Source organism: Rana temporaria, chromosome 1 (assembly GCF_905171775.1).
Source record: "Rana temporaria chromosome 1, aRanTem1.1, whole genome shotgun sequence".
Lineage (NCBI taxonomy): Eukaryota > Metazoa > Chordata > Amphibia > Anura > Ranidae > Rana > Rana temporaria.
The window spans coordinates 312,647,463-312,791,641 of NC_053489.1; the positions used below are offsets into that span (position 1 = coordinate 312,647,463).

Here is a 144,179-nt window from a genome sequence, read left to right on the forward strand (position 1 = left end):
GTCCCAAAGATCCCACTTATTCAGGTTCTGTGAAACTATAAAAATAAGTCAATATTCATTCAAAAAGATCAGATTTTGAAAACCAATAGTCATATAAGTAATAACATATACATTTAATATACTACTACCACCAATATTAGAATACAGAGCCTGGGGATCTCCAACCACATCAAGCCACGAGAAAGACTTACCACCTAAAATAAAATAAAATAAATGAGCTTCACTAATTTCCCACTAATTTCAACATGCTATGCATACTTTATAAGGAAGGAACCCTCAGGGCCATGCAGCACTTGCAATCCCATATATACCAACGTTTTATATGTTACACATCATGATTGCCGTATGGGGACCTGTAATGCAAATTATGTATATATTTTGGTAAATGGAAATATATTTTAACAATCTATTTAGTACTTTAGCATACGCAAAACTTGACGTAAAAATTCCTTTGGTGTTGCAGGTGCTGCCTGGCCCTGGGGTTCCCTCCCTTGTGGGGAGTGTGCATATTCTGTTGGAATTAGTGGAGAGACTTATTGTAATGGGCGCTGAGTTTTGTCTTCCCTCCTCTCCCTTTTCAGAGGAATCCTATTTACACACTGAGTGATATGTATTATTTTGTGGTTTTATTTTCATATGTGTTTTGGTGTAATTTTTGTTTTCATTAGTCGTAAAAAAAAGGGGAGGCTTGGTTAGGTTGGAGGTCCTCAGACTTGGGATTTCAATATTGGTAGTATAATTAAAGGTATATGTTATTATTCAGATGGTTATTGGTATTCAAAATCTGCTATTTTGAATATATGTTGATTAATCGTTGGTTGATTTTTATAGTTTCACAAAACCTGAAACAATTGGATATTATAATGAGAACCACGAAACACATGACAATTTCCCCCTGTCAAAGCCATTCTAGAAGTTTATACTAGCAAGAAGCCGTATTACCGTGTGGCATTGGAAGCATATCGATATACTGTGAAACATATTTACAGAAATCAATGTACTATATTGTATGCAGTGGTGTATTTAGGTTTTGTGCTGCCCTAGGCCTGACTAAACTCATGCAACCCCTAATTTAAATATGGTCCACCCCTTCCTGTTTAAGTCCTGCCCTGAAATTTTCCAGCGGGGACACTAGTTATGAGGGCCTTGAGGGGGGATTCCCTTAATCTGCAGAGATCTCCTCTCACTTCCTCTTTGGCTATTGGGCAGGACATGAAGGGAAATGAATGGATGGCAAAAAAAAGATTAACAGGGGCAGGAACCATCCCTTACTCTATCCAAAATGGAAAAAAAAGTGTTGCCTATAGTTCAACTTTAAGCACAAATTTCTGCTAAATTTATGTAGGACTTAGAAGATATAACCATGCCAGTGGTGCAGCAGAAAACATATAGCACAGTGATGAAGGTATGTAGTCCAGGCTAGTGTTGAGCGGAATACGCCATATTCGATTTCGCGATATATCACGAATATATAGACGAATATTCGTGAAATATTCGCTAAAATCGAATATTCGTGATATTTTATCAAAAAAAAAATTTTGCGAAATTTCGCTAATGCGAATGCCAAATTGATTGCGAAATTTCGCTAATGCAAATGCGAAATTGATTGCGAAATTTTGAAACATTCAATTTCACCTGCCCTTTGGAAAAAGTGTGGTTTTACGTAATGGACCCTGCAACTAACAACAAGGTATTAATAAAATAAATACATTATTATATAGATTTGAGGGTTTACTTTGACCAATTTGTATATTGATTAGTTTAATAAATATTGAATAACCATAGATTTGGAAAATACAGATCTCTCCTCTAGACTGACCTGTATTGAGTTAGGTAAAGATCAACCGCACACTGGGGCCCCTGATTCTGTTGAGTTAAAAAAAAGCCAAGTAAACCGTTTACGTTGACATCTCTTAAATGTCTTTATGTTAAACAGTTATTATTCTCATTAAAGAGGTGAAATGCAAATGATGACACGGGACAAAAGATGGAAAATTATTTGACGATGTGATACACTGGAAAAACGCACATAAACACTCCACTCTCTCCTATGAAAACTGTGGTAGGAGAACTCTGATTGCGAATATTCGGCAACATAAAAGGATCGCCTCAGCTTAGCTACTCGGCCCAGGGTCTCTAATCATACCAGCAATGCTTTTAGACGTCGATGGAGATCACTAGGATGTGATCTGTTTTAAAAATAAATTTGAAAAAATATGAATATTCGGAATAGCGAATTTTGGCCGCGAAATTCGAGTTATTTGCGAATATTCGAATATGCCATATTCGTAACGAATATTCGCAATGCGAATATTCGTGAGCAACACTAGTCCAGGCAGTGAGCAAAACAAGGATTGGGGCAGAAACAAATAAATCCATCTGTTTATTTTTCTCATCAGCAATCAACAGAAATGAAATGAAGGCCCCATGCACACGGGACACCGTGCAAACTCATCTGAACACACGTATTCAAAGGCAGAAACCGGCGTTTAAAAACGGCCGTTTTGCCACGGTTGCATGCCGCATTTAGCCGCGCTTAGCCTGACGTTGCTCTTGCTGAGGCTGCAACGCCATTTCAAATTGCGTGAGAGATCCAGAGTCAGAGTTAGTCGATATTGGACCCATCTGTTGATGGCACAGAGAATTTCCGTTGGCTATTTTACCAACATGTATGTCCAGCTGCGTACTTATCCCGACATATTTTTTAATTTTCCCTGGATGTCCATTGTGACTTTTGACATGCTGTTACAAAAATTAAGACCCAGTCTGACATGCATGGACACCAATATGAGAAAGAGTGTGTCACCAGAGGAACGTCTGTTGGTGATGATCAGGTATGTGCATATATTTATAAAATATATGTTTGTAGATGTACATTACAAAAAATGTTGTGTCCTTTATTAGATCAAAAAAATGTATCTACACTCTAAAAAGTAATTCGAGAGACCTGTTACCACCACTTAATTAAATGCATATTTCCAAGGTAAAAATTCTAATTTATTGTTTTAAATAAACTTTTTACGTTGAAAACCTATTTTAATAAGTTCTGTTGATATTATAATGTTGGAAATTATAGCAACCTAATTTTGTGTGTTGTGTACAGTCCCATTTCTGCATTCATTGATGTAAAAGGAAATTTAAGTTGTGGTAACTTAATAAAATGGACTTGGTAACTCAATTTTGTTCTATCTTGAGTTATTGCAAGTCTCCTCCCCCACCAACATAACGCAGAAAAAGCTGAGACATGTTGGAAGGAAGACCTGCTGCGGCACAGAGATATGAAAGACATTTTTAAAGGTGAAAATAATTTGCTTTACAAAGAAATTTGGAACTATTACTATTTGTAATCCCTTATAGCCTATAGCTCGAGAACTAGGTGTTAAAAGGCAACACCAACTAACAAACTTTGTCCTAATATAGTGCTGGTTGTTTTTAGCCTTGTGAACATCATTGCCTCATGTCAGTGGGTAGCATTGATAGTACGCCATTTGTAAAATCTGCTAAGCTTGAAAAAGTTTTTTTTTTGTGCCAGGGGAGTCAGTGTATTATAGATTTTAGCTTCTATGGCAAACTATATTCAAGACTTCATGGTTTGTTTAAAATATTTACTAAAGGCAAATCCACTTTGCACTGAAGGTGCACTTGGAAGTGCAGTCACTGTAGATCTGAGGGGGACATGCAAGGAAAATAAAAACAGCATTTTCACTTGCACATGATTGGATGATAAAATCAGCAGAGCTTCCCCTCATTTCAGATCTTTCAGATTTGCCTTTAGTAAATAAACCCCAATAGTCTGATTGTTTATTGTCTTCTTTCCTTGGAGACGGAGGGACTGTTTTCCTCTCTCCCCTCCAACCTATGGCCACTATTGTGGTATTCCTATTTGTCTGTTTTTCTTCTTTTTTTTTTTTATGCTCTTTCCCCCTTATCAGCTCCCTCTTCCCTCTTCCTACTTGCCCTAAGGCCGCTTTCACACTGAGGCGGCGTCAGTAGTAAAGCGCCGCTATTTTTAGCGGTGCTATTCGGCCGCTAGCGGGGTGTTTTTAACAACCACTAGTGGGCAAAAAAGGGTTAAAACCGCCGGCAAAGTGCCGCTGCCGGTGGTGCTGCCCAATAATTTCAATGGGCAGGGGTGCTGTAGGAGCGGTGTATCCATGAGAATTTCCCACACCATGTTTAAAATGCACTGCAGCTGTGTTCTGCAGTGAGTGTCAATTTTAAGCTAATGACACCCCAAATGCAGATCACAAACGCAGTGTGTTTGCTCGCACTGGATCACGTGGTACAGAAGTACCACGTGATCCGGTTGCAATGAGTTTCCAATTGTAGATACACTACTTTTAGTGCAGTGCAAATTCAGCCCATCCAAAATGAATGAGCTGAAATCGCACTACACAGAACTGCATGTGAATCGCATGTGAACATACAGCGCATTCCTGTGCAATTCCCGGTGTGAGACGGTCCTAAGTTTATATTTGGCACTGTGGTTTTAGATATATTAGGATATATTATACATGGTACAAATCTTTATGTTTGAAACGTATTTTCTATTTTTGTTAACTTTACTATTTATGTTAAAAAACTCAACTGTTTTGTGTAATAAATTTAAGGCCCCTTTCACACTGGGGCGGTGAGTGCGTCCGCAGTAAAGTGCCGCTATTTTTTGCGCCGGTATTCGGCCGCTAGCAGGGCGGTTTTACCCCGCCAGCGGCCGAGAAGTGGTTAAAAAACACTGCAAGGCGGCTCTGCGGAGGTGCTTTTTCAGCGGTATAGCCGTGCTGTCCCATTAAAAATTTATGGGGAGGTTGAGGGCACCAGTTGTCAGCCCCTTACCGTCCAGTACCCCGCTCTTACCTTCGGGGAGGCGACCCCCCCCCCTGAATCGCCGGGAAGTACCGTTGGATCTCTTGCTGCTCTGCGGGTCTGGATGTATGAGCTGTTATCTGTGGATGTGCTGCCAAAGCCGTGTTGCGTGATGTCCGACTCTCGCGTGGCCTGCCCGGGCGCATCCCTTGTATTCTCCGCCGCTACTGTCCAATCCCGTAGCAGGGATTCCCAAAATCCAAGTACCCCCCCTTCTCAGAACCACAGCAGTTATTGTCAAAGGCTGGCCAAGAGAGTCATAAAAATCTAGTACCGATAGTACTGAGTGTATTAAATGTTCCAGCTGACAGGTATATACTCAGTCCCCACACCTGCTCTCCTCTCTCCCCAACTCTCCACATAAACGCCGAGAGCTTCAGGAGCTGTCAGCACTATTTGTGCCTGACAGATAGTCTAAATTTCCAGGCAGGCGGGGACCCAGGACAAGCGGGTGTCAGCGGGTAAGCAGCAGCAAATAAACACACTGTACTCCAAACCTCTTCACCCGCTGCTATACCCCAACTCCGTCCCGCTCCCCTGACCTGTCAGCTGTTTCACTGCGGTTGCTGCGGTCACACTCCGCTCTCTCTCCCGGCAATCCACGTGTGTAGCGTGAGCGGGGGGACTACTCTGCTTCAGCGGCCGCTGCTGCCAGTGTGCTGCCCAGGTTACACGATCGGTGATTCACATCCCTCACGCCGTGCTCACGCTATGCTAAGCAATCATCCACCCGATCCGGTAGCTGGTATGCGATCCCCTTAGCGCCGGCAATTTTAGTCCTGGAGCTGCGGAGGACGGGAGCTCACCATCTTACTCCCTCACTCCTCCATGCGCAAGCCACACCCCTCCGCGTGTACCTGTACCTCAGTATCAAATGTCCATTAGATCAGATATGGAGGTTCTACAGGCTCCGCCACTGAGTCCTCGTTCTTCGGCGGTCTCACCGGGGGCCTCGGCACCCCTCCCCCCCCGGGAGGGTGGGGGGCTGAAGAGTGAGATTGATGTTTTGAAGACCTTGATTCAAGCACTCCCTACCAGGGCCGATATTACTGACTTGATTATTAAAGTGGAAGAGGCACATACTAGGGACTTTGAACAAGTCCGGGGTGAAATAAAAGAGCTAGAGGCCCGTACATCGGTGGGAGAGACCGGGCTGAAGGCCCTGGAGACACGGGTGGGGCTGCTAGAGAGTGAGAGAGATATGCACAGGGATGTGTCGATCTCTCTCCAACTGCAATTGGAAGAGCTCCAGGATAGGAATCGACGCAACAACATACGGGTTCGGGGTGTTCCAGAACCGGCAGACCAGGAGGACCTACAAGAAATTATTAAGGGGATTTTGCAGAACTTGATGAACGATTCTACCTTAGTAAATTATGAGATGGACAGAGTGCATAGGGCCCTCGGCCCTAAATCAAAGGACAGTAGACGCCCGCGGGACGTAATTTGTAGACTACATTATTTTTCACATAGGGAGGCAATCCTTCGGAGGGCATGGGAGGCCGGTCCAATTGACTTCCAGGGAACTACTGTGAAGATTTTACCTGACTTATCCAATGCTACCCTTCATAGACGAGCGCTGCTCCGTCCCGTCTTAGACAGGGTGAAGGCCTGGGGAGGGTCGTATAGATGGAGGTTCCCGATGTCAGTGCTTATTAAAAAAGGACAGGTATCTTTTTGGCTTCGCTCAAGGGTAGACCTCCCAGGTCTTTACACATTCCTGGAGATGGAACCATTTGCGGTCCCCGATTGGCTACAACTGAACCCCAGAACAGTAGATGTTAAGTGACTTTGAATCTTGAGAGGAGGAGGGAGCGGGAAATTGGGGTAGAACTGGACCAACTTTTTTTTTTTTTCTTTTTTCTTCTCTTTTTTTGGGTGTCCTCCCCCACCGCCCCCCGCTCTCCTGGGCCTTTTTTTTTTTTTTTTTTTCCTTGATTTTTCTTTTTTTTTTGAGCGAGAGAGCGGGGGAGGGAGGGTATGAAAATGAAATGCCCGGTTTATTATTGATTTAAGATAGAGGAAAGTATATAGATGATATAATTTGAGGAAAGTATATACTTGCCCTGTTTGGATAGTCATTTAGACAAACGATATATAGTCATGTCAAATGTGTTTTTTTTTTTTTTGGTGGTTATGCTCAAGTCCTGAACTAGGGTTTTTGGGAAGGTAAGGGTAACACATTGGTAATCTCTGGGGTTTGGGGTAAGTGGGGTAAGGTGGGAGGGGGGTATAAGGTATAGTAGTGGGTTTGTTCTGTTTGGGGGTTTTTCTCTTTTTTTTTCTTTTTTTTTTTTTTTTTGGGGGTCACAGGGAGGGAGGGTCTCAAGGAGGGAGGGTGGGTTGGGGAGACGGGGGGAGGGTGTACTACCGGGTGCACGGGGATGTATCATGATAAAAATGATATATAATAAGGCCTAAACATATGAAGTGAAGTCAGGAAAGCAGAAGTGAACTGTTCTCCTTTTATATGCATAATTCTCCTTTTTTTTTTTTTGTGTCAATCCTGGTAGAGTGGCAGACCCCCCTTTTTTCTCTCGATCTTGTTTTCCTGGCATCCTGGGGATCCCCGACCTATACTAAGAAATTAGTAACTTAAATAGTGATATAGGCTCGGAGTAAGTAGTAGGGGTGGGGTGGGGGGGTGGGTGGTCTATTTGCTTGTTTTATTTATTTACTTTTTCTTTTCGTTGTTTGCTATATCTATTATTTTTTTTTTTTTTTTTTTTTTTTTAGACACTGAGGTAGTAAGTTGGCAGAGAGGAGTGCATGCTGTCCATGTTTCTCATTATGGGGGGGGGGGGGGAATCACTTATTACAACACATAGGATGGGGGAGGGGGGGGTCTGAGCTTGTATGCTCTCCTCTGCCCTCACTCCCACTTTGGGGTAATACAAATAATATTCCTGTTTCTGTTTGGACACTGTTTAATTCAGTTTATCTGGGACCTAGGTTGTAAAGGAAAGCACATGAAGAGCACAGGGACACTAGGGGGGGGGGGCTTTTTAAGGGGTTAGGGATGGTAGTCTATTAGAGAAAGATGGGGAGGGAGGTGGGGGGTAAGATTGGAACTGTAGACTTAGTATGAACCCATCCTGAACTCTTCCTGAACCTATCCTGATGGATTGGTAAATGTAAATGATTCGGATCTATTAGGGGGGGATCTCACGGATGCCAGGATTAAACTATTGGGGGGTTATTAAGGGGTTGGATATTGTGTAATTACAATCAGTATCAACTATTAATACTCCCATTCTAATGTAGGGAGAATAAAGGTTATGTAAGGCCTAAGTATGGGCCAAGGTTAAAGGTTGAATATAAGTTGTGAAGCAGTAATTTGGAGAAACCTAGGGGAAGGGAGTACCCGGGGAGGGAGGGCACTGGGAGGCACAGTATGTGCCCTTCTTTCCTTTTTTTTTTTTTTTTTTTTTTTTTTCCTTGACAGGACATTACAGGGCAAAGTTAGTGACTGTTATTAGTACTAGATGTGGTAGTTCTACCTGGAGTTTCTATGGGTCTGGGGAGGCTTCCCCCCTTCACCCCCCTCCCTCCCTTTTTTTGGGGGGATTGAGGGAGAGGGGGAGGGGAGGTGATAGGGGGGAAGGGGAAAAATTCTCTTTTTTCCCCTCTTTTTATCTATTTTTTTTTTTTCTCTCTCTTTTTCTGTTGTTTTCTCTCAGATTGGAAGGGGTGGATGTATGGAGCGGGGTGGGGACGGGGAGCTCCCTCACTGAGGCGTGCGCAAACAATCTTCCCCTGTTAGGCCAACACTCACAGGGTTTAGGGGGTTAAGAGTGTCCAAAGCTTTGGCTTGGTGGTATCCCTGGGGGGGGTGGGTATAAGATCTCCTGCCCACGGCTAGGTGATACCAGCTTAGATTAGGGAGGTGGGCCGGGGGTTTTTTTTTTTTTTTTTTTTTTACTTTTGTATACTCTTTTTTTTATTTTATTTTTTTTGTTTGTTTGGGGGTTTCTTTTGGGGTTTTTTTTTTTTTTTCCCTCTGCCTGTGTGTCTCCCCCGTGACCCTCACGGCGTGACTCATCCTGGTGTCCTGGTTGCTGGAATACACAGAATCTTGAGGTACCCCTGGTGGGCACTGATCTGGCTTTAGACATGGATCCATTGGTAGTGATATCAATCAACGCCAAGGGTCTAAACATACCTGAAAAGAGGAGGATCTTAATACAGGATTTGAAGAAAAGGGGATGCAATATTGCTCTGGTACAAGAGACCCACTTTAGGACGGGCGGGCCCACCTTTCTTTCAGGTAGACCCTTCTCGTTGGTATACCATGCGACAAATCCAGAGGCTGGAAGAGGAGGAGTGTCTATTTTAATATCCAACAATACTCCATGGTCATTGACAGAATCCTTGGTAGACCCGGGGGGCCAATACTTGGCCCTGAAAGGGAATGTAGGTGGCAAGGTAATAACTCTGGCCACCTTTTATTCCCCTAATACATACCAAGACCGTTTCCTGAGGAAGTTTCTAGATAAACTGGCAGACTTCCAGGAAGGACAGTTGATAATGGGTGGAGATCTGAATATGCCACTCGATCCAAAGCTGGATACATCTTCGGGTGGATCTTCCGTTATGGGGGGGACCCGGAGGAGAGTCCAGCAGATGCTGCAACAGACTCGGTTGACAGATGTATGGAGACTGACGCACCCAGGGGAACGAGACTATTCTTTTTATTCTATTCCGCACAAGAGTTATTCGCGCATAGATTATTATTTTATCCCACATAATCAGTTACACTCTGTAAAAGAGGTTGTAATCGGCGAGATCACGTGGACAGATCATGCACCAATTGTCCTAAAATATACATTGGGAGACTCGTGGTCAGGAGGGACGGGGTCTTGGAGATTGAACGAAAGTCTATTGCAGGAGGAGGTTGTACTAGAGGACGTGCGGAAGGAATTGAGGTGGTATTTTGAGGCTAATATGACCCCAAATTGTAATATGGGGGTAGTGTGGGAGGCCCACAAGGCGGTAATAAGGGGGGTTCTAATGAAACACGGGGCAAGGATAAAAAGAGAGAGGGAGCTGAGGGTAACAACTCTTATGACAGAAATTGCAAATCTGGAGATAAAACATAAGCATAATCCTAACCCTGTGCTGGAACGCGAACTAAGGGCGGCACGTAGACAAATTACAGAATTACTTTTACAGAAGGCCAAATGGGCAATTCAAAACGGCAAAAGGCAGAACTACGAATTTGGTAACAAAAGTGGGAAACAATTGGCCAGTGCATTAAAAGAACAACAGACCAAAACCTACATCCCGATGATTCAGGGTATAGAGGGGGAGAAAATTGTGCTGCCCAGAGAGATAGCAGGGAGGTTTGGGGATTTCTACAGCTCCCTATATAACTTGCAAACAAACCCTCAGGACCAGGCGGAGATGGGTAACTACATAGCAACCTCAGGTATCCCAAGCTTAACACCAGAAACGAGCCAGGAAATGGAAAAACCAATTACAATAGAGGAATTGCAGCAGGTAGTGAAGAAGGGTAAGGGAGGGAAGGCTCCGGGACCAGACGGATATACCACTCAATATTATAGAACTTTTATGCCTGAATTGGGTTTATTTATGGTAGATTTGTTTAATGGCCTAGGGGATATAGGCGCCCTCCATAACGAGTCATTAAAGGCGGTGATAGCGGTGATTCCTAAAGAAGGAAAGGACCCCTCCCAATGTGGAAGTTATAGACCTATTTCGTTGTTGAACGAAGACCTGAAGCTCTTTGCCAAGATCTTGGCTAGGCGGATACAGCAGAACATACCAGGGCTTGTCCACAAAGACCAGGTGGGATTCGTGCAGTTAAGGGAAGCCCGAGACAATACAGTCAAGACTATGAACTTGATCCATCTGGTAGGCACCACCCGAACCCCATGTGTCTTTTTAGGTACGGATGCAGAGAAAGCATTTGACCGGATCAACTGGCAATTTATGTTTGCAGTATTAAGGCACATGGGGTTCGGGAGAAAGATGCTGCAGTGGATCATAAGCAACTACACGCAACCAACGGCACAGGTTAGAGTGAATGGTATACTGTCACCACCTTTTAAACTATCAAATGGGACAAGGCAGGGTTGCCCCCTGTCACCACTCTTATTTGCCCTGACGGTTGAACCACTACTGAGCAGGATCCGCCTGAACCCAGGTATCAAGGGGGTGTCTCTGAGAGGTACAGAATATAAAATTTCAGCCTATGCTGATGACATGATGTTTAGTTTGACCAGCCCGAGTGAATCCCTCCCCAATTTGGAACAAGAATTAGGTCTGTACGGCGAATGGTCAAATTTCAAGATTAATTATGATAAATCGGAAGCGATGGGAGTGGCGATCCCGGGGAGAGAATTAAGGATATTGAAATCAAAATTTAAATTTAAATGGTCTGACACTGCCCTTACATACTTGGGAACCCTCATACCGGCGGACCTAACACAAGTTTTTAAGCTTAATTTTCTGCCCTTGTTGTCCAAAACACGGGCCCTCCTGGATGGATGGCATAGGGGGTTTCACTCGTGGCTGGGGAGATCTAGCATCATTAAAATGAGCATATTACCCAAATTTCTGTACCTCTTTCAGACCCTCCCGATAGCAATACCCAGATCTTTCTTCAGGCAGGTACAGGCTCTTATTAATAAGTTTATTTGGGCAAATAAACGCCCAAGAATTAAGGCTCATACTATATCACTGGCCAAACGGGACGAAGGAATTGCTGCCCCGGATATTTTTAGATATTACCAAGCAACATTACTGTGTCGACTTATTGATTGGAGCCGACACACTGGAGAAAAGTTATGGCAGGGGCTAGAGCAGGACCAATGCGGTAGTATCCTACAGCGGGCAGCATGGTGTTACCGGGCTCTCCCAACAGAAATGAAAAGACATCCGCTGATAGGACCTACCTTGCGGGTGGCACACAAGCTATTTGTACGGGGGATACTATCGACGGAGGATTCACCCCTTTTCCCAATTTTGGGAAATCCGCAGTTTGTACCAGGGTCATTGAACGGCCCCTTTAGTAAGCTAATGGAACAGGGGTGGTTCCAAGCATCGCATTTCCTGAGGGAGGGCGCTTGGATTCCCAGGCAGGAAATGGAGAGGATAGACTCCCCTTACCAACTAGACTTTTGGAGATCCTTACAACTGTACCACTTTTTAGACACCTTAAAACCACCAGTTAGGTACTGCCGAACCCTGACAATGTTCGAGAGGTACTGTAGCGGGCAGGGGACTCTACGGCACTCCCTCTCAAGAATCAGTGCGTTACTTAATACTCCATCAGCGGATTCTCAGTTACCCTTCTTTAATAAGTGGGAACGGGAATTAGGAAGACCTTTTACAGAAGATCAAAAAACTAAGATAATAGGGAATATTTTCGAAACATCCATGTGTATAAAGACACAAGAGATGAATTATAAAATCTTGTCTCAGTGGTATCGGACCCCTGAGATTTTGAGTAAATGTTTTCCAGACATGATAGACAGATGTTGGAGGTGTGGGCGGGAAGGAGGAACCCTCATGCATATTTTTTGGGCTTGTCCTAAGATTCTAGGATACTGGAGTAGGGTCCGGGAAATTACACAAAGATTTTGTAAGGAACAACTACCAACTGAATGGTCTTTTTTCATACTTCAGGATGTGGAAATATCAGTGAGGCGCTACAGGAAAACAGTGGTGTGCCATCTCCTGAACGCAGCACGGGCTTGCATTCCAGGGCTGTGGAAACAGACAAGGGCCCCATCTATTAAGATGTGGCTTAATAGAGTGGAAAACTTGAACAGAATGGAGGACCTAGTATGGACCTCAAGGCAGAAGCGGAGGGTCTACTTGGAAACGTGGGCGGAATGGAACATATTCAGATATTCGGAGGAGGGGAAAGCCTTGATGGATGTAGACTGAAGGTGGGATGACTGCTGCGGGGTCCGGGGGGAGAGGCAGGCAGGGGCGTTGCTTTTTTTTTTTTTTTCTTTTTTTTTTTTTGGGGGTTTAATGGGTATTGGGGAGGGGTTAGGGACGGGGGGGGGGGTCAAGTAAAGTAAACAAGGAGATACAGGGGAAATGTCCCAATCATGGCAGGATTTTGGCTTCCCGCATGAAGGGGACAGAACCGAAACGGGATATTAAAGGTACTGTCAGGGTGAGAGCCCTGACTTTTGAGGAGTGAGGGAGGGGAAAGAAACAGGGATCAGAAAATTTAAAATGTAATTTGTTTTTCCTCCCCCTGGTTATAAATGAAGATTAATTAGATGGGGAAATGTTTTTTTTTTTTGAAATGTTTGTTTTCTTTGTATGGGTAATTAAATTGATATTACTGTTATATATGATCAAAGGGGGTTAAACTGGAAGAATACCCCTCGGGTTTGGTTTCTTTTTCCTTTTTCTTTTCTTTGGATTGTACTCGTGAATCTCTGTTTTCCTTGTTGTTTAAAATCAAATAAAAGATGATTAAAATAAATAAATATTCATTACCCATAAAAAAAAAAAAAAAAGAGGGAAAAATTTATGGGGAGGAGTGGTATAAACACCACAAGATGTGGCTAGCAGGACTTTTTTCCCATCCTGCTAGCGCACCGCTCCAGTTTAAAAGCCCTTGGGCTTTCACACTGGAGACAAAGCTTTAGGGTCACTGGAGACACAGCTTAGGGTCGGTTTGCAGGCGCTATTTTAAGCGCAATAGCGCCTGCAAACCACTCCAGTGTGAAAGGGGTCTAATTGTTTAACAATTGTGTTGTTGAATGAATTCATTTGTGAAAGCTAGTATAAAAACAAAGCTAAACACTAATAGAGAAAATAACTTTGGACCAACTTGAGTTTAGCTGTTTATTAACCTAAAGAAAGTGTGCTCATAATTGTAGAAATTAAGTACATGTGACTTATTGTAATTGTAATTATTGTAGAAACTGGAAAAACTAATTGGAGCAACTTAATATTGTTGACTACTCAACTTAAAAACATGTGTTTATAATGCCAGTAATTAAGTGGATGGTAAATAAAAATGCATTTATATCTAGCAGAAAAGCTAATTACCTCAACACAATGTAGGTTGTTGCTTCCACTTAATTTTACCTGACATTGTCATAACTTAAAAAGCTTGATGCAAACTGTTGCGTTATTTTTTTTTGTTGAGCCAAGACATTATTTTTTAGAGTGTATTGCAAATGGAAACGTTAATCCAATTTTAAAAAATATATAACATTGTTTTTTCGCAATGTTTTTATATATTTACTAATTTAATAAAATAATTAAAATAGTGATTTTGTTTTAAATTTCTACATATTATAATTTTTATTATTTAATTTATTTTTAATTTAAAACATTGTTAATTTTAAGCAAATATAAACATATTTTTTTATATATTTATATATATTTTTTATTATCTTTATATATTTTTTATTCATAAATATAGATTGATTAATATATTAATTGTTTGATTTTCAGTTGAGTATAACCCTAACCCTAACACCCTAACCCTAACCCCCTAACCTTTACCCTAACCCTAAACCCTAATCCTAACCCCAACCCCCTAACCCCCTAACCTTAACCCTAAACCAGAACCATAACCCTAAACCCCAAACCTTAACCCTAAACCAGAACCCTAACCCTAAACCCCAAACATTAACCCTAAACCAGAACACTAACCCACTAACCTTAACCCTAACCCACTAACCCTAACGCTAACACCATAACCCTAACGCTAAACCCTAACCATAATCCTAACCCCAACCCCCTAACCCCCTATCCTTAACCCTAAACCAGAACCGTAACCCTAACCCTAAACCCCAAACCTTAACCCTAAACCAGAACCAGAACCCTAACCCACTAACCCAAACCCTAACCCCCTAACCTTAACCCTAAACCAGAACCCTAACCCGAACCCACTAACCTTAACCCTAAATCAGAACCCAAACCCACTAACCCTAACCCTAACCCCCTAACCCTAATGCTAAACCCTAACCTTAACCCTAACCCCCTACCACTAACACTAAACCCTAACCCCTAACCCTATCCCTAACCCTAACCCCCTAACCCTAACGCTAAACCCTAACCCCCTAACCTTAACCCTAAACCAGAACCCTAACCCACTAACCCTAATGCTAACACCATAACCCTAAGGCTAAACCCTAACCCTAATCCTAACCCCAACCCCCTATCCTTAACCCTAAACCAGAACCCAAACCCACTAACCCTAACCCTAACCCCCTAACCCTAATGCTAAACCCTAACCTTAAACCTAACCCCCTACCACTAACACTAAACCCTAACCCCTAACCCTATCCCTAACCCTAACCCCCTAACCCTAATGCTAAACCCTAACCCCCTAACCTTAACCCTAAACCAGAACCCTAACCCAAACCCACTAACCTTAACCCTAAACCAGAACCCTAACCCTAACCTGAACCCACTAACCCTAACCCCCTAACCCTAATGCTAAACCCTAACCTTAACCTAACCTAACCTTAATCCTAACCCCCTACCACTAACACTAAACCCTAACCCCCTAACCCTAACCCCCTAACGCTAAACCCTAACCCCCTAACCTTAACCCTAAACCAGAACCCTAACCCTAACCCACTAACCCTAACGCTAACACCATAACCCTAACGCTAAACCCTAACCATAATCCTAACCCCAACCCCCCAACCCCCTATCCTTAACCCTAAACCAGAACCGTAACCCTAACCCTAAACCCCAAACCTTAACCCTAAACCAGAACCATGGGCCAGATCCTCAGCCAGCGGTGCAAATTTAGTTTGTCCTAACTTATGTCATTTAAGTTACGTTGCCCTAAGTTGGTGTCGTAAGTGCCGTATCCACAGCGCATTTGCGTCTAAATTTGCGCCAGCGTAAATTAAATTCAGAGGCGTAAGGCGGGGTTTTTGCAAGTGGGAAGGAAGTGGGCGTGCTTCATTGTAATGAGCCGTGACCCCATGCAAATGAGGCGCCAGCCGTACTGCGCATGCGCGCACGAATCGGGACCTCACTGGGCATGTGCAGAACTGGTCTCGGCGCAATCAGTGAGATAGGTAAAAGGCCAAGTGTACTTAGTTTGAGGATTGCCCTGTGTGTAAAAAGCACCACACACACACACTTCCCTTGCAAAAGTATATCCCATTGTTCCCCTTCCATGAGCAATTTGCTTCTGCTCTGTTTGTTTGTGTGTTGGTAAGTTGTGTTTGTGAGAAAAGTGTTTGAGGAGTTGGAGAGTCTAGTTGTTGTTTGTTTTTGCGAAGTGTCTTTATTTAATTTGTTTGTTAGTGTTTTTGCTGATTGTTTTTTGGTGTTTGTTTTTTGTTTGTTTGTTGGTGCGTGTTTGTTTTTGAATTACTATTAGCTGTGTCCTTGTGTGGTTAGATTTTGGTTAGTTTTTTGTGGTGTATATTTTTGTCTGGTTTTTGGGTGTGTATTGTAGATTGTTTGTCGGGTGTGTTTGTTTTTGCTGGGTGGTGTATGTGATGCCCCCCAAATGCAGGAAGCTTAATTTCACCCTGGGAGAGAAGCAAATTCTTGCTCGGGGCATTGTGAAATATGGGCGATTTCTGCATGGCCCTGAGAGCCAGAACACCACCCCGGCCAGGGGGAGGCAGCTTATTAGAAAAATCACGGACCAGATCAATGCGGCGGGGGGGGGGGAGACCAGGACCCCCGCTGGCATACAGAAAAAAATAAATGATCTGAGGAGCGTCGTCCGGAATAAGATGGCAAGGATCGATGCCCATACCAGGGGCACTGGAGGAGGGGGACCCTGCCCAGTCAGACTGACGGAGGAGGAATGGGCAGTGGCCCAGTGTTTCCACCCACAGCAGGTGGTGGGCCTGCCTGGCTATACGTCAGATGTTCCTAGGAGGACAGGTTTTTGTTTATTCTCTGTTGATTAGCATGTGTGGGTGGGGGAAGGGAAGATGTGCCAAGTGTGTGGTTCCTCAAACATGTGATTGTTTTGTGTCCTCCACAGATGGCCAGGAGGTTGCACGCCAGGAGGTTGCAGGCCAGGAGGTTGCAGGCCAGGAGGTTGCAGGCCAGGAGGTTGCAGGCCCATCGGGCCAGGCTGCAGCACCACCCCCAAGACAGGCTGATGATGAGTCCCAAGAAGGGCAGGATTCCCCAGGGGAGGGGATTGGCCAAACCTCCACTCATGAGGAGGTTGAGGGGGAGGAGGTTGAGGGGGAGGAGGATGAGTGGGAGGAGGATGATGAGGGGGAGGAGGACGAAAATATGCAGATTGGCCGGGAAGTCCTCCTGGCCACTGATATGATGACCTTTGAGTCTTCCCCTGAGGCTACCCCTGAGGCTGGCACCAGTCAGGCCACCATCAGGGGTAGCCCCTCCCACTTCTCCCCCAACAGGCCTCCAGTCACCAGGGTCACTCTCTCCCCTCCTCCAGGCCCGCAAGACTCAGCGGCAGCCAGGGGGCCAACCCAGGAGACCGTGGCTGTGGGCGAGCGTCTGTCGGCCAGTGTGGTGAAGGACAATGCCCGGCAGACCCGCACTCTTGGGAAAATACTTGAAAAAATTACGCAGATGGAGCACAGCCAGGGTGAAATGATGGAGGCACTCGGTGATGTGGCCACCAACTCAACGGCGGTCATTACATGTTTGAACGACATACAGACCGCCACAACACGCGTGGCCCATGAGCTGAGTGCCCTGACCCAGGCTGTGCAGGACAATACTAGGTCTGGCCAGGCCAATGCGGCTGCCCTCACTGCCTGTCTCACTCGCATTGCAGGGGCCATGGAGGGCAGGCCAGCAGGGGCGGCTCCTCCTTCCCCTGCTCACCCCCCCCAGGAGGCTCCTCCTTCCCCAGCTGACCCCCCCCAGGAGGCTCCTCCTTCCCCAGCTCACCCCCCCCAATGGACATCCTCCGCGACGACGTGGCCGTGGCCGTGCCCCTGCCCGTGCCCCTGCCCGTGCCCCTGCCCAGCCAAGGCGTAGCAATCGCCGCCGCTAATTAATTTGCTGGGATACTTTTGTTTTTTTGTTTATGCATTTTTTTTTTTATTATTTAATTTGGTCTTCTGTACTTATGATTTGATTTATGTGTGTGAATGATGTGTGAATGTGGGGGGGGTGGCATTCCTGAGAAATTAAGGGTGTCACCCTCAGTTTTGGTGGAGTAGGGATCCCCAGGACCAGGGAGAAGTGCAATCCCAGGTTCATGAATGGTGTATGAATGCACAGTGACATAATTGGAGCCGTGGCGTGGCGTTACTGCTCCCAAGTCCCAAAGGGGGGGGGGACTTGGATCTAATCCAATTCGATGTGCATGTGATGTGTCTGTGCTAGGAACCACAGTGGTGTGCATTCATGCATTATCATTGTGACTTTATTGATGTGCATTTACAGGGAAAAGATACATTCTTATTGTGACATTAATCATGTACGTTTACTGGGAAAAAATGCCTTCTGCAAGGCGTCTCCTGGCTGCTGTGCCCTCAGCAGACCGGGTAGAGTTGGTTGGGGGGGTATTGCCTGGGTCAGGGGTCAGGTCATCACATAAGTCAATATGCAGTCCCCTTCTGAGGGCAAAGTTGTGGAGTATACAACATGCCCCAATTATTTGGCACACAAAGTCTGGGGAATACAGCAGTATACCCCCAGTCTTGTCCAGGCATCTGAAGCGGGACTTCAGAAGCCCAAAGGTACGTTCAACCACGCCCCGGGTACGTATGTGCGCCTGGTTGTAGCGTTGCTCTCCTGGGGTTTGGGGGTTCCTGAATGGGGTCATCATGTGAGGTCCCAGGGCATATCCAGAGTCACCTGTAAGGGAAAAGACAGGAGGATATTAGTCATGCATGTGCCCCTTGTGATGTCAGCATCATGGGGGGGACATACCTGACAAACATGTCACTCACCAATCAGCCAGCTGTCTCCATACATGTTCTGGTCCAAATCTCTGGAGATCTGGGTCTGCCGGTAAATATAACTATCATGGCAGGATCCCGGAAATTTAGCACAGACGTGCCAGATGAGGCCATGGGCATCTACGATCACTTGCACATTTATGGAATGCCAGCCTTTACGATTCCGGAAGATGTGCTCAGTAGCATGGGGGGGTTGTAGTGCCACATGGGTACAATCAATGGCCCGCCGATGGTGCGTGGAAATCTGGGAAACTGATAGAAGTCTGTCATGGTCTTCAAACGCTGGTCCTCCTGGGTGGGTTTTTGAAATTGATTTCCCATGCGCCGCAGGATTGCAGGGACCACTTGGTGCACACACCTACTGATGGAGGATTGTGCCATCCCAGCCACGCCTCCACTTGTGCGTTGGAAAGAGCCAGTGGCAAGAAAATGAAGAGTTGCCAGTACTTTTATGAGTGGCTGCAGTGCATGGGAGCGTTGTGTTGGGCTGGTAAGATCATCCTGAAGTATTGTTGTTAATTCAAGGATGGCCTCACGGTTAAATCTGAAGATGCGGAATACTTCAGAATCAGGCATGCCAAAGAGATCTTGGCGTGGGCGGTATACCCTCTCCTGTGCCCTCCTCCTCCTCCTCTGTGCCCTCCTCCTTCTTTGCGCCTCTATAGACACTAATGCAGCTAGGATCATTGATGGTCCTGGCATTTTGGCAGACAGATGTAGTCCTGAAAGTGTGTGTGTGCTGAGCTCTTCAGCAATGGTGTTGCTTCAGCAGACATTCAGACGGCATGTGTAAAATTAGGGCTGCTTTTATAAAGTGTAAATTCCCACCGGGAAACTAACAGGTGCGCACAGGGCGTAATCTACGGCGCACACACTTAATTCTGTGGATCGCCCTATCTCCCTCATTTGCATCTTTGCCTATCAAATAAAGCGGCGTGCCTAGCGTAATTTGCGCCCGAGAATGCGCCGGTGTAATTATTTTAGGTAGGACGGAAAAGCCGGAATTTCAGGCGCTTCTCGTTTTGAGGATCGGGCGCAAAGATACACGCCGTGTAAATTTAGAAAAATCGAGTTAAGTCGGCGTATCTCTTTTGTGGATCTGGCCCCATAATACTAACCCACTAACCCTAACCCTCCAACCCTAACGCTAAACCCTAACCCCCTAACCTTAACCAGAACCCTAACCCGAACCCACTAACCTTAACCCTAAACCAGAACCCTAACCCGAACCCACTAACCCTAACCCCCTAACCCTAATGCTAAACCCTAACCTTAACCTAACCTAAACCCTAACCCCCTAACCTTAACCCTAAACCAGAACCCTAACCCAATAACCTTAACCATAACCCTAAACCCTAACCCTAATCCCTAACCATAACTCTAACACCCTAACCCTAATGCTAAACCCTAACTCTAACCCTTAACCAAATCCTAACCCACTAACCCTAACCCTAATCTAATATTATTATATTTAATTATTTTAATAAATTATTATTAAAACATATTTTGATTTTTTCATACATTTTAATGACATTATATATATACATTCTCTCTCTCTCTCTCTCTCTCTATATATATATATATATATAGAGAGAGAGAGAGAGAATTTCTATCTATCTATCTATCTATCTATCTATCTATCTATCTATATATCTATCTATATCTATATATATATGTATATACATTTTTTATATATATATATATATATATATATATATATATATAGATATATATATAGATATATAGATTATATATATATATATATATATATATATATATATATAGATATATATATATATATATATATATATATATAGATATATATATATATATATATATATATATATATATATAGATATATATAGATAGATAGATAGATAGATAGATAGATAGATAGATAGATAGATAGATAGATAGATAGATAGGTTTCTGGCAACGGGTCAGTCTTTTGCATCACTGCATCATTATTTTTTTTGGGTGTTTCAACTATTTCAAAAGTGACTCGAGAAACCTGCGCTATGCTGTGGGAGGAGCTACACACAGAAGTAATGCCAGTTCCCACAGAGTCCATGTGGTTTAAAATAATGGACGAATTTTGGGACAAAACTAACTTCCCCAACTGTATTGGAGCCTTGGACGGCAAACATGTATGCATCAAAAAAACACCTAAGTCTGGATCCGTGTATTTCAATTACAATAAATATTTTTCCATAGTGTTGCTTGCACTAGCAGATGCCAAATCGAAATTCATATGTGTTGACATTGGAGCATATGGCAGTCAAGGGGATTCTCGCATTTTTAGAGAATCCGCCATGGGCCGTCGCATATATGAGGGTCGATTTGGAATTCCGGGTTGGAGGCCTCTTCCAAAGACCACTGAGCCGATACTACCTGCTGTCATAGTGGCTAATAAGGCATTTGGCCTTTCAGAACACATAATGAGACCATACAGTGGTCAAGGACATAACCATCAAGAACAAATTTTCAATTACAGACTCAGTCGTGCAAGACGTGTGGTCGAATGTGCGTTTAGCATATCTGCAGCAAAATGGCGTGTACTACTAAGTACAATGCAGTTAGATGTTGAAAACGCTGTCATAGTAGTACTCGCCTGCTGTATTCTACATAATTTTGTAATTGAAAATGATAGAATATCTACAGATCCTGCACCTCCAAACCCAAATCAGAGCATTCAACATATGGACCTACGCCCCAGCAGCAGAGTATTGACAATTCAAAACAATTTTGCTGAATATTTTGTTTCATCCGTTGGTAGCGTGCCCTGGCAGGATTCCCATATTTAGTCTCATTACAATGCTTGATGTTAATAACATTTTTTAAAATATGTCATTATGATAATAGTTCAGTTTTAATAAAGGATTATTTCTTCACCTAATTTTTTTTTTAAAGTTTTTTTTTTTAAATATTAATTTCTTATACCGTTATGATTTGTGTTAGCAGATCTCTTTTCTGTTGCAGTAGTTAAGCGATCTAACAAACATTAAAATAATGGTGAATTGGCTCTGAAATAGGAATATTGGGCCAGATTCACAGCAGAGATACGACGGAGTATCTCAGATACTCCGTCGTATCTCTCAGAGTATCTATGCGACTGATTCATAGAATCAGTTACGCATAGATAGCCCTTAGATCCGACAGGTGTAATTGTTTTACACTGTCGGATCTTAGGATGCAATACCGCGGCCGCTGCTGGGTGGAGTTTGCGTCGTATTCCAGAGTCGTGTATGCAAATGAGGTTTTACGGCGATCCACAATGGTTTTTCGCGTTCGGTACGTCGCACATATACACACACACACACCTATATATATTTATACACATACACACACACACATTCATACATACATACATATTTTTTAGGAATACATATGTATACACAATATTAAAGTGGATGACCTGGTTAATGTATTGCTGTATCAGTCAATGAGGATTCAAAATGTGCATAGACAAATCGGAGGGAGAACATGTTGAAACATGTTCTCCTCAAAGTATCTTTGTTGCATAAACAGTTAATGTGCAGTTTTTATTCTATTAAACTATGCTGATCATTTTCAGAAATGTATATCTGTCAATTAGTGTGCCAAACTGGCCTGCTTTGACATGGTTACTGAAACACACAAAATTGATCTACCATATTTTATATTGTGATTAGCATTTTAAACTGAATTTCAACATTATCAAAAACATTATATTCATCGACAGGACACAAAATTTTAAATAACGATTTCTTTATTAAATTAACAACTATTTTCCAACATGAAAATATAAAAATCTTATTAAAATATGAATAACTTTTTCTGTAAACAAAACCTATCAAATATTCGAAGATTCAAGTACTTTCCAAAGTTTAGGTCCATGCAAAGTGCAAATGTTTTAATATAAACTTGCAAACGTCCAATATTTTTTTTTACAAATTATGATAGGTCTGAAAGGAGTCCTGTGACATGTCTTCAAAGGATGAGGGATTCGGCATCCTTTGCTGAAGGGGGGAAGCTGAGCCATCACCTGTTGGCGAAACGGGGAGGAGACTGGTGATGGTCTTGAAAATTGTCCTTGTGGTCTATGTGTTTGAAACATAGTTTGGGGAGGACCTTGAGAGAACGATGAACAAGCTTGTGCCGGTTGATCATAGACGGGTGTCTGCATATTTCCTCCATGTATGAAAGGCATGTCTGGTGCAGGTCGAGAATGCCTTTGAGCATTTGTGCAATAAGCTATATAACAATATATATTTTCCCAGCACTGCCGCTCACATTTTTTCATTTAATTTTTCTAGGAGGAAATAAAGACTCCGGCAGAAGCTTGTCCTCGGATTATTTAAGTCCAGGAAGACATCGCTTTTATGTCTTTCCTGGCGTAAATCTTCGACCAATTTCACCAGATTTTGTTCCACCCTTGATGGAACTTGCTCCGTTTCTCGTTGTCGCCGAACCCTCTGTCTGCTGCAAGGTGGTGATCCAGTGCGATCAGACTAAAAAATAAATAAAAAATACAATTAAAATTGACATATACATCATTAATTGATATGACAAAATTGATTATTCTTTCAGCGGACAGTTTTGCCGCTGAGGCGAGGCCATCTCTCCTCGATCTTCCTTGATCTTCCGTGCTTAGTATGGCGAGAGTTGGGCTTTATTTATACCTCCTTGGAAGTCTTGTTCACACTCTGGCTTTCTGCTCACTCATGGACATCCTGTGTCAGAGCACATTTCTGTGCAATGTCACCAGTAGGGATGAGCTTCGAGTTCGAGTCGAACTCATGTTCGACTCGAACATTGCCTGTTCGGGGAACAACAAACGATTTGGGGTGTTTGCAGCAAATTCGAAAAGCCACGGAACACCCTGTTAAAGTCTATGGGAGAAATCTAAAGTGCTAATTTTAAAGGCTAATATGCAAGTTATTGTCCTAAAGAGTATTTGGGGACATGGGTCCTGTCCCAGGGGACATGTATCATGGCAAAAAAAAAAGTTTTAAAAACGGACGTTTTTTCGGGAGCAGTGAATTTAATAATGCTAAAAGTGAAACAATAAAAGTGAAATATTCCTTTAAATTTCGTACCTGGGGGGGGGTGTAAAGTTAGCATGTGAAATAGCACATATTTCCTGTACTTAGAAATGTCCCTGCACAAAGTGTCATTTCTGAAAGAAAAAAAAGACATTTAAAATTGACTTGCGTCTATAATAAATTGTCGGCTCTGGCAATTCAGAGAGGATTCATTCATAGGAAAAAAAAAGCGTGGGGGTCCCCCCAAATTCAATTACCAGGCCCTTCAGGTCTGGAATGGATATTAAGGGGAACCCTGCCGTCAATTTAAAAAAAAATGACATGGGGTTCCCCCAAAAATCCATTCCAGAACCTTCAGGTCTGGTGTGGAATTTAAGGGGAACTCCACCCCAAATTTAAAAAAAAATGGCGTGGAGTTCCCCCAAAAATCCACACCAGACCCCTTATCCGAGCACGTTAACCTGGCCGGCCGCAGAAAAGAGGGGGGGACAGAGTGCGGCCCCCCCTCTCCTGAACTGTAACAGGTCACATGCCCTCAACATGGGGAGGATGTCCCCATGTTGATGGGGACAAGGGCCTCATCCCCACAACCCTTGCCCAGTGGTTGTGTGGGTCTGCGGGCGGGGGGCTTATCAGAATCTGGAAGACCCCTTTAACAAAGGGGACCCCCAGATCCTGCCCCCCTATGTGAATTGGTAATGGGGTACATTGTACCCCTACCATTTCACGAATGAAGTGTAAATAGTTGGAAAACACACACACCGTAGAAAAAAGTCCTTTATTAATAAAAAATAAATAAAAAAAATCCAGCGGTGGTAATCCACTCGGTCCCGGCTTCCTGCTCCAACGTTGTCTTTTTTTCTTTCAGAAATGACACTATGTGCAGGGACAGTTCTAAGTACGGGAAACATGCGATATTTCACATGCTAACTTTACACCCCACCTAGGTACGAAATTTAAAGGAATATTTCACTTTTATTGTTTCACTTTTAGCATTATTAAAATCACTGCTCCTGAAAAAACAGGACCCAGGTCCCCAAATACTTTTTAGAACAATAACTTGCATATTAGCCTTTAAAATTAGCACTTTAGATTTCAAACGTTCAAGTCCCATAGACTTTAATAGGGTTCTAAAGTTCACATAATTCCATAATTATGTATGGACAGAGCCCAGAGAATGTCAGGTGTTACTTATACTTATATGTGATACATGATTCCCTTCACTTTGTATTTACTATGCTTTTCACTTTTTCCTGCAATAATGGGTGTTGGTTTATAGTTCATAAATACTATATATATATATATATATATATATATATATATATATATATATTAGGTACTATCAGGGCCGCTGATAGGGGGGACCACCAGTCCTCCTGTAGGGGGCCCGGGCGCACAGGGGGGCCCAAACAGCAGGGGGAATTTGTGTGGTTTGGCGGAGGGGCAGCTACAGAAGGATGCCCTGTGCGGCCCTCTGCAGAAGCTGAAAGACAGTTTTCCCCCCTCCTCCTGGCTTTCAGCTGCTGCAGGGAGAACACAGACACATGGGCATCATTCCTGTAATTGCTTCTCTGACACTGATCACTGATTCCCTTCCCTGTTCTGCCTGGTTCGGATCCCCCCTCCCCGTGTGCCCCCCTATCACCGTGAATGTACTTTTTTTTTTTAAATGTAAAACACAAATAAAAAATGGCTAATTCCCACACGGGTTTTCTGTTATGTTTGTGTCCGCTAATAATGAATTTAGTGTATTTATTTGTGAAAATATGGTCTTGATATATTGGGGGGGGGGGGGGCCCTGTCAGGTAGGCTGTATGGGGCCCCGTGATTTCTAACAGCAGCCCTAGGTACTATTCACACATATTGGTACAAAATCGATATAGTAGAATTTTTTCACCTTTGCCTATTACGTTTGAAGGGTGATCCTGGGGTGTGTTGGTGCACTTGCTTCTTCCTTGGGTTTATTCCCTCAGCTCTCGGGACAGATTTGCCTCGCAGATCCTGACTTGCATCACTGATTATTTAGAACATTTTATATGTAAGTATTCCAGGGAGTTACACATCTTGTTTCCCCCTGCCCTTGCCTTCTTTCTTACTATCTGGGCAAAACATTAGATCCAATTTGATACCTTTTTTTCATTTTTTTTTGCTCCTGATGAGTGCCAAATGCCTACAAAACGCATCAAACCTATCAATGTCATCATGTTCCTAACACATAGCTTGACCTCAGCTGTGATTCATTTGTATCCTATAACCCATTTATGTCCATTACTCAATAAGCATTTGGCTTTTTACACCAATTCCAGATGCGTGCATGTGTATATATATATATATATATATATATATATATATATATATATATATATATATATATATATATATATATATATATATATATATATATATATATACTATATATGAATTCTTATTTTTTGTATCAATGTCATCATGTTCCTAACACATAGCTTGACATCAGCTGTGATTTATTTGTATCCTATAACCCATTTGTGTCCATTACTCAATAAGCATTGGGCTTTTTACACCAATTCCAGATGTGTGATTGTTTATATATATATATATATATATATATATATATATATATATATATATATATATATATCACGTTTTTGTGATGTAAAAAAATGAGACAAAGATAAATAGTTTCAGATTTTTTTACACCTTTAATGTGACCTATAAACTGTACAACTCTATTGAATAACAAACTGAAATCTTTTAAATGGAGGGAAGTAAAATCAAAAAACTAAAATAATATGGTTGTGTGAACACACTTACACTAATAAAAAACAAGATAATACGGCGCTAATATTTAAACCTGTGAAAAATATATATGTGAAATATATCTCAAAAAGTTGAATGCAACATTCATAAAAATAAATGTAAAATAAATGACCAAAAGAATGATCAAAAATTTGATAAAAGAATTGACAATATGGTATTCAATGTGACAAATCCAACCATATAAATAAATGAAGTGACAAAGAAATAGTCCATAAAAAATCAGTGCAAATTAAGTCCAATTAAGGTGAGCATCTGTGATTAATCAGGAAAGGGATCCTCCACCAAAAAGGTCACCCAATGTGTGGGAAATGAAATCTCCTTACCAGAGACAAAGACCGGGCTTTCAACGGTCTAATTCAGCATAAGGATGTTTAAAGTCTTCCTTGAAAAGACTATTCCAGACACTGCTATGAATCACCATTATTGATAACTCCAAAAGATAGAATCCCATTCAAATCCGCTCCAGTTAAACATTGGTGTTCATAAAAAATAAAGAATGGTAGGAAACCACATAGTGCATTACTGTGTAAACATTGAGCTTTAATAAAAACAGGTGTGCACTTACAGCAAAAACTTTGTAATCTCGCATGTGGGATATGGTATGGAAGGGATGGCGTTTCCTCAAGCCTCCGTTCGCTTCGTGTCTCCGTCCGTCGCGTGTCTCTCCCTCTAACGTGATGACGTCACTGTGGCTAAGCTCCTCCTACGCGTTTCGTCGCAATACGGACGTCTACGGGGATAGGCTGCCTGAGAGAACGTGATCACGAAGCTCATTATATATAGCCTCATCCGCCATGATGGAAGAGGGCAAAATCAATACGAGCTATGGGAAAGAAAAAACGGAGCGTGCACGTGTTAATGTGCGACGCATAAACGAAGCTAATTGTGGGAAGGAATGTTAATATTCAGATAGATGCCATCTTGTGGACAAAGGGGAGTAAGACACGTGGACGGAAAAAACGCAGCAAAGGATACTATAGGAAACACCATCGCAGCTATCAATGACTTAACATCTCTTAATGAAAGTATGACATACAAGGCCTGTACAACACATATCTCCTCTAAACATGCACAAATACATATATGTCATGAATCCTATATGTAATTACAAGATCATAAATTTCTTGATATATTTGAATTATATTTGTATATTGAAAACATTAGAAGATCAAGAAAAAAACCAAAAATATGATAAAAATATTAAAAATATGTTAAAAACATTATTAAAAAGATTTTATAAAAAAGATGGACATAAAAATATGAACATAAAAAATGTGGACGGGAACAAAAACTAACTAAGCATTATTTAAAAAACAATTAATGTCCCAATCCACATTTAACCCATGAGGCCTATATGATCGCATATTGAAAATCCAGCGGGTCTCAAGCTGGGAGATAGTGCGCACTTTATTTGTACCCCTCCAGTGTGGACGTAATTTTTCCATAGGTAGAAACAATGTACCATCAATACTTTGGGCGTGATGCTTCGCATAATGTTTAGATAAATTATGTTTAGAGAATCCTCTACCTATGTTACCTACATGTTCATTTAATCTAATATTAACAGCTCGTTTGGTTCGTCCTATGTATTGTTTTTTACAGGGACACTGTATTAAGTAAACCACATGGTCACTTGTACAGGTAATAAATGTCTCAATGTCATATATCTTAAGGGTCTGAGTAGATTGAAAAGTAGTAAGCTTGCGTCCCTGAAATGCATTAATTTTGCAAATATTGCATTTTCGACATGGATAAAAACCCTTCATTTCTTGAAAAAAATTTACTACTTTAGGAGGATCTATTATATTTGGGGCAACCTTTAAACGTAATGATGGTGCTCCTCTAAAAATTACTAAGGGTTTCTCTGGAATGATCGATCCCAATATCTGATCATTCTTTAAAACACCCCAATGTTTTCTTAAGATCTTTTTTACAGAGAAGTGTTGGTCAGAGAACCCAGTAATTAAAGCGAAGCTGAAAAAATCTTTATTATCAGTATCTGTCTTTTTTGTGGTTAAAAGCTGATCTCTATTTAAAGTACTGACAGTCAAAATAGTATTAGTAACTATTTTGACTGTCAGTACTTTAAATAGAGATCAGCTTTTAACCACAAAAAAGACAGATACTGATAATAAAGATTTTTTCAGCTTCGCTTTAATTACTGGGTTCTCTGACCAACACTTCTCTGTAAAAAAGATCTTAAGAAAACATTGGGGTGTTTTAAAGAATGATCAGATATTGGGATCGATCATTCCAGAGAAACCCATAGTAATTTTTAGAGGAGCACCATCATTACGTTTAAAGGTTGCCCCAAATATAATAGATCCTCCTAAAGTAGTAAATTTTTTTCAAGAAATGAAGGGTTTTTATCCATGTCGAAAATGCAATATTTGCAAAATTAATGCATTTCAGGGACGCAAGCTTACTACTTTTCAATCTACTCAGACCCTTAAGATATATGACATTGAGACATTTATTACCTGTACAAGTGACCATGTGGTTTACTTAATACAGTGTCCCTGTAAAAAACAATACATAGGACGAACCAAACGAGCTGTTAATATTAGATTAAATGAACATGTAGGTAACATAGGTAGAGGATTCTCTAAACATAATTTATCTAAACATTATGCGAAGCATCACGCCCAAAGTATTGATGGTACATTGTTTCTACCTATGGAAAAATTACGTCCACACTGGAGGGGTACAAATAAAGTGCGCACTATCTCCCAGCTTGAGACCCGCTGGATTTTCAATATGCGATCATATAGGCCTCATGGGTTAAATGTGGATTGGGACATTAATTGTTTTTTAAATAATGCTTAGTTAGTTTTTGTTCCCGTCCACATTTTTTATGTTCATATTTTTATGTCCATCTTTTTTATAAAATCTTTTTAATAATGTTTTTAACATATTTTTAATATTTTTATCATATTTTTGGTTTTTTTCTTGATCTTCTAATGTTTTCAATATACAAATATAATTCAAATATATCAAGAAATTTATGATCTTGTAATTACATATAGGATTCATGACATATATGTATTTGTGCATGTTTAGAGGAGATATGTGTTGTACAGGCCTTGTATGTCATACTTTCATTAAGAGATGTTAAGTCATTGATAGCTGCGATGGTGTTTCCTATAGTATCCTTTGCTGCGTTTTTTCCGTCCACGTGTCTTACTCCCCTTTGTCCACAAGATGGCATCTATCTGAATATTAACATTCCTTCCCACAATTAGCTTCGTTTATGCGTCGCACATTAACACGTGCACGCTCCGTTTTTTCTTTCCCATAGCTCGTATTGATTTTGCCCTCTTCCATCATGGCGGATGAGGCTATATATAATGAGCTTCGTGATCACGTTCTCTCAGGCAGCCTATCCCCGTAGACGTCCGTATTGCGACGAAACGCGTAGGAGGAGCTTAGCCACAGTGACGTCATCACGTTAGAGGGAGAGACACGCGACGGACGGAGACACGAAGCGAACGGAGGCTTGAGGAAACGCCATCCCTTCCATACCATATCCCACATGCGAGATTACAAAGTTTTTGCTGTAAGTGCACACCTGTTTTTATTAAAGCTCAATGTTTACACAGTAATGCACTATGTGGTTTCCTACCATTCTTTATTTTTTATGAACACCAATGTTTAACTGGAGCGGATTTGAATGGGATTCTATCTTTTGGAGTTATCAATACTGGTGATTCATAGCAGTGTCTGGAATAGTCTTTTCAAGGAAGACTTTAAACATCCTTATGCTGAATTAGACCGTTGAAAGCCCGGTCTTTGTCTCTGGTAAGGAGATTTCATTTCCCACACATTGGGTGACCTTTTTGGTGGAGGATCCCTTTCCTGATTAATCACAGATGCTCACCTTAATTGGACTTAATTTGCACTGATTTTTTATGGACAATTTCTTTGTCACTTCATTTATTTATATGGTTGGATTTGTCACATTGAATACCATATTGTCAATTCTTTTATCAAATTTTTGATCATTCTTTTGGTCATTTATTTTACATTTATTTTTATGAATGTTGCATTCAACTTTTTGAGATATATTTCACATATATATTTTTCACAGGTTTAAATATTAGCGCCGTATTATCTTGTTTTTTGTTTCTTTGTTTACTATGGTATTTTAGTATTAATACTGGCAGCTTTTCACAGAAATTAATTTTTTTCACTGTTAATTTATTTACACGATAGCGCTGTGTTTTTTTTCTGTCTGTACAGAGAAATCCCTTTCCACACTTACACTAATGCTTTGTTGAAGCACCTTTTGATTTTATTACAGCACTCAGGCTTTTTGAGTATGAGTCTAACACCATGGCACATCTTGCCCACTCTTCTTTGCAAAAACAAGCCAAATCTGTCAGATTGTGAAGGCATCTCCTGTACACAGCCCTCTTCAGATCACAACACACATTTTCATTTGGAATCAGGTCTGGGCTCTGGCTTGGCCAGTACAAAACTTTAATCTTCTTCTGGTGAAGCTATTCTTTTGTTGATTTGGATGTATGCTTTGGGTCATTGTCATGCTGAAAGATGACGTTTCTCTTCCTGTTCAGCTTTCTAGCAGAAGCCTGAAGGTTTTGTGCCAATATTGACTGGTATTTGGAACTGGTCATAATTTCCTCTACCTTGACTTAGGCCGCTGTCCCACCTGAAGAAAAACAGCCCCAAAGCAAGATGCTGCCACTACCATGCTTCACGGTGGGTATGGTGTTCTTTTGGTTGTGTGCAGTGTGTTTTTGCGCCAAACATATCTTTTGGAATTATAGCCAAAAAAGTTCAACCTTGGTTTCATCAGACCATAACATATTTTCCCACATGCTTTTGGGAGACTTCAGATGTGTTTTTGCAAAATTTATCCAGGCTTGGATGTTTTTCTTCATAAGAAAAGGCTTCCGTCTTGCCACTCTAACCCATAGCCCAGACATATGAAGAATACAGGAGATTGTTGTCACAGATACCACACATCCAGTACTTGGCATATATTCCTGCAGCTCTTTTAATGTTGATGTAGACCTCTTGGCAGCCTTCTTGTCTTTTCATCAAATTTGGAGGGACGTCCAGTTCTTTGTAATGTCATTGTTGTGCCATATTTTCTCCAATTGATGATGACGGTCTTCACTGTGTTCCATGGTATATCTAGTGCCTTGGAAAAACATTGTACCCTTCTCATAACTGATATCTTTTAACAATGAGATCCCTCTGTTGCTTTGGAAGATCTCTGCAGACCATGGTTTTTGTTGTAGGATGCAACTAAGAAAAAGTCAAGAAAGACCTACTAGAACAGCTGAACTTTATGTGGGGTTATACAGAGGCACTCTAAATTATGGCAGGTGTGTACTGACTCCTATTTGACGTCCGTTTGAATATGATTGCTTAATTCTGAACACTGCTACAACCCCAGTTATTAGAGGGTGTGTATACTTGGGCAACCACATCATTTTTGTTTTTTTATTTTTACTTCCCCTCCCTAAAAGATTTCAGTTTGTTTTTCAACTGAGTTGTACAGTTTATAGGTCACATTAAGGTGGAAAAAGGTCTGAAATGATTTATCTTTGTCTCATTTTTTTAATGTTCAATAATCATGTGCGTTTCGTTACAAATGTTTATTATTGGGAGATTTATATGTATCTGAATCTTCAAATCACAATAGTAACAAATTTCAACAAATCCAAAATAAATTATAACAAAACAATTAAATTTATGTGTATTAATTCATTTCTTTCAGACCATATGTTAATGTTTGAAACATCTGAAAAACATAACAACATAAGAAATTATCAAATTGGTTCAGGTTCATTTAGACTTTTTGTTGAAATACATTTTTTTGTAAGGCTTCTTTCACACTGCTCTATTGCATAAATTTGGCAAAAATGCATATGTATTTTGCTGCATTTTTCCTGTGGTGAATATTGTTTTTGATGCATTTTTGCCACGTTTGCGCTAGAATTTTTCTCTGGACATGTGACTGGACAAAGCACTTCACACCAGTGCATTGCATTTTTGATGCCTTTTTCCACAGTTTACATTTATTAATTTCTGTAGTTTTTTTACCGCACCAAGCATGCAACAAAAATGCAGCAAGCACTTTTTGCAACTTAAACACAAGGGACCAGTGTGAAGATGAAAATCAAAAACTGATCAGTGTGAAAGATCCCTTATTGTGTTTCGGTTGGATGGTGGTGGATCCATCAGAATCTCTAAATCATAACATCATGAATGAAGCTTAAATACATTTTGTTCAATTCATTATGTTATGATTCAGAGATTCTGATGAATTCACCTCCATTCAACCCAAACAGAGTGCCGAAGTAATCTCCTGAAATAATAAATTAACACGTTAAAATAAATATAGCCAATCTTTTGAAACTACAAATTGATATGGAAAAATTCATATACAAAATGAATCCCAATATACAAATAGCGTTTGATCATACAAAAAAACTGATCATTCCAAAATAATGAATATGACAAAACAAAATAATTAATTTAACGAAAGGAAACAAATATTTCCATTGTGCACATCAGAACAGAACCTGTCTTTTCTTTCTCTCTGCACTCTCTCTATACTGCAGCCGAACCAAGGTGCCACCTAATCTTCATCCACTATACAATATGTGTGGCTATTGGCTAGTAAATATGAAATAGCACTCTCCAATTTTTATTTCAGAATAACAAAAACGTTCTTGTCTCTCCCTTTTACAGTGTGGCCTAACCAAAGTGCGTACATCTTCATTTTTGTACATTACATTTTCAGCCACCATGCACAATGTGTGGCTATTATTGGTCAGATAATACACTCTAATTTGTATTTCAGGCTTCCCATCTGCTTATCTCTCTCCCTTATACTTTTTATTTTTTTAAGGATTCTAAGCCAATATGCTTCATCTCTCCATCTTATACTGGGGTCTGAAGCAGGGGCAAACACATTACACAGCCACTATACAATATTTTCTTGAAAATAAAACACTCTAATGCTACTATTGGGTACATCAGTCTTAAAGTTAGTATGCTTCATTTTTCAAAAGACATTTTAAAACATCAGACAATCGTGTTCAATAGAATGCATTTCAAATAAGATGATGTGAAAGAAAATGTTATTAAGGACAGTTTTTATATAATAAAAAAATATAATAATAACAAAGGATTCTGTTAACTTTTGTACTTCAATGAAGCTGCAATTATAACATATAACTACAATTCTTTATTGAAATATTACTTCAGTGAGATTGTTTCAATTTATGGCCTGTCTAACCTTGAATTTTGTACACCCTAGCATTAGATATTCTAGAAAAAAATGTAAAAAAATGCAAATTGAATAAAGTATAGACAATGTCTTTTGAGCGATGACAAGTTCAATACTGATGATTTATCTGCTTAGACAAATGAAATCAGTGTCAGTTGATCCATCAGAACTATTTTGATGTTTCGGCAAAAAATGTTACAAAAGAAGGTGTCATCAAATGAATTTTTGCTAGGGTGGATTATTTTAGCTTACATTTTATATTGTTAAGAGTTGAAGGTCATCCAATTTTGTTTGATAATGTAGTGTGCTGAATTCTGTACCAGTTGCAATTTATTTTGACATTAGTTCATTGAATTTTTGAAAGTCCAACAGTAACTTAAACTTGAAATTGTGTACATGATTTTATTTTAACCTACAAACATGTTGTTCTCCTAAAAGGTCAAATGTTCACAAGTGTTTCCAAAGTAATTAATCTTTATATTGATCTATATAACAAAAAACAGTGTCTAAGAAGCAGTTACTATAGCGTATATGTACCTGTAAAGACAATACGGTGTGGCACTTGTAATACTACAACAGAACAACTACCATATAGAATAATATAAATAAATTCCCTTTAGTGACACCATACACATGGAACTGTACCACAACTCATTTCCCTCATTTGCATACTTAACTAAGTGAAGTGCATGTTTATATATAGTGCATAAATATTGTAAACAATATAAATTCTGTGCAAAAGTCAGCAACACAAGTCTCTGTGTGATGTGTATATATCCAATAAACAGTGTTGAGAATCAAAAGTTCATAAAGTACTCATTAAAAAGTGTCTTGTGCCCAGAGGTTGAAAATCCAGTATCTTTACTTATTGTGATCGATATGTGATCCCCTTGTGAACACCACACTCACCAGATCTCCATGATCCCCTTTAGCGCTTTAAGAGTGTATTTTCTATCCAGCAACATTCTCCAGATACACTCCCCAGGATCACTTTTTCATGAACTTTCCTCCAGTTTTGTATATGCACAAGGAAAAAACAAGAGGCATTCTCCAATAGTGTCATTGCGCATTTATTAAGCAATTTAAAACAATTCAAATATACTTACTCTATAACAGTGCTTGTATAAGAACTTTTACAAGCTACAGGGCATGTACACAACTTCCTGGAGCCTGTTCTTGACAGATTGGAAGTATGAGAGCACATTTTGTCACAATGATGTCATCAGGAACAACGGGATCTTAGTACACTATGCTCTTTATATACCATTCATAGACTGTTTGCTAGTTAGCCTCTGTACTAAGTGGGTCTAATGAGAGTTGTGTCATAAATAACTGTAAGGTGTGGAGCTGAAGGACACTAATGAGGAAATCTGCTGGGCCTGCATCCCTTTAGACGTGCTCCTATTAAAAGCATCTCTCAAAAAATAAAATTTTTGTTGCAGGGGATGCATGAAATCTGACTTGTATCTTAGCCAGACTTCTGGGAAAATTGGTGAGCCAATCACACAAGCAGGAAATTATGTTTCTGGGTGGTGGTCAGTACACACTCTGTGTACAGAACAATTCCAAGTAGCCATTTTGCAATGCATTCTCAGAAAATGACAGTGGCTGCAGATTAAAAGGAAAGGTCATTTTTAATAACATTACATTACAATATGATCAGTGTCGCATTTATATTGCTGTATTATTTTTTCTTAACTTGCTATTTTTGTTTCCCACAAAAGCGGAGTTACCCTCTGCTGCAGAGGAAAACATCTGTTTTCCTCTGCAGCTATGGATATATTTGAATATATGCAAAGTAGAAATATTAGTGTGGGGGGGAGGTGTTTGATTAGAACAGTGGAGAAAGTAAAACTGAAATTGAAGGTTGGTTCAAACAGCTTAAACATGCAATGCAATGCAGAAGAAATTAAGGGTGTGGTGGAATATTGCTACACTGGCATATATATAGCAGCACAAATAACACCTAGGAGACTGATGGGTTAAATGATAAAAAATTGCTGGAGGAATGGTTTAGTTATTTAATGGATGTGAAATGGAATTGATGAAACCCCTCATGAAAAGGAGACAAAATTAATTGAATGGGTAACTCCTCTTTCGTGGGGGAAATAATAGAAAATACAGAAGAAATAATATATCACATACAATTGTGATACAAGTCATATTGTAATTGAATGTTATTAAAAAATACCTTTCCTTTTTTATGTTTGTAAAATAATTTATTAAAGTAAGTTGCATTCCAAAATTTGACAACAGGAAAGAAAGAAAGAAAATACATTTTACATTTTTGTCATGTAATCCTATGGAGTAAAATGCAAAACCCAGTATCCTAGGTAAAAGGTGCCTAGGTGAGAAGTGTACCAACGATACTGTTCCATAATACTATAGGTGTAGGTGTACGGGAGGATGTCCAATTCTTTAGTATGGATCTCCGAGCGACGAGGAGGCATATCAGGATCCAATTTGTGTGTTGTGAGTGGGAGCTAGCAGACCAGGTGAGGAGGTGTTTGTCCCAATATCCAAATATGAGGAGTAGAGGGTCTTTTGGCAATTTCAATAGGGTTATACTGTAAGGATGAGCTCCAGCGTGTTCGCATGGTACACATGCAGAGCCAGCCAGGAAGTCTGCACGGCGCTGCGCTAATCACAGCCAGGGAGACATTGTCCTGATGCTCGGCTGCAGAGATCAGGAAATGTCTCCCTGGCTGTGATTAGAGCATCGCCGTGCAGACTTCCTGGCGGATAGGGATGAGCTTCGTGTTCGAGTCGAACCCATGTTCGAGTCGAACATCGTATGTTCGATCGTTCGTCAAAATATGAACGTTACGGGCCATTCACGGCCCATAATTCACTGCGGCATTGCTGGCTGATGATTGGCCAAGCATGCACTATGACCCGCATGCTTGGCCAATCACAGCGCGCAAAAAAAACGGAGAGCCATAATTGGCCAAAGCCAGATCAGTTTTTCCTTATTTACTGGCAGGTAGTTGATTGTGCTAGCTGCAGTGTCCTCTGTAGTTTGCACCTAAAGCTACTTGGTGTGTACTGCACATGTGCTCTGTAGTTTGCACCTAAAGCTACTTGGTGTGTACTGCACGTGTACTCTGTAGTTTGCACCTAAAGCTACTTGGTGTGTACTGCACGTGTCCTCTGTAGTTTGCACCTAAAGCTACTTGGTGTGTACTGCATGTGTCCTCTGTAGTTTGCACCTAAAGCTACTTGGTGTGTACTGAACATGTCCTCTGTAGTTTGCACCTAAAGCTACTTGGTGTGTACTGCACGTGTCCTCTGTAGTTTGCACCTAAAGCTACTTGGTGTGTACTGCACGTGTGCTCTGTAGTTTGCACCTAAAGCTACTTGGTGTGTACAGCACGTGTACTCTATAGTTTGCACCTAAAGCTACTTGGTGTGTACTGCACGTGTGCTCTGTAGTTTGCACCTAAAGCTACTTGGTGTGTACTGCACGTGTCCTCTGTAGTTTGCACCTAAAGCTACTTGGTGTGTACTGCACATGTCTTCTGTAGTTTGCACCTAAAGCTACTTGGTGTGTACTGCACATGTCCTCTGTAGTTTGCACCTAAAGGGATATGGGTGCATTCAGTGCTTCTAGTTGGGAGGAGGTTATCGAGGGTAGGGCTATTTTGTCAAGAAAAGAATGTGCATTATTGATGTCTATGGGGTCGGAAGCATAAAGTGACATATAGGGGCTGATTTACTAATATCAATGTGCTGCGCCGGTTCATGGCTTAATTAGTACTCCGGGTGAAGCCTTAATTAGGCGCATGAACCGGCTTAGCAGCCGGTGCAATGCAAGTAATATGTGAAGCCACCGCCGAACTCCCTATAGAAGTTTATGGGAGAAATCAGGAAATGTCTCCCTGGCTGCGATTAGAGCATCGCCGTGCAGACTTCCTGGCGGATAGGGATGAGCTTCGTGTTCGAGTCGAACCCATGTTCGAGTCGAACATCGTATGTTCGATCGTTCGTCAAAATATGAACGTTACGGGCCATTCACGGCCCATAATTCACTGCGGCATTGCTGGCTGATGATTGGCCAAGCATGCACTATGACCCGCATGCTTGGCCAATCACAGCGCGCAAAAAAAACGGAGAGCCATAATTGGCCAAAGCCAGATCAGTTTTTCCTTATTTACTGGCAGGTAGTTGATTGTGCTAGCTGCAGTGTCCTCTGTAGTTTGCACCTAAAGCTACTTGGTGTGTACTGCACATGTGCTCTGTAGTTTGCACCTAAAGCTACTTGGTGTGTACTGCACGTGTACTCTGTAGTTTGCACCTAAAGCTACTTGGTGTGTACTGCACGTGTCCTCTGTAGTTTGCACCTAAAGCTACTTGGTGTGTACTGCATGTGTCCTCTGTAGTTTGCACCTAAAGCTACTTGGTGTGTACTGAACATGTCCTCTGTAGTTTGCACCTAAAGCTACTTGGTGTGTACTGCACGTGTCCTCTGTAGTTTGCACCTAAAGCTACTTGGTGTGTACTGCACGTGTGCTCTGTAGTTTGCACCTAAAGCTACTTGGTGTGTACAGCACGTGTACTCTATAGTTTGCACCTAAAGCTACTTGGTGTGTACTGCACGTGTGCTCTGTAGTTTGCACCTAAAGCTACTTGGTGTGTACTGCACGTGTCCTCTGTAGTTTGCACCTAAAGCTACTTGGTGTGTACTGCACATGTCTTCTGTAGTTTGCACCTAAAGCTACTTGGTGTGTACTGCACATGTCCTCTGTAGTTTGCACCTAAAGGGATATGGGTGCATTCAGTGCTTCTAGTTGGGAGGAGGTTATCGAGGGTAGGGCTATTTTGTCAAGAAAAGAATGTGCATTATTGATGTCTATGGGGTCGGAAGCATAAAGTGACATATAGGGGCTGATTTACTAATATCAATGTGCTGCGCCGGTTCATGGCTTAATTAGTACTCCGGGTGAAGCCTTAATTAGGCGCATGAACCGGCTTAGCAGCCGGTGCAATGCAAGTAATATGTGAAGCCACCGCCGAACTCCCTATAGAAGTTTATGGGAGAAATCAAAAGTGTTAATTTTAAAGGTTAATATGCAAGTTTTGTCCTAAAAAGTGTTTGTCCTGCCCCAGGGGACATGTATCAATGCTTTTTTTATTTTTTAAAACAGACGTTTTTTCGGGAGCAGTGATTTTAATAATACTAAAAGTGAAACAATAAAAGTGAAATATTCCTTTAAATTTCGTACCTGGGGGGTGTAAAGTCAGCATATGAAATAGCGCATGTTTCCCGCACTTAGAACTGTCCCTGCACAAAATGACATTCAGAAGGAAAAAAAGACATTTAAAATTCACTCGCGGCAATAATGAATTGTCGGCTCCCGGCAATTATGAGAGGATTCATTCATAAAAATAAAAAAAATAGCGTGGGGGTCCCCCCAAATTCAATTACCAGGCCCTTCAGGTCTGGTATGGATATTAAGGGGAACCCCACCGTAAAAAAAGAAAATGACGTGGGGTTCCCCCCAAATATCCATACCAGGCCCTTCAGGTCTGGTGTGGATTTTAAGGGGAACTCCACCCCAAAAAAAATAAAAATGGCGTGGAGTCCCCCCAAAAATCCAAAGCATGTTAACCTGGCCGGCTGCAGAAAAGAGGGGGGGACAGAGTGCGGCCCCCCTCTCCTGAACCGTACCAGGCCACATGCCCTCAACATGGGGAGGATGTCCTCATGTTGATGGGGACAAGGGCCTCATCCCCACAACCCTTGCCCGGTGATTATGGGGGTCTGCGGGTGGGGGCTTATCGAAATCTGGAATACCCCTTTAACAAAGGGGACCCCCAGATCCCGCCCCCCCCTGTGTGAAATGGTAATGGGGTACATTGTACCTCTATCATTTCACCAAAAAAAGTGTAAAAAATGTGAAAAATGACAATAGCCAGTTTTTGACAATTCCTTTATTAATATCTTCTTTCCGCTCTTCTTCTTCTTTTCTTCTTTCATTCGGGTTTCTTCCTGCATCTTCCTCTGCTTCTTTCTTGGGACTTCTCGTCCGCATCTTGCCCGGCGTCTTCTTCCATCTTCTTCTCCTTCCGTCGGCCTTCTCGTCCTGCATCTTCTTCTTCCTCTGCTTCTTTCTTGGGACTTCTCATCTGCATCTTGACCGGCGTCTTCTTCCACCTTCTTCTCCTTCCGTCGGCCTTCTCGTCCCACATCTTCTTCTTCCCCGGACGCTGCGCTTCAAATTGAATTCTCCGCCGTGTACTGCTCCTGGGACCTCACCCCCCTCTGACGCCACAGGTAAACTCATAAGAAAGTCATGTGCATCAGAGGGGGTCGGGGTCACATGAGCGGCACACGGCGGGGAATTCAATTTCAAGCCCAGCGTCTGGGAAAAAAGAAGCAGCGCAAGATGCGGACGAGCTTCTATTTGAAGTTCCCGCTGTGTGGCGCTCTGTGACCCCGCCCCCCTCTGACGCACATATACCACACGCAGACTTTCTTATGAGTTTACCTGTGGCGTCAGATGGGGCCGGGTCACATGAGCAGCACGCAGCGGGGAATTCAATTTCAAGCGCAGTGTCAAGGGAAGAAGAAGGTGCGGGACGAGAAGGCCGACAGAAGGAGAAGAAGATGGAAGAAGACGCCAGGCAAGATGCGGACGAGAAGTCCCAAGAAAGAAGCAGAGGAAGATGCAGGAAGAAACCTGAATGAAAGAAGAAAAGAAGAAGAAGAAGGAAGAAGAAGAAGAAGAAGAAGAAGAAGAAGAAGAAGTGCGGAAAGAAGATATTAATAAAGGAATTGTCAAAAACCGGCTATTGTCATTTTTAACATTTTTGACACTTTTTTTGATGATATGGTAGAGGTACAATGTACCCCATTACCATTTCACACAGAGGGGGGGGGGCGGGATCTAAGGGTCCCCTCTGTTAAAGGGGTCTTCCAGATTTCGATAAGCCCCCTGCCCGCAGACCCCCACAACTACCGGGCAAGGGTTGTGGGGATGAGGCAACCCTCCCATGTTGAGGGCATGTGGCCTGGTACGGTTCAGGAGAGGGGGGGGCACACTCTGTCCCCCCCTCTTTTCTGCGGCCGGCCAGGTTAACGTGCTCGGATAAGGGTCTGGTGTGGATTTTTGGGGGAACTCCACGCCATTTTTTTTTATTTGGGGTGGAGTTCCCCTTAAAATCCACACCAGACCTGAAGGGCCTGGTATGGATATTTGGGGGGAACCCCGCGTCATTTTTTTTATGGCGGGGTTCCCCTTAATATCCATACCAGACCTGAAGGGCCTGGTAATTGAATTTGGGGGGACCCCCACACATTTTTTTTAATGAGCAATGACTGTATTCTTTATGGCCATGATTACTTTTAAATTACTTTTTTTTTTCACTTCAGAAATGACATCTTGTACAGGGACAGTTCTAAGCACGGGAAACATGTGCTTCACAGGCATGTTCTACCCCCCCCCCCTGTATGAAATTTAAAGGAATATTTCACTTTTATTGTTTCACTTTAACCACTTCCATACCGCGCCTATTCTGGCACTTCTCTCCTTCATGTAAAAATTATATTTTGTTCCTGGGAAATTACTCAGGACCCCCAAACATTATACATATTTTTTTAGCAGACACCCTAGGGAATAAAGTGGCGGTCATTTTTTATTTTATTTCCAATGGTATTTGCACAATAATTTTTCAAACGTCTTTTTTTTGGCCAAAAAAAAACAGTTTCATGAATTAAAAAATAACAAAGCAGTAAAGTTAGCCCAATTTTTAGGGATAATGTGAAAGATGATGTTACACCGAGTAAATAGATACCTATCTTGTCACGCTTTAATATTGCGCACACTCATGGAATGGCGCCAAACTTCGGGACTCAAAAATCTCCATAGGCGACGCTTGAATTTTTACCAGTTTTACCAGGTTACCAGTTCAGAGTTACAGAGGAGGTCTAGTGCTAAAATTATTGCTCTCGCTCTAACGCACGCGTCAATACCTCACATGTGTGGTTTGAACGGTGTTAACATATGTGGGCGGGACTTATATGCGTGTTTGCTTCTGAGTGTGAGCTACTAGGGACAGGGGCGTTTTAATTTTTTTATTTTTTTTATGTAATATTTTTCTTTTTGCACTTTTTTGTCCCTTTTTTTTTTGGATCACTTTTATTCCTATTACAAGGAATGTAAACATCCCTTGGAATAGGACTAGTGTGTGGCAGGTCCTCTTTATGGAGAGAGGCGGGGTCAATAAGACCCCACATCTCTCCTCCATATTGGTGACTTATCTTGGTTGAATTTTGTTTATAGTACATAAGCCATGGGGGGCAGCTGCACTTGGTAATAGACCCATACCAAGTATTGAATTGATTGGTATACAGTATGTAGTTGTGCACTACCTTGGTTAAAACAGGTAATGTACATGCCTTACTCTGCTCTAGCACTATGCATAGGCTGAAAGAATGGCATACTACTTAAATGGGTGTAAACCTACGTGTTTTTTCACCTTTATGCATCCCATGCATGAAGGTGAAAAAACACCTTGCAGTGTCCGGCCCCCCAGCCCCTCGTTTTACTTACCAGAGCCCTGAATTTCCGTGGACGCGTCCCCACCATCCTTCTCTTCATGCAGTCCCGGCTTTGATTGGATAGATTGATAGAAGCACAGCCATTGCCTCCCGCTGCTGTAAATCAAATCGAATGACAGGGGCGCCGGGGAGCAGGGCAGAGTCATACTCTCTGGGGCAGATCCACAAAGCACTTACGCCGGCGTATCTCGAGATGCGCAGCGTAAGTGTATATATACGCCAGTGTAACTATGCGCCGTATCCACAAAACGAGATATGCCTGAAAAATAGGATTTTCCGACCGACTTAATTTTTCTGCGCCGGCGCATCGTGGGCGCAAATATACGCTGGACGCACCATTGTTTTGCTATGCAAATATGCAAATAAGGGAGATACGGCGATCCACGAACGTACGTGCGCCCGACGTGGGCTACGCGCGCCGCGCATAAGTCATACGTCCGGTCTAAAGTTACCCCTCAGAAAAGCAGCTGTAACTTTGCACCAGACGTGTGCAGGTCAGCTTCAGCAGCACCGTTAGGGACGAGCTGAGCATCCACACTTGCAGGACAACAATCTGTATGCCAACATGCCAGGGGCATCCATGGTCATAGCTATACTACTGGCTTTACATGCGCGTAGAAGGAGGAGGGCACAGAGGAGGGCACGGGAGAGAATATATCGGAGGTGTATCGCATCTTCAGATTCAGCCCTTCTGCCATCCTGGAATTAGCCACAACCCTGAAAGATGACATCACCAGCAAGACACACCGCTCACAAGCAGTGGAGCCACTGGTCAAGGTACTGGCAACACTCCATTTCCTTGCCAGTGGCTCGTTCCAGCGTACAAGTGGAGTAGTGGCTGGGCTGGCACAATCCTCCATTAGCAGATGTGTGCACCAGGTTGTCCCCGCAATCCTCAGATGCATGTCCCACCAAATCATCAGACCCACCCAGGAGCATCTGCGGGTGAAGGCAATGCAGGATTTCTACATGATTGCAGGATTCCCACACACCGTGGGGGCCATTGATTGCACACATGTGGCACTACGGCCCCCCCATGACACAGAGCACATATACCGCAATCGGAAGCACTGGCATTCCATCAACATACAGGTGATAGTCGATGCCCAATGCACAATGCCTCATATGGCACGTCCGTGCCAAACACCCAGGGTCCAGCCATAACAGCTACATATACCGTCAAAGCCCCATCCCAACAGAATTTGAACAGAACATGTATGGGGACAGCTGGCTGGTTGGTAAGTGACATGGGTGTCAGGCATGACTGTTCGCCCCCATGATGCAGACAACACGAGGGGCACATGCACGACTAACATCCTCCTGTCTTTTCCCTTCCAGGTGACTCTGCATATGCACTTGGACCCCATCTCATGACTCCATTCCAGAATCCTGAAACCCCAGGAGAGAGAAGATACAATGATGCACACACACGTACCCGTGCAGTGGTGGAACGCACCTTTGGCCTCCTGAAGTCCCATTTCCGATGCCTGGATAAGTCTGGGGGTACCCTGTTGTATTCCCCAAACTTTGTGTGCCAGATCATCGGTGCATGTTGCATGCTGCACAACTTCGCCATGAGAAAGGGCCTGGAGATTGACCTACGTGATGACCTGACCCCCGAACCAGACATTCCCCCCCTAACTGAGGTTACCCCGTCTTCTGAGGGAAGAGCAGTCAGGAGATGCCTCACAGTAGGCATCTTTGCACATTAAACACACACATTCATCATGGCACAAGGAGAATGCACGTATGCACACCACTGTGGTCCCTAGCACACACCCTACATCCTCATCAAATTGGATTAGCCCAAGTCCACCATTCAGGACTTGGGAGCAGCAACGCCACGGCAAGGCTCCAATTATGTTGCTGTCCATTCATACACCATTCACACGGACCTGGGGATCACTTCTCCCCGACGACCGAGGGTGACACCCCTTTTCTGGCAGGATAGTCACCCCCACATTCAAACACCAGTCACACTGTAGCCTGCACTACTAACCATGTGCTTGGGCTACAAAAAAATAAAAACTCATAACCTGAGTATATTCCAAAACAGAACAGAAAAAAATCCAAAAAATATTCACGGCGCTGCCGTGCCCCACGCATGCCGCGGCCACGGCCCCGACTCCTCATGGGAGACTCATGGGGGGGGGGAATCAGCAGGAGGAGCATCCCCTGGTCTCTGCACGCCTGGCGGCCTGCCCTCCAACGCCACGGCGATGCGGGTGAGGACCGCATTGGTGTCCTCCTGCAGCCTCACCCCCGCCTGGATGGCTGCAGTGTTGCCCCTGACAGCCTCTGTCAGGGTGTGGACCTCCTCACCCACGTCTGCTGTGGTGGCCTGCATTTCAACCATGCAGGTGACCACAGCTGACGAATTGCAGCCAACATCCTGTACAGCTTCCTTTAGGGAGGCCTTGCTTTGTGCCATGTGGTCCATACTCAAGACAACCTTACCCAGATGGCGGGTCCAGCGGGCTTGGTCCCTCCTGAGGTGTTCAGGCAGAACGTCTGCCACCCCCCTTGTCTTCCTGGTCACATTTCTGGGTCCTGCTGTGGCTTGGGGCCTTTTGGAAAGGGGAGACCCTTGGGGGGGAAGCCCTGTTGTCATTTTTTTCACAAAAATAGAGACTCCTTTTGATGGTTTTTGATCACTACTGGGGTTTTTATTTTTGCAATATAAACAAAAAAGTCTGGACATTTAAAAAAAAACAACAACAATAATTTCTACTTTCTGTTATAAAATCTATGCCAAAAATCTAAAGCCCTTATATATTTAAGCCAAAATGTATTATGTTTAGAGTTGAGCGGACACCTGGATGTTAAAAAAAAAGTTCGGGTTCGGGAACCCGAACCCGAACTCCGAACCCCATTGTAGTCAATGGGACACGGACTTTTAGAAAAAAAAATGCGCAGAGGTCCCCGCAAATTCAATAACCAGACCCTTTAGGTCTGGTATGGATATTAAGGGGAACCCCTGCCGTCAATTTAAAAAAAAATTACGTGCGGTTCCCCCTAAATATCCATAACCAGACCCGTTATCCCAGCACGTTGACCTGGCCGGCCGCAGAAAAGAGGGGGGACAGAGTGCACCCCCCCTCTCCTGAACTGCACCAGGCCACATGCCCTCAACATGGGGAGGATGTCCCCATGTTGATGGGGACAAGGGTCTCATCCCCACAACCCTTGCCCGGTGGTTGTGGGGGTATGCGGGCGGGAGGCTTATCAGAATCTGGAAGACCCCTTTAACAAAGGGGACCCCCAGATCCTGCCCCCCCTGTGTGGAATGGTAATGGGGTACACTGTACCCCTACCATTTCACAAAGGAAGTGTAAAGTCTTGTAAAAAAACACACACACAGTAGAATAAAGTCCTTTATTAATAAAAAAGAAAGAAAGAAAAAAACTCCAGTGGTGAGAAATCCACTCGTTCCCGGCTTCCTGCGTTGTCCTGATCCAGCAACGGGTGCGGGTGATCTCCAGCGATGAGAAGATCCAGCGACGGGTGATCTCCGCTCCAGCGATGAGAAGATCCATCCATCCAGAGCGCAGCATCCCCGACCTCCTCTCACCGCTGGACACAGCCCAGCGAATGACCCGACTGCAGCTGTGACATTACTTATATAGGGAAGGCAGGGCCACCCGTCACGTGACCCCGCCCCCTCTGACATACCTTCTGCTACATCACTGGGGAAGCCCAGGAAGAGGGAAGACTCTGGGCTTACCCAGTGACGTAGCAAAGAGTGCGTCAGAGGGGGCAGGGTCACGTGACGGGTGGCCCTGCCTCCCCTATATAAGTAATGTCACAGCTGCAGTAGCGTCATTTGCTGGGCTGTGTCCAGCGATGAGAGGGGGTCGGCGATGCTGCAGCGCTGGATGGATGGATCTTCTCATCGCTGGAGCGGAGATCACTCGTCACTGGATCTTCTCATCGCTGGAGATCACCCGCAGCCGTTGCTGGATCAGGACAACGCAGGAAGCCGGGAACGAGTGGATTTCTCACCGCTGGAGTTTTTTTCTTTTTTTTTTATTAATAGGACTTTATTCTACTGTGTGTGTGTGTTTTTTTTTACAAGACTTTACACTTCCTTCGTGAAATGGTAGGGGTACAGTGTACCCCATTACCATTTCACACAGGGGGGGGCAGGATCTGGGGGTCCCCTTTGTTAAAGGGGTCTTCCAGATTCTTATAAGCCTCCCGCCCGCATACCCCCACAACCACCGGGCAAGGGTTGTGGGGATGAGACCCTTGTCCCCATCAACATGGGGACATCCTCCCCATGTTGAGGGCATGTGGCCTGGTGCGGTTCAGGAGAGGGGGGGCCGCACTCTGTCCCCCCTCTTTTCTGAGGCCGGCCAGGTCAACGTGCTCGGATAACGGGTCTGGTTATGGATATTTATGGGGAACCGCACGTATTTTTTTTTTTTAATTGACGGCGGGGTTCCCCTGAATATCCATACCAGACCTGAAGGGTCTGGTTATGGATATTTAGGGGGAACCGCACGTCATTTTTTTTTTAAATTGACGGCCGGGTTCCCCTTAATACCTATACTAGACCTAAAGGGTCTGGTTATTCAATTTGCGGGGACCTCCGCACATTTTTTTTCCCGAACTCCGATCCCGGACCCAAACTTTTTTCAATTATTCGGGTTCGGGTCCGGGGTCGGGAAAAACCCAAAGTTCGTACCGAACCCGAACTTTACAGTTCGGGTTCGTTCAACTCTAATTATGTTACATGTCTTTTGGTATACTGTTTATACTGCCATTTACACAGCTGTGACACTATACAAGTAAGGGTGGTGATCAGAGACTTACTGTAGTGGGACTGTGATAGTGTGGAAAGCAATCTGGTGCTAGCTGACACTGGCTGGGAGGTTCACTAGGTGACTAACTAATACTGACATCAATAATGGCACACATACAGTAATCAGTGCTAATACTGTACACTTTCACTGCACTAATGTCTCTGGCTGGGAAGGGGTTAAAATCCAGGGGCAAAGGGTTAATTGTGTGCCTAACGATGTGTAATGTGTTTTTTACTTGCTTTGCAGGGGAAAGAAACAGCCAGATCACTGTTTACAGTACACAGAGTTCTGTGTTTTTGTAAAACACAGCACCATGTATGCAATCGACTACAGCTGGTTTCAGCCAAAATCATTGACTAAAATCAGCTGCCAAACTGATGGTGTGTCCTATCAAAGCAAGGGTTGGCAGAGGGCATGCTCATGCTCACCCCTAACCCAGAGGAAAGTCCACAACAGTAAGTCACCCAGCCTGCAGCCTGCAGCCGCTGCCTGTGTGCAGTACAACTACTGCGGGTGGACGACAAGCAATTAATGTAACTTCAAGGGCAACATAGAAAAAACACCAATCCTTTAAAATGCCTGCTTAGAAGATGCCTTCAAGATGTATATGGCAACTAATTTTATTGGCATTATATATTTTGAATGTGTAATAATTTGTTGAATTTTACATTTACCTTGGTTAAATTACAGCAGTAGCCCCCCAAACCAATTTGTTATAACTTGGAAAAGAAAGGCTTTTTAAGGTTGTTTTGGCTACTACAACTGATTTCCATCCAACAGTACGAGCCTGATTTTACCTGTGAAAGTAGCAGCCCCAATAGATATAAAATATATAGGAAAGCTTATTCTTATAAAAATAATAAAGATAAAGCCTTCAAATTTATACAAATTACTCAGTGTCCCAAAAGTTTAATAGAACATTTTGTAAGCTTCTTTTCACAATACCACACTGCATTGCCCTGAATGTGTAATAAAAAACTGAATTCTTGGCAAACGTAATGCAGTCTGAAGCACCGGATGGCGGAGGGAGAGGGGGACGTCCCCTCCCGCTGCCTATAAGAAAGAACAAGCGGCGGAACTGCCGCTATGATCATTCTTATCGAGCACAGAATCGCCAGCAGAAGACGCACAAAGTCTAGGACGTCATATGATGTCCTCAGTGGACAAGTGGTTAAAGTAGAGGTTCACCCGGAAATGTTAATTTGTAACATTAGATTCATGCTCATTTTGTCAAGGGGAATCGTGTAGTTTTTTAAAAATCAAAGCCGTACTTACCGTTTTAGAGATACATCTTCTCCGCCGCTTCTGGGTATGGGCTGCGGGACTGGGCGTTCCTATTTGATTGACAGTCTTCCGACAGGCTTCCGACGGTCGCATCTATCGCGTCACGATTTTCCGAAAGTAGCCGAACGTCGGTGCGCAGGCGCCATATAGAACCGCACCGACGTTCGGCTTCTTTCGGCTACTCGTGACGCGATAGATGCGACCGTCGGAAGCCTGTCGGAAGCCTGTCAATCAAGTAGGAATGCCCAGTCCCGAACACCATACCCGGAAGCGGCGGAGAAGATGCATCTCTAAAACGGTAAGTACTGCTCGGATTTTAAAAAAACTACCCGATTCCCCTTGACAAAATGAGCATCAATCTAAGGTTAAATTTTTTTTCGGGTGAACTCCCGCTTTAAGGGGGGATATGATTAACATATATAAATACATAAATGGTCCATATAGTGAACTTGGTGTTGCATTATTCACTTTAAGGTCATCACAGAGGACAAGGGGACACTCTTTACACCAAAGGAAGATATTTCATCTCCAAATATGGAAAGGTTTCTTCACAGTAAGAGCTGTGAAAATGTGGAATAGACTCCCCCCCAGAGGTGGTTCTGTCCAGCTCAGTAGATTGCTTTAAAGGGGTTGTAAAGGAATTTTTTTTTCATAATAAGCATCCTTTACCTGCAGACATTCCTCTTTTCACTTCCTCATTGTTCGTTTTTGCTCAGAAGTTGCTCTATTTCTTCTCTTCTTTTGTTCACTTCCTGCTTGTCTGATTTTACTAACCACCGTGAAGGGAGGCTTTACTGCGGTGGTCAGTAACATGCTCGACTCCTCCTGGGAACTATATCTGTGTGGCAGGACGCTCTCTACGTGTTAGAGACTTCAAGGAAGTGTGAATTACTGGGCGTGCCGCAATTCATACTGGGAAAAGTAGTTCTTACATGATCGAGCGATGCAAACCAGGAAGTGAATGAGAGAACAGAAACTAGAATGCCGGAGGTGATATAGCTGAAGGAATTTAATAGGTATTTACTCATTTTTTAACAGAATCATTACACTATTCTGTCTGTCTACCTTGCAGACATTAATTTTAGGCAAAATTTTTTTTCCTTTACAACTCCTTTAAGAAAGGTCTGGATTATTTCCTAAATGTACATAACATAAATGGGTATTATGAAAAAAGTGAAAAAATGCGCATACCAAAATGAACTCAAATAGAAAAGCAGCAAACTCAAAATGTTATACAACATAAAAACGAATAGTGAAAAATAGGAGTTGCGCTAAGTAACCCTTATATGTAATTTGACCATATAGTATAAAAAAGAAATTGTGCTAGAAACACCTCGTAACGATGACCAAAAGGTCAAATGTGTAAATAGTCCCAATAAAATATGAACACACAAAATTAGTGAAAAAATATGTGAAAAAATATGTAAAAAAATATATAGGATTGTCCAATCAGTAAGAAGAGAGTCCAATTCCGTGGCTAATGCTGGATCAATATCAGGGTAAAACACGTTCAAGCTGACCCTTACCAGAAGAATAGATCCTTATGGATCAAACTAGGCAATCCGTGGTGTATCCAATTGAAGATCCAACATAGATATATTTTGGTTGAGAAGCTCCCACATCAATGGACTCAGCCCAGTGGATAAAGAAGAAAAAACGAAAAACAACAATAGTGCAAAATCGTATGGCAAACACACACTCTGGCTTTCTCCCGGTGACTAATTATGACAGACACTGTGAAGTAAAGCTGAAGCACCACCACCATAGAAACACACTGACCCTTACCGGAACTTAGCGACCCTCAAGGGATCATTAATGCATAGTAGTGTATTACAGCTGTCAGCAAAGAAGCGTTCCGAGCTAGTCCTTTCAATCCAGAGATCAGGTAGCCAGGTCCCAATAAAAGATATACAAACTCACATAGTGAAGTACCGTCAGGATTTATTTAAAAGTAAAGCAAGTAGAACACTTATAATTAAGAAGTTAAAAAGCAGCAAAGACAGAAACAGCCGGCCGGCAAACAAACGAGGTACGTCCTCAATACGCGGTGACGTCAGCACGTCAGCCTCCCAACGTTTCGTCTTCAGGAAGACTTGGTCACGGGGATGAGGATGCGTACCGCGTCACCGCGTTAAGTACACAAGTGGAGGGCAAGGGGGCGTGTCGAATCTAGGTCCTAAACGAATGCAAGCCCGCCATCTTACACCAGGGAAGCCATAAGGGCAAAAGCGCTCGTTCATTAAAACGAATGCTGCTAAGGTACAGGCTAATATAGGACACGCTATAAGCGCGATCGACACAGAACTTTAATACATATAATCTTAAAAATGGAGATAATGAAAAAAAGGTTAAAAACTCTGGTAAAATTGCTCATAAGACATAAGTAACTTAGAGCACATTATGGGCCATAAACTTTACAGAGACACCGTGACAGAGCACCCATACAGAGGGCCAAAGCAAACCCAGATTGAAGGGTCCAAATAAAATATAAATTACAGCAGGCTTGCAGTCGCCAGATAGAAACGGCAACACTGTAAATTTTGAAAGGTATCCAATAATTTAATTTAGTGGGTAACAAAACTTAAGGCTTAATGAATGACATATGATTAACATGATTTTAGCTCCAAAGAAAGAGGTCATTCTCAGATGTCGACATGACAGTGAACAAAATACGATATATACTCATATAATCAAGCTGCCATGTATCAAATCTTAGCAGCAAACTATACTATGAATGTTAACCCACTGTACTCAATCTCAACCCACAATGTTGAAAAGGTATCAGTATATAAAAATATAAAAATAAATATAAAAAAGGTATATAAAAATAAATTAAGTAGCACCACTCTCACTAGAAACTAGAAGTGTCAGGTAAAGTTAGTCTAAAACCTAACGCAAAAGGAGAAGGCTTTAATGACAATCTGTAGGAACAAATAGAATGAATAAATTATATAATCAATCTAAAAGGATTTGAAGGTAAATAGTGATTCAAGAATTGTCAATAAAACAATTAACGTCAACTTCAATGTTGAGTCCATGTGGTTCATAGCTTTTCAGCATATGGATCCACATCATTTCTGACCTTGAGATGCTCCTAACCAGATCGTTACCTCTCCAGTGAGCCCGGAATTTATCAATCCCTACAAATGTGGTACCCGCAGGATTTTTACTGTGTGCCAACAGGTAATGTTTTGAGACCGAATGGTTCGGAAACCCACTCAAAATATTCGTCAGGTGCTCATTCAGACATATATGTAGGGCCCGCTTGGTCCTCCCTACATACTGTAGCCCACATGGGCATTGAAGAAGATATATAACCCCCATCGTTGAGCATGTGATGAAAGTATCAATAGGGTAACTGATGGACGTAAGGCTAGAGCGAAAGCTTGTGGTCCTCTTAGGCCGGGTACTCACGACCAAACATGTATGGTGAAAGCGGTCCGTCGGACCGTTTTCACCATACATGTCTGCCAGAGGGCTTCTGTACGATGGTTGTACACACCATCGTACAGAAGTCCGCGCGTAAACAATACGCGGGGCGTGTCCGCGGTGTCGCCGCGACAATGACGCGGCGACGTGGGCGGCCCGCCTTTAAAATGCTTCCACGCATGCGTCGAAGTCATTCGACGCATGCGAGGGACGGCGGGCGCCTGGACATGTACGGTAGGTCTGTACTGACGACCGTACATGTCCGAGCGGGCAGAATTCCAGCGGACTGTTTTAAAACAAGTCCAGGAATATTTGTCTGCTGGGAAAAGGCCCGGCGGGCAAATGTTTGCTGGAATTCGGCCCGCTCGCGCCCACACACGACCAAACATGTCTGCTGAAACTGGCCTGCAGACCAGTTTCAGCAGACATGTTTGGTCGTGAGTATGGGGCCTTAGGGGTATCTTTATTCACTGCACAAGTATTGCAGCGGCCACACTTGAAAAAGCCCACCAGCCCTGATAGAAACATGGACTGGATCTCGGGTGGATCAAGGACGTTCGGTGCCAATTTATTTCTAAGTGGTTGTGTCCCCCTAAAAACCACCTGTGGTTTGTCTGGTAGGATCTTATTTAAAAGTTTATCACTTTTCAGGACATGCCAGTGTTTAGCTACTATGTGCTTCACACTGGCATGCTGACAAGAGTAATCAGTCACAAACGGGGTCTTAAAGTCTCCCGAGGTGTTCTTTTTAGGTTTAACCTTAAGTAACTCCTCTCGGTCGGTGTTGATGACCATTTCCAAAGTTTCATGAAGAGATTCGGGGGAATACCCCTTTTCTATGAAACACTGAGTCAAGACTTCAGCTTGTTCAAGAAAAGTACCATGATTGGTGCAGTTTCGCTTCAACCGAAGGAACTGCCCCTTAGGTACTGCTCTTAACCAGGTGTTATGGTGACAACTGTCACTGGGAATGAATGAATTTCGATCAGAGCCTTTGAAATAAGTTGAAGTGACAAATTTGTCTTTATCTAATGAAATAACCAGATCCAAAAAATTAATATTTGCCTGGCTGGCTTCATGCTTAAGTACAATGCCCCTATCATTCCTATTCAGAAAAGACATGAAGCAGGACAACTCGGCCTCAGACCCTTTCCATAGGAGGAGGACGTCGTCAATGTATCTGGCCCACAGCATTATCTGGGGCCTAGAAACCACATCAACGACGTCGTCCTCCTCCCACTTGGCCATAAACAAATTGGCCAGGCTGGGGGCATATTTAGCCCCCATCGCCACTCCTCGGTCCTGCCTATAATATTGGCCATCGTGCCAGAAAAAATTATGAGAAGCTGCATATTGCAGCAATTCCATAATAAAAGAAATCTGGATCATAGGCAGGCCCGAGTCCCTTTCAAGGAAATATGAGACTGCCTCCAGTCCAAGATTATGTGGGATCACCGTATAAAGTGACATAACGTCAGCGGTGACCAGCCACATATCTGGAGATAACATTTATAGGTAAAGTTCATCCAGGGAATATCCGATTGCCTCTCGGGGGATCAGGAAGGATTTTTTTCCCCCTGCTGTTGCAAATTGGATCATGCTTTGCTGGGGTTTTTCACCTTCCTCTGGATCAACTGTGGGTATAGGATTGTGTATATGGGATGGTATTATTTATTTCTTTTTTTATCGGTTGAACTAGATGGACTAGATGGATTGACTAACTAAGTAACTATGGGCCAAATCCTCAGCCAGGCGGCGTAACTTAACTTTCAGCAGTTAAGTTACACTGACTTAAAGTTTTTACCTAAGTGCCTGATCCTCAAAGCACTTACGTAAAAATTTCAAGCCGTGTAAGTTAAGTGCCGCCGTCGTAAGGCGTTCCTCCTCTCCGGGGGGCGTTTACAATTTAAATGAGGCGCGCTCCCGCGCCGGCCGTACTGCGCATGCGTGTGACGTCATTTTCCCGACGTGCATCGCGCGAACGTAATTGACGCCGGGCGGCTTTGTGGATTGCGACGGGACACTAAAGTTGCGACGGGTGAAAAAAAGACGCGCCGGGAAAACAAATAATTATAAAAAAAAATGACAGCGTCGCTCGGCATGCATTCCTGAGGGAGAACTCCATGCCAATTTTCAATGAAAAAAACGGCATGGGTTCCCCCCCCAGGAGCATACCAGGCCCTTAGGTCTGTTATGGGTTGTAAGGAGACCCCCCCTCCGCCGAAAAATTGACGTAGGGGGTCCCCCTACAATCCATACCAGACCCGTATCCAAAGCACGCTACCCGGCCAGCCAGGAAGGGAGTGCGGACGAGCGAGCGCCCCCCCCCTCCTGAGCCATGCCAGGCCGCATGCCCTCAACATGGGGGGGTTGGGTGCTCTGGGGCAGGGGGGCGCACTGTGGGCCCCCCCACCCCAGAGCACCCTGTCCCCATGTTGATGAGGACAGGACCTCTCCCCGACAACCCTTGCCATTGGTTGTCGGGGTCTGCGGGCGGAGGCTTATCGGAATCTGGGAGTCCCCTTTAATAAGGGGGCCCCCAGATACCGGCCCCCCACCCTAAGTGAATGGATATGGGGTACATCGTACCCCTATCCATTCACCTGTAGGCAAAAAGTAAAAGTTAATAAACACACAACACAAGGCTTTTTAAAATATTTTATTATTCTGCTCCGGAGGCCCCCCCTGTCTTCGTTATTAGCTCAATTACCAGGGGGGGCTTCTTCTTCCACTCTCCGGGGGTCTTCTCCGCTCTCCGGGGGTCTTCTCCGGACTCCGGGGGGCTTCTTCCATCTTCTCCCCTCTTCCGCTCTTGACTCGGCGAACCCCGGTTCTTCTGCAGCTCTCCGGTGCCTTCTTCTTCAGCGCTGGCTGCCTGCTATGTTTGTGTGTTAGCTCGATTTCTAACAGGCAGCCGGCGCGGTCTTCTGTGACGTCATCTTCTCTTCTGTTCTTCTCCCCTCTTCCGATGTTGCCTCGTCGCCTGTTGTCGCTGTAATGATGGAAGCGCGCCTTGCATCACATTTATATAGGCATCACCGTCCCATCATGCTCCGGTAGGTACCCACGTGGTGGGTGCCTACCCACGTGCACCCACCACGTGGGTACCTGCCGGAGCATGATGGGACGGTGATGCCTATATAAATGTGATGCAAGGCGCGCTTCCATCATTACAGCGACAACAGGCGACGAGGCAACATCGGAAGAGGGGAGAAGAACAGAAGAGAAGATGACGTCACAGAAGACCGCGCCGGCTGCCTGTTAGAAATCGAGCTAACACACAAACATAGCAGGCAGCCAGCGCTGAAGAAGAAGGCACCGGAGAGCTGCAGAAGAACCGGGGTTCGCCGAGTCAAGAGCGGAAGAGGGGAGAAGATGGAAGAAGCCCCCCGGAGTCCGGAGAAGACCCCCGGAGAGCGGAGAAGACCCCCGGAGAGCGGAGAAGACCCCCGGAGAGTGGAAGAAGAAGCCCCCCCTGGTAATTGAGCTAATAACGAAGACAGGGGGGGCCTCCGGAGCAGAATAATAAAATATTTTAAAAAGCCTTGTGTTGTGTGTTTATTAACTTTTACTTTTTGCCTACAGGTGAATGGATAGGGGTACGATGTACCCCATATCCATTCACTTAGGGTGGGGGGCCGGTATCTGGGGGCCCCCTTATTAAAGGGGACTCCCAGATTCCGATAAGCCTCTGCCCGCAGACCCCGACAACCAATGGCAAGGGTTGTCGGGAAGAGGTCCTGTCCTCATCAACATGGGGACAGGGTGCTCTGGGGTGGGGGGGCCCGCAGTGCGCCCCCCTGCCCCAGAGCACCCAACCCCCCCATGTTGAGGGCATGCGGCCTGGCACGGCTCAGGAGGGGGGGGGCGCTCGCTCGTCCCCACTCCCTTCCTGGCTGGCCGGGTAGCGTGCTTTGGATACGGGTCTGGTATGGATTGTAGGGGGACCCCCTACGTCAATTTTTCGGCGGAGGGGGGGTCTCCTTACAACCCATAACAGACCTAAGGGCCTGGTATGCTCCTGGGGGGGAACCCATGCCGGTTTGGAATTTACAAATTGCCGTGGAGTTCTCCCTCGGGAATGCATACCAAATGCCGTCGCTTGAATGGGCCTTTACAAGGTGTGACTAACTTTACACTTTGTAAAAGCAGCCCTAGTTTTACACCAGGCAAACTAACACTTACGGCGAAAAAACTAGGCACAAAAGCTTTGAGGATCGCCCTAAGTGCTAATTTGCATACTAACAGAGGCATTTCGACTCGAAATGCCCCCAGTGGCGGATGCGGTACTGCATCCTAAGATCCGGCAGTGTAAGTCCCTTACAGATGTCGGATCTTCTGCCTAACTTAGGAAAACTGCTTCTGAGGATCAGTTCCAAAGTTAGAACCAGAGATACGACGGCTTACGCCGGAGTATCTCTTTTGTGGATTTGGCCCTATGTAACTATGTAAGGAATGAGAGAGCGTTCTCATGCCCTAGGAGAAGATTTAGTGAGTGGACCATGTGCTTAGAAGCACTACTGCCAAGTACTGGTCAATTTTTATTAAACCATGCTCAAAGGCTATATCTCTGATCTTTTTGGAAAATTGGGGATATGGGAGGGAGTTGAGATGAACAAACAAAGAAAAATTTAAAATAAAGAGATCTCTGCACGCCCTAAAGAGTTATACAACAGTAAATATTTTATTGCTTAAAAAACCGACGTACAAAAGTGTTAAAGCACAAAATCCCTGATCCCTTGTATATAGGCCAAGAAGGAAGTCCCCAGAGAGGGAATTCCTTAGTGGTCTAACCTTCCCCAAAGCTATAAAACAGATAAACTGTGTAGAACAAAACCACCCCTCACAGAGGAGAGGAAAGGCAAACCACGCAGTCCACAGACCCTATCAAACATTTAAAAAGAAAATGGAATATAATCTCCTTGAAGGCATATCTAGAGGCAAAAATGATACCACAAGGATTAAGGGAACGTATTGTACCTGCAGATCACTTACATCAGGGGTGTCAAACTCATTTTCAATGGGGGCTGCATTAGCATTATGGTTGCCCTCAAAGGGCCGGTTGTATCTGCAATCTGTAGGACTATGTATCCACTCTAGGGTCGCGATATGTACAGAGTGCAGGTTTCTGGAGCTTGCTACGTACAGAGTGCATGGTACAGGAGCGCATTACGTACAGAATGCAGGGTGCAGGAGCGCGTTACGTACAGAGTGCAGGGTACACACTGGAGCAGTACGCTAGCAGCACGGTAAAAAAAGTCTTGCTAGCCGCATCTTTAAGGTGCTGTAGGAGCAGTAAACTCACCGCTCCTAAAGTGCCCCTGCCCATTGGCAGTTTTAACCCTTTTTCGGCCACTAGTGTGGTTAAGCGTAGGTAAAGTGCCGCTAAAAATTGATAAAACATTTTTTTAAGATTGTGGTGCCCTCACTGATAGTAAATGTAATAAATTCCTTACTTGTATTCAAGAATTGTCACAGATGGATATTTGGGGCCAGCACTGTATTTTGAGTTCAATTTGTTGTGCTTTCCCTTTGTACAATCAATAAAAATGTATGATTAAAAAAAAATAAAAAATCGTCAGCACAATACTGCCCCTCTTCATCAGCCTGCTGGATGGGGAAAAAAACATATCTGGCCCAACTTAGCTGTCAGTGGTGGAGTTTCCTGCAGGGCTCAGCTCACAAAAAATCTGGTGTTCTGTCAGATAGTGCCAGCCGCACAGCGTATGTGCCATACGTAACTGCACAACAGCTGATTTCACGCTGAAGGGACAGAAGAGGAGAGAGCCAAAGTTGTTTATTCTTGTCTTTTTGGAGACCGACGGGCACGCATGCGCTGTCACATGCTGGCGCCGCTCGCGGGACTGAGGGGGAGGATGTTTACTCTTGGGAGACTTGGCAGTGAGAAACGAACAGGTGTCAGCCAGAGGCCACTGTGCGGGCCACTTAGCAAGGCCTGGCGGGCCGGATTCGGATAGATTCCTGAATGTATGGACTAAGGTGTCCATTAAACATGGACTATATATGATTGGGTTGATTGTTAAAGAGGAAAAGATTCAGCTACAGGACTTAGAAATACAATTAAAATATAGTATAAAATCTTTAGATGAATATCAGGATGTACATGAGTTTGGTAAGTTTAATGAAAGACTGAAAAAGAAGTAGAGGAATTCCAAAAAGAGCGGAAAATAGGAAAACAGAAAAACACTAAAGAGATACGACGGATTTTGAAATAGGTAACATTTTAGACCTAGAAAGGAAAAGTGGGAGAAGTAGATCTTGCAATAGATATAATACACCGTGCAGCCTAACGGTGTATTATATATATTGTATTATCGCACTTTGGGGAAGTGTGGGGAGTGCGGGCAGCTGATAATAGATTACGTTTATTTAGGTGTTTTAGGTGTAGTAGGGCAGCTCACAAGGTTTTTCTTATTTTCTTTAGATCTCGCAATAGACTCCGTAAACAAAATGGCAGGAACAATAGACAGGTGGGAGGCAAAACAGTCACTTTTTTAGAGAATACATCCAAAAGGGTGTAAATACCCTCAGGGGGACAATCGTAGAAAAAAGAAACAAAGGAGAAAGAGAAACAGAAAAATAAATAACACATTTAACACAGGATCAGAATCCATCCAGGATGGGAAACTACTTCACAGGAGAGCAGAGTAATAACGAGACTGCAGAAGAGTCAGATATGAATGTTATTAGTCTCACAGAACATATACTTAATTTGGATCTTCTGTCTGTATTGAGTAAAGAATTGGGGTTCTCCCCATGCAATAAAGGTAATTCTTTTGAGATCTATAAAGATATATGCCTCTTTTTGAGACAGGTTAATTTTAAGCTTATGTTCTTCTGAAAAAATAAAGATGCAAAAAATGATATTTGGTCTAATACACTGATGGAGATTGATGATTCACAACTTGCGATTTTAGATCCATCTCTGACGTCGGGCTTAGCCAATAAATCTCAATGTTTCCCCAGTTTCCCTAACAACAAAAACCTTCAGATGTTCCTGGAAGCAACTACGAAGGACATACAGGCCATAAAGTGGGAAAAAATAGAACCTACTTTGGATAACCTTTCATTTAATGAAAGGAAAGCTCTCCAGGAACTAAAAATGCTATCTACCCTATTTATCGGCATATAACATGCACTTTTTCCCTCTGAAAACAGAGGGTAAACTGTGCCTGCGTGTTATACGCTGATATTATGTTTTACCAATAGGGGGCGGGGATTGGGCAGTCCGCCCCAGGAGCCACCCATTGGGGGGGTGTCAGGCTGGCTGTCCCGCCTCCCCTCACCCTGAAACAATGCTCCCTGCATAGTCTGAAGTTGAGAAAAAAAAGTCACTTGCCTGCCCCTACACGCTTCTCCTGTGTCAGTGTTATTGTAAAACTAAGCTTGTAAATATCTCTATGGCTCCATTTATTCTGGCTGCTCTCCTCCTCCTCCTCTGAAAGTAGCTTTGATTGTAGGAGGAGAGCAGTCACATGACCTACTGTGTAACATCAGAGGAGAGCAGTCATGTGACCAGGTCAGTGAAAAAAAACGGAGCTATTGAGGTAGATGGAAGCTTTAGTTTGCAATAGGAGTGACACAGGAGGAGCAGTGTGGAAGGGGCTGACTGTTATGTCCCCTTGACACTCTGTGTCTCTCAGGTGTTGCTGGCAATGCTGCCAGTATCTGCTCAGCAAGTTACACACACAGGCCGATGTACTTCTTAACCAGAGCGAGGTTTATTACTCAGAAACATTATGGCATTCTTACAGCTTCTGTTCTTATCAGATGTAATCCCTTCTCAGCCTCATGTGCCTGCTTCCAGTTCCCCACACACACTGTCTGACTTCCTGGTACAGCTCCTCCCCCCCCATCATGCATCAGGAGAAAAAGGGCAAAGGTTACAGGGATCTATCACAAACATCACACCTCCTTTCCTTCCCAAAAAAAACAAAAACAAAAACATAACAAGAGAACAAAATGTTGAACACATAACATAACAAGGCAAGTAAGATCAGGTCAGCAAGTAGTATCTCCAACTCAGTTCTGTGATTTCCGCAGCATTTCATGAGCCCTTTATCTCTGTTCCCTGACCTCCAACGTGTCCCGTAAGATTTCAGCGCTTTGCCAACGAGGCGTTTGATGTCTTTAACGGGTATACTTACGAAGTGGCACAGCACCGGGAGGGATAGAGTCGGTCAAAGATTCTAGAGATGTCAGTGGGCGTCCCACAGACAAATCAGTCTCTGTAACTCCAGGCACAGGACTGGGCTCCTCAGGAATATGGTCACCAACCGTTTCGGGGTTTGGTTGTAAACTTGTGGGATCATGCCAGACACCATGCCATATGTCACCCGCAGAGTTCAGAGTAGGCTCTGGTGGGTGGTTAGAAAGAGGAGTCGGGTTTGTCACTAGCGGCCGGCAAATCCACTTCCTCAATTGCGAAAGGTGTCGTCGAACATAAATGCCTTCCTCCAGGCGAACAAGGTACATTCTGCTACCAAGAGTTCCATCAATAACGCCAGGAAGCCAAGGAGGCAAAACTCTGTAATTCCGAGACCATACAAGATCACCGGCTCGGAATCCCAGACGGCCCGGCAGAGGAGGTGTTGGTGACTGTTCCTGCGGACAAACTAAATCAAGTTTGGTGCGGAGATGCCTGCCAAACATAAGAAAAGCTGGTGACAGCCCAGTAGTAGCGTGTTTCGTGTTACGGTACATGATCAAGAATTCCAGCAGCTTCTCCTCTGACATTCCAACCTGGTCCAGAGTGGACAGTAAGTGCTTCTTAAATGTCTGCACAAATCGTTCTGCCAGCCCATTCGAGGCTGGATGATAAGGAGCTGTTTTGTAGTGTTGGATGCCCACACCACTAAGGAAGGATTGAAACTCATGCGATGTAAATTGAGTTCCATTGTCGGAGACTATGGCTGTTGGCAAGCCATATTGAGCAAAGAGCTTCCTTAAGACTCGAATGGTAGCAGCTGAGGTAATAGAAGGCATTTGAAAAACCTCTGACCATTTTGAATGCGCATCTACCATGATCAAATACATTTTACCCTGGATGGGGCCAGCAAAATCAAGATGGAGTCGTGACCACGGGTCTGTTGGCCACGGCCAAGGTTGCAGGGTTCCTCTCTTTTGGGGTCGCTGGGCTTGACAGCACCCAGGACATTGAGCAACATAATCTTCAATTGCTGTATCCATTTGTGGCCACCAAACATAGCTCCGGGCTCGCTGCTTCATGCGCACCACACCAGGATGACCTTCATGCAGTATCCTTAGCATGGTGGATTGCAAGTACTGGGGTACAATCACTCTATTGCCCCATTATAGGCAACCAGCATTAGTCACAAGCTCACATTTTCTGGCAAAGTACAGACGAAATTCACCTGGAACTCTCACTGGCCATCCAGTCTGAAAATAAGAGAATATCTGAGACAAGAAAGGATCTGTGGCTGTATGTCTGGCAATTAGGGAGGTGGACATGCAAGATCATGGTCTGTGTACTTCCACTACACGTATCTCTCTTGGTGGGTGGCCTCCAAGTGGCAATCTGGAAAATGCATCTGCATTACCATGGGTATCATGGGAGCAGTATCTGATAGAGTAAGCATAAGCTCCTAAAAATAAAGCGTACCTTTGTAAGCAAGATGTGGTTGTTGTAGAAATTCCTTTCTGAGGGTTCAGTATTGACAACAGAGGTTTGTGGTCAGTGATAAGTGTGAACTCCCGACCATAGATGTACGTGTGAATTTTTCTGTGGCCCATACAATGGCCAAAGCTTCATTGTCTATCTGGGAGTAGTTTTGTTCTGCTGAGGTTAAAGACCTGGAGGCAAAATAAATGGGGCGCTCCGTGCCATCTGGCATGACATGGGAAAGCACAGCACCCAGTCCATAAGGCGAGGCGTCACAAGCCAGGATGACGGGTTTCTTTAAATCATAGTGGACCAGAACTCGAGAAGACAGAATGAGTTCTTTAGCAAGCCGAAAAGCTTCTTCACATTTATCTGTCCATATCCATTTAGCTCTTGCATCCAGTAAGCGATGTAACGGGTAGAGCTGGTGTGCGAGGTTCGGCAAGAAACAGTGGTAGTAATTTAGGAGGCCAAGGTAGGACCTGAGCTGGGTGACATTCTGGGGAGTAGGGGCATGGTTAAGGGCTTTAACCTTTTCCTCAGTAGTGTGTAACCCATGTCGGTCCACCGTGTGGGCACAAAATTCCAGTTGAGACTTGAGAAATTCGCATTTTGAAAGATTAACACGTAAACCATACTTTTAGAGTCTCTCTAGCACAGCTTCAACATTCTTTCTGTGTTCTTCATCAGTGGGACCAGTGATGATCATGTCATCCAGTAGACATTGGGTGAAAGGTATTCCTGCCAGGACCTCATCCATGATCTGCTGCCAGATGACTGGAGCTGGGGCTATGCCAAAAACCATGCGGTTATACTGGAATAATCCTTTATGAGTGTTAATGGTCAACAGATGGCGTGAATCTGGGTGTACTTGCAGTTGCAGGTAAGCCTGCTTTAAGTCTATTTTTGTAAACTTTGCCCCCCAGCCAGTGAGCCAAATAAATCTTCAAGTCGAGGCAATGGGTATTGATCCACAAGAAGTTGATTGTTCAGGGCTACACTGAAATCACAACAAATCCAAATCCTAATCCATTCTTTTTCTTGACAGGCACAATTGGCGATGCCCATTCACTTCTATCAACTTTCGTTATGATCTTTTCAGCCAATAGGTGGTCCAGTTCTGCTTCCACTTTCTTCCGCAAGGCAAAAGGTACTGATCTTGCCTTACAAAAACGAGGTGTAGCACCAGGCTTCAAAAGGAGGTGGGCCATCTTTCCTTTTACGGTGCCCAAAGAGTCCTCAAAAACCTCTTTAAAACGTGACGTTAGGGATTCCACCCAATGGTCTACTTCAGAAAACAATGTACATTGGGCAATGGCAAAAGGAGGCATGCCCAGGGCTTTGATCCAGTCCCTTCCATATAGCGGAGGACCTCCTTTCCTTACAACATAAAGGCTTAGATTTTGACTGCGGTTGTCTAATGTAACAAGGGGTTGTACATAACCCAAGGGCTGTAGTAGTTCCTTGCTGTAGGTTTGTAATGTGAGCTTTGTAGGCTTGAGCGGCAGGGACAGACCCGATGCATTTAAATCAGTCCATGAAATGACAGACACAGCTGTATCAACATCCATGGAGAGAGGACAGCCATTGAGTGTGACATCCACTTTAACCGCAGGAGTGCTCCCAGCTTCTCGAAACAGTCCAACATGCTGGACACAGGTCTCCTCATCAGAGCTGAAACCGTTATTGTCCATATCTACACGGAATGTCTGTTTACGTCTATCTTTTGTGGTAGGTAAGAAAGCTGCCGCTCCAGGTGAGCTCACTAGGGTAATTGATGTCCACTCAGAAGCAGATGGGTGCTGGCAATCCACTGGATGTGCAAAAAACGACAAGGATATGGACAGCCGCACTCCAGTAACTTGAAAAAGACGTGCCCTTTATTGGGTACAGGAAAAAATACACTACAGGTATCAGCACACAGTGGGATAAACATCTGACGCGTTTCGCATTGAGTGTCAATGCTTAATCATAGCTATATCTTTTGTGGTAGTGTTCGGGGAGCGAGAGCTGCGGCAAACACGCCCAATATGACCAGTCTTTCCACAGCGAAAACAAACGACATCCTTGAACTTGCAAGCAGGTGCACTGTGAGTAGTGTTACCACAACGGTAGCAAGTCGGGCTCCCAGAGACAGAAGAATTAGGGTGGCGAGGTTTAAGGTGAGTGGCAGGGGACGGGCGTCTCGAGCGTTGAGTGATAGCAGTGTGGAACATTTCCTCACCCTGGCTTGCAGGAGGTTCAGGTGGTGCCTTCAGTAGGGTGGCGTCCCGTGTTGCCAACTCCATGACCGTAGCAAGGTCAGTGGCTTTCGTCAGAGTCAAGTCGGGTTCTGTGAGTAAACGTTTCTGTATGGCTGGGTCGCAAGAGTCCCATGAGGAACATGTCACGGAGAGGCGTCTGCAGGTAGTCTCCAAACTGACAAGTGGCAGCTAGTTTACGTAAAGCAATGATATATGTCTTTATATCCTCCCCGGCCCGCTGCTTCCTATTGTAGAATTTAAACCGCTCTGCGATTTCTAACAGCTTCGGGTTGTAGTGTGCATGTAACGTCTGAATTAACTCAGGCAGGGGCTTAGAGGCCGGCTTGTCTGGAGAAACAAGATCTCTGAGGGTTCCATATGCATCTTGACCCAATGCAGTGAGAAAAACTGCAACTTTCTTTTCAACAGTCACATTATTTGCTTCCATATACTGTTCCAACCTCTCCACCCAAGAGATCAATGACTCAGTCGCAGGATCAAATGGTTGAATAAACCCTATGAAGTCCATGTGTGCTAAAATCCACAATCCTCGTCGCCACTGTTATGTCCCCTTGACACTCTGTGTCTCTCAGGTGTTGCTGGCAATGCTGCCAGTATCTGCTCAGCAAGTTACACACACAGGCTGATGTACTTCTTAACCAGAGCGAGGTTTAATACTCAGAAACATTATGGCATTCTTACATGGAGGAGTCTTAATCCAAACAGCTTCTGTTCTTATCAGATATAATCCCTTCTCAGCCTCATGTGCCTGCTTCCAGTTCCCCACACACACTGTCTGACTTCCTGGTACAGCTCCTCCCCCCCATCATGCATCAGGAGAAAAAGGGCAAAGGTTACAGGGATCTATCACAAACATCACACTGACAGTGATTTTTTTTTTTACTTAACTGTAGAGAATGCTGGCAGCACTGTCCCAGGAGACTGGGGGTCTCATGGGAGTGCAGTGTGGCTGTGTACTGGATGGGGGAATGTATAATGGATGGGGACTGTATAATGGAATGGGGGATATATAATGGATTGGGTAATGTGTACTGGATGGGGGGATAATGGATGGGGAGGCTGTGTACTGGATGGGGGGATGTATAGTGGATGGGGAGGCTGTGTACTGGATGGGGGATGTATAGTAGATGTGGGGGAATTTATAGTGGATAGGGGGCTGTGTACTGGGGATGTATAGTGGATGTGAGGGAATGTACAGTGGATGGGGGGCTGTGTACTGGATTAAGGGATATGTACTGGATGAGGGGCTGTGTACTGGATGGGGGGATGTATAATGGACAGGGGCTGTATACTGGGGAGGGCGGCTGTATAATGGAATGGGGGATATATAATGGATTGGGTAATGTGTACTGGATGGGGGGATAATGGATGGGGAGGCTGTGTACTGGATTGGGGGATGTATAGTGGATGGGGAGGCTGTGTACTGGATGGGGGATGTATAGTAGATGTGGGGGAATTTATAGTGGATAGGGGGCTGTGTACTGGGGATGTATAGTGGATGTGAGGGAATGTACAGTGGATGGGGGGCTGTGTACTGGATTAAGGGATATGTACTGGATGAGGGGCTGTGTACTGGATGGGGGGATGTATAATGGACAGGGGCTGTATACTGGGGAGGGCGGCTGTATAATGGATGGGGGGATGTATAATGGATAGGGGATGTGTACTGGATGGGGGGATGTATAATGGATGGGGGGGGGGGCTGTGTACTGGGGAAGGGGGCTGTGAATTTTTTTTCCCCTTAAACTCCCCTCTTAAAATTAGGGTGCGTGTTATACGCCTGTGCATGTTATACGCCGATAAATACGGTAATTGTATTATTAAACCTAGCGATAAAGGTGTGAATGTTGTCTTCCTGAAAGACAACATTCTTGTAGGCCTGAAAGTGATTATTTGGAGGAAATTTATGGGCAGCTGAATGATACTAGCTGCTATGAATGATGGCCAAATAATCCCTTTCCAGATTTAGTCAAAGAAATAAATAATTGTTTAATTAGAGCCCTAGAAGTCGTTCTACTTACCCAAAAATAATTTATATTCCTTAGAATTATAAATTTCAATATACCAGCCTTTTATATTATGAAGTGCATAAAAACCTTAAAAAAACACTGGTAGGCCAATTGTCAAGCATGGGGGGTCCCCTCGAGAGAATTGGCAGATATATAGACAAAAGAATTAAGCATTTTAATAAGGAATTATCTTCTTATGTACAGGATTCTGCAGACATCCTGTAAACAATTTGGAGATACCCTAGAACTGTCAGTTAGTGGAATCCCTCTATTCATCCATTCCTCATGAGGTGGGGATACAGGCGGTATACCAATGGCTGGATATTAGACATCCCCTGGCACCCCCTAAAGTTTGAAAGACTTTAAACTGTCTCTTTAGAAAGTTTGGAGACTCCTGAGGGCAGATGATTCAGATGATTCATGTAACATTTAGGCTAGCTTCACATCTATGCTTTTGTAAGTACATTTGCTGATTCACAGAAACACACTACAGTCCATTTAACTTTTTACAGCATGGTTCCATAGACTTAAACAGAATTAAATCAAAATGCATGTAGGGTACATGGGTTTTTGGTGCATTTTCCTGCATGACAACAGACACCACCTCCTAGTAACATCAACCAAAAATGCAAAACATTCCCCAAAAAATGCAAAAACACATAAACAACACATAAAAAGGCACATGAAAAATAGGAAAACATGCCAGAAAATGTGCTGCAAAAACGCATCAACCGTACATGCATATATGTGAACACAGCCTTACTTACTGAATCCATCTGAACTTGGCTCAGGCTTGCAGGCAGGAGGGTGTGCTTAGTTGAAAAAAAAACCCTCCTACCCTCCTGAAGACACCTGGGATATATGACATCTTTTACCTAGGCCAGGAAGCAACGAAGTAACTGAAGAAAAAAAATGTTTAAAACAAATAAATATAATATACTTTCCTATCTATATGCTAATACCAACATTAAAAGGATTAAAAAATAGTGTTAATTGAAAGAGTGAAGTACCACTTTAAGGTACATTTGATCTCTCTTTGCATCACAATTAGATACTTTCAACCTCCCTTTGAATCTTTATGAGGTATATTAGATCTTAAAGGGTCACTAAAGGAAACATTTTTTTTAGCTAAATAGCTACCTTTACCTTACTGCAGTCCTGGTTTCATGTCCTCATTGTTTTGTTTTTGCTCTGATGTTGCTGTAATTCTTCTCTGTTCTGGACACTTCCTGGTTGTCTGTTTCCTGATGACCACAGTACTGGGAGTTTCTAGTTTCATGTTCCAAACCATCACTGCTCTATGGCTCTGTATAGCACAGAGGCAGGATAACATGCAAAAACGAAACTAGATGCAAAAACGAAACTAAAAAAACTACAGCTACATTATATGATTGATTTTTATCTATTTTTAATCATTTTTAAAAGGAATCCGTTAACTATTATGTCTCTATACCCTGTAAACAGTCATTTCAGCAAAAACATTTTTTTCCTTTAAAGTATACCCAATCATTTGTTAAGAAAAAGAAAAGGTTATCAGTATAGTATCTAATATTCAAAGTTATTTTTTCTTATAATAATTCAAATTAAAAGTCACTCCATTGTATCCTAATCATATATGTTTTTGTATGGCTTATGTCTTGATACATTAAAACTCCAGGCACATATTAATAAAAATCAATCTTGTTGATCCACATAAATTATGGTTATTTCCAAATATGCTCTGTGTTGCAGTGCAAAGTTCAAAATACTTAATGTCAATATTTTTTCCCATAAAGCGCTATATGGCCCATAATGTGAATAGGGTCATCCGATGAGTGTTCTGTGTCAAAAGTGGTGGCACTTGAGTTTTTGTTTGCACAAAAGAATATAAGAAAGACTTTATGAAGCATAAAATATCACATAATGTGATGAACACTTAACAGACACCAAGTTTAGACTTGTGTCCGAAAAGGGATCCTGGTTTGTCAGGTGTTTAACAGGTGGGGAGGAGGCAATGTGACGCACCCTCAACACCTATTTTAACCCTGAAATATCTGCACTAGTGAGTAACTGCTTGTGTTTGAGGCAATCCCCTATTCATATAGGGCCCACCAAATGCAATAGGAACAACCGATTTTGCTGCTGCCATGAAGCAAAGCATTACAACCACAACATTTTAACAACCCAATCAGCTGTTTTTGCAGCTTAAGGAGGGGTGCTAAAAATGTTGCTCAGCCAAGCATTTTTAACACCCCCACCCCAAACTACAACTATGTCTAAACACGCCCTTACTGCTGTGATGAGTCAGTTACCTCTACTGTGGTAGTAAGATACATGTTACATCTTCAAATATAAGTTTCTGAATAAACACAATTTGCACATACAATAACCTTCACAAACTTCTGAAAAACTAACTTAACCAGAGAAACTGGTAAAGCTAAGGTAATCGTCTGACAAAACTGTTTTTCTATTAAATATCATATTAGTTGTTGTCTGTTCACATTAATCAACTCTCAGCTATCTTTTCAGTTAATTGAAGAACAGCGCTCTGAAAGCTGTCATATATTGAAGTGTTAATTATATAAATGATTTTATACATCAAAGCCAATGACATGTCACTGAATTATACCAAGAATTTAATGTTAAATAATTGACCTTTTCTGTTTTTAGGATATTCGTTAATGTGTTTGAGTGTATATGCTTCAATTACCTGTAGCCACTGTAATTTACATCAAAATGATGGAGAAGAATATGTATCTCAGAAAATCCCAAATGAGAATTTCACTGTACCATTAAAAACTAAACAGTTTGTCACTTCAAGTTTCAAAGTGCTTTAGAGGTGATTTGTGAATTGTTGTTGCAACATCATTTTAAGACACAGCAACATATTTGCTTAAGTAACAGTTTTTTTTTTGGTCTAATTGGACTACTGTTAAAATTGAGACTTAAAATTAGTATGGAGTTTGATTAAAACAGGTCAGAATGGTATTGTTTTATATGTCCCTATTAGGAGATTAACCTTCTCCATTGTCCTGACAGCAGTTATCACTGAAATGAAAGTAAAAAAAAAAAATTTGAGTGGTCACCAGAACAGTAATGGAGGGGCAATCTTCTTATGGGTAACATGGTGACTACCAGACATTTTAAATAACCCAAAAAATAGTGTACAAACATCAACAGTGCAATACTAACTAAAATCTGTGAAAAGGACAATCTAATATGTACAACACATAAGTGAATGCAGTAATACATTTCCATTATAGTGCATCCAATATTAAAGTGAAACAATAAAATTGAAATATTCCTTTAAATATCGTGCTTGGGGATCCCCTTAGTCTGCATGTAAAGTGGTGCATATGTGCGATGTATAGAACATGCCATAGCAATAATGACATTTCTAAAGGAAAAAATGTAATTCAAACTTGCTCGCGGCTGTAATATATTGCCAGCTCCCGGCAGTATAGATGAAAAATCTATGAAAAAAACAGTGTGTGGACCCCTCCCCAAGTCCATGCCAGGTCTGGTATGGATTTTAATGGGAACTCAATACTAACATTTAAAAAATTGTTGTTGGGTTCCCCCCAAAATCCATACCAGACCCGTATCTGAGCATGCAGCCTGGTGGGTCAGGATAGGGGGGATGAGCAAGCGCCCCCTCCTGAACCATACCAGGCCACATGCCCTCAACATGGGGGGTGGGTGCTCTGCCCGCTGCCTCAAAGCACCTTGTCCCCATGTTGATGGGGACAAGGACCTCTTGCCGACAACCCTGGCCTGTGGTTGTTGGGGGGCTCCGGGCTTATTGGAATCTGGAAGCCCCCTTTAACAAAGGAGCTCCCCGATCCCACCCCTTCTACCAAAACAAGTGTCAAAAAGTAAAAACCACAAGAGAGAATTTTTGACAATTCCTTTATTAAAAAAGAAAAAAAATGTCCTACGATGTACATCCATCTTCAATCACGCCGCCCGATGGACCCAAAAATAGAAAAAAGCAAAAACTGAACCCCAAAGCACCCTCCCTATGTTAAGGGGAAGCGGCCTGGTATCGTTCAGGAGGGGGGTGCTCGCTTCCCCCTCCTTTCCTGTTTTATCAGTCTGCTTGCTCGGATAAGGGTCTGATGTGGATTTGGGAGGGGACCCCACGCCATTTTTTTTTTAGAAATTGACGTGGAGTTCACCTTAAAATGTATACCATACCCAAAGGACCTTGTATGGTTATTGGGGGGGCCCACACCGTTTTTTTCTTAATGCTGTCATAGGTTTCCCCTTAACCAACTCTGCGCTGCACTATATACCCTGCACTGTATTATATATACTACACTGACTGCGCTATATATTCTCCACTGTAAGATATATACTACACTGACTGCACTATATACTCTGCAATGTATCATATATACTATACTGATGGCACTATATACTCTGCACTGTATTATATATACTACACTGACTACTCTGAACTGTATTATATATACTACACTGAATGCACTATATACTCTCCACTGTATTATATATACTATACTGACTGCATTTTATACTCTGAACTGTATTATATATAAATACTAAACTAACTGGACTATATAATCTGAACTGTATTATATATACTACACTGACTGCACTATATACTCTGAACTTTATTATATATACTATACTAACTGCACTATATACTCTGAACTGTAATCTATATACAACATTGACTGTACTATATACTATGAACTGTATTATATACTACACTGACTGCATTATATACTCTGAACTGTATTATATATACTACACTGACTGCATTATATACCGTATTTATCGGGGTATTGCGCGCTCCGGCGTATAGCGCACACCCCTAAAGTGGACCCGCATTCCAGTAAAAAAAACATTTTAGTACTTACAGTTTTGGTGTCTTGCGCGGCGTCCATCGGCGGCCTCGTCGGGTCCGGCGTCCGTCTGCGGCTTCGGTGGTGTCCTCCTTGTCGGGTCCGTCGTCCATCTGCGGTGTCCTCCCTGCTCGATCCCCGCTTCCCGCGCTGAGTTTGAACTACTGCGCCAGCATATACCGAGCGCAGTACACTCGTGTATAGCCGGGCAGGCTTGGCTCCTCTCGCGGTCACATCCTGTGCATCCTGTACGTCCAGGACGTGACTGCGAGAGGAGCCGAGCCTGCCCGACTATACACGAGCGTACTGCGCTCGGTATATGCCAACGCAGTAGTTCTAACTCAGCGCGGGAAAGCGGGTATCGGCGTATATCGCGCACCCACGATTTTGCCCTGAATTTCAGGGCAAAAAAGTGCGCGGTATACGCCGATAAATACGGTACTCTGAACTGTATTATATATATATATATATATATATATATATACTACACTAACTGCACTATATACTCTGAACTGTATTATATATACTTCACGGACTGCACTATATACTCTGAACTGTATTATATATACCACACTGACTGCACTAGATACTATGAACTGTATAATGTAAACTACACTGACTGACTGCAAACTACTGCTACATAACTGGTAAAAAAGAAAATTCAAAAAATTGTATATTAATTGGCTTGTGTGATAGTTATAGCGTCTACAAACTATGATATATATTTATTTGAAAATTGATCAATCATGGTGTACTGACAGCAAATCTAATTTATTGAGGCCCTTAAAATGTCAGTACAGTACAAATACCCCCTTTTTGGAAAGTAGACCGTCTGAGGCATTTAATAAGAGGGATGTCAAGTTGTCATTTTTTGGCACAATGTTTTATATACTGTCACCAGCACAGTACAGTGTATTCAGATAACGGTTGTCACCGGATCAGAGACACTGACTGGTGACAAAAAAAAATATGGGAATCGGCTGTGTGTCTCACCCTCCCACACTGCCTCTGAAGGGCATAGCAGTTGGAAAAAGTAATTTCACTACTTAACTGCAAGGTTTTACAGCCCCCAACCTAATGTGTGAACAAGCCCTCAGAGTGCAGCCAGTCACAGTGTCTCTGTTTACCAGCACACCTGTCACAGTGTTGCCAGACCATGGTAACTAGAAACAGTTTACCTGATCACCACCACACCAGTCCCAGTGTCCTCAGACCAGTGTATGCCATATACATTGTTTCTTACTCTCCAAAATGTGCTCATTACCGCTTCAGCACGGAAAATAAGTTACCCCCTTCCTGACCAGAGCACTTTTGCAATACGGCACTGCGTCGCTTTAAATGACAATTGTGCGGTTGTGCGACATGGCACCCAAACAAAATTGATGTCCTTTTTTTTCCCACAAATAGAGCTTTCTTTTGGTGGTATTTGATCACCTCTTTTTTTTTTTTTTTTGCGCTATAAACAAAAAAAGAGCGACGATTTTGAAAAAAAAATCAATATTTTTAACTGTTTGCTATAATAAATACCCCTAAAAAATATATTAAAAAATATATTAAAAAAACGAATTTATTTCTCAGTTTAGCCCGATGTATTCTACTACATATTTTTGGTAAAAAAAATTGCAATAAGTGTATATTGATTGGTTCGTGCAAAAGTTATAGCGTCTACAAAATAGGGGATAGATTTATGGCATTTTTATTATTAATATTTTTTTTTACTAGTAGATCACTATCCTGTCACTAGGCAGAACAGGGAAATGCCTTGTTTAAATGGGTATCTCGCCATTCTGCATCTCCGTGACACGATCGCGGCCCGCGGGACATCGAGTCGCAGATCGCGCGGGCACGGTCACGGAGCTTGCATCAGAGGCACATGCGCACCCGCACGACAGCCAATTCAGGTATGTTGCTTTGCGCAGGCATGCCATTCTGCCAACGTAAATGTTCAGGCGGCCGTCAGCAAGCGGTTTAAAAAAAAATAACAAACATGTTATACTGTTCTAAAAATGTGCAGTGGTTCTCCCCCATGCAGAGAGCCTCTTGCTATGGGGGCACTTGAGTAGACTCACTTGTGAGCTGAATGAACATTGTCCATTTACACACAAAGGGGCAGATTCACAAAAGATTTACGCCGCGGTATCTATTGATAGGCCGCGTAATTTCAAATTTCCCGCGTCGTATCTTTGTTTTGTATCTACAAAACAAGATACGACTGCATCTGGGCTCAATCCGACTGGCGTACATCTTAGTACGCCGTCGGATCGTAGATTCATTTTTCCGCCGGCCGCTAGGTGGCGTTTCCACCGAATTGCGCGTTTAGTATGCAAATTAGCTAGTTACGGCGATCCACGAACGTACGTCCGGCCGGCGCATTTTTTTTTACGTCGTTAACGTTCGGCTTTTTCCAGCGCATAGTTACCCCTGCTATTATGAGGCGTACTCAATGTTAAGTATGGCCATCGTTCCCACGTCAAATTTTGAATTTTTTACGTTGTTTGCGTAAGTCGTTCGCGAATAGGAATTTGCGTAGAATGACGTCACCGTCATAAGCATTGGCTTGTTCCGGTTTAATTTCGAGCATGCGCACTGGGATACCCCCACGGATGGCGCATGCGCCGTTCCAAAAAAATTTTGTTTACGTTGGGTCACAACGTATTTACATAAAACACGCCCCCATCACATCCATTTGAATTGCGCGCCCTTACGCCGCCAAAGATACACTACGCTGCCATAACTTACGGCACAAATTCTTTGAGGATTACAAAAAAATAAGTAAGTTACGGCGGCGTAGTGTATCTTAGATACGCTACGCCCGACGCAAATATGCGCCGATGTACGTGGATCTGCCCCAGAGTGTGGCTTTGTCCAGCTTAATGGCTCCTTCTGCTGTTTGAGCCAATGTGGAGAGAGAAATCCGCTGCTCTTCTGCACATCACTGGATTGAGATGGAATTGAGATGGGTAAGTATAAGGAAGAGGGCTGGGGGGTTCACCCAGGATGTTTTTACCTATATGCATTGAATGCCATAAGATAAAAAACATTCTGCCTTTATAACCACTTTAAGTTGTTGTGATGACAAGAGTACACCAAAAAATTGTGGTTCTACAGACTTTAATAGGGTCCAGAAAGGGTAGTAAAAAACAAAAAATTATCAACCAGTATCTTTTAAAATCCCATGTGATATTTTATCACAGTTGCACTGGGCAATGTTCATCCGGTTATGAGCTTTGTTCAAGACAGCATTTACAACGGCCTTTTTTTGTAGCTGGGATATATGTGAAGTTGTCCCTTCGAAACACATGGGGGCTTATTGGATGGTGAGGTCAGCAAGAAAAGGGAATGTGGTTGGTGGGTGGAAGGCTCTTTAATTTGTCTCGGTGGTGTGTGGCGGCTGAAGGCCTAATATATTGGGTCCCACAGAAACAGATATCTGGTGTGTTATTGGTGCTTTTAAAAACCTGAAACCTTAAGCTGTTTGTTGTTTTAAAGTTATTGCCACACTTTATTCATGTTACATTGTTATAAAAGGCTGCTATGGCCATTTAACTCCACACAGAACGTGGGGGCATATTCTTAAAAATCTGAGGCGGCGTAACGTATGTCCTTTACGTTACGCCGCCGCAAGTTTAAGTGGCAAGTGCCTGATTCCCAAACCACTTACCTGTAAACTTGCGGCGGCGGCGCGTAAAGTCCACCCGCGCAAGCCCTCCTAATTCAAATGATCCTGGTAGGGGGCGTGGATCATTTAAATTAGGGGTGCTCCCGCGCCGATCGTAATGCGCATGCTCCGTCGGGTAAATTACCCGACGTGCATTGCGCTAAATGACGTCTCACGGACGTCATTTGTTTTGACTGTAACGTAAATGGCGTCCAGCGCCATTCACGGACGACTTACGCAAACGACGGTAAATTTTCAAATTTCGACGCGGGATCGACGGCCATACTTAACATTGAGTACGCCACCTAGGGGGCATGTTTATCTTTACGCCGCGTATCGCTTACGGAAACGACGTTAAAACACTACGGCGGGCAAGCGTACGTTAGAGAATCGACGTGACTAGTCATTTGCATATTCTACGCTGACCGCCACCTAGCGGTCAGCGTAAATATTGCAGCCTAAGATACAACGGCGCAGGCCGTCGTATCTTAGGCATGTTTAAGTGTATCTCAGTTTGAGAATACACTTAAACATAGGATCGGACTTACGTTGGCGTATCTGCTGATATGCCGGCGTAAATTATTTGAGAATATGGCCCGTGGTCTGGTTATTTACAGGTAATGCGTAAGGATGGAAAGGCTTGGTAGCTGGTAGCTGGTTGGGAATTGACTGGGTACATCTATGCTAGTCTTGTAACCTAGCTATTAAAAATAATAAACTGTTCCTACATACCATACTGTAAATACATCATAAATTAAACAAAAATTACAATCTCACAAATTATTCAATTATGTTTTAAGAGACAAGGCAAAGGGTCCGTTTTATTTTTGAATCTGCTTATAGTATAATTAAATTTGCTGAATGTTATGATCTGCATAAACAAAATAAACAAGTATCTCCTTAAAAATACTATAAATTACTATACTGGCAAAACTTACTGAAGCTTAACTTTGGAATAGTAACATAAGCAAATTTAGGAAATAAAAATATGTTAAGCAGTGACAACAGCTCACAATTTGCTTAATTAAAGTTTAATGTTGTTTACTAATTTCCTTTCTGTAAAACATTTTACATTACGCTCTAAAGGGTACATTATGTCAAATCAACTTACTCATGGATCATCTCAGCAGGGTGTTTGTTATGTTGGGGATATCAAGTCCCAAACCATACTTAAATACTTCTTCTTACAAATATCCAAGAGCAATGGGAATGAACTTTAAAAATCAAATGAAAAACACATATTTTCTAATATAACACACCATAAATCAATAGAATAGATACAATATTTAAAATAATTTAAAATGTATATTTGTATGCATTGTTTTTGGATGTGAATGAAGATTGTAGTGCTATAGAACAGATTGCAACAATGTATAGATCACTTTTACTCTTAAAATTCTGTTTTTCATAAACTAAATTAAGCACAGTGGAAACATATCATATTTGGTTCCTTCTGTTTAAATATTTGATTGAATAATATAAGTATCTTTCTATAGATCTCTGTTCCTTGACACAGGCATTAAAAAAAAAAAATATTCAATGTGTCAGGGACACAGTTTATCTACTATAACATGAAAAATCCAGAGCCGCGAACCCAGAAGACACATCCAGGTCAAGATTTTGGCTCCCTCTGCGTGTACCTGGCTCCGATACGGGGGCTTCGTTCTGAGGTAAGTATTTCATAATGAGCTAGTATGCGCTGCATACAAGCTCATTATGCCTTTGCCTTGCAGGGGTTTTTTTTCCTGTTTTTTTTCTTTGTGCAGGTTTACTACCGCTTTAATGCCTAAACCGCTGGCAAAAAAAAATGGGGAACACCCCTGTGTGAAAATGTCCAAATTTGGCCAAATTAGTAATTTTCCCTCCCCGGTGTCATGTGACTTGTTAGTGTTACAAGGTCACAAGTGTGAATGGGGAGCAGGTGTGTTAAATTTGGTATTATTCACCAACCTCCACGAAATTGTATAACAAAATGGAAGGGAAGGGAACCAAAGAGATTGTGGTACCAACAAATACCCTCCGGTATTGTTCCACACACTAATATTAAGCGGGACTTAGTGACAAAAGAGCATATAAACAAAATGTGCACTGTGTCAGAAAGATGACTCCTGGGAATTAATTACCGGCCTGAAAATAAATTGATAAACAAAGTAAATTAATAAACAATTGATTTAAATTTATTAAAAAAAGGATCAATGGTAAAATTACAGCAGTTCCACACCTAACACCATAAACAAACTAAAGGTCTGGAGACAAAGACAAACACACACAAAAGACACATATGAAACAACGAAAGAACACCACAAATTGTTTTTATCAAAATAATGATATAAATGCATTAAGCAGTAAAAGGCCATTACCACCAAGCCTGATAAATTGTGAATTGTACACAGAAACAATGGTCGTGCAGAATTAAAGGTTATAATATAAACAATATTGCATTGAATGTAGCAGTCCCTGGTAAAATTTGCAAAACAAAAGGATAAAGTTAATCCAAGTGATTGGAGAAAAGAGCAAAATGAAGACAATTTCTCTAAGAAATTGTGCATAAATGTATTCTCCGTTGGTACATCACCCCCTGGCCCAGATACACAAATCTGACATCGCCACTTCGCCCCTCTGTTGCAGGAAATGTGGGGTTACAGGAACATTGTAGCACATCCTATAGGAATGCAGGTTATCCTCCTTCTGGAGGAACATATTTCAAATAATCTCTAAAGTAGACACAAAACTCTCACCTGCACTGGCATTGCTAGGTATAGGCCTTGACAACTTTCACCCTTATGTACACAGTATTCCCTCTCATATTCTAGCAATAGTTCGCAACTGGAAATCTCCAGATGCCCCTAAGAGAAGCAAGGTGATCTCCCTGGTGCACACCCATGGCTCTTACGAATGTATATTCGCTTCCTCTGAAGGATGCCTTCCCTTGACTCAAGCTAATTGGTCTCAATGGCAAGCATGGTTTCACCAGAATTCTCCTAACATGTTATAATTACGTATACATACAATTTATACTTTTTGTCGTTTTTCAGAACCCGGAAAATGATGTGATGCCCACACACAATCATTTTAAATGAAATTTTTTAAAAACAACGTTTTTTTCATGCCGAAAATTGATCGCGTATGCAGCATAAGGCTTGGGCATATCATTTAACTATATTACACATCTTTTAAAAAAATGACAAATTCTGAAATGCTTTTGTGAATATCTTATGTGCCACTAATTATTATGTTTTATGTGTATATTAAACAATCAATGATGTCTGTGAATTTCCTTATAATGAGCTTAAGTGGTTGTAAACCTTTGTGTTTTTTCACCTTAATGCATCCTATCCATTAAGGTGAAAAACCACCTTGCACTCTCCAGCCCCTGTGCGTCCGTTTTACCTACCTGAACCCCGAACTTCCGTGGGCTCATTCCTGTGTCGCCCGTCGGCTGTTCATTGGTTACATTGATAGCAGCGCAGCCATTGGCTCCCGCTGCTGTCAATCAAATCATTGACATGACGCGCCGCGGGGCCAAGTCATACACTTGGTGGCTATGGCCGCTGAGTGTATCACATGGGAGCGTGCCCGCAAGGTAACCCCCTCGGGAGAACGCTTCTCAGAGGGGTTAGCTCTTGCGGGGGACCCCAGAAGAGGACGATCGGGGCCACTCTGTGCAAAACAAACTGCACAGTGGAGGTAAGTATAACATGTTTGTTTTAAAAAAAACTGAACCCATACCACCCCTTTAGTTAAAGCTGCCTATTAAACAAAAGATCTTAATCTAAATAAAAAAATACCTTTATTATGGGAACAGTTTATCTCTCAATTGCTATTTTACTGGCAGTTCATACAAATTGTTTGTAATTCAGTTTGACAAATATAGTAAAGAATTGTCAAGCTGCAATTGTATTTATTTGTGTTTTTTTTTTAATGCTCAGACTATTCAAACATAGTAGAATACAGTGTACTTGTGGACCCTCTACTAGGATATCACATAAGTCAATGAAGTCAAGGCTGGTGTTTGAAAAGAGGCCCAAAAACATCTCTACCAGTAACAAAGATAGAGATCTTTGGGCCTGATTCTCAAAAGAGATACGCAGACTTAACTGCTGTTCAGTCTGTGCCTAACTTTGGAAACGATTCTCAAAAGGCTTTTTCCAAAGTTAGGCAGAAAATCTGACATGTGTAAGACACTTACACGGTCAGATTTTAGGATGCAGTACCGCATCCGCCACTGGGGGCATTTCTCATTGAAATGCAGCTTTGCGTATGCAAATGAGGACTTAAGCAGATTTTCAAAGCATTTCATCACTGTGATTTCTGCGTAAGTTCCGAATTTGCCTGCGCAAAACTAGGGCTGGTTTTATAATGTGGAAAGTTAGTCACACATTGTAAAGGCCCATTCCAGCGACGGCATTTGGTATGCATTCCCGAGGGAGAACTCCACGGCAATTTTTAAATTCAAAACCGGCATGGGTTCCCCCCCAGGAGCATACCAGGCCCTTAGGTCTGGTATGGGTTGTACAGAGACCCCCCCTACGCCGAAAAATCGACATAGGGGTCCCCCTACAATCCATACCAGACCCGTATCCAAAGCACGCTACCCGGCCGGTCAGGAAGGGAGTGGGGACGAGCGAGCGCCCCCCCCCCCTCCTGAGCCGTGCCAGGCCGCATGCCCTCAACATGGGGGGGTTGGGTGCTCTGGGGCAGGGGGGCGCACTGCGGGCCCCCCCACCCCAGAGCACCCTGTCCCCATGTTGATGAGGACAGGACCTCTTCCCGACAACCCTTGCCGTTGGTTGTCGGGGTCTGCGGGCGGGGGCTTATCGGAATCTGGGAGTCCCCTTTAATAAGGGGGTCCCCAGATACCGGCCCCCCACCCTAAGTGAATGGATATGGGGTACATCGTACCCCTATCCATTCACCTGGAGGCAAAAAGTAAAAGTTAGTAAACACACAACACAAGGGTTTTTAAAATAATTTATTATTCTGCTCCGGATGCCCCCCCTGTCTTCTTTATTAGCTCTATTACCAGGGGGGGCTTCTTCTTCCACTCTCCGGGGGTCTTCTTCCACTCTCCGGGGGGGTTTCTTCTTCCGCTCTCCGGGGGGGGGGCTTCTCCGCTCTCCGGGGGTCTTCTTCCATCTTCTCCCCTCTTCCGCTGTTGACTCGGCGAACCCCGGTTCTTCTGCAGATGTCCGGTGCCTTCTTCTTCAGCGCTGGCTGCCTGCTATCTTTGTGTGTTAGCTCAATTAGTAACAGGCAGCCGGCGCGGTCTTCTGTGACGTCAGGGTCTTCTCTTCTGTTCTTCTCCCCTCTTCCGATGTTGCCTCGTCGCCTGTTGTCACTGCAATGATGGAAGCGCGCCTTGCATCCCATTTATATAGGCATCACCGTCCCATCATGCTCCGGCAGGTACCCACGTGGTGGGTGCCTACCCACGTGCACCCACCACGTGGGTACCTACCGGAGCATGATGGGATGGTGATGCCTATATAAATGGGATGCAAGGCGCGCTTCCATCATTACAGCGACAACAGGCGACGAGGCAACATCGGAAGAGGGGAGAAGAACAGAAGAGAAGACCCTGACGTCACAGAAGACCGCGCCGGCTGCCTGTTACTAATTGAGCTAACACACAAAGATAGCAGGCAGCCAGCGCTGAAGAAGAAGGCACCGGACATCTGCAGAAGAACCGGGGTTCGCCGAGTCAACAGCGGAAGAGGGGAGAAGATGGAAGAAGACCCCCGGAGAGCGGAGAAGCCCCCCCCCGGAGAGCGGAAGAAGAACCCCCCCCCGGAGAGCGGAAGAAGACCCCCGGAGAGTGGAAGAAGAAGCCCCCCTGGTAATAGAGCTAATAAAGAAGACAGGGGGGGCCTCCGGAGCAGAATAATAAATTATTTTAAAAACCCTTGTGTTGTGTGTTTACTAACTTTTACTTTTTGCCTCCAGGTGAATGGATAGGGGTACGATGTACCCCATATCCATTCACTTAGGGTGGGGGGACGGTATCTGGGGACCCCCTTATTAAAGGGGACTTCCAGATTCCGATAAGCCCCCGCCCGCAGACCCCGAGAACCAACGGCAAGGGTTGTCGGGAAGAGGTCCTGTCCTCATCAACATGGGGACAGGGTGCTCTGGGGTGGGGGGGCCCGCAGTGTGCCCCCCTGCCCCAGAGCACCCAACCCCCCCATGTTGAGGGCATGCGGCCTGGCACGGCTCAGGAGGGGGGGGGCGCTCGCTCGTCCCCACTTCCTTCCTGACTGGCCGGGTAGCGTGCTTTGGATACGGGTCTGGTATGGATTGTAGGGGGACCCCCTACGTCGATTTTTCGGCGTGGGGGGGTCTCCTTACAACCCATACCAGACCTAAGGGCCTGGTATGCTCCTGGGGGGGAACCCATGCCGGTTTTTTCTTTGAAAATTGGCATGGAGTTCTCCCTCTCAGGAATGCATGCTGAGCGACGCTGTCATTTTTTTTTTTTAATTATTTGTTTTCCCGGCGCGTCTTTTTTTTTTCACCCATCGCAACTTTAGTGTCCCGTCGAAATTCTCAAAGCCGCCCGGCGTTAATTACGTTCGCACGCTGCACGTCGGGAAAATGACGTCACATGCATGCGCAGTACGGCCGGCGTGGGAGCGCGCCTCATTTAAATTTTAAACGCCCCCAGGAGAGGAGGACCGCCTTACGACGGCGGCACTTAAGTTACACGGCCTGAAATTTCTAGGTAAGTGCTTTGACGATCGGGCACTTAGGTAGAGATTTTAAGTCAGTGTAACTTAACTGCTGAAATTTAAGTTAGGCTACGTTTTTGGGAATTTGGCCCTTTGTTTTTTGTTTCTGAATAAGTAATTATATGTAGAAATTATTTAGCTATTAAAATTTTACAGCAACGTCTAAACATCAAAGAAGACAAAGAAGAAGACAAAAAAAGGCATGTGTGCATGTGGATTTTAAATTTTCAAACTGAGTATAATAGTTTTCCTGAATGTGTAATGATGAATATTTAAAGAGCTGACCATGTTCATCTTTCTTCTTTTTCTTTAACTCCTGTCTTTAATTCAATTTCAATTATCTGTGCTTCCAGATGATCATATTGAAAGTCTTCAAGAGCTGCCCTTAAAGTCAAGATATGCCGAGGTCTGATGTTTGGCTTAAAAAGGCATTTGTTCTGTTTGCAAAATGTGTTGGAAGCAAGAATAGAGTTCTTGTAATGAAGCAATAAATCCAGCTTGGGGAGAGATGTTTAAGTAAGTCATTGCTCTAGAGGAATAGAATGGTGTAGCAAAAGTCAAGGGCATTCATCTCTGACTCAAGTTTACAGCATGGATTTTCTTTTAACATGTTGTATACGGCTGCATTAAAGTGTAAATTTTGCTTCCTAAACAATAAAACACTTTAGCCCTGATGCATAAAATGTAATTGAACCCTTTTGCTTTCATGTCTATATGGCATGTGGACCTACAACACTACTTCCAGCTGGCCAGGTCCATACGCTGTATGGACTTGGCCTTCCTCCTTCTGCTGAAAGGCAATGGTTCCTGAGCTTATAGCAAAACTGTTAAGCAGACTTTGCTGAACATACCAATAGCTCTGATTAATGGCTAGCAAAGCGATGAACTCAAAGCTATTAACCTAATATGTGACCCCCACCCACAAACACTTGCCCTGTGCTCTCTCCCCCTGCTTCCTGTTGCCCCTCCACATTCCTGCCTCACTGCAGGCTAACCTCCCCCTTACTATCCCCTTTCTCCTCTGCACCTATCCCCTGCAGCACCGATTCTCCCCTCCCAGCACCACCCACCCTCGCTGATACCCTGTGAAATTGCTGGCTTCTCTGCCTCCCCCTCTCTGCCTCCCCCCTGCCTCCCCCCTCCTACTGGCTTCAGATGCTGTAGGGGAGTCACAGGGAATAAAAATATCTGAGTAATCCCCCCACTGTTATGACCCCCCTTCACCACAGTAAATTCCTCCTCACAGATCCCCAGCGCCCTTCCCTGCAGCCCTTCTGTTTGGCTGCGAACCCTAATGCTGGAAAAAAGGCCCTCCACTGGCATACACTTTAGTGCACCCAATGTGAATGAGGCCTTACTAGGAATTTTTAAACAATAAGTGGATTGGGCTAACCTTATAATTAAACCCAAAAGTGAACAACCTATCTGTAAAGCCCCAAAAGCTCTATGTTATACAACATAAATATGTACTTATAATGCAGAAAAAAATTCATCAATGTAAGTACTTGAATTAGACAAACAAGCAAAATCCCTGTGCTTTAAATAAATATATGGTGCAAAATATTCCCCCAAGGGGGCAAGATGCTTGCTGGTATGTATCGCCAGTTATGTTATGCTTATATTGGCTACTCCGCTTATTTCAGTGTTTATATTACAAATATCAAAAAATCAAACATCAAATATTACAAAGGCTTGAAAATAAATAATAAGAAAAAATGTAAATAAAAGAAAAAACACAAACAGGAAAAGGAGAGGAAAACACTATGTAGACCCCTTTCTTTTCCTCTGTTATATTGAATAGTCCCAGTGAGTGATCAACTTTTCCAAAGAACTAGGTGATCCTCATGTGAGAATTACAAGTGCAGCTGTGTTCACCACTTCCGTGATTATCCCACCACCTTCTGCAATGGCCACTCACCAGATCCTATTCTATTTGCGCCTTTGGTTCATTATCTGGATAACCAATCCTGCTCGAACAAACAAACTGCCGCCTTCCCCAGGTAGAGTTGTTATAGCCTCTCTTCTTATATTCATGTGCCTCTATGCCGGCACACAGCTTCTCCAGCCGTGTATGCAGTTAGAAAAAGTGCATTCCTATAGCAGCGTGCCCTGCAAGCCTCTCCTACGATTGGCGGTGTGTCGCGCGGGTCCTCTCAACAGCAGTCTCTACGCGCTTCGCAAGAATCTTTGCGTCATCAGGAAGTGGCCATTGCAGAAGGTGGTGGGATATCGGCCTAAACTGAGGAAAAAAATCATTTTTTTATATATTTTTGGGGGATTTTTATTATAGCAAAAAGTAAAAAACATTGCTTTTTTTTCAAAATTGTTGCTATATTTTTGTTTACAGTGCAAAAAATAAAAACCACAGAGGTGATCAAATACCACCAAAAGAAAGCTCGATTTGTGGAAAAAAATGATGTCAATTTGGTTTGGGAGCCACATCGCATTGTCAGTTAAAGCGACGCAGTGCCGAAACGCAAAAAGTGGTCTGGTCTTTGGCCCAGGGCTTAAGTGTTTAACCACTTACCCCCCGGACCATATTGCTGCCCAAAGACCAGAGTACTTTTTGCGATTCGGGACTGCGTCGCTTTAACAGACAATTGCGCAGTTGTGCGACGTGGCTCCCAAACAAAATTGGCGTCATTTTTTTTCCACAAATAGAGCTTTCTTTTGGTGGTATTTGATCACCTCTGCGTTTTTTATTTTTTGCGCTATAAACAAAAATAGAACGACAATTTTGAAAAAAAATTATATTTTTTACTTTTTGCTGTAATAAATATCCCCCAAAAAGATATAAAAAAACATTTTTTTTCCTCAGTTTAGGCCGATACGTATTCTTCTACATATTTTTCGTAAAAAAAAATCGCAATAAGCGTTTATTGATTGGTTTGCGCAAAAGTTATAGCGTTTACAAAATAGGGGGTATTTTTATGGCATTTTTATTAATATTTTTTTTTACTAGTAATGGTGGCGATCAGCGATTTTTTTTTCGGTATTGCGACATTATGGCGGACACTTCGGACATTTTTGACACATTTTTGGGACCATTGGCATTTTTATAGCGATCAGTGCTATAAAAATGCATTAGATTACTATAAAAATGCCACTGGCAGTGAAGGGGTTAACACTAGGGGGCGGGGAAGGGGTTAAGTATGCCTGGGTGTGTTCTTACTGTGGGGGGGGGGGGTGGCCTCACTAGGGGAAACACTGAAGGGAAAATACATTGTATGAACAGAAAATCAGCATTTCCCCTGCTGACAGGAACGAGAGCTGTGTGTTTACACACACAGCTCCCGGTCCCCGCTCTGTACCGAGCGATCGCGTGTGCCCGGCGGCGATCGCACCCGCCGGGCACACGCACGGGAGTCGGGGGCGAGCGGGGGGCGTGTGTTCTTACTGTGGGGGGGGGGGGTGGCCTCACTAGGGGAAACACTGATCTTCTGTTCATACATTGTATGAACAGAAAATCAGCATTTCCCCTGCTGACAGGAACGAGAGCTGTGTGTTTACACACACAGCTCCCGATCCCCGCTCTGTACCGAGCGATCGCGTGTGCCCGGCGGCGATCGCGCCCGCCGGGCACACGCACGGGAGTCGGGGGCGAGCGGGGGGCGTGCGCCCCTAGTGGCGGCTAAAAGGCAGGACGTCATATTACGTGCTCTCGCCTAGGAGAGCCACCTTGTGGACGTATTATGACGGTGCGGCGACGGCAAGTGGTTAAGAAAATGTATGTTTTGAGGGTCTTTTACAAACTTTGAAAGCAATGAGTGAAAAATGGAAACCTCCAGGCTTTTAGGGAACGTTTTTTGTGTACATTCTATTTAGACTATTTCTCAAAATGGCACAATTTAAAAATGCTTACATATTTGTTACTACTGTATACTCAATTCAAATTTAGCGTTTATGTTTAGTAGGGGTTTAGCTGCAATTTTGTAAAATTTGCTGTGCTTGTATCTGCTAATAATGACTTTAGAAAGTTTTTGACCAGAATATGGTTTTGATAAACATTTGCGAAAATATCACCGGGTTTTAAAAATCAGTATCACATTCTTAGACAAGGGGGTGTACCGTATTAGACATATCTTCTCTTGCACAGGCCCCTTACCCCTTAAACATTTTGAAAATTAGCTTGATCTCCCCACTACTGAGAGGTTCAGGTTCCACCAAATCTCTTGCTTAATTCATTCTCTATGGTCAAACACACCTTAACCCCCCCCCCCCCTGGGGTTCATGAAATATGAATGCTGGTGCGGTCAAGCCATGGAGCAGAGGGGAGGGATTTCTGTAATCTATGAGTCACTTGCTAGTGCTACAAATCCTAACACATTACCATATATTATTGCCTAGGAAAGGGATCTCCAGACCACCTGGGAAGTGGAGGACTAGTACAATTCCTAATTCTAGATCAGTCAAAGGCATCTACAATGGAACAAAAGGGAGTCGCGCTTCTAAAGATGTGAAAAGACACTAGATAGGTGTCAATAGAATAAATGGCAATTATTCAGTGAGATTATGTGATAACATAAATGTTCATGACAATATCAATACGACATGATTAACCATAGTGCAATGAAGAAAAAATTGAAAAAAATGAAAAAATAAAAAAGCAGAGCAAAAAGATTTGAACACAGTCCCAAAATATAGTGATGAAAACAGCAGTAGATCCCAAGGTGCAAAATACATCCACGGCGTAGTGATCAGTACAGACAGGAGACCTCCACCCACGGGTAACACTGACTCTTACCGCAAGTCAAATTAAAATCAGCATGACAAAGATATCCAATCTCCACTGCAGGGCCAAATTCAATCCTTTCATCTCATAATGAAGCCTCAATGGTGAATATCCCCACTTAGTAGTAGCCCGATGCAGAGCTCCAAAACATATGAAGAAACCAAGGAGAGCACAATAGCGTAATACTGTATGTAGGTTTATTGTAAAAAAACAGCAGATTGTGTACTTACATCAATCCTATTAAAATGAGCATGTATCGAGCATAAAAACACACAGCCGGCCGGCCTGTATAGAAGCGTGGGTCCCGAACTTCTGGGTCCTCACACGTGCAAACACGGTGACGTCAGAGCGCCTCCTCCCAACGTTTCGTCTCAACAGGGACTTGTTCACGGGGTCTACAATGCCTCACTACTAGAGGCCAACATTAAACTTCTGACGAGATGGTACCTAGTCCAGACTAGATTGGCCCACATGTTCCCATCCTCATCTCCTCTGTGCTTCAGAGACTGACAGGGCCTAGATACTACGCTCCACATATGGTGGGAATGCCCCAGAATCAGGGGGTTCTGGAATAAAGTTTTTCATCTTATCCGTAAGGTCACTGGTTGCACTCTCTCCCAGACTCCTGCAATAGCCTTGCTTAATGGGCTAGCACTGTGCATCCCTAAACTCACTCATAAACTGATCTTGTTCATTTTGACAGGGGCTAAGGCATGAAAACTACCCACGGCCTCTTTATTGTCCATGAAAAGAAAGATTTCATGGATAATGGCACAAGAAAAGAAGGTGAGTTCCCTATTGGGCACGACTGAGCAATTTACAGCGATTTGGGAACCCTGGGCTCAGTATCTCAGAAGTTCCCTGATACTTGGCATTGTAAGCACGGTTGGAGCAGGGGCATTGCTAGGTGCCAAAAAGACCAGAAGCTTCAGCCCGAAGCCAAGCTGGCAACGGGGGGGGTTCCGTTTGCTGCCGGTGGAGTGGCGCAGGGTGACCTACCTGACACATACCCAGACCTACGTGAGTGTGTGTATGTGTCAGTACACCCTGACATAATCTGCATACACTAACACTGACCTGTCCTGACTACACTGACCTGACTACACTGACCTGACCTGACTACACTGACCTGACCTGACTACACTACACTGACCTGACTACACTGACCTGACTACACTGACCTGCATTGCATACACTGACCTGACCTGCATACACTGACCTGACCTGACTACACTGACCTAACCTGACTACACTGACCTGACCTCACTGACCTGACCTGCATACACTGATCTGACCTGACTACACTGACCTGACCTGACCTCACTGACCTGACCTGCATACACTGACCTGACCACACTGACCTGACTATACTGACCTGACCTGACAACACTGACCTGCATACACTGACCTAACTACACTGACCTGACTACACTAACCTGACCTGACCTCACTGACCTGACTACACTACACTGACCTGACTACACTGACCTGCATTGCATACACTGACCTGACCTGCATACACTGACCTGACCTACATACACAATCACTGACCTGACTACACTGACCTGACTACACTGATCTGACTACACTGACCTGACTACACTGACCTGACCTAACCTGACCTCACTGACCTGACTACACTGACCTGACCTGACTACACTGAACTGACTACACTGACCTGCATACACTGACCTGACCTGACCACACTGACCTGACCTGACCACACTGACCTGACCTGACCTGACTACACTGACCTGACCTGACTACACTGACCATACTGTACATACACAATCACTGACGTGACCCACCTACCTCAGCCGTGGTGTGCGGTGCCGGCACGCCCAATGTGCCCATCATAGCGATGGAGCCAAGGAGGAGAGGAGAGTCGCCGAGCAGGGAGTGGGAATGTGGCGTGGCGTGGCGCGGCGGGCAGCCGTGGTGTGCCTGTCATACATCTGCACACAGTCAACCAGAGGAGGCTCAGGAGCCGTGGAGACACTGGAGAGCCTCCGAACCGAGCGGGGATATCGCATGGCGGCGGCGCGCCAGGTGGCATTGTAATTCCCGCCTTCTTAGCTTGCGGCGCCTATGATGGATGTCACACGTCCCGCGGTCCTGGATTGGACCAGTGGGACGTCCATTATAGGCGCTGCAGGCTCCAGAAGGCGGGACCTGCTGTGTCACTCAGCGGCGCTCGTAAATGGTCCCTGCTCAGCGGCACTCGGGGCTATTTATTAACCACTTGCTTACTGGGCACTTAAACACCCCTCCTGCCCAGACCAATTTTCAGCTTTCAGCGCTCTCACACTTTGAATGACAATTACTCAGTCATGCAACACTGTACCCAAATAATTTTTTTGTCCTTTTTTTCATACAAATAGAGCTTTCTTTTGGTGGTATTTGATCACCTCTGGGTTTTTAATTTTTTGCGCTATTAACCCCTTAAAGCCCGCCGCACGACTATTTACGTCCGCAAAATGTCACGGACAGGCAGATGGGCGTATATATACGTCCCTGCCTTCTAGCGGGTGGGGGGTCCGATCGGGACCCCCTCCGATGCGTGCGGCGGGTGGATTCCCTCGGGGAGCGATCCGGGACGACGGCGCGGCTATTCGTTTATAGCCGCTGCGTCGCGATCCCTCCCCGGAGCTGAAGAACGGGGAGAGCCGTATGTAAACACGGCTTCCCCGTGCTTCACTGTGGCGGCGTATCGATCGAGTGATCCTTTTTATAAGGGAGACTCGATCGATGACGTCAGTCCTACAGCCACACCACCCTACAGTTGTAAACACACACTAGGTGAACCCTAACTCCTACAGCGCCCCCTGTGGTTAACTCCCAAACTGCAACTGTCATTTTCACAATAAACAATGCAATTTAAATGCATTTTTTGCTGTGAAAATTACAAAGGTCCCAAAAATGTGTCAAAATTGTCCGAAGTGTCCGCCATAATGTCGCAGTCACGAAAAAAATCGCTGATCGCCGCCAATAGTAGTAAAAAATTTTTTTTTTATAAAAATGCAATAAAACTATCCCCTATTTTGTAAACGCTATAAATTGTGCGCAAACCAATCGATAAATGCTTATTGTGTTTTTTTTTTACCAAAAATAGGTAGAAGAATACGTATCGGCCTAAACTGAGGAAAAAAAAATTGTTATATATGTTTTTGGGGATATTTATTATAGCAAAAAGTTAAAAATATTGCATTTTTTCAAAATTGTCGCTCTATTTTTGTTTATAGCGCAAAAAATAAAAACCGCAGAGGTGATCAAATACCACCAAAAGAAAGCTCTATTTGTGGGGAAAAAAGGACGCCAATTTTGTTTGGGAGCCACGTCGCACGACCGCGCAATTGTCTGTTAAAGCGACGCAGTGCCGAATCGCAAAACCTGGCCTGGGCATTTAGCTGCCTAAAGGTCTGGGGCTTAAGAGGTTAATGAAAAAAGACTGAAAATGTTGAAAAAAAAATGATTTTTTCCTAGTTTCTGTGATAAAATTTTGCAAATTATTAATATTTCTTCATAAATTTTGGCCACAATTTATACTGCTACATGTCTTTGATAAAAATAACCCAACATTTTTGGAAATTATTTGGTCTGTGTGAAAATTTTAGAGTCTACAAGCTATAGTGCAAATCATAAAAAATTATCACATCTGATCACACCTGATGTACTGAAGGCCTATCTCATTTCTTGGGACGCTAACAAGCCAGGAAAGTACAAATGCCCCCCAAATAACCCCCTTTTGGAAAGTAGACATTCCAAGGTATTTATTAAGAGGCATGGTGAGTTATTTGAAGTTGTAATTTTTTCCCACAATACTTTGCAAAATTAAGATTTTTATTTTCTATTTAAAAAAATTCTCAAAATTGTCATTGTAATAGCTTATTTCTCTCACATGGCATGTGCATACCACAAATGACACCCCAAAATACATTCTGCTACTCCTCCTGAGTAAAACGATACCCCATGTGTGAGACTTTTTCACTGCCTGGCCACATACAGAACAACATGCAGGGAGCACCATCAGGGGTTTTAGGATCATAAATTGCACATCTAACTAGTTGACTACCTATTACACTTTTGAAGGCCCTGGAACACCAGGACAATGGATTTACCACAAAGTGACCCCATTTTGGAAAGCTAATACCCCAACGTATAATCTATGAGGCATAATGAGTCTTTTGAACGGTTTATTTTTTTCCAGCAGTTTTTGGAATATGTGGGAAAAAAATGAAAATGCATTTTTTTTACACAAAGTTGTCCATTGATAAGATATTTCCAACACATAGCATGTACATAGCAAAAATGACACCCCAAAATACATTCTGCTACTCCTGAGTAAAACGATACCCCATGTGTGAGACTTTTTTACTGCCTGGCCACATACAGAGGCCCAACATGCAGGGAGCGCCATCAGGGGTTTTAGGAGCATAAATTGCACATCTAACTAGTTGACTACCTATTACACTTTTGAAGGCCCTGGAACACCAGGACAATGGAATTACCAACTAACTGACCCCATTTTGGAAAGCTAACACCCCAACATATAATCTATGAGGCATAATGAGTCTTTTGAACGGTTCATTTTTTTTTCCAGAAGTTTTTGGAACATGTGGAAAAAATGAAAACACATTTTTTTTTACACAAAGTTGTCCGTTTCTAAGATATTTCCAACACATAGCATTTAGATAGCAAAAATGACACCCCTACTCCTGAGTACAACAATACCACATGAGTGAGACTTCTACACAGCCTGACCACATACAGAGATCCAACATGCAAGGAACATCGTCAGGTGTTCCAGAGACACATAGCATGCACATACCAAGAATTACACCCCAAAATACATTATGCTGAGCAAAGCATAAACAAAAGATTACCTGTGGTAATAGTAGCACAGTTCTACACAGCAGGATAGCACTGGTCCAGGCAGCAGGCAGGGACTTGGTCAGCAACGTCCAGGCAGGGACACTGTCCCGTCAAGGTTAGTGCAGGTGGTCAGTTCATGCAACAGGCAGAGGCATGATGGCATAGGTCCTACAGGCAGCAGGCAGAAGTAGGGCCTCGTTCAGGACAGAATGGGGACAGGGGTAGAGGCTTCTCCCACCCAAATCTCTTTGAAGCCGTGGTCAAAAAACAAGCCGGGGTCAGTTACAGAGCAGGCAGTGGCATAAGGGGTGTGAGGGTGTGTGAAGGCAGGAACGGAGGATTTATACTTTAGTTTGGTATGGTAACGGCGAAAACATTCAGTTACACAGAGGCCTGTTTGGGAAGGACAATCAGCACAATGGTAAGATGTGTCTCGTCTTGACTCCTTCACTGGCGCATACCTTACATCTTTTTTGACGTTGTCGGCCTGTTTCTGTGGGAGGGACTTTATCGGGAAAATGACACTCGGTGAGACGACTTAAAACATCAGATCGGATGGTTTGGGGTGCATCGTTCGGGAAAATAAGGGCAGTGATAAGGTTCTCTTTGTAGCCAATGAAGCGTTTGGGGTTTTGGGTGGAGTTGCGGTATATTACAAAAGAATTATATATGGCCAATTGAAAAAAATAAATGGCAACTTTTTTGTACCAATGGTACGTTCGCCTTGTGGCAAGATAGGGTTCAAGCATCTGGTCATTGAAGTCGACCCCCCCCCCATAAACAAATTGTAGTCCTGGATGCAAGTGGGCTTTCGGATGTTGGTGCCACGCCTTCTGCGAATTTCAACGACGGTATCATTGTGGATGGTAGATAACATGTACACATCCCTTCTGTCCTTTCACTTCACCGCCAGAACCTCCTTGTTTCGTAGACTTGCTGATTCTCCTCTTTTCAGCTTTTTATTCACAAGGCTTTGAGGAAAGCCTTTCCGGTTATTTCTGATGGTGCCACATGCTGGCGTCTACTTCCGGTGCAGGTTGTGGAACAGGGGAAGAGAGGTGTAAAAGTTGTCCACGTACAAATGGTATCCTTTTAATAATAGGGGGTTAATGAGTTCCCAAACAATTTTGCCACTTGATCCCAAGTAGTCTGGACAATTAGGGGGATTCAGCTGGGTGTCCTTGCCTTCATACACTCTGAAGGCATACAGGTATCCTGTGACTCGGTCACACAATTTGTACACCTTCACACCATAGCGGGCTCTATTGCTGGGTATAAATTGTTTAATTTGTAGTCTGCCACTAAATTTGATAAGGGACTCATCCACACAGATGTGTTGGTCCGGGGTATACAATTGGGGGAATTTCTCAGAAAAATAATTCAGTAAGGGTCGAAGTTTGAAAAGCCTGTCATGATCTGGGTGATTTCGGGGATGGCACTGGGTATTGTCATTAAAATGTAAGAATCTCATGATGGCGAAGTATCGGGATCTGGGCATTACGCTGGAGAAGATGGGCATGTGGTAGATCGGGTTTTTGGACCAAAAGGAACGTGAAGCGTTTTATGGGTTGAGTCCCATACCTAATGTGAGGCCTAAAAAAAATTTGAACTCCTCCACCGTAAGGTCTCTCCACTGGAAGGGATGGGCATAATATGACGTGGGATTGTTTGAAATAAATTGCTGTGCAAATAGGTTGCACTGGGCCACAATTCCGGATAGCATGTCCTCTGTGAACATTAGGTTGAAATAATCAATTGGGGTAAAATTCTCCGTGTCCACCTGGATTCCTGGCTGGGCAGTGAAAGGGGGAATGTTGGCTTCTCCTGAAGTAGGAGAAAGCCACAAGGGGTTCTGAAGGGCATAGGGAAGGCTGGCATGGGTCCTTGACCTTTCTTACCGAGGCACTGCGGTGCTGGTAGATGGCACTGCAGTGCTGGTGGATGGCACTGCAGTGCTGGTGGATGGCACTGCAGTGCAGGTGGATGGCACTGCCTCCTCACCAGAACGCCTTTGTTTAGCCGGCCGGGCTATCTACCTCCTCTGAGTCACTCAGTGTTGCGCTACTGAAGGCTGGCTCATAAGTGACGTCAAACTCCGAATCAGAACTGGAAATTGAAATGGAGTCTGAAACAGAGAGCTCCACGTTGCTCTCGTCGGGCGCTGAAAGAATTTGGAATGCCTCCTCGGCGGAATATGATCTTTTTGACATTTTGCTGGTGTGTGCTAAGCCTTCACTGATGGGCACAGATGAGGTGGAGCAGATGGGCACTGATGAGGTGGAGCAGATGGGCACTGATGAGGTGGAGCAGATGGGCACTGAGGAGGTGGAGCAGATGGGCACTGAGGAGGTGGAGCAGATAGGTACTGATTGGCGGAGCAGATGGGCACTGATTGGCGGAGCAGATGGGCACTGATGAGGCGGCACAGATGTGCACTGACTAATTGCACAGATGGGCACTGATTGGCACAGGTGGACACTGAGGTGGCACTGATGAGGCGGCACAGGTGGGCACAGATGAGGCGGCACAGGTGGGCACTGATTGGCGGCACAGGCGGGCACTGATTGGCGGCACAGGTGGGCACTGATTGGCGGCACAGACGGGCACTGATTGGCAGCACAGGCGGGCACTGATTGGCGGCACAGGTGGGCACAGATGAGGTAGCACAGGTGGGCACTGATTGGTGGCACAAGTGGGCACTGATTGGCGGCACAGGTGGGCACTGATTGGCGGCACAGGCGGGCACTGATTGGCGGCACAGGCAGGCACTGATTGGCGGCACAGGTGGGCACTGATTGGCGGCACATGTGGGCACTGCGCAGATTAGCACAGGTGGACACAGATCCTTTGGGGACTGGGATGGCACTGGGATGGTACTGGGATGGCACTGGGATGGCTGGCACTGGGATGGCACTGGGATCGCACTGTATTGTCACTGTAAAACACTGTAACACTTTGTATCACTCACAGATCTTTCTCCCTCCTCACACGCTGTCTCTGTGTGAGGAGGGAGAGGCGGCAATGAGAGATGATCTCATATGTTTACATTTGAGATCATCTCTTATTGGCCGCACAGATCGCAAATGGCCACTCTGATTGGCCGTTCACGGCGATCTGTAATTGGCTGTGTCCAAGGGACACGGCCAACACAGAATTTCCCCGCTGCGCGCTCGGGAGCGCGCGCGGGGAACGAGCAAAGGGGCGGACGTCAATTGACGTCCACTTGGATTTTTAGGTCCGCGCTGTAGCCGTCATTCGGCTATAGCGCGGGCCTCAAGCGGTTAAATGCTTCATGACCGAGACTCTGGGCTTTTTATTGACCCATTCGGGGCTCCAGCCTCCCCAGCCCACCCCTAACAATGCCCCTGGGTTGGAGTCTGAGCTTGGGGACTTACACCGGGTAGAAAGGCAAAGTTCCTCACTCTTCTCTTCTTTCTTTCCTTCCTCTTTCTCTTCTTCTCTTCATTTTCCGTGTCCCCTTTTCTTTGCTCTTCCAATAGTTTTACAGACGAGTCCTCACGATATGACTGTTTTTTATTTCTGTTTAAGATTCTAAATTCTTTCATGAACTAACAGTGTTTTTGCTCCTAGCTCCATTTTTGTTTTTTTCTGAAATATCTCCAGAACATACAGATACCCCAGGAGGGCGAGGATTCATTCCCACGTCTCTGAGGCCCCGTACACACGTCCGAGGAACTTGACGTGCCAAACACATCGAGTTCCTCGTCGAGTTCTGTGTTGAAGCCGTCGAGGATCTCGGCGAGCCAACTTTCCTCATTGAACAACGAGGAAATAGAGAACATGTTCTCTATTTGGCCCGACGAGTTCCTTGTCTGCTTCCTCGGTGAAAAGTGTACACACGACCGAGTTTCTCTGCAGAATCCAGCTCTGATCGAGTTTCTGGCTGAATTCTGCCGAGAAACTCGGTCGTGTGTACGGGGCCTGAGAGTCCCCCTTAGGGCAATGCAGGTCACAGGGGTTGGGGCCCGACTCCTCACAAGACACAGTATGGTCCCTTTAGGGGTGTTTGGTATAGAGTGGGGTCCTGTATGATCCCCGGTACGGAGGGTTTCCTCATGCGATAGGGTTCTGTTGCAGTATAGCTCATTTGACTTATTCATTGAATGTTTGACTTGTTTGACATTCCACTTTTTAGTTTCATTATAGGTCTCCATTGTTATTTTGGATGTTATGTTATATTATATTTTCTCTGTGAAACAATAAAAATGTTATTGATAAAATTAATGTTCAATGTGGCCAAACATATAAGACAAAAAGGGAAGACAATACTTTTTACTTAAAGCTGAACTCTAGACAGATATAAAAGACACACATGAATGCCTCTTTGTAAATGTAAGTTCATCATTTTTTTGGGGTCAAAATGACACCCAGAGGGAGGCTGTTTTTCCCTGTTAATATGGCACCCTCCAGGTCACTTTTTGGTCCCCACCAGAATGGTGCCACTAAACCCTTTTTACATTTGGTCTCCACCAATATGGCAGCATCAATTTTATCTGTTCCAAAATGGTGCCTGAAGCCTATTTATTCTGAACTCTGTAAATGTTTGGCAGGCTTGATAATGGGGCAGGAATGCCTTGAAACATGTTACCACGGCTTCTCTGATACCATCACACCATTCTGATGCCCTGCTTCTGCTGGAGTTGCCACCTCATCCCTTTGAGACGGAACACATGTTAATTGCACAGGTTGTGTTGCTGATTAAGGTGGTAATAAAACTCACTTGCATTAAATTAGCCTCAGGACCTGTGTGGTTCATGTGTGTTTGGGTTTGGAGGGATGAGGTGGCAACCCTAGCTTCTGCCCTTACAATCTCCAAGTGGTCCACAGTGGCACTCCTGGTTCCTGTCAAGAGGCAATTTACATGAGGAAGTGCCCAATCTTATTTTAGGCTGCCATCTAGTGAAATTGCTTTACATGCTGCTTTTTGGATCACATGTGAGTGTATACTATTTTCGCTTTTGCTGTGTTGAGTTCAGCAGATGCATGTCTTGAAGGTTAGTTTGGAGTTCGTTGGCAGAACGACATGTAAATTTAGAGCCTTGAAATGCAAAATGCACTGAAAAGGGGAGTCCCCATTGATATGTAATTTGATTGTGTTGTAATACTTGTAGTAAGGGTTTTACGGCCCTTCTTTTATTTATTGTAAGTTAGGACAAGTCTGCAAAAAGCTGGTAATTATGTGCTTGGAAGTTAAGGGTTTCTTTATTACTTGCTGCAGATAGTAGTTGTTCTTTTGTTCTGTAGAAATGAAACTTTGCAAAGTGGACCCCGCAATCAGATTTTTTGGGTGTTAGGGCTCTATGAACCCTGTCCATTTCCAGATGATCTATTGGAATGACTGGTTGTAGTTCCTGGAAAAGTGCTGTCATTGTAGCTTGTAAGTCAATTACAGTTTCAGGAATACCTCTAATATGCAAATTAGAGCGTCTAGCATGATTTTCATAGTCTTCCAATCTTGGCTGTAATGTTGAATTTTCCTCTTAAAGGTTGTCAATTTCATTATAGCATTCTACATTGTTAATTTCTAAGTCATCTACGCTGGTTTCAAGTGTGGATAAGCGCTGACCCAGCTCTCTTATTTCCTTGGTAAGGCTATTAGTAATATGGTCAGAGGTGCTTTTCAATGCTCTTTGCAGCATTTTTTCTATTTGTATCAATGTAACTTGTGAGGTAATTTCATTCTGAGGTAAATCTTCCAAACACTCACAATGTACTTCAGAATCAAATGTTGCAGTCTGTGAGAGAGTATATGCCTTTAAGTTCATATCATTACTGCAGGATGTACCTGAGGCAGACTGCTGCAGCTTAATGTTGGCTGTGATGTGAGGCGGTGCTGTTTTGTTGATTTTGGTACCCATATTCTGTCCAGTGACACCAGGACCGTGTCCCCCGAATTCAGGAGTGCTATGGGCACAGATTGATATATTTTATAAGCGGGTGTTTGATGAACGGCTTTATTCGGCTTTATTGTTCTCTTAGAGAGCAGAGGTTCAGGCAGGCATGTCAGCTCTGCTTAGCTCCGTCCACACCTCCCCTTGCTCCCCTGCTGTCTATTTTTGAAAATTCACTGACAATGGACAAGTATGCAGATCAGGAAATTCTGGGGAAATCCAAAAGTTCTGTTGATGGCGGTTTGAGCCGAAACGCGTCGGTTTTTCATTATAGCACCCCATACTGCTTTTATTCATGTGATCACTCTTCATTTTAATATTTTGTCATTTTTTATGAGCTTTTAATAAAACCTGTCAAGGTTTGTTTTTGACCTGCACCATAGGAGCACTCTTTCTTTTTTTCTTTTTTTTGTTTCCGAGTCTACTGGAACTATTTGTTCCTTTTGTTCCTGCATCTGAAGGCCCATTTGTTTGGTTCCTGTCGTTCCTGCTGTTCCTGGTTTCATTCCATCTGAAGGATCGAGAAACGCACCAACATTCGGAGAGTCCTTGTTGCAGTGACCCAGGTCCTAAGAGGCCACCAAGCGATTTAGACTCACTGTTGTAAAGTAGCTAGAGTCCACTACACATGGTAAGAGTACCTTATCATTCTTGTTTGATGTCTTTATGATCTCTGCAGACAACCTGTTATTCGTCAGTCCATGCCAGTGATTGGAGAGTCACACATTTGTTTATTTATGGACTTTTTTCACATTCAGTGTTTCATTTTTCCAGTATCGCACTAGTTGTGACATCTGGTCTTCACACATGGACATTTACCATTTAGTCACTTTTATGTCACATACCGTATGTTATCACTGACATTGTATTTCAATACATTTGTAAGCGCCACACTTATTATTTATATTTTCCATTTACTTTGTTTGTTTGTGTGCTGGCAGCTCTTCTTCCATTTTTTGGTTTAGCGCAGCCTTTTTCCACTTTTTATCTTGATATACCAAACGTTCATTTAGACCTATGTGGTGTGGGAGAGTGCAATAAAATTTGTGTTTTACTACAACACAGCAACATGCATTTTAAATGGTGCTCCAACACACTGTGTGCTCCAACACACTGATTTAGTAGTGGGCAACACAACTGCACTGATGCACACAAAGAAGCACAGCACAACACACATGACATGCATTGTGATGCATAGAAAAAAATGTGTGTGTCCATTTTAGACTACATTGTGGTTCTTTGGCAGTTTATTCAAAATGCACAGACTGCCTTAATGCAAGAAGCATTAATGGTCAACATAACATACACTATATTATCAAAAGTATTGGGACACCTGCCTTTACATGCACATGAACTTTAATGGCATCCCTGTCTTAGTCCATAGGGTTCAATATTGGGTTGGCCCACCCTTTGCAGCTTTGACAGCTTCATCTATGTCCACAAGGTTTAGGAGTGTGTCTATGGGAATGTTTGACTATTCTTCCAGAAGTGCATTTGTGAGGTCAGGCACTGATGTGGACGAGCAGGAGTGACTTGCAGTCTCCGCTCTAATTCACCCCAAAGGTGTTCTATCGGGTTGAGGTCAGGACACTTCGCAGTCAAATTCCTCCACCCCAAACTCTTTAATTTGTGCTTTTTTGCACTGGTGCGCAGTCATGTTGGAACAGGAAGGGGTCATCCTCAAACTGTTCCCACATAGTTGGAAGCATGAAATTGTCCAAAATGTCTTGGTATTCTGACCCCTTAAGAGTTCTCTTCACTGGAACTAAAGGGCCAAACCCAGCCCCTGAAAAACAACCCCACATCATAATCCCCCCTCCACCCACCAAATTATTTGGACCAGTGCACAAAGCAAGGTCCATAGACACATGAATGCTGCTGCCAGACTCATCCACCTTACCAATTGCTCAGTGTCTGCAACACCTCTCTGTCAATCCCTCCACTGGCTTCTGATCACCCAATTAATTAAATTCAAAATACCAACAACTTACAAAGCCATCCACAACTTAGCCCCCAGCTACATCAGTAGCCTGGTCTCAAAATACCAGCCTAATCATTCTCTTCATTCTTCTCAAGACCTCCTGCTCTCTAGCTCCCTCGTCACCTCCTCCCATGCCACCTCCAGGACTTTACCAGAGCCTCTCCAAACCTAGGGAACTCCTTAGCCCAATCTGTCAGATTACCTCCTATTCTTTTAGCTTTTAGATGATCCCTGAAAATCCTTCTCTTCAGAGAAACCTATCCTACCCACACCTAACAACCATATTTTCTCCATCAGCTCATCCCCCACAGTTATTACCTTTTGTTTCACTTGACCCTCCCTTCTAGATTGTAAGCTCTAGTGAGCAGGGCTCTCTGATTCATCCTGTATTTTATTGTATTGTAACTGTGCTGTCTGCCCTCATGTTATAAAGTGCTGTACAAACTGTTGGCACTATAAAAATCATGTATAATAATAATGAGACCCCAAGGAAGGAGCCTTCTCCTCTGCAATAAAGCAGATTGAAGAATTAAGGACCTGGCTTGACATATGACCAGAAATTTAGGTAGGTAAAAGGGACATTTAGATTAGTTTGTTTTGTTGTATTTTAGTAACTCAGCAGTTAGATAAGTAATAATGAATGTTCACATAGCAAAGTGTATGTTCACTTCAACTGTGTTCACTTCAATCAACTAATCATGAGCTAAAAAAATCTTGCCTTTTTGTTTTTTTACAAGTGATTTGATATTCAAAGTGAATTAAGCTTTGCAATATTTACTACCATTCATTTTGCTAAGAGTAATATTTATCTTGCGACAATTTTTTTTAAATAAGAATAAATTAAGCAAAATTCTAAACTGCTACCCCAAAACTGAGTGAATATTCACTAGTGCAAATTTGGAAAATGTAGGTGGAGGCGCTAATGAGAACAATCGTGTAAATTAATTGCACACATATATACTATAAAAACTAGGTAAGGATACATAACTAAAGTGCACCAGCCTGCCTAATTGCAAAATAGAAAGTCACTAACTAAAAGTGATTACCATGCAAAAATAGTGGACCTGCTAGAATTAAAGGAGTTGTAAAGGAAACATTTTTCTTTGCTGAAATGACTGTTTACAGGGTATAGAGACATAATAGTTAACGGATTCCTTTTAAAAATGATTAAAAATAGATAAAAATCAATCATATAATGTACCTGTAGTTTCAGTTTCGTTTATGCATCTAGTTTCATGCTTCTGTGAAGTACAGAGACACAGAGCCAATAGAGGGCAGTGATGGTTTGTAAAAGACAAGTGATTGGTTCTGAGGGGTTTAAGACACACAGTAATCACACCTCCTTGATTAGTGCCACAGAGAGAAAGCTCCCATGACTTTTTTAATCAGGAAACAGACTGTTCAGAACAGAGAAGTATTACAGCAACATCATAGCAAAAACGAACAATGAGGACATGAAAACAGGACTGCAGTAAGGTAAAGGAAGCTATTTAGCTAAAAAAAAAAATCCTTTAGTGACCCTTTAAATCGCCAATATTCAAAAAGGCAAATATGAACACACAGGTCTAGTGATCAACCGTAAACAACAATGTGTCAAACAATGATGAAAAACAATTGTCCTTAGTAGTCCAAAATGACAAATTATCACAGTGAAGTGAATGAAAGTTCAATATGGTAAACTCTATAAAAACTCTGTGAGGAAATGTTCCAATCCTGAAGATGAGAGGACTACCTTCACCGACTACGGTATCACCCAAAAGTGATGTCAGCTTACCAGAGGACGTTGACCTTTTTAATGAAAAGTAGGTCATATAGGCTTTGGCAAGATAATACTTGCTACAATATTGGAGATTGCGAACTGGATCAGCCCCTCACACTGTTGGAGGTATCAGAAGGGATATGTAAAAAAAGTATAGGAAACCAGAATAGTGTAATCCCATTTAATAAAAGATATACAAACAATACAAAATGCCACCAAATGGCTGATTACATTGGTAGTGCCATAGCCCGGCACTGAGGCTGGATAGCGTGGCAAAGGAGTGGATGTGTGTCCCACCATGAAGACTGATGGCTGGCGTGTGTTCCACCTACGACAGCAAACAACCAGATGGACCGGAAATGATGTGTTAGCATGACCAAGTACCGCCTCAACGTACATTTGTTTACACGTCATCAGGAAGCGTGATTCGTTTTGCTAAGTTAACTTCCTTTACAATATTAAAGCAAGGGTTTCTGTATGAGAACCAGTCAATTTACATTTTTAGAAAAGGTTAACTATGGAAGCCTCCACCTCTATATTGTGACAGGTTACCTTTAAATCAGCAGCCACTGATTCTTCCTAAGTTTTGCTTTATCTATTTAAGGAAACTGCACGTCACACTGATTTTCTGCAGGGTACTGTAAGGTAGTATGATTTTTTTTCAAGAGATTTGTACTTTACATAAGAGCTCTTGACTGCTTTAAAAATAGCTTCAGAATTTATGAATATTTTATGCTGGGAGACAAAGAAAGCCCAGAACAAACTCCTTCGTATTTAACTTTAATTTTCTACAGATGAGTCAAACCCCATTCTACCCAGAAAGAGTATGCACTTCACTCTCAAAATTTAAAAAGATGTTAACAGCTATTATCTTGGGATCTATTACTTTTAAGAACACTGGAAATCAGCTGAAAACTGTAATAAAGGCCAGTTTCATGCTTTTAAAGTCAATACCTTCAATATACATCTAATTATTTTTTGTAAAGCAAGAGAAATAAAACATACCTACACAAACATTATAAAGTAATTGTATTTTTTTCAGTATTTATTACTTTAAAGGGATTCTATAGATACAATACGAAATCACTCTCAATAGTAGTGGAAATGTAAAAATACTAGTAGTAGTGATAGTTAGCACGATGATCAAGCAGGTAAAGGTATTGTATAAAATCTTCTTTTAAACTGGACCTATTATATATTTTTCAGATGAACTGTATGCATGCTAAGCAATGTATACAGGCATTTTTCCCAAAGATCACAGTGCTTCCCTAACAATGCTTCTACTTTCCCCTCCTGAAAGATGGTACCTGCTTTCCTCAGACGTTATTCAGTGTCAGCCCCTATTTCCTGGGTCAAGATGCCAGCAGCGAGATAACACAATTGTTTAAATTCTGGTGCCTATGAAATTATTATATTTTTTTTTTATAATTGTCTGACACAGCTCAGCCCCTGCTGCAGCATCCCACCTTTTTACTTTCTGCAAATTTACAGCTGCAGTTCAATCACTGAGAGGAAATTGAGGCTATTTTTCATGCTATCTGCAGCCTTTCAGCACAGGCAAAGTCACAGACTGGAGCTCAAGTTCTGAACTTTAACCACTTCAATACAGGGCACTTTCACCCCCTTCCTGCCCAGGCCAATTTTCATCTTTCAGTGCTGTTGCACTTTAAATGACAATTGTCCAGTCATGCAATGCTGTACCCAAACACAATTTGTATCATTTTTTTGAGACAGATAAAGCTTTCTTTTGATGGTATTTAATCACAACTAGGTTCTTTTTTATATATATTTTTGCAAAAAAAAAAAGGTTGGAAAAAAAAGTGTTTTCTAAACTTCTGTTATACAATTTTGTAAATAAGTAATTTTCCTCCTTCACTTATGTGCTCTGATGAGGCTGCACTGGCAGGCACTAATATTTTGTAAATAAGTAATTTTCCTCCTTCACTTATGTGCTCTGATGAGGCTGCACTGGCAGGCACTAATATGCAGCACTGATGAGGAGGCACTAATATGCAGCACTGATGGGCACTGATAGGCTGCACTGATATGCAGCACTGATGGGCACTGATAGGCAGCATTCATGGGCACTGATATGCAGCACTGATGGACATTGATAGCTAGCACTGATGGGCACTGATAGGCGGCACTGGGCACTGATTGGCATCACTGATGGGCACTGATTGGCATCACTGGTGGGCACTGACAGGCATTGCTGATGGGGCTGCACTGATAATCATTGCACTAATTATCAGTGGAGATCCCCCCTGTGAGAAAAGTCATAAGAGTTGTCAGGCCTTTCCCAAAGATCACAGTGTTTCCCTAACAATGCTTCTACTTTTCACTTCCGAAAGATGGTGCCTGCTTTCCTCAGACGTTATCCAGTGTCAGCCCCTATTTCCTGGGTCAAGATGCCAGCAGCGAGATAACACAACTGTTTAAATTCCGGTGCCTATGAAATTATTATTTTTTTTTTTTTTTATATAATTGTCTGACACAGCTCAGCCCCTGCTGCAGCATCCCACCTTTTTACTTTCTGCAAATTTACAGCTGCAGTTCAATCACTGAGAGGAAATTGAGGCTATTCTTCATGCTATCTACAGCCTTTCAGCCCAGGCAAAGTCACAGACTGGAGCTCAAGTTCTGAACTTTAACCACTTCAATACAGGGCACTTTCACCCCCTTCCTGCCCAGGCCAATTTTCATCTTTCAGTGCTGTTGCACTTTAAATGACAATTGTCCAGTCATGCAATGCTGTACCCAAACACAATTTGTATCATTTTTTTGAGACAGATAAAGCTTTCTTTTGATGGTATGTAATCACCACTGGGTCCTTTTTTTATATACTTTTGCTAAAAAAAATGAAAAAAAAAGAGTTTTCTAAATTTCTGTTATACAATTTTGTAAATAAGTAATTTTCCTCCTTCACTGATGTGCTCTGATGAGGCTGCACTGGCAGGCACTGATGAGGCAGCACTGATGAGGAGGCACTAATATGCAGCACTGATGGGCACTGATAGGCTGCACTGATATGCAGCACTGATGGGCACTGATAGGTGGCACTGATGGGCACTGATAGGCAGCATTCATGGGCACTGATATGCAGCACTGATGGACATTGATAGCTAGCACTGATGGGCACTGATAGGCGGCACTGGGCACTGATTGGCATCACTGATGGGCACTGATTGGCATCACTGGTGGGCACTGACAGGCATTGCTGATGGGGCTGCACTGATAATCATTGCACTAATTATCAGTGGAGATCCCCCCTGTGAGAAAAGTCTTACGAGTTGTCAGGCCTCGTACACACAACCGAAAATGTCTGCTGAAACGGACATGTTCGTTCGTGTGTAGGGCCGACCGGACAATTTTCCGGCCGACCGGACAGGTTTCCAGGGGAAAAAAATATGTCCGCTGGAAGCCTGTCCGACGGTCATTACGACTCATCAGACATGTCCGCTGGTCCGAGAACCCGGGCATGGCATCGAAGTGACTCGACACATGCGTGGAAGCATTGAACTTCCCGCACGTCGCTGCGTCATCGTTGCCGTCACGTCGTCGTCTTGTCGCCCTCACGTCACGGCGTCGTCACCGCGCTGTCTGTCCGCGGGGATTTTGGTTTGATGGTGTGTACAACCATCAGACCAAAATCTGCTAGCAGACATGTCCGATGAAAACGGTCCGCGGACCGTTTTCATCGGACATGTCCGCTCGTCTGTACGAGGCCTCAGAGTGAGCAGAGGAAAGCTGATAACCATCAGTTCCTATTTACACTGTGATCAGCTGTGATTGGACACAGCTGATCACATAGTAAAGAGCCTACGTCATAGGCTCTTCACTGAGATCAGAGATGTGGTGTGTCCAAGGGGCATGCATGAGTGACTTGTTTTGAGGGACCTCATATGACTTGTTCAGAGGGACGTCTGCTGCTTGGCTGAAAGTGGTTACTAATAAACAATGGGGCTTATCCAATTTTTTTTTACTTTTGTTGCATATTGAGACATGTCCAGAAAGTATGCATGCAGACTTGTATTGTTACAAAAATGTTCACTTTAATCAAAACTCTAGACTCAATATTTTTGTTTATGTATAGACAAGAGGGGTTAGAACCTCTGCTGGGTTTTTATTGATGTCTTATTTCCCATCAGGGAGGTTCCCCCTCACTACTGCAAGACACTACAGGAATTGGTTTCACTGGGACAGATAGAAGACATGAAAATACTTGCAAAGCTTCTTACCCTTTTTCTACTCTACTAATAATAAAAGTGTTTTTGTTGTTGTTTTCATCTTTGTTGGAGATATTTGATATCATTTTCTGTCCTTGAGAGGAACTGTCTCCAATAGTGACATAAAGGCCCTATCATTTTCTGATAAAGATACACATGAACAAAGAGAGACAGGGCAAAGGAGAACAATTTCATATCAGAACCATCACCCTACTATATATAGTGTACAGCTCTACTTTTTATTTATTTTTAAGGATTTTGTCATGTCCATCACAAGCTCAAAGAAGACATTTATATCCCATTTTAGGTTAGTGGGCAGGACATTTAAGTAATTACTTTATTACCCAGTGACCAGCTGCACACTCATGGTTGCTGTACATAGCACAGCTGAAATATAAATACTGTATTTATTGGCATATAACCTTTTTACCCTCAAAATAGAGGATAAACTGTGCCTGCGTTTTATACACAGGGGGCTGTGGAAAGTTTTTTTTCCTGAAACTTCCCTCTTAAAGTTAGGGTGAGTGTTATACGCCTGTGCGTGTTAAACGCTGATAAATACGGTAAATAGATCCACTTACACAGCATGCTTATAGATTTGAGATTGTTAATCCTGCAGTATTTCAGCAACAGAATGTATTTGTATTACACCAGAATTCAGACATGGTGAGTGGTATTATTTTTTAGGTTATGTATTTTTAAAGTCTTTTAAACATTTCATATTATAAAGTATGAAAACACTTTGACTGTTTTATGTCTGTGAATCCCCACTGTGCTGTATTACATAACATATATATATATATATATATATATATATATATATATATATATATATATATGTATATATATGTATATATATATATATATATATATATATATATATATATATATATATACTTTTGTACTTGGGTCTTTGTTAAATGAATCTTCCTTGCCCCACATGAAAATAAAAGAGAAAATGTAACCTATGAGAATTGTTATTCCAGGTCTTTCCAAATGTTTCTGTTGTTCAAGCTGTAGTTCAGAAAAGTTGGTTATAAACTTTAGCAGTCAAAATACTGTATATGGGCTTACAGTTAGAGAGCTTGTATGATAATAGTTTGTGACCCTTTGCTGGAATGTAGCAACTAAATAATTATATTTTTAAGCAGTATAAATAGACAGCTCCGATAATTATTTTTGCTTTTGTCTTTACATTTCAATCTTTTTACCTTGTTTATTTATCTCTTTGGTGTTCAATACGATTTCAACTGTGCACACCCTATTAAAACAGAACTAAAGGCAACTCTTTTTTCATCTTACCTATAGTAAGGGGGGGTTAAAAGCCCTGTCAGTTTTTTCTGCCATCTGTATCCTATTGGGGAGATTTCCCTTTACTTCCTGTCCCATAGCTAAAAGAAGAAGTCAGTGGAAGTCCTTCCAAAGCGAAGGAACCCATGGTTGCCAATGGAGCTGGAGTTCCCCAGATGGGGAGGTGGCAACATGTCCCACTTGCAATGACATGTATTTACACAATATGTGTTGTTGAGTATATCTATTGTTGTTTTTATTCTTTGAATACATTTTATTTTATGTAATGGTAATGCGCTAGGCCTGTGAGCTTTTCATTTTGTTTTATTGTTGTCTTTCAATCCATGGTTGCCACCAGATTCATCATAACTGGTGCCCCCTTGGAAGATTTTCCCTCTTTTAGTGTTCTAGGGACAATGCAAAATTTGAGATTTTCTTTTACTTTCACTATCCATGATACCGGTATATAGGGATGAGCCCGCGGTTCGAGCCATACTTAAGTTTGACTCTAACATCGGGTGTTCGTTTGCTCGTTTGCTCGCAAATTAACAGAACAAATGGGGTGTTTGTGGGAAATTTGAGCGCCGCGGAATGCCCCATAATGCACTGTGAGATCGCAGTGCATTGATGTCTGATGATTGGCCAAAGCATGAACCTGACATGCATGCTTCGGCCAATCACAGCACACTCTGCCAATCATGGCTCAGGGAGACTAAGTCCATGCCTCACACGATATAAGGTGGTTTACATAGTGGCCATGTATAGTGTGTGGACAGAGATAGATTGAGCTAGATTAGGAAGGCACGTTAATTAATGGCCTGCAGGCAGTGTATTTAATATATATATATATATATATATATATATATATATATACATATATACTTATTCTGCATTCTGTAGACTAGATATTCAGTGCAGACTCTATATTCAGTCAGTGTAAGCAGTGTGGTATATATAACACAGTTTACTGAAGTGGTTAAGGCGAACATTGTGCCAAAATTAAAAAAAATGGCTCAGAGCCCCCCAAAATCCATACCAAGCCCTTCAGGTCTGTATGGATTTTAAGAAGAACATTGTGCCAAATAGTTTTTTTAAAATGGCGTGGGGGTCCCCCCATAATCCATACCATGTCTTCAGGTCTGGCATGGATTTTAAGGGGAACCCCTGCGCAAAAACGAATTAAAAAATTATTAATAAAAATGCCATAAAACGATCCCCTGTTTTGTAGATGCTATAACTTTTGCGTGAACCAATCAATAAACGTTTATTGTGATTTTTTTTACAGAAGATATGTAGAGGAATACCTATCGGCCTAAACTGAGGAAAGAATTTTTTTTTATATATATATATTTTTCGGGGGGTTTTATTATAGCAAAAAGTAAAAATTTTTCCTTTTCTTCAAAATGTACGCTCTTTTTTTGTTTATAGCGCAAAAATTAAAACCGCAGAGGTGATTAAATACCTCCAAATGAAAGCACCATTTGTGGGGAAAAGGGATGTCAATTTTGTTTGGGAGCCACGTCACATGACCACACAATTGTCAGTTAAAGCGTTGCAGTGCCGAATCACAAAAAGTGCTCTGGTCCGGGGCTGAAGTGGTTAAAGGGGACAAAGACCTCATCCCCACAACCCTTGCCCGGTGGTTGAGAGGGGTATGGCCAATGGGAGGGATGAGCTTAAGCCATTATTTTGATTATAGGATGATGGTAAACATTGACAGAGTGAAGCCTCCCTTTGTCATATCAGTTTGTTCTTGAAATTTAAAAAAATCAATGTTCATTAATTTGTCTAGTATTCAAAATATTACTCTCATAATCCTCTGTAACTGCATACAATTTGAATTTTGAATATGAAGTTAAAAACCTAAAATGACAGAAGTACTGTATATATGAAGTTTTCACGTAGAAGATTCTTACACTCAAAAATATTATTGCTAAAAAGTTGTCTTTTAGGTGTGTCTATTTCAAAGAGTTGGGAGTACCATGAGGCAAAGCCAAAAACTCATATTGTGCATTTAATATAGTACCTCTTCACTAGTGTGCAACGAAAGGGACTAAAGTTAATGGGCTAGTTAGCTGATGTGCCGTGCAGAATACACATACACAAAAAATAAAAAAATAAAGAGAAATAATCATATATATTGATAAAGCAATACCCATCCAGTTAAAAAAAGACATTACATTTATAACATTTGCTGACCATGTACCCGATGATAGTAATAGCAAGACTATGTTAAAAAAATCTATTTAATCCAAATTTTCCTTTACATCATATCACTGTTCTTTATTAAAACATATGTAGAAATATAATTATTTAAAAAAATGTAGCACTATAACTCTTTTTACATGGCTCATGATTAAAACATCTCTTGGCGGTTTGTTAAACCTTATCGCTCAGTGTTGGAAGACTCAAAGCATCAACATTTATTTGGGTAATTTTCTTTAGCTTGGTTCATGCTCTGAGGTTTAGAAGAGCAAACATAGATGAATACTACCTTTCCCATTCTAAAATTGTCCTTTAACTAAAAGGCGACGAAGCAAAAAAAAGAATTTGTTTTCTGACAACAATCTCTGTAGAGAGCAACAGTGCAATAAAAGTGAATTTGTTACGGGTGAATGAAGACATGTTAAATTTAGTTACCATCACATGTTTAAAAGAAATGCTTTAGTCTCCAATTCTTTGTAAATCGCAACTTGACTTTAAGTTATACAGTACATATAACATTCTTTACAAATTACACTTTGACTCACTTCTTGAATTTTTATATGTAATTAATTGCGAAATTTACCAATCTATGAAGCACACAAACAGCCACGAAAATACCTTTTATTGTTTGAATACTTGTGTTCGTGTTCCAAATTTATCAACATTGGTCAGCTCCATGGGCCTACTACAAACAAATAAATAATGCTATAACACATGATGTGATGTCAGTCCCACCTCAATGCATTTTAACCAATCAAGTTGTCCTCAGGATGTGTCATGCACAATGGTCTTTTCTTTGTGGCTTTCCTTTTGTGATGTACTAAGCTGTGGTAAAGAGGCACCTGGAGATGAGTGTTGGGCTTGTGCATGTATTTGAATGCAATTTGACTAGAATTAGGGTTACAATATATCCAGTAAGTTGTTACCCTTAAGGGAGGAGTGTAGCACATCACACATTTAGAGGACTGCAAGCATGTGCACAGTTCAGAGTTCACCATTGTGTTTGGGACTATATTTTCTTGTTTATTGTATATTGACTGAATATATGTTTGTTATAAGAATATAGTCAGTATTCCAATCGCACATATTCCTGGAAAAAAAGCTCAGAAAAAGAGTGGGCGCTGAAGCCATTTGTCTCCAGACCATGCAGTTACCAGCTAAAGAGGGGGGAATGGCAGTACCACACCCGAAAACATACTTTCTAGCCTCGCAGTTACAACATCTTGCGAACTGCGGACTGGAGGGAGGTGGGAATTCAGGTAGATTGATGCTAACAGGGGCGCCACATAGGACAATAGTGGAGGCACTTGAGGCGGGCTCGATTGTCCATAAATGTCCAACTATAAAACTTAGCCTTAAAGTGTGGCAAACAACAAAAGTATTGATGGGCTATAAGGGAATAACAATTTTTACCCCTCTCTGGTGCAATCAAAACTTAAAAGAATTAAAGGACATTGAGAGATGTAAAGAATGGGAGAGACAAGGGATAAATCCTTTGCAGACTTGCGACAGGAATTCAACATAACAAATAAAACATTTTACAGATATCTCCAGATCCGACACGCCATCCAAGCTCAGTTTGGGCTACAACCCATTGTATGGTCCCCAGCCCCCACCCTCCTGAAAATAACCTCTTCAAAAACAACTAAAGGCCTGATATCCGAGTTGTACTCTAGAATAGGAGCTAAAACCATAAGTAGGGCAGGCCTTATTAAGCGCAGGACAGGATGGGAGAAAGACTTAGGTCAAATGACCACGGAACAATGGAGTGCGATCTTGAGGAGGGGGTATTGGTCTCGATCTCCCCATCTCAGAAAGTATCACACTTGTTCCTCTTGCATAGAGTATACTATACCCCCAGGAGAATGTTCAATCTCGGGTGGAGAAGTACTGATGAATGCCCAAGGTGCAGAGCGACAGGCAATCTTATCCACATGCTTTGGAAATGTCCTAAGCTATTTAGATACTGGGAGGTGGTTGCCAAAATAAATAAAACTTTTAAAACCAAGCTTGAAACTGAGTCTAAGATATGCTTGCTAGGCAGCATAGAGTAACATAGAGAACCAGCCAGCTCCCTTGAAGTGGTACTGAGATGCCTCTTCCAGGCAAGGAAGTTAATTGCGTTGAGGTGGCAGGCCCAGATACCACCCACTGTTAAATCCTGGGTCGAAACCATTAACACAATGATTTGGAGTGAGAGAGTGACAGGGCAATTATAGAAAGTTTGTGAGGATGTGGAAACCCTGGCTAGACGAAACAGGATGCTCTATATAAAAAGAGGACAGTCGTCATTCAATTCAATATTTGAATTCAAATTCAATAAATATCTTAACCCGCTATCGGGCATTCCTCCATGGGGAAGATTCACTCAATAAAGTATATTAATCTCCAAAATTGGCTCAGCTCACGGTGTGATGGGAGGGTGGGTGTAAGGTTGAGGGGGTGTGGGGTGGGGGGGGGGTGAGGTAAGATAGTTTAGAATAAAGAGATCTTTCATTTATTTAAAATGGTACAAAGAAAGAGGAGAGGACAAGATAGGGGGAAAACGGGGAAAAAATTTATGGTTGTGTATTTTTTATATTATGCACGATGATGTAACATTTTTTGTATCTTTTTGTATGCAAACAACAATAAAAAAAGTATTGAAATTAAGAATATAGGGCCATATCCACAAAAGAGATACTCCGGCGTAAGCCGTCGTATCTCTGGTTCTAACTTTGGAACTGATCCTCAGAAGCAGTTTTCCTAAGTTAGGCAGAAGATCCGACATCTGTAAGGGACTTACACTGCCGGATCTTAGGATGCAGTACCGCATCCGCCACTGGGGGCATTTCGAGTCGAAATGCCTCTTCTAGTATGCAAATTAGCACTTAGGGCGATCCTCAAAGCTTTTGTGCCTAGTTTTTTCGCCGTAAGTGTTAGTTTGCCTGGTGTAAAACTAGGGCTGCTTTTACAAAGTGTAAAGTTAGTCACACCTTGTAAAGGCCCATTCAAGCGACGGCATTTGGTATGCATTCCCGAGGGAGAACTCCACGGCAATTTGTAAAATCCAAACCGGCATGGGTTCCCCCCCAGGAGCATACCAGGCCCTTAGGTCTGTTATGGGTTGTAAGGAGACCCCCCCTCCGCCGACAAATCGACGTAGGGGGTCCCCCTACAATCCATACCAGACCCGTATCCAAAGCACGCTACCCGGCCGGTCAGGAATGGGAGTGGGGACGAGCGAGCGTCCCCCCCCTCCTGAGCCGTGCCAGGCCGCATGCCCTCAACATGGGGGGGTTGGGTGCTCTGGGGCAGGGGGGCGCACTGCGGGCCCCCCCACCCCAGAGCACCCTGTCCCCATGTTGATGAGGACAGGACCTCTTCCCGACAACCCTTGCCGTTGGTTGTCGGGGTATGCGGGCGGGGGCTTATCGGAATCTGGGAGTCCCCTTTAATAAGGGGGCCCCCAGATACCGGCCCCCCACCCTAAGTGAATGGATATGGGGTACATCGTACCCCTATCCATTCACCTGTAGGCAAAAAGTAAAAGTTATTAAACACACAACACAAGGGTTTTTAAAATAATTTATTATTCTGCTCCGGATGCCCCCCCTGTCTTCGTTATTAGCTCAATTACCAGGGGGGGCTTCTTCTTCCACTCTCCGGGGGTCTTCTTCCACTCTCCGGGGGTCTTCTCTGCTCTCCGGGGGGGGTTTCTTCTTCCGCTCTCCGGGGGGGGGGCTTCTCCGGACTCCGGGGGGCTTCTTCCATCTTCTCCCCTCTTCCGCTGTTGACTCGGCGAACCCCGGTTCTTCTGCAGATGTCCGGTGCCTTCTTCTTCAGCGCTGGCTGCCTGCTATCTGTGTGTGTTAGCTCAATTTCAAACAGGCAGCCGGCGCGGTCTTCTGTGACGTCAGGGTCTTCTCTTCTGTTCTTCTCCCCTCTTCCGATGTTGCCTCGTCGCATCTTGTCGCTGTAATGATGGAAGCGCGCCTTGCATCCCATTTATATAGGCATCACCATCCCATCATGCTCCGGCAGGTACCCAAGTGGTGGGTGCCTACCCACGTGCACCCACCACGTGGGTACCTACCATAAATATAAATGGGATGCAAGGCGCGCTTCCATCATTACAGCGACAAGATGCGACGAGGCAGAAGAACCGGGGTTCGCCGAGTCAACAGCGGAAGAGGGGAGAAGATGGAAGAAGCCCCCCGGAGTCCGGAGAAGCCCCCCCCCGGAGAGCGGAAGAAGAAACCCCCCCCGGAGAGCAGAGAAGACCCCCGGAGAGTGGAAGAAGACCCCAGGAGAGTGGAAGAAGAAGCCCCCCCTGGTAATTGAGCTAATAACGAAGACAGGGGGGGCATCCGGAGCAGAATAATAAATTATTTTAAAAACCCTTGTGTTGTGTGTTTAATAACTTTTACTTTTTGCCTACAGGTGAATGGATAGGGGTACGATGTACCCCATATCCATTCACTTAGGGTGGGGGGCCGGTATCTGGGGGCCCCCTTATTAAAGGGGACTCCCAGATTCCGATAAGCCCCCGCCCGCATACTCCGACAACCAACGGCAAGGGTTGTCGGGAAGAGGTCCTGGCCTGGCACGGCTCAGGAGGGGGGGGGGACGCTCGCTCGTCCCCACTCCCATTCCTGACCGGCCGGGTAGCGTGCTTTGGATACAGGTCTGGTATGGATTGTAGGGGGACCCCCTACGTCGATTTGTCGGCGGAGGGGGGGTCTCCTTACAACCCATAACAGACCTAAGGGCCTGGTATGCTCCTGGGGGGGGAACCCATGCCGGTTTTTTCTTTGAAAATTGGCATGGAGTTCTCCCTCTCAGGAATGCATGCTGAGCGATGCTGTCATTTTTTTTTTTAATTATTTGTTTTCCCGGCGCGTCTTTTTTTTCACCCGTCGCAACTTTAGTGTCCCGTCGCAATCCACAAAGCCGCCCGGCGTCAATTACGTTCGCGCGCTGCACGTCGGGAAAATTACGTCACACGCATGCGCAGTACGGCCGGCGCGGGAGCGCGCCTCATTTAAATTGTAAACGCCCCCCGGAGAGGAGGACCGCCTTACGATGGCGGCACTTAAGTTACACGGCTTGAAATTTTTACGTAAGTGCTTTGTGGATCAGGCACTTAGGTAGAAACTTTAAGTCAGTGTAACTTAACTGCTGAAAGTTAAGTTACGCCGCCTGGCTGAGGATTTGGCCCATAGTCAATATTCCAATCGCACATGTTCCTGAAAAAATGGCTCAGAAAAAGAGTGGGCACTGAAGCGATCACCAGCTGGGCACTGGAACCATCAACCACATGAACATATTCGCCAGCACACCATGGATCGTAGATTACGTCCAAAAAATTATTGCAAAAGAAGCATCACAAAAGTGCAATGTTTCGAGGCCACGCAGGACCTCTTCGTCACTCGCCTGACGAGGAGGTCCTGCCTGGCCTCGAAACGTTGCACTTTTGTGATGCTTCTTTTGCAATACATTTTTGGACATAATCTACGATCCATGGTGTGCTGGCGAATATGTTCATGTGTTATAAGAATATTACGTACAAAATAACACACAACACACAGTGGTATAGAATTATTTATTTGTTTGTAGCACATACCATAGCGCTGATCAATTTTGAACACAAACATAATTCACATGGTACAATACACACATTGGCACCAGATCAAAATAGTTGTGGGTCACTGTTTATTTTATATTTTTATTTCCAGTCACATCCAATGCGCAGGTTGTTTTTTTAGAATTGTTTGAATATTGCAAACTGATAAAAGCTAAAAAAAAGAAAAAATAATATAGTGTGTACAATTGAGATAAAAGTCATATTGTAATTGAATATTATTAAAAATTACTTTTCCTTTTCAATCTGCAGCCGCTGTAATTTTCTATAAATGCAAAGCAATATGGCTACATGGAGTTGTTCTGTACTGACCACCCCCCAGAAACATAATTTACTGCTTGTGTGATTGGCTCACCAATTTTCCCAGAAGTCTGCCTAAGATACAAGTCAGATTTCAGGCATCGCCGGCAACAAACATGTCATTTTTGTCTAAAGGGATGCAGGCTCAGCAGCTCTCCACATTAGCGCCCTGAAGCTGCCACAGCTGACTGATAATTATTAAGCCACTCCCATTAGAACCACTTAGTAGAGGCACAGACAAACACACATGAATTTCTTCAGAATAACAAAAGGTAGGGATCTGCAACAAAGGTTGTTATAATCCTTGCAATGTACATAGATCACCCAGAGGGAAATGTTTTTTTCTCAACAATTTGGCATTACGATTTAAATGATAGCTCTTTAGTTTAAAGCACTAGTTCACATTATAATGCTCATGTGTAATTAGTTAGCACTGCATTATTTTTATCAATTTTGTAAACTAAATATCAGGGGACATAATACATATGCATGCTACCCTTTTTGACCATAAACATCACAAAGGTATCTAAATAAAATTATTTTAAATTGAAAGGGTCACTTGTTAAAATCACTACAGCATATAGCAATTTTTGTAAAAGGTAAGGGAACTCATTTTAATACTATCAGCATTTTGAACCAGGGCGATTGACTAAATAAAAAATCCTTACTGGGTGTGGCAGATTTTCACTTATGACAGGAATGACTTGGGAAGACATTGCCAATATCCTTATAGAGCATGTTCCTGGAATAGGCTCTTAAAGTAATGGTGCTGCAGGTGAAAGAAAAGAACAGTGTAAATATTTTCCAGCACACCACGGATTTTCAGACGAAGTCCAAATAATCATGTCACAGCAAAGAAGTGCAACGTTTTGGAGCCACACAGGGTCTCTTCCAAAATTGCTGCTGCATGCAGCTACTGCACACGCGTGTGACATCACCACAGCCATTTTGACTGTGTGCAGTGTCAGGTGCGTGTACAATGGGGAGTCCACTGGGAGGCAATGAGCAGCACCCTCCTGAAATGGTGCACTGTATGGAGAGAGTTTGGCCAGCAGACAGCTCCCTTATGATAATGTGGTGTCTGCCAGCATTTATAGAGTATATATACAGTATCTCATAAGTGTGAGTATACCCCTTACACTATTGTAAATATGTTATTATATCTTTTCATGTGACAACACTGAAGAAATGACACTTTGCTACAATGTAAAGTAGTGAGTGTACAGCTTGTATAACAGTGTAAATTAGCTGTCCCCTCAAAATAACTCAACACAGCCATTAATGTCTAAACCGCTGGCAACAAAAGTGAGTACACCCCTAAGTGAAAGTGTCCAAATTGGGCCCAATTAGCCATTTTCCCTCACCGGTGTCATGTCAGTCGTTAGTGTTACAAGGTCTCAGGTGTGAATGGGGAGCAGATGTGTTAAATTTGGTGTTATCACTCTCACTCTCTCATACTGTTTACTGGAAGTTCAACATGGCACCTCATGGGAAAAGAACTACCTGAGGATATTAAAAAAAGAATTGTTGCTCTACATAAAGATGGACTAAGCCATAAGAAGGTTGCAAAGACCCTGAAACTGAGCTGCAGCAATGTAGCCAAGACTGTACAGTGGTTTAACAGGACAGGTTCCACTCAGAACAGGCCTCGCCATGGTCAACCAAAGAGGTTGAGTACACGTGCTCAGCATCATATCCAAAGGTCTTGTTTTGGAAATAGACGTGTGAGTGCTGCCAGCATTGCTGCAGAGGTTAAAGAGGTGGGGGTCAGATTGTCAGGGCTCAGACCATATGCCAGACACTGTATTAAATTGGTCTGCATGACTGTCGTTCCAGAAGGAAACCTCTTCTAAAGATGAAAGCCTGCAAACAGTTTGTTGAAGCACATGGCTTAAGCCACGTACACATGATCGGTTTGTCCAATGAAAACAGACCGTTGGACTGTTTTCATCGGACAAATCGATCGTGTGTGGGCCCCATCATTTTTTTTCCATCGGTGCAAAAAAATAGAACATGTTTTACATTTTTCCTATGGATAAAAAATGATAGAAAAATCTGATCGTCTGTGTGGAACTCCTTTGGACAAAAATCCACGCATGCTCAGAATCAAGTCGACGCATGCTCGGAAGCATTGAACTTCATTTTTTTCGGCTCGTCGTAGTGTTGTACGTCACCACGTTTTGGCATAGTCGGATTTTTGACTGATGGTGTGTAGGCAAGACTGATGAAAGTCAGCTTCATCGGATATCCGACGAAAAAATCCATCGGATTAGATTCCATCAGACATCCGATCGTGTGTACAGGGCTTTACTGAAACCATGTCCTGTGGTGTGATGGGACCAAGATAAATGTATTTGGTTCAGATCGTGTCAAGTGTGTGTGGCGGGAACCAGGTGAGGAGTACAAAGACAAGTGTGTCTTGCCTACAGTCAAGCATGGTAGTGGGACTGTCCTGGTCTGGGGCTGCATGAGTGCTGCCAGCACTGGGGAGCTACAGTTTATTGAGGGAACCATGAATGCCATCATGTACTGTCACATACTGAAGCAGAGCATGATCCCCTCCCTTTGGAGACTGGACCGCAGGGCAGTATGCCAACATGATAATGATATAAGTACCACAAAAAGTGAGCATACCCCTGCTGATATTAAAAATCACATAACCCAGAAATCCTATATAATTGTCACTCCTCCTTACAGGAGGTCACCACCGTAGCCAAAAATGTGCATAAAATTGGAGGTGATATCCCACAGGAGAAAACAAGATAGGAATGCCCCCGGGGATATAAAGGGCTACTATAGGTAGTGACGGACAGTGTTATAGTACAAAAATGTTTATTTAATAATACAATATTGAAAATACTGGGGTGAATAGTTTACAACTAGTAGGCTATCAATAGCTAATATTAAAACCAACTTGCAGTTTGCCGGCAAGTGTTGCACCAATAAACAATGTTTATTGTTGTTGTGCAAACAAACAAAACATAAAGAACATGGACTAACATAAACAACAAATAACTGAGGCAGTCCGTACGCCTAATGAGAGGTACTTACTGGGATTCCCAAACGGTAATACACCGTGTATGTGTGTAAAAGAATTTTGGAAAAATTAGGGAACCAGCAGTATGTGCGTACCCCCAGGGGGATGAGGATAATAAAGTAATGGGCAATGTAGGGGCTAGCTGATGGTGTCAGATTTTAGAAGTGCCTTAGATCTGCGATTGTCCTGGAAATATGGTGACAATGAAGATTGCATCAGATGGATTGTCCTGTATATGGGCTGTTGATAGCGGAAAAAAATCACTCCCAAAGTTCCAATATAGTCACCTCTATTTGATACAGGACTCTAAGAAATCTGAAAAGTGCCTGGGCTAGAATGCATATCTAGATTTAAACAGTGTAGTTGATACTGAGTGATTAGCTATTCAGCCGCGTTCAAGATCCACGCAGCTGAATACTGCACAGTTCATAGATACGTAGACTACGGCTTGAATAATGTGAAAGATTAACAGTCTTACCACATCCGTGGGTTGCGGGATAGTGATATGCGGCACGACCTTCTGGTGGAGATATACCCTAAATTCCGGCATCTGTGATGTCCAGATGCGCCTCTATTAGGCAGTGGATTGATGGATTGCCGTGCCGTGCATAGTGTATCGTAGTCCTGTGTCTGTGTTGCTCTGATTCCGTTGGTGAGGCACACGCTGTTGCACAGTTACATACAGAGCCCTGATTTTTTCATATGTCCCGCTTGGTCGGGGAATGATTTCTGCGGCGTCTGGCACCGCGTGACGTCAAAGCGTTTCGCAACGTGTAGTGCGTAGCTTCGTCTGGACTGTCATGCCTCAGTTATTTGTTGTTTATGTTAGTCCATGTCCTTTATGTTTTGTTTGTTTGCACAACAACAATAAACATCGTTTATTGGTGCAACACTTGCCGGAAAACTGCAAGTTGGTTTTAATATTAGCTATTGCTAGCTTACTAGTTGTAAACTATTCACCCCAGTATTTTCAACATGATAATGACCCCAAACACTCCTCCAAGGTGACCACTGCCTTGCTACAGAAGCTGAGGGTAAAGGTGAAGGACTGAGCATCTGTGGGGCATCCTCAAATGGAAGGTGGAGGAGCGCAAGGTCTCTAACATCCACCAGCTCCATGATGTTGTCATGGAGGAGTGGAAGAGGACTCCAGTGGCAACCTGTGAAGCTCTGGTGAGCTCCATGCCCAAGAGGGTCAAGGCAGTCCTGGAAAATAATGGTAGCCACTCCAAATATTGACACTTTGGGCCCAATTTAGACATTTTCACTTAGAGGTGTACTCACTTTTGTTGCCAGCGGTTTAGACATTAATTTCTGTGTGTTGAGTTATTTTGAGGGGACAACAAGTTTACACTGCTATACAAGCTGTACATCCACTACTTTACTTTGTAACAAAGTGTAATTTTTTTAGTGTTGTCATATAAAAAGATATAACAAAATAGTTACATTAATGTGAGGAGTGTTCTCACTTTTGTGTTATTAATAGTCTCTCCTTGTTAAAGGGGAGATGCAGGGTTCCCCTTAAAATCCATACAAGACCTGAAGGGCCTGGTATGGATTTTGGGGGGACCCCCACGCAATTTATTTTTTCATTTTGGTTCGGGGTTCCCCTTAATATTCATACCAGACCAAAAGGGCCTGGTAATGGACTGGGGGGGACCCGTGCCATTTTTTTCAATGAGTTATATGTATATTGCCAGGACCCGACAATTCATTACAGTCGTAAGCAGTTTTAAATTACTTTTTTTCCTTTAGAAATGTCATTTTGCTGCAGGACTGTTCTAAACACGGGAAAAATGTGCCACTTTACAGGCATACTATAGACACCACCCAGCCACGATATTTAACCACTTCCTTACTGGGCACTTAAACCCCCTTCCTGCCCAGAGGACTTTTTGCAATTCGGCACTGTGTCGCTTTAACTGACAATTGTGCGGTCGTGCGACGTGGCTCCCAAACAAAATTGACGTCCTTTTTTTCCCACAAATAGAGCTTTCTTTTGGTGGTTTTTGATCACCTCTGCGTTTTTTATTTTTTGCGCTATAAACAAAAATAGAGCGACAATTTTGAATTTTTTATTTTTTTTATTTTTTATCCTCAGTCTAGGCCGATACGTATTCTACATATTTTTAGTAAAAAAAAAAATCGCAATAAGTTATAGCGCCTACAAAATAAGGGACATAATTATTATTTTTTATTATTTTTTTTTTACTAGTAATGGCGGCGATCTGCGATTTTTATTGTGACTGCGACATTATGGCGGACACATCGGACACTTTTGACACATTTTTGGCACCATTCACATTTATACTGCAATCAGTGCTATAAATATGCACTAATTACTGTATCAATGTGACTGGCAGTGAAGGGGTTAACACTAGGGGGTGAGGAAGGGGTTAAATGTATTCCCTATATAGTGTTCTAACTGTGGGGGAAGGGGGGTGACTGGGGGAGGTGACCGATCTGTGTCCCTATGTACAAGAGACACAGATCGGTCTCCTCTCTCCCTGACAGCACAGCTGTCTGTGAGAGCCGGCAATGAGAAATGATCTCATATGTTTACATATGAGATCATCTCTCATTGGCCTCACAGATCGCCTAGCAAACGGCCACTCCGATTGGCCGTTCACGGCGATCTGTGATTGGCTGTGTCCAAGGGACACGGCCAGCACAGAAGTTCCCCGCTGCGCGCTCTGTAGCGCGTGCGAGGAACGCAGAAAGGGGCGGACGTCAAATGACGGTGCCCCAGAGAAGTAGAACCACCCTGCGGCCGTATATAGTCGTACGGCCGTCGGGAAGTGGTTAAAGAAATATTTCATTTTTATTGTTTCACTTTAGGGCATTATTAAAATCACTGCTCCCGAAAAAATTTCAGATTTTAAAACTTTTTTTTGCATTGATACATTTCGCCTGGGGCAGGAACCAGGTCCCTAAACACCTTTTATGACAAAACAATGCATATAAGCCTTTAAAATGAGCACTTTGGTTTTTCATGTTAGTGTCCCATAGACTTTAACTTCCGCGGCTTTCGAATTTGCTGCGAACACTGCATAATGTTCGCTGTTTGGCAAACAGACGAGCACCCGATGTTTCAGTCGAACTTACGTTTGACTCGAACATCGGGCTCATCCCTGCTAGCTGTCAACTACTGAGACACTAAAGAATGTGCCAAGCAACGCCAGCAAGCAGGGATAGACTGGCCATAGGGACTACAGGGAGTTTCCCGGTGGGCCGATGGCTCAGTGGGCCGTTTTTTTTTTTTTAAACTGAGACCCTCTCAGACCCCCCTTTCTCTCAGTCCCCCTCCCTCTGTCTCCCAGTCCCCGTGTCTCTTAGTCCTCCCCTCTTTTAGCCCCCTCCTCTGTCTCTCAGCCCCCTTTGTCTCTCAGACCTACCCTCTGTCTCTCAGACCTACCCTCTGTCTCTCGGCTCCCCCCCTCTGCGTCTCAGCCCCCCCCTGTCTCTCTGCCCCCTCCTCTGTCTCATTCACTCCCTGACTCTTAGGCTGCTTTCACACTGGGGTGGGCATTGACGGTAAAACGCTGCTCGTTTTAGCAGCACTTTACTGTCATTTTAGCTGCACTATTCGGCGTCTAGCAGGCGATTTTAACCCCCACTAGCAGCCGAATTCAAGGTTAAATGCGCCCGTGTAGTGCTGCTGCCGAAGTGCTTTGCAGGCGCTCCAGCAGCGGTGTCCATTCATTTCAATGGGCAGGAGCGGTTTGTACACCGCTCCTCCACCTCCCCAAAGATGCTGCTTGGAGGACTTTTTTTAACGCCCTGGCAGCGCCCCAGTGTGAAAGCACTTGGGCTTTCACACTGGGACTGCAGCGGAGGCGTTTTTCAGACGCTTTACAGGTGATATTTTTAGCCCAAAAGCGCCTGAAAAACGTCTGAGTGTGAAAGGGGTCCTACACTCACCCCCTCTCTTTTACACTCACTCTCTTTTTCTTACACTCACCCCCCTCTCTCACCCTCTTTCCCTCAACCCTCCCTCTCTCTCACCCTCTCATAATATTCAATAATGGATGTAGGGGCCTTTTGGTGGGCGTGATTTTTCGGGGGGTGGGGCAGCATTTTATTGAATTAAAGTGGGCCGGTCTGGATGAAGTCCAGGGCCAAATTTGTGTCCCAGTCCAGCCCTGCCAGCAAGATTGATTGATCAATTAAATCAACAAGGTCCAAGATATCTGTCCAGTTTGATTTTCCAGGTCATAGCCAGCACACCTATCTCAGGAACAAGAAATAAAAAGCAAAAAATGTGCTGTATATATTTATAAAAAGTTATGTATGCACATAAAAGTATATATATATATATATATATGCACATGACACATGATAGTTGTATGCATTATTAGAGGTGTGGTAGCAACATTCGGTATCTGTGATGAATTTCAGAGCAGGCATATGTGCTAGAAAATTACTTAGAACCCCCACCCCCAAAAATTATATATTTTTTTCTAACACCCTAGAGAATAAAATGGCAGTCGTTGCAATACATTTTGTCATACTGTATTTGCGCAGTGGTCTTACAAGCGCACTTTTTTTGGAAAAAAAAAATATTTTTTGAACAAAAAAATAAGACAACAGAAAAGTTAGTCCAATTTTTTTTTATTGTAAAATATAATATTATGCCAAGTAAATTGATACCCAACATGTCACGCTTCAAAGTTGCGCCCGCTCGTGGAATGGCGACAAACTTTTACCCTTAAAAATTGCCATAGGCGATATTTATAAAATTCTACAGGTTGCATGTTTTGAGATACAGAGGATGTCTAGGGCTAGAATTATTGCTCTCACTCTAACAATCGATACCTCACATGTGTGGTTTGAATACCGTTTTCATATGTGGGCGCTGCTCACGTATGCGCTGTCTTCTGTGCGTGAGCTCGTCGGGACAGGGCGCTTTAAAAAAAAAGGTTTTCTTATTTATTTTACTTACATTTTTTTTATTTTGACACTGTAATAGAAAAAAGCACGGCAGCATGACAGGTCCTCTTAAATATGAGATCTGGGGTCAAAAAGATCTCATATTTAGACTAACATCTTCCCCTCACTCGTCTCCATACCCAGCCAGGGACAGGACCGGATCAACTCCGCCACTGCCGACGGCTCCGGTAAGCGGCAGAGGGTACCGGATAGCGACAGGGGGGCCCTCTCCTGCCGCTGATAAAAGTGATGTTGCAGCAAAACCACTGCAGAGACCACTTTTATCTGAAAGTGGATCGTCCACTCTTGAAGAGGGTACTGGGGTTATGGTAGCTAACTGCTACCATAACAACGGTATTCCTCTTCAAAGTAGCAACATATAACGATGGCGGGTGGTCCGTAAGTGGTTGACTGTGCCACAAGCGAGTATGTAGCAGACAGTACAAATCTCAGTATACTAATTTTAATAAAATAAAACTGTTCTATTGCATATCCTGTACTTCACACAGCTAACCTTAAAGTGATATAAAAGTATTTTTTTTTTATAAGTAATAAACATGTTATACTTACCTGCTCTATTGCAGTGGTTCTGCAAAGAGCAGCTTGGATCCTCCTCTTCTCGGATCCCTCGCTGGCATCCCTGGCCCCTCCCTCTTTCTGGGTGCCTCCACAGTAAGCAGCTTGCTATGAGGGTACGCAAGCAGGTGCGCTCCTGAGCCACAGCGTTGTGTGTCTATTCACACTCCACTCCCTCCTCCTTCTGATTGTCTCACTGGCTGTGATTGATTGACAGTAGCGGGAGCCAATGGCTCCCACTGCTGCCAAAAGCCGATCAGGAGTGAGAGTCACTGGACAGCCAAGGCTCTCGTGGACATCGTTGGATCGAGAGGGGGCTCAAGTAAGTATTAGGTGGGGCTGGGAGGCTGCTGCACACAGACGTTTTTTTGTTTACCCTAATACATTGATTGCATGAATAGTAAAAATTGTGTGCCTTTACAAGCACTTTAACAAAGAATGTGCTGTAGTTAGAATGCAGTAGTCAGGAGTAAGAAATGAAAAACACAGTGAGAGGAATTTATCTAAACTGGTACAGTCAGAATCTGGAACAGGTGCGCATGGCAACCAATCAGCTTCTATTTTCAGTTTGGTTGCCATACACAGCTGCTCCAAATTCTGTCTGCTCTAGTTTTGACAGGTCCTGTATGCTGAGCCACTTTTTCCTGCACCTGCATCCACCAGAGATCTTTACCTATAGGAGTGGGTGCACAGATCCGAATGCAGACACAGATCTTTCCCCAGCCTGGACCTATTTTGTGACATCAGCCGAGAGTAGGCTTAAGCCTACTGTCAGCTGAAAATGGGTCACAGGAGTGCAAAACAATCTGCACTTCTGTTATCAACAGGAGAAGTACAACCAAACAGGCTTTGGCTGTACTTTTCCTTTAATAAATCTATCACATGACCTGTCTCTCGGCTTCTGTTTGGGATTACTCTTGACAATTGATAAATGTCCCCATTTATGTTTTGAACTCATCCCTCAGGGCCCAGGCAGGCTCTTTCTCATCCCAGGCATTAAATACAGACTCTTTCTTCCTGAAGCTGAAATTTCCTTCATGGACACTCTTACCTAGTCCAATATCTTTTTTTTACCCCCCTATCCAGGGGCCTTTGCCACACCAACCACCATTTCCTAGTCAATGGCCTACTCTTCACCCCCCCCCCAGTCCAGGGCCTCTTCTGCACACCTCTCCTAGTTCAAGGCCTCCTCTATAGCTCACCCCAAGTTCAGAGCCTCCTCTGCACCCTGCTCTCAGAATCCAGGTCCTTTACCACAATTAACCCCACTTTTTAAGTCCAGGGCCTCCTCTAGACCCCCCAGTCCAGGGCCTCCGGTGTACTCCGCTCCTAGTCCAGTGCCTTCTCTACGTCTCCCAGTCCAGGGCCTCCTGTGTGCTCCCCTCCTAGTCCAGGGCCTCCTCTGCACCCCCGACTCCAGAACCTCCACTGCACCCCTCCAGTCCAGGGCCTCCTCTGCCCCCCCCCCCAGTCCAGGGCCTCCTTTTCACCCCCCCAGTTCAGGGCCTTCTTTGAAGCCTCCACTTCTCTGGGATGCCTCACACAGAAAGGACATGGCTGTGCACTGGGCAGGAGTAGAAGGGAGACCTCACAGCATTCCGCCGGGTGCCACTCACAAAGGGTGCCTCTGCTCTAGGGTGTCACTTCCACTGGTTCAAGTGTAGTTGAAAGGGAGCACCTGCTGCATAGGGTGCCAAATACCGGAGAATCAAACAGGAGGGAGACCACACAAGCGCACTAGAGCTGAATCACTCTGCTCCTCCTGCCCGGCCGTCCTGTAGAAAAGTATATATATATATATATATATATATATATATATATATATATATATATATACACAGTATATACATATATATATATATATATATATATATATATACACAGTAAAACCTTGGATTGTAAGCATAATTGATTCGGGAAGCATGCTCTTGATCCAAAGCACTTCTATATCAAAGTTAATTTCTCAAATGATTTGTTCCACAGCCATTTATTCATAAGTCCTTCAGTTCCATATAAAAATATTATAACAATGTGATAGGTTGTATAACCATAAAATGTCCAGAAAGGCAGCCTCCACAAGGGGATTAGAGGCAAAAAAAAAAGCAGGAGCTAGAGAGTATAAAAGAGAAGAGAGGTGCCTCCAAGTGTAGCAATATGGTTACAGTTAATGAAGGTACAACATTTAGTAACTCACATGGTTGATAAATAAAAGAGGCACATGGGATCCAGGGTAAAGCTGTCCACATAGACCATCCCCCACACCACCGACTCTCACCACTGTCAGTCTGCAATCGTGACAGGGAAGACTACCCTGCAGTAGAGCGATCTGAAAGCGAGCCTTGAACAACTCGTGAAGTGCAGCATGGAAAGGACGATGCCAATGGCAATGAGGAGGATGGTCGATGTGGACAGCTTTATCCCAGGTGCCTGCATACTTGGATGTGGATGTTTTAATCATCAACCATGTGAGTTTCTTAATGTTGTACCTTCATTAAATGTAACCATATTGCTACACTTAGAGGTGCCTGTCTTCACTTTTATATTCAGTTGTGACATGACGGTACTATAACACACACTTTCCCACCCTGAAAATAGAGGGCATACAGTGCGTGCGTGTTATACACAGACAGGGATTGGGTGGTCTGCCCTGGGTGCCACACATTTGGGGGGGGGGGGTCAGGCCGGTTGCCCTGCCTCTCCTGGCCCTGGGACAGTGTGGCCAGCATACGTTACAGTTAAGAAAACATCACTGCCCGCCCCTTCTCATACACTACTCCTCCTGTGTCACTATCATAACAAATCCAAGTTTCCAAATACCTCATTAACGCTGTTCTTTCTGGCCACTCATCCTCCCACTCCTCCTCTTCCCCCGAGTGTAGCTTTAGATTGGAGGAGAAGAACGGCCATGTGACATCCATGAAACATCAGAGGCAAGCAGTCACATGACCGGGTAGCTTGACAGAACGGCGTTAATGAGGTATTTATAAGGTTTGATTTGCTATGACAATGACACAGGAGGAGCGATGTATGAGAAGGGGCTGGCAGTGATTTTTTTCTTAACTTTAAAGTATGCTGGCAGTGCTGTCCCAGGAGACTGTGGATCTTCTGGTCTGTGTACCATGCAAGGGGTCTCCTGAGAGTGCAGGGGGCTGTGTACTGTGCAGGGTGACTCCTAGGAGTGCAGGGGCCTTTGTACTGTGCAGGGGGACTCCTAGGAGTCCAGGGGGCTGTGTACTGTGTAGGAGGACTCCTGGGAGTGCAGGGAGCTGTGTACTGTGCAGGGGGCTCATGGTAGTGCTGGGAGCTGTGTACTGTGCAGGAAGGCTCATGGGAGTGCAGGGTCTGTGTACTGTGCAGGAGGGCTCATGGGAGTGCTGGGAGCTGTGCACTGTGGAGGAGGGCTCATGGGAGTGCAGGGGCCTTTGTACTGTGCAGGGGGACTCCTAGGAGTCCAGGGGGCTGTGTACTGTGTAGGAGGACTCCTGGGAGTGCAGGGAGCTGTGTACTGTGCAGGGGGGCTCATGGGAGTGCTGGGAGCTGTGTACTGTGCAGGGGGTCTCCTGGGAGTGCAGGGGCCTTTGTACTGTGCAGGGGGACTCCTATGAGTCCAGGGGGCTGTGTACTGTGTAGGAGGACTCCTGGGAGTGCAGGGGCTGTGTACTGTGCAGGAGGACTCCTGGGAGTGCAGGGGCTGTTTAATGTGCAGGGGGCTTATTTGAGTGCAGGGGGCTGTGGCTGTTTTTTCCTGAAACTTCCCTCTTAAAACTAGGGTACGTGTTATACGCCGGTGCGTGTTATATACCTAAAAATATGGTATATACAGACTATGTGCAACAATTAAGTTCATTGAGACAACCCCGATGTTTATGGGTATTAAGTGTCATTAATTGGCATGACCATCATTGCCAATTAATCAAATGTTAAAAATAAAAGGTGTAGAATATTATATATATATTTTTATATTTACATTTCTGACAGCCAGCAGTAAGCTAATAGGGCATTTTTTTTTTTTTTTCATTTTGCTTGACGGGGTACAGTGGGTGACTGAATGTATGATGAGTTTTGCTCAACCAATATTGCAAAATATTTTAGTCCCTGTTACCTGAAAGCTTACAAGCCTAATGTGTATGGGCAATTAGCTGCCATATTAACTAGCACTCTGGGTTTAATCCATGGCCATCATTGTCAAGGAATCATTTTCTTGCTACTCTGATCCATGTGTTAAATATAATGGTGTTACATATTGCATTTTTAATATTTTACATTTCTGCCAGCCAGCAATAAGCAAATAGGGCATTTCTTTATTTTACCTAACACAGTAAAGTGGGTGACTAGATGTCTGGAGAGTTCTGCACATCCAATATTGCAAAACATGTTGTCCCTGCTACTAGATGATATAGAAAAATGTGCAGGGAATAGAACACTTTACTTTTGTGTTACTTTGATAAAGATATATAAAAAAAAAATCTACCACTATAATTACTTTTTAAATGCTTTTTGGGGGAGAAGCCCACCTATAAACTATAACTACATCACTAATTTAGTTTGGGTTACAGGCACAGTCAACGATGGTGGGTTTTTATTAGAGAAGCTATTTATTTTTTATTTTTTTTGTGGTGGGACACAATAGTCAGATGCTGAAAGCACAAACAGCAGTTTTACTGCTCCAGGTCAGCAGCGTGTGGAGGATCACGTATAAATATATTATATATATATATATATATATATATATATATATATATGTGTGATCCTGTACTTCTGCCTGCAGTGGCGCATGTGCACCATCGGAGGGCCACTTTTGCTGTGATTATTCACAGCAGAAGCCGATCTGCAGGTGACGGGCACTCGATGTCCACCGTCACCCACTGATCGTCGGGCAGAGACTCAGAACGGAGCTCTGCCAATTTAATCAATGCAGAGCTATGTTCTGACAGGGGGAAGGGATACATTTTGTGTTCCTGAAAAAGCAGGAACTAAAATGCATCTCTCCCCCTAAAAGCAGCCCACATAATAAACACAAACACTGGCTTGACGCACAGTTAACCCTTTGATTGCCCTAGATCTTTAACTCCTTCCCAGCCGGTGTCATTAGTACATTCCAAATGCAGTAAGAAAACAGTAAAAGCTGAGAGTTTTTGTAGAGACCATGGCACATCCCTTGCAGAATGGAAAAGGACAGGTTGTGAGGGCACATGATAAAGCATAGGAGAACCTGCTAAAGCCGCTCGATCGCATATCTGATGGAATCTAATGCGATGGATTTTTTCGTCGGATATCCGATGAAGCTGACTTTCATCAGTCTTGCCTACACACCATTAGTTAAAAATCCGATTGTGCCAAAACGCGGTGACGTACAACACTACGACGAGCCGAAAAAAAAGAAAGGTTCAATGCTTCCGAGCATGCGTCGACTTCATTCTGAGCATGCGTGGATTTTTGACCGATGGAGTTCCACACAGATGATCAGATTTTTCTATCGTTTTTTTTATCCATAGGAAACATTTAAAACATGTTCTATTTTTTTTTCACCAATGGAAAAAAAAGCGATGGGGCCCACACACGATCGGTTTGTCCGATGAAAACAGTCTGTTTCCATCGGACAAACCGATCGTGTGTACACGGCTTCAGGGTCACCTTCAACTAAAATGGTACTATATTTAAACTGCATAAAGTTCAGTCCACGTTGTGCATATAATCTTGATTTTTAGATTCATGGTATTCTAAGAGAAATGAAATATTTACCTAATGATACATAGCTTGTCACGTATTATCACTGTAATGTAGAGGTATTTGTTCTCTATTACATTTCACTTCAAAAATTATTTTACCAAGTAAGATTACCATCTAATTTACAAATCACATTTGTGGAAACTGTTAATATAAGAATCTTTGTCAGATATCTGTAAGAACATAACAATTTGACATAATATTTATCTAAAGCAAAAAAGTAGTAATAAAAGAGTTTGTTTTTTATATCTCACAAGATGAAGTGCAAGTTTCTCTTATTATGTTAGGACAATGCTGCCCTCTGTTGGCAGCGCTGCAAGATTACAGCAAAACAATTAGTATAGTATGTCAGCATAACCAAATATTTATATTGAAGTTGTTTAAAATATATATATATATTTTTAAATTAACCAAACATTTGCTTGTTTATTTATTTACTATTTTGTAAATGCAAATTAGTTTTTCATCTAGCTACAGCACATCAAGCTTTTGATTATTTTACTGAATTAGTTCTCAAACTATTATATAAATCATTTGATTAAACTGCACTGTTCACAACAGCCCATCTTTGCAGCCAAAATTAAAGGGGTCGCAAAATCAATGTGGGAATCTTTCCAGCGTATGGTGGCTTGCAAACGGCTACTAAATAGGTAACATTATACAGGATTTAAATAATGCCAACAGTTCAATGATATATTGGTATGTAAACGGTGGGTATATTCAAGAATTTATAATCACTGATGTTTATTTTGTGTGTGCTTATCCAGGTAGTTTGTTAAAAACACTGACTGATCATTAGTTGGGTAATTTTTCTTATTTTCAATTGTTGTGACACATTTTTACTGGGCTTTATAGCAAATCTGCGCTGATATAGATTTGTAAACTTCCATTAGGAAATGCCAGTAGTCTTTGACTGTAATACTTTCTGAGTGATTTACCAGACACAATCATGCAGGAAGTAATTCAGTTAGTAAATCAGTGAAGAACTTATCCATACATGTTCCTGCCCAGTAAAAGTATTAAAGTTTTTGGTATTGGGGTTGATTTATTAAAATCAACCCCACTTTGCAAAGTGTATGTGTGTTTTTCAAAACTAATGTTACTGAATAAGGTGAACAAAGTTTTATCTAGTTTAATAATATTCACTTTAGTAAGCGAACATTCAGTTTTGTAAAAGCTTTTATTTTATTGAATCAATCATTTTCTATTAGCAATGGCAGGACATAAATTTCTCTTAGTACAAGTTTTCTTCAAAGTAACATTGCTGCTAACATTAGCAGAGTCGGTATAAAGCACCTTGTAAAACAATAGGCCGAATAATTAACTGGCTGGTTTGGGAAAACTTCACGCTCCTTAGCTGCAAGCACCTTTGCTATCTAACTTATAGGGTGTGTATCAGAGGTGGCTCTAGGCTTTGTGAGGCCTTAGGCAAAACTTGACATGGGGCCCCACTCACACCCATGATGGGAAAAATAATTCAAAGGACAAGAGCCCTTTTCCCCACAACCCTGGCTGGTGGATGTGGGGGTCTGCGGGCAGGGGGCTTATCGGAATCTGAAAGCCCCCATTAAAAAGATGGCCTCCAGATCCTGCTCTTTAATAACTAAGGGGCGGGGGACACGCGGTGATGTCACCTGGTGAACCCGCCCCCTTGTGACATCATTGAATGAGGGCATTTGCACCCTTCATAGTGCGCCTCTATGGGCCCCTCCCCGCCCACAGCATGATCCCCGACAGGGGTGGGCGGCGGCTGGGTTGACCCCCCAAAGGTCTCGGGCTTCACCATGCACGATATAGACTTTGTTTCTCCTCTCGTCCGAGAGTGTATGTTAATGGACCAGAAAGGAATGTATCCTTAACCCTTTTCCATTCCCCTCCACCCCCCCTTTTTGTTAGCGTTGTATTTTTACGCCATGTATTACTTCTCGGATTTCGTCCGTCGTTTATGTGAACTGTTATGTACTGTAGACTATGCACTTACTGACGACATTCTGCGTAGTGTCGTTCCAGCTGTATGTATGCATATTGTAACTCAATAAAACGTTTATTAAAAAAAAAAAAAAAAAAAAAGAATGAGGGTCATTGACATCACAAGGGGTGGGGTCACTGATATTCACTGGTTGTTAGGGATGCTGGTGGCTCCGCTCCTGAGTCAGGGCTCTTAGCACTGCCTGAGCACAGCAGCGTTAAGGTCCCCTGTCCCTTAAAACTGGGGTAATGCATTGGGTAAGTTAGGCGGCCGCGAGGCCCTGTGAGTGGGGGGGCCTTAGGCGACCGCCTAATTTGCCTAATTAAAGAGCCGCCTCTGGTGTGTATAATGGTGTGTCTTAGCTGGGGGTTAGTGGTTCCTTCTGCTGACCTCTACATTAGTGCTATATCCTGTAGTGATGTAGGGGGCTGGCAGGAGGAAATAGCAATGTTTGTAGCTCTTTTAGAGAGAGAGAGTAAAAAATATATACAGAACATTGCTAAAAAAAACTTTTAAATATATTTATCTTATTTACAGGGAAATAGCACATGAAATCACATATGTTATATATAATCATATTTAATATATATTGCTATAATGCCTTGGTTCAATTTAAAGGACAACTTTAAAATGGAAAACATTGGCAGTCTGAGAAAGTGGTGTCCATTGCATTTGTACCCTAATTCTGTTTAATAAATACAATTAATTAATAAATAGCTGCGCAAAAATAAAACTCAATGTTACTGAATTCCAAAATGTGTCGAAAATTTCGTCACATTTTGGAATTCAGTAACATTGAGTATTATTTTTGCGCAGCTATTTATTAATTATATGTTCTTATTGTGTGTGTCTCACACTTTAGTTGCAGCACTTTGTTCACCTATTCAATCCTTTTTAGGATTTTGTTAAATTGACAGCGCAGTATTACACATTTTGAATACGCTTTGAAATTGCATATATATATATATATATATATATATATATATATATATATATATATATATATATATATATATATATATATATATATATATATATTACTAGCTATTGTTGAAAAGTACAGCTGAATTTTACTGAACTGTCAGATACACTCCTTTTTTGCAGAGGCAGAGCCATTTTGCTAAGTTGGTTATATACAGTAAAGACATGCTTTGGAAGCTCGGTATTATGAAATACAGTATATCAATTTGTAATGCTAAAAAAAAAAAAAGGTCCACTCAATTATACTACAAGGTATGGTTCCCCCAAGGGATTTTTAAGCAGCCAAATAAATAAATCCAAAGATTATACTTTCCTCACTGACATCTAACATTTCTTATACCAATTAGTAGATATTATGAGTGGGGAAATAGTACTGCCAGTGATTTTGACTTCTGTCAATTATGAATCTCAAGCACTTCCATGCTTGAGTTCTCATGCCTTAACTGAAATGCAAAAAAATCAAACTGTTACCACTTCAGTTACTGACACTTGTATCCCTTTGCTGCCCAGAACAAATTTTTAGCTTTCAGTGCTATTGCAATTTGAAATAATTGGGGGTTATCCTCAAAAGAGATACTCCGACTTAACTGCTGTTCAGTCTGTGTGTAACTTTGGAAACGATCCTCAAAAGGCTTTTTCCAAAGTTACACAGAAGATCCGGCATGTGTAATTGAATTACACTGCCTAATTTTAGGATGCAGTACCGCATCCGCCGCTGGGGGCATTTCGAGTCGAAATGCCGTTGCTAGTATGCAAATTAGCACTTAAGGCGATCCACAAAGCTTTCTAGCTTCCTTTTTGCGCCGGCAGTGTTATTTTGCAAGTGTAAAATTAGGGCTCGTTCTACAAAGTGTAAAGTTAGTCACACCTTGTAAAGGCCCATTCCAGCGACGGCATTTGGTATGCTTTCCCGAGGGAGAACTCCACGGCAATTTGTAAAAAACAAAACCGGCATGGGTTCCCCCCCAGGAGCATACCAGGCCCTTAGGTCTGGCATGGGTTGTAAGGAGACCCCCCCACGCCGAAAAATTGACGTAGGGGGTCCCCCTACAATCCATACCAGACCCGTATCCAAAGCACGCTACCCGGCCGGCCAGGAAGGGAGTGAGGACGAGCGAGCGCCCCCCCCCCCCCTCCTGAGCCGTGCCAGGCCGCGTGCCCTCAACATGGGGGGGTTGGGTGCTCTGGGGCAGGGGGGCGCACTGCGGGCCCCCCCACCCCAGAGCACCCTGTCCCCATGTTGATGAGGACAGGACCTCTTCCCGACAACCCTTGCCATTGGTTGTCGGGGTATGCGGGCGGAGGCTTATCGGAATCTGGGAGTCCCCTTTAATAAGGGGGCCCCCAGATACCGGCCCCCCACCCTAAGTGAATGGATATGGGGTACATCGTACCCCTATCCATTCACCTGTAGGCAAAAAGTAAAATGTAGTAAACACACAACACACGGCTTTTTAAAATAGTTTATTATTCTGCTCCGGAGGCCCCCCCTGTCTTCGTTATTAGCTCAATTACCAGGGGGGGCTTCTTCTTCCACTCTCCGGGGGTCTTCTCCGCTCTCCGGGGGTCTTCTCCGTTCTCTGGGGGTCTTCTCCGGACTCCGGAGGGGCTTCTTCCATCTTCTCCCCTCTTCCGCTCTTGACTCGGCGAACCCCGGTTCTTCTTCAGCTCTCCGGTGCCTTCTTCTTCAGCGCTGGCTGCCTGCTATGTTTGTGTGTTAGCTCGATTTCAAACAGGCAGCCGGCGCGGTCTTCTGTGGCGTCATCTTCTCTTCTAGTCTTCTGTTCTTCCGATGTTGCCTCGTCGCCTGTTGTCGCTGTAATGATGGAAGCGCGCCTTGCATCACATTTATATAGGCATCACCGTCCCATCATGCTCCGGCAGGTACCCACGTGGTGGGTGCCTACCCACGTGCACCCACCACGTGGGTACCTACCGGAGCAGTGTAACTTAAGGCAGTGTAACTTAAATTGGATTTTTTAAGTTACGTCAGGTTTTTGTGGATCTGGCCCATTGTTCTTAATAAATTTAGCCCAAAATGTATTCTGCTACATTTCTTTGGTGAAAATAACCCAAATAATTGTATATTATTGTAGCATTACCCCCAGTGGAGCTGCTAGATTTTTGGGTGGTGTGTTACCTCGTGGTTCCTCTGAATTTTCTAGGGGTGAATGATGCGTATGTGCATAAACAGAAGTAAAGGAATGTCCACGACAGGTGCTCTTTTGCTGTGCTCTTTATTACCCAGCCGGGTAAAAACAATGAACTTGCGGTGAGGAAAGTAAAGTTGAAAGGAGGAAAATTAGCAGTTTCAGGCGTGATGATAGGAAACAGTCCTGCTCCCAAAGGTAACACTTTTCTTTACCACTCCCGCCAGAGTGGGTTCAGTGCACCCGGACAGGCCTCTCTCACTGACCTGGCAGCCGGAGTTTTACTCAGACAATTATAGGAATAAGTCTCTGCCACAGACCCTCCTTGGTGAACTTGAACTTGGGAGAAAGTCTCTGCCACAGACCCCTCTCAAAGAGCCTCAGAAGATACCTCTGCCACAGGTCCCCTCTGGGTAGAATTCTTGGAGATATGCCTCCTTGGTTTAGTTACGTCTGGATCTCCTTCAACTTGTCGCCCAGGTACCGACTGACAGGTGATTAGTCCCGCAGTGTCTGGCTACCTGTGATTCCGGTGGTTTCGTCCAAGCCCTATTGGACCGCCAGCCTCTCAATGGTGCTCCTCAGACCGACTACCCACCGAACAGCACCCAGCTTGGGATCTTCAAAAGAGGGAACCCAGTTGCTCACTGGATCCCCATCGCTGGTTCAGATGCTCCGGGCCAACATGGTCCCGGAACCAGGAATGCCGCATAGCACACACGCCCTGGCCAGGTAGGCCATAGCGCCGGGGCGCCATCATGTAGCCACCCTAAAGATGGGTGCCACACTGGACGAAGAAGACCCAGAACAATGGCGTCTGTCCCATAAATACCCCTCCCCAGCATGCACATTGAGGACAAACCCTCGTCATTGGCTGCTGGGAAGAGCACCCAAACCTCCACTGCTGCCACCTGCAGTACCGGGGTTGGAAGAACACCCCAGCACAGCAGAATGGGCTCACAGTACAGCCAAGCTGAGACAGAGACCACAATTTGCCACTAACAATCAGGATCAGAGTCTAACTATACTCTGATCTATACTTAAATTTGACCAGCGCCAGTACTGCAAAGTACATGGGTGCTACATTATTTAGCCTGTAGGAAAGTTATAGAGCCCATAGACTATGGTATATATCTGAAAATTTATCAATCCTAATGCATTGACGAACTCTCTCATTTTTTGAGGCCCTAAATTTCCAGGACAGTGGAAATACCCCATTTTTGGAAAGTGTATTTAGTAAGAGATTTTTTAAAGCTGAAATTTTTTGGCATCATTTTTGGGAAAATTAAGAAACTAAATATTTTCACAATTGTTTTTTTTTTCTGTTCAAATTTTTTATTGAGAAAAAAGACACAGAGTACAGTAACAAAAATTTTTGGTTGACACAATAAAGGGTACGTCAAGGTACATCAAGGTTAAAACTAGGGTTGTCCCGATACCGATACTAGTATCGGTATCGGGACCGATACTGAGCATTTGCGCGAGTACTTGTACTCGCGCAAATGCTCCCGATGCTTCTGCCGATACTTTTTTTTTTTTCCTCAAGTGACGAGAGGGGGCGGAGAGCGGGTGGAGAGCAGGGGGCTGAGAATGGGTGGGGAGACAGCGGAGATCATTGGAATTGCTTAGAACGGCGGAGAGCGAGACTGAGAAGGGGCGGAGACCTAGCGGCGAAGATCGTGCTAAGTGCTGAGCTGAGAGTGGGCGGAACGGGGCGGAGAGCAGGTGGAGATCAGACGAGCAGGAAGGACATCGTAGCAGGCAGGCAAGTAAAAGATTCTGTGAAGTGACTATAGCTATTTAGACGTAACGCAGCAATGTGCTTCTGTCCAGCCTGATTCTCGGCACCCGCCCGCACTCCCGCAGCATCGCTCCCTGACGTTTGTCACATTAGAGATGGGGATGGAAAGCTTTTCCTAGGCGGCTCCTCCCCGGCTCTGACATGTCTCACAGGTCATGAGGAGGAGCCTGAGAGGAGGGGCAGCTCTCTCACTGAATTGAGCCACACTGTATCTGAGGTCTGTGTTCGGAGGAGTGAGTTTTAAAGTGTGCCAAGTGTGCCAAATCTGCCCAGGAAAAGCTTTCCATCACCAGCTCTAGTGTGACAAACGGCAGGGAGCGATGCTGCAGGAGTGCTGGCGGGTGCCGAGAATCCAGCTGGACAGAAGCACATTGCTGTGTTAGGCTGGGTTCACACTACGGTTTTCCCGTCCGTCAGCCGCATACGATTTATATGAAAAACCGTATGCGGCTGAAACGGACGGGAACGTATGGAACCGCACATATGTGCGTTTTCCATTGACATTAATGTTAAAGGAAAACGTATGCGGTTGCCATACTGTTTTAAAAACGACCGCAAAACCGTGGTTGAACACGGTTTTGCGTACGTTTAAAAAACGTTTTGCCAGCAAATCGTACGCACCCGGATGCATCTGAGTGCATACGATTTGCAATGCATTGTCTATCTATAAGTTTTCCCGTCCGTGCCCGTACGTTTTCAATACTGAAATCGTATGCGGCTGACGGACGGGAAAACCGTAGTGTGAACCCAGCCTTACATCTAAATACAGAAGCCTGGCTTCCGCACACCCTCTCCAGCCACAGGGTGTCTGTGCTGGGAGAGGGAAGACATTCCTGTATCCACCACCCACCTGCACTCACCTGCATGCTGTACCCAACTGCACCAACCTACACCCACTGCCCACCTGCCCTCTGTACTCCCCTGCACCCACTTGCACTCTGCACCCACCACCGATCTGCACTCTGCACCCAACTGCACCAACCTACACCCACTGCCCACCTGCCCTCTGTACTCCCCTGCACCCACTTGCACTCTGCACCCACCACCGATCTGCACCCAACTGCACCAACCTACACCCACTGCCCACCTGCACCCTGCCCTCTGTACTCCCCTGCACCCACTTGCACTCTGCACCCACCACCGATCTGCACTCTGCACCCACCTGCATGCTGTACCCAACTACACCCACTGCCCACCTGCACCCTGCCCTCTGTACTCCCCTGCACCTACTTGCACTCTGCACCCACCACCGATCTGCACTCTGCACCCACCTGCACCCAACTGCACAAACCTACACCCACTGCCCACCTGCACCCTGCACCCACCACCCACCTGCACCCACCACCGATCTGCACTCTGCACCCACTTGCACGCTGTACCCAACTGCACCCACCTACACCCACTTGCACGCTGTACCCACTGCCCACCTGCACCCTGCCCTCTGTACTTTCCTGCACCCATCTGCACCCACCACCCACCTGCACGCTATACCCACCTGCACCCACTGCCCACCTGCACCCTGCCCTCTGTACTCCCCTGCACCCACCACTTACCTGCACTCTGCACCCACCTGCACTCTGCACCACCCTGCACACTGCACCCACCTGCACTCTGGACCCACCTGCACACTGCACCCACCTGCACCCTGTCCCCACCTGCACACTGCACCCACCTGTACTCTGGACCCACTTGCACCCTGCCCTATATACTCCCCTTCACTCTCTGCCACCTATCAGTGCCAGCTAACCTGTTAGTGCCCATCAGCACCAGCCACTAGTCGGTGCCCAAAAGTGCCACCTATCAGTACCAGCCACCTATCAGTCCCCATCTGTCACATGACATTGAAAAAAAAGTATCGGTATTCGGTATCGGCGAGTACTTGAAAAAAAGTATCGGTACTTGTACTCGGTCCTAAAAAAGTGGTATCGGGACAACCCTAGTTAAAACAAATACAGTCATAGCCGTAGCAACATAACCTTCTAAACATGGACAACGTAAGTCAATACTGAACAGTCTCAAGTAGGGTGCTGTAAAGAAAATTACTGTAAAGCTATCAATAGGTAACACATAAAAAGTATATCAGGAGAGGGAACAGCTTCAATCCAAAAGCAATGTATAACACAAGACCGTACTCTGTAGGTCTAGGGAAAAGAGACCGTAATCTAGATCTAGGCAATAAGTCTCAACACTGCCTAAGAGAATATGAATAAAGTATTTTAATCAAGGAGAAAAGAAAATCCAGAAGGAGGAAAAAGTTAAAGGAAAGGCATAAGAGAGGAAACATAGAGTGAGAAGAAAAAAGGGGGAAAGAAGGGTGTCGGCGGGACCGCACAGGACCCCAGAAGGACACATTTTCGAAGAGAAAAGCCGTCTCAAGACTTATGGTACAAGTAAGGTAATGTCAAACCCCAAGGGGGGAAAATTTTCCACCCAAGGGGTCCAGGTATTGTTGTGTTGGGTAATTCGGTCTAGGATTGTTGCCTCAATTTTACTATGGATCATCGCTTGGGTCACTCTATTCTTAACTTCTGCTATGTGTAGTTTTGGAGTCTTTCATGCCCTAGCTATAGTCTGTTTAGCTGCTGTGGTTAGTTGAAGGAGGAGTCTAACTTGGGCCTTCACAATTGTTTTTTTTTTTAACATACTGTCACCAGTGCATCATCATATAACTGATGTGGCGATGATCAGGAACACTAACTGGTGACAGAAAAAAATAATTGGGGCTCCTATCATTTATGGTTCCGGAGATAGGGGTCTGCTTGCGCAGCCTGTAAGAAGCTACATACAGAGCGGCCAGTTTAAATACAAGCTGACACACTCTGCAGCAGACTGAGAGGATGAGCTCACAGTGCTTATAATAATTATTTGTATATTACTTACGATAATTAACCCCTTGCCACTCAATTCTGACACTTCTTTCCTACATGTAAAAATCATAATTATTTTTGCTAGAGTATTACTCAGAAGCCTCAAACATTTTATATATTGTTTTAGCACACACCCTATGGAATAAAACGGTGGTCTTTTTATGTTACACGGCATTGCGCAGCAAATTTACAAACATGATTTTTTTTGGAAAGAACGTGTTTCATTCATAAAAAAAACACTAAAGTTAGCACAATTTTTTTGTATACTACGCAATGCTTTAAATTTTTTACAGCTTACATGTTTAGAGTTACAGAGGAGGTCTAGTGCTAGAATTATTGCTCTCGCTCTATAGATCATGGCGTATGTAGCCTGTGTGTATCTGGCTCTGATACTAGCCAGTGCCTACCCAGCCACTGACTAGTATCTCTCTCCAGCCTGTCCCCACACACCCTCTCACCTGCTGACCTGTGGATGGGGGAATCACTCCTGCAGTGTTATTGTCTTTTGCCTGTGAATACAATGATCAGTGTAGCTAACTATAGCTGGCAGCATTGATTGTTTTGGGAAAAACCTGACAGACTGGTTGTACTCAAGTTGGTTAATAGGTTGACTTGTGTAAAACCAGCTAGCCCATACATAAATCGACTATGGCTGGTCTCTGCTTAATTGGCGTAATTTCAATCCATGCATGGCCCGCTTAACCGATACGCAGTATCTAAACATTCTTCCACAAACCTTTACATTTTTCCTTCCCAGATTCCTTCATCCTCCTCACCTGTACATAGTGCCCACTGTCATACCCTACACACTCCTATCCTGTACATAGTGCCCGCTGTCATAAACTTGTCTCCTGTACATAGTGTCCACTGTCATACCCTCCACACTCCTCTCTTGTTCATACTGCTCACTGTCATACCCTCCACACTCCTCTCCTATGAATAGTGCCCACTGTCATACCCTCCACACTTCTCTCCTATACATAGTGCCCACCATCATATGCTCCACACTCCTTTCCTATACATACTGCTCACTGTTATACCCTCCACATTCCTCTTCTATACATAGTGCCCACGGTCATACCCTCCACACTTTTCTCCTATACATAGTGCCCACTGTCATACCCTCCACACTCATGTACATACTGCTCACTTTTTTATAAACTCCTCTATTTTACATTGTGCTGGCTGTCATATCCTCCACACTCTTCTCCTGTACATACTGCTCACTGTCTTACCCTCCACACACATCTCATGTACATACTACTCAGTATCATACCATCCACACTCCTCTCCTGTACATATTGCCCACTTTTCCCACTGTCATACCCTCCTCACGCCTCTCCTGTACATACTGCCCACATTTATAAACTCCTCTATTGTACATAGTGCCAGCTGTCATACCCTCCACACTCCTCTCCTGTGCATACTGCCCACTATCATACCGTCCACACTCCTTTATTGTACATACCGCCCACTATTATACCCCCCACTCTCCTCTCCTGTACATACTGCCCCCATTATACCCTCCACACTCCTCTCCTGTGCATACTGCCCACTATAATACCATCCACACTCCTCTCCTGTACATACCGCCCACTGTGATACCCTCCACACTCCTCTCCTGTACATACTTTAACCCAACCTTACCCTCCAAACACTTCTCCTGTACATACTGCCAACTATCTTTCTCTCCACATTCCTATCCTGTACATATTGCCCCCATCATACCCTCCACACTCCTCTCCTATACATACTGAGCACTGTCATACCCACCCCACTCCTCTCCTGTACATACTGCCCACTGTCATACCCTCCACACTCTTCTCCGGTACATACCAGCCTCTGCCATACCTCCACACTCCTCTCCTGTACATACTCCTGTACATACTGCCCACTGGCATAACTTCCACACTACTCTGCTGTGAAAACGGCCCACTGTCATGCCCTTCACACTCCTCTCCTGTACATAGTGCCCACTGTTAGACCCTCCACATTCCTCTCCCTCACCTGCACATACTTCCCACTTTTATACCGTCCATACTCCTCTCCTATACCTCTTACCCACAAAAACAGTTCTTTAAAATTATACTGAATATCCTCAATGTTACCAGCTCTAGAATGGGCACACTTTTGTTAGTTCAACTAAAGGAAATCTCAGTCTTCATATTTGTTCTGCCCCATTATTAGTACTCATTTAATTTTGTGATTACTACTATGATGTATAGAGGAACATAGGGGATCTCAGCTACTCTATATATAGCACTTGTAAAAAAAAGTGTCCCTTAGCAGAAGGGATAAGGTGAATGTACCTGGGTTCAGTATGAGGCAGCTTTTGCAAACTTTACTGGATACCAAATCCTAACCCTATTGAAGTCAATAGCAGATAAATGTTAAAGACAAGTAATTGCCAAGTAATGGCCATTTTTTTGTTTAATAGGCAAGGGATTGTAAAAAAAAAAAAATGCACCATTCAGTGTCCTTGATCACCACCACACAAGTATGATGATGCTGTACTGCACCGGTGACAGTATTAAAAAAAATTAACCACTTAACCCCCGGACCATATTGCTGGTCAAAGACCAGAGTATTTTTTTTGCGATTCGGCACTGTGTCGCTTTAACTGACAATTGCGCGGTCGTGCGGCGTGGCTCCCAAACAAAATTGGCGTCCTTTTTTTCCCACAAATAGAGCTTTCTTTTGGTGGTATTTTTACGGTTTTTAGTTGTTGCGCTATAAACAAAAATAGAGCGACAATTTTGAAAAAAAAATAATATTTTTTTACTTGTTGCTGTAATAAATATCCCCCAAAAATATATAAACAAACATTTTTTTCCTCAGTTTAGGCCGATACGTATTCTTCTACATATTTTTCGTAAAAAAAATTCCCAATAAGCGTTTATTGATTGTTTTGCGCAAAAGTTATAGCGTTTACAAAATAGGGGGTATTTTTATGGCATTTTTATTAATATTTTTTTTTTACTAGTAATGGCGGCGATCAGCGTTTTTTTTTCGGTACTGCGACATTATGGCGGACACTTCGGACACTTTTGACACATTTTTGGGACCATTGGCATTTTTATAGCGATCAGTGCTATAAAAATGCATTGGATTACTATAAAAATGCCACTGGCAGTGAAGGGGTTAACACTAGGGGGTGGGGAAGGGGTTAAGTATGTCCCTGGGTGTGTTCTTACTGTGGGGGGGTGGCCTCACTAGGGGAAATCACTGATCTTCTGTTCATACATTATATGAACAGAAGATCAGCATTTCCCCCCCTGACAGGACCGGGAGCTGTGTGTTTACACACACAGCTCCCGGTCCCCGCTCTGTAACGAGCGATCGCGTGTGCCCGACGGCGATCGCGCCCGCTGGGCACGCGCACGGGAGTCGGGGGCGAGCGGGGGGTGCGCGCGCCCCTGGTAGCCTGCGAGAGAGCCGACGTAGAATGACGGGCTCTCGCGCAGGAGAGCCAACCTGCCGCCGTAGAATGACGGCGGCAGGTCGGCAAGCAGTTAAAAAGAATTGTGATTTTGTTTTTAATTTCTTAATTTTCCCAAAAATGACAACTTAAAAAACTCACCATGCCTCTTATTAAACCGTGGACCATCTACTTTTTCAAAAAGGGGCCATTTGGGGTGAATTTGTACTGTCCTGGCATTGTTGGGCCTCAGGGAAATGAGATCAGGAACAATCGATTTTCAAATACTGTATATTATATCAGCCCTCAAAATTTACACACGCCTGCTCGCATTTTGCAAGTAAATTTTGAGGGCTGGCGAGTGTGGGCTGCCTGGGAGCAGGGGGGGCGAGCAAGAAGAGGAGAGGAGTCGACCTGGAGCCGCCGCCTGGTTGTTCAAAGCACGGGGAACATAACAGCTTTCAATTCAAAAACTGTGTTCCCCGCCGCGAACCGTCATATACAGCCCCTCCCCCTTGTCCGGGCACTTTGATAGACGGATCACCCATCCCAGGATTGGACGGGTGATCTGTCTATCAAAGTTTCCAGACAAGGGGAGAGGGACTGTATATTTCGGCTTGCAGCGGGGAACACAGCTATTGAATTGAAAGCTGTTATGTTCCCCTGCACTTTGAACAACCAGGCGGCGGCGTCTCTGGCTCCTCTCTCTTACCCAGCACAGGTAAGCTGCAATGTGGGGGACTCTGGCTGCAATGTGGGGGACTCTGGCTGCAATGTGGGGGACTCTAGCTGCAATGTGGGGGACTCTGGCTACAAAATGGCGACTCTGGCTGCAATGGGGACATTTTGCTGCATTGGGGACACTGGCTGCATTGGGGACACTGGCTGCAATGGGGACACTGGCTGCATTGGGAACATTTTGCTGCATTGAAGACATTTTGCTGCATTGGTAGACATGGGCAGGCTGCATTTTTGGGCACGGATAAAGTTGTTGTTAATATTTATTTTTATAACTTAATTCTGCATAAAAGTGTAATTTCATGAGATTTATGAGGGCGTTTCTAGGGGTGGGATAAGGGGGCGGGACATGGTAGGGGTTGGGCGGGGCAACTGGTGGCGAGTACGCCTTGAGGCCTGGCTAGTAGCTCAGGACTTGAAATTTTTATGTTACCAGCTCTAGAATGGGCACACTTTTGTTAGTTCAACTAAAGGAAATCTCAGTCTTCATATTTGTTCTGCCCCATTATTAGTACTCATTTAATTTTGTGATTACTACTATGATGTATAGAGGAACATAGGGGATCTCAGCTACTCTATATATAGCACTTGTAAAAAAAAGTGTCCCTTAGCAGAAGGGATAAGGTGAATGTACCTGGGTTCAGTATGAGGCAGCTTTTGCAAACTTTACTGGATACCAAATCCTAACCCTATTGAAGTCAATAGCAGATAAATGTTAAAGACAAGTAATTGCCAAGTAATGGCCATTTTTTTGTTTAATAGGCAAGGGATTGTAAAAAAAAAAAAATGCACCATTCAGTGTCCTTGATCACCACCACACAAGTATGATGATGCTGTACTGCACCGGTGACAGTATTAAAAAAAATTAACCACTTAACCCCCGGACCATATTGCTGGTCAAAGACCAGAGTATTTTTTTTGCGATTCGGCACTGTGTCGCTTTAACTGACAATTGCGCGGTCGTGCGGCGTGGCTCCCAAACAAAATTGGCGTCCTTTTTTTCCCACAAATAGAGCTTTCTTTTGGTGGTATTTTTACGGTTTTTAGTTGTTGCGCTATAAACAAAAATAGAGCGACAATTTTGAAAAAAAAATAATATTTTTTTACTTGTTGCTGTAATAAATATCCCCCAAAAATATATAAACAAACATTTTTTTCCTCAGTTTAGGCCGATACGTATTCTTCTACATATTTTTCGTAAAAAAAATTCCCAATAAGCGTTTATTGATTGTTTTGCGCAAAAGTTATAGCGTTTACAAAATAGGGGGTATTTTTATGGCATTTTTATTAATATTTTTTTTTTACTAGTAATGGCGGCGATCAGCGTTTTTTTTTTCGGTACTGCGACATTATGGCGGACACTTCGGACACTTTTGACACATTTTTGGGACCATTGGCATTTTTATAGCGATCAGTGCTATAAAAATGCATTGGATTACTATAAAAATGCCACTGGCAGTGAAGGGGTTAACACTAGGGGGTGGGGAAGGGGTTAAGTATGTCCCTGGGTGTGTTCTTACTGTGGGGGGGTGGCCTCACTAGGGGAAATCACTGATCTTCTGTTCATACATTATATGAACAGAAGATCAGCATTTCCCCCCCTGACAGGACCGGGAGCTGTGTGTTTACACACACAGCTCCCGGTCCCCGCTCTGTAACGAGCGATCGCGTGTGCCCGACGGCGATCGCGCCCGCTGGGCACGCGCACGGGAGTCGGGGGCGAGCGGGGGGTGCGCGCGCCCCTGGTAGCCTGCGAGAGAGCCGACGTAGAATGACGGGCTCTCGCGCAGGAGAGCCAACCTGCCGCCGTAGAATGACGGCGGCAGGTCGGCAAGCAGTTAAAAAGAATTGTGATTTTGTTTTTAATTTCTTAATTTTCCCAAAAATGACAACTTAAAAAACTCACCATGCCTCTTATTAAACCGTGGACCATCTACTTTTTCAAAAAGGGGCCATTTGGGGTGAATTTGTACTGTCCTGGCATTGTTGGGCCTCAGGGAAATGAGATCAGGAACAATCGATTTTCAAATACTGT

The 144,179-nt window shown here is 43.5% G+C and overlaps 1 pseudogene; it reads right to left on the minus strand.

The window, feature by feature from the left end:
* Positions 1–23,008: 23,008 nt before the first annotated feature.
* Positions 23,009–63,242, minus strand: LOC120922626 (annotated as a pseudogene).
* Positions 63,243–144,179: the final 80,937 nt, after the last annotated feature.